General features: G+C 45.9%; 3 protein-coding genes across 20 annotated transcripts in view; 1 reads left to right on the top strand and 2 right to left on the bottom strand.

Moving 5' to 3' along the window:
- The window catches only part of LOC137527809 (methyl-CpG-binding domain protein 1-like), a 117,985-nt gene extending 110,378 nt beyond the window's left edge, over positions 1–7,607 (bottom strand). For 5 of the 14 annotated variants that reach the window (XM_068248737.1, XM_068248732.1, XM_068248735.1 and 2 more), the window contains exon 1: positions 7,500–7,603. In XM_068248737.1, the coding sequence (XP_068104838.1) occupies positions 7,500–7,535 (36 nt within the window). In that variant the 5' untranslated portion in view covers positions 7,536–7,603. Of the gene's footprint in view, positions 1–7,495 lie in introns of all 14 variants that reach the window. The other 9 variants (XM_068248725.1, XM_068248731.1, XM_068248728.1 and 6 more) reach the window with 4 other exon arrangements.
- Positions 7,608–32,159: 24,552 nt separating this feature from the next.
- On the bottom strand, positions 32,160–100,879 carry CXXC1 (CXXC finger protein 1). 2 transcript variants are annotated; one of them, XM_068248719.1, is made up of 15 exons: positions 100,771–100,879; positions 75,815–75,959; positions 74,272–74,381; positions 71,153–71,253; positions 66,555–66,688; positions 62,188–62,343; positions 56,601–56,780; positions 56,420–56,527; positions 51,999–52,183; positions 47,678–47,885; positions 45,268–45,378; positions 41,235–41,284; positions 38,668–38,764; positions 37,904–38,056; positions 32,160–32,438 (listed from the first exon to the last, which is right to left on the bottom strand). In XM_068248719.1, the coding sequence occupies exons 2-15, from the start codon at positions 75,815–75,817 to the stop codon at positions 32,292–32,294; spliced, it is 1,743 nt and encodes a 580-aa protein (XP_068104820.1). In that variant the 5' UTR covers positions 75,818–75,959; positions 100,771–100,879; the 3' UTR covers positions 32,160–32,291. The 2 variants fall into 2 exon arrangements, with proteins under 2 accessions (XP_068104820.1, XP_068104821.1); XM_068248720.1 differs by having other exon boundaries at positions 56,601–56,756.
- LOC137527807 (myoD family inhibitor-like) lies at positions 77,113–133,189 on the top strand. 4 transcript variants are annotated; one of them, XM_068248724.1, is made up of 5 exons: positions 77,113–77,232; positions 113,660–113,893; positions 119,634–119,743; positions 123,855–124,016; positions 132,531–133,189. In XM_068248724.1, the coding sequence occupies exons 3-5, from the start codon at positions 119,647–119,649 to the stop codon at positions 132,779–132,781; spliced, it is 510 nt and encodes a 169-aa protein (XP_068104825.1). In that variant the 5' UTR covers positions 77,113–77,232; positions 113,660–113,893; positions 119,634–119,646; the 3' UTR covers positions 132,782–133,189. The 4 variants fall into 4 exon arrangements, with proteins under 4 accessions (XP_068104825.1, XP_068104824.1, XP_068104822.1 ...); XM_068248723.1 differs by lacking the exon at positions 132,531–133,189 and adding an exon at positions 129,027–129,371 and having other exon boundaries at positions 119,637–119,743; XM_068248721.1 differs by lacking the exon at positions 132,531–133,189 and adding an exon at positions 129,027–129,371.
- The last annotated feature ends 10,990 nt before the right edge of the window (positions 133,190–144,179 follow it).

Genomic DNA, 144,179 nt, shown 5'->3' with positions numbered 1-144,179 from the left:
ACGGGAGGCCTCAAGCTACACGCTCACCAGAAGATGGATCAGGAAACCCAATGAACAACTGTTTCCCAATTCATCTTCCTACCACGGGAAAACGCGATGGTACACGACAGGTGTGAATGAGAGTTCAAACGATCGCCACACTTTACACGGGAGTCTGGGGATCTTAAAGATCTGACCCGCCGTGACAGTCAAAATCACCATGCGTTAAAGATAATTTGTGTATTCGCACACCTACCTACACTGTGGAGACTCGCATATCGAGTACAATTATTGCCAGCTGCATGAAAAGTTGTGTCGTGAGTAGGTGCCTTAAAGAGGAACTGTCCCGAAAATCTTAACATTTAAAACACATACAAATAAGAAGTTAATTTCTCCCAGAGTAAAATGAGCCATAAATTACTTTACTCCTATGTTGCTGTCACTTACAGTAGGTAGTAGAAATCTGACATTAACGACAGATTTTGGACTAGCCCATTTTCTCATGGGGAGGGGGGGGGGGGTTATTCAAATACTTCTTATTTGTATGGGTTTTCAATTTTAAGATTTCAGGACAGTTCCTCTTGAAGGCTGCATCATCCACATACCTTTCTTAAAGACATTTCCTCATTACAAATGAGGTGTAGAAAGGAATACACAGTCATTCATATGTAGAGATTGGAAGGGTTCATACTTTACTTTCTTTCCCACTGCCTACATTCATACCCACTTGAACAGGCACCGCTAAACAAAACAGACAATGACCCCTATTCAATTAGCCATTTCTCTCGAGTTTTCTCTCCTAGGTGATAATTTCACACGTGGTCAATGAAAGGTATATCTAAGGATGGATCTTTTAACATATCCATCACAATCACACACCAAGGTGCCAAACAAGCCACTGACCACTAGAGATGGCCTATAAGATGTAAATTCCAGATCACATGCACATTTAATGCAATGGCATAAAGAAGCACATGCAAACATTTGTGCAAAAAAGGCAAAAACTGCTCCCAAAATTGCACAGTGCAAAAGCGCATTCACTCAATGGTGTTTGGTGAATAACAAGGGTAAACAGATTGTGTAGGAGTCAATGGTCAATTCCTGTCAAACCAGTTTTGCATATTAAATTAACCAGGGCTGTGGGGTCGGTACAAAAATCATCAGTTTCCGACTCCTCAGTTTATGAAACCACCGACTCAGACTCCAGGTACCCAAAATTGCTCCAACTCCTTCTGCTGGGAATACACGGCTCGATGCTGAGCCATTTAGATGGCTTAATAATTTCCGACATGTCCGATCTCTGGCGCGATCGTTTCACCACTCGAATCTGCATTGAAGACAATGCAAAAAGATAAGAAAGACGAGCGAAAGATACGAGAATTAAGCGGCAAAATCAAGCGGGGAATCGATCGAGCGGGAGAATTGAGCGGCAAAATCGAGCCATATATGCCCAGCATTAGTCTAATACTTACCAGGGCTATGGATTTGGTTCAAAAACCAGACGACTCAGTTTATGAAACCTCCGATTCCAGGTACCCAATATTGTTCCGACTCCACAGCCCTGAAATTAACCCTTAATTTTTTTCAATAACCATCACTAGACCTGAATAGGGAGGATCAATGAGATCCAAATCATTTCTCTTTGCATTCAAACTTCATGTAAATGTTATGCAGCTTCAACTTGGACCAATGAAGAGTGACAGTAAAGATGCCCATTAGGGCGTGCCGACCGACAATGAATTAATGTTCTATTAATCATTTCATCAATTTAACTTTCAGAATAATGCTTTTAATTTGGTAAGCCTGTTTATCATTTACCGCATTGCTGGTGAGTCCAAGTGATTATTTACTATTGATTGCAACAATCAGGTCGCATGGTGGTTTGTTAGGGACACCATCGTTAATGTGCACCTTTACTTATTCTGAATGCCCGGAGAAATTATTAGGATCTCTTTAATAACAACAAACAACATTTTTAAAGCGTTTTTCTCCTGTAGGACTCAAAGCTCATAAGAATGGCTCAGACCAGTTATCTTACCCAGAGGTACACTCCTAACCGCTCACTCCACTCCTCCAATGAACTTCACATGACTTCCCCCCCGCATCACCCAATCCGATGCACGCCTCCGGGACTTCTCAAGAGCGGCTCCAACACTATGGAACTCCCTACCCCCCCCCCCCCCCCCATTAGGGATTCCCCCTCCAACATCTTCAAGAAGGCACTCAAAACCCACCTTTTCACTGTGGCCTACCACCCCTCACTACTGCTCTAACGTCGCAGCTGAACTCTGGTCCCCTACCTTTTGTGACCCCACCTCTCCCTCTAGATTGTAAAGGTGGCCACTAACGGTCCAATTTCTAGCAAAAAATCGTTTGAGCGATCAGAAATTCTGATCGGATTGGTTGTAAATAATCTCCATTGGTGGACACAATACATTATGAACGAGTGAAAAAAATGTCGCCCGAATGAATTTGTCGAACCAAAATTTGGATTTTCTTGTTGGCTGTGATAGATAGGAAGTAAAGATTGGTTTGTTGATTGTGTAGTGAACGATGTATTACAATATTTCACTTCCGATCAGAATATCTGATCGCTCGAACGATTTTTTTGCTAGAAATTGGACAGTTAGTGGCTACCTTAAGCCTTCGGCAGGGCCCTCGTCTGTATGTCTCTGACCTGTTCACGCACCTCCATCACCGACCGTACACCCATCCTATGGATCTGAGTGAACTCGACTTGCCTAATCTCCATGCTTCCATTAAGGGACTGACCAAGCAATACCTTGTACTCATACTGTGCTGCGTGATTTGGTTTGCATATATTCCTGTATTGTCTTATTGCTGAATGTCACCCCTAAACATTGTTTGTAACCTCAACTAATGTCCAGCGCTGCGTAATAAGTTGGCACTTTATAAATACAATAAATAAATGATGAATTGTGGTACAGAGGAAAAATTCTACAAGTCTGCAAATGCCAGGCTAAAAAGGTGGCTTTTCAGTCTGGATTTGACTAACTCCAGAAATGGGGTTACCTTTACTGGGTGTGGTAGGGAATTACAATGGTTAGGGGCAAAATGACAGAAAGTTCAAGCTCCAAAGGTTTTGAGGTGCACACTGGGAGTGACCAAGTTTATGGATCCTGCTGATCAGAGGTTGTGGGTGAATCTTCAGCAAGTCCTTCAGGTATCCAGGGCCCAAATTTTGTAGGGATTTAAAATGTCAGCAGTTCAATCTTGAAGAGTATTCAGTGTTCTCCCCAGATTTTTTTTCCAGCCAGGTGGCATGAAAAAGTAGCCGGGTGGGGCTACCCAATGCGTAAAAAAAAAAAAAAAAAAAAAAAAAAATTGGGCATAGCCATGACATCACATTGGTGGAGCTAACAAATGTAATGATGTAATCCTGAGCTCCCAAAATGCTAAATGCTGCAACAATAGCACCAAATCACCAACTGCAGCCAATATGACCATCAGATAAATATACACATAAAATGCGAGTGACAGTGACCAGCAGTAGTGACACATAGCACCCCAGATAGACACCCCCAGCAGCACCACTAACCCCTACAGCAGCAGCACCACCACACCACTGACCCCTCCAGCAGCAGCACCACCCTCCAGCAGTCACTCAAGAGATAGTTCAGTCTCCACGGTCCGGCATCCAGGTAATCCAGCTGTTAGTAATCCCGTCCCCGCTAGTGATCAGCAGCAGCACTTGAGTCTCAGTGTGTGGCAGCGGCAGGGGGCATCTCCCGGCTCAGGCTGTCACCAGTGTCCAGGCACTCGCACTATAATATTCGGCTGCTTTGTCTAGAAATCTCCTCCCTGCTGTCTGTGCTTCAGCCTCTGGCTCTCTCCCTGGTCTGTGGCGGTAGACGGCAGAGTGAATCGCGGAGTAGTCACCGGCAGCGTAGAGCAACTTGAAGCTGCCGCCTAGGGAGGAAACTGCGCGTTCACAGTGCAGAGTATGCTGGGAGATGAAGTTTCATATTCAGCGCTGCATTTGAAATTCACAGAGGAGATCCTACAACTCCCGGCATCCCCCACCAGCGGTGCATCCTAAAGACAGGGTGGCTGGATTGGCAGCTTAAGCACAACACACCCGCTCAGTGGGCAAAACGCAAACCTTATCAGAGGCAGACAGGACGTCCGGCTGCTGACCCAGGACATATTTGAGCCTGGAACAGGGGACCCAGCAGGCGGGCGGGATTTTTAAAACAGTCGGGCGGCCCGCCCACCTAACTGGCCCTGGGGAGAACACTGAGCATTCTCCAACTGGTATGAGATTTATGATATTTAATGTCATAATTATTTTTCAGCCATTCCAATCTGCATCCATTCTGCTTGTAGCCAACTCGAACTCTGAATTTACGATGCCTCATGTGCCAGGGTGAGTCTCAGTTATTTGAGGATTGAGTAAACAAAGGGACTTATCTATTTGTCATAAATCAGCTAACATCCTCTGAAGACCCTATATTTGGATGTCTTGCTTACATTGAGGCATTTAATGACATGTATTTATTTTTCCAACAAAATCAATGTATCACTTTTTATGTTACATCTATATAGCTGTGTACTAACAACTTATCAGCATACAAGATTCAAGTCTGATGTAGGCGGAATAGCCAAAACTTACTCTTATGCTTTTAGAAGGTAGACAAAAGGTATAATCCAGAATCAAAACATCTAGCTTTATTCATAGGAGTACATACATCTCATTTATGATCCCTGATCCTGAGCATGACCAGATCAGTCCATGCTTATCCAAGCTTTCCTCCCGAGGTGAAGTTCTGGAGCAAAGCTTTATATACAGGAATACATACATCTCATTTATCATCCCTGATTCTGAGCAGCATGGATCACATCACCCTCACAACCCCCACCCAGGAGAAGTTGTAAAGCACGTCTTTATTCATAGGAATACATGCGCTAGTCTAGTTTAGAGGACCCAGCAGAAAACCTCATAGGGTATTTTCCCTAAAGTGATTGGATGGACAGCACCCTCTCACAACCAGTGAGCGAAGAATCAGTGTAATGTGACAGTGGCAAGGTTGGTTTGTTGGCAACCTGGCAGCAACATGAGCAGCCATTCACTGACATGGCAGCATGCATTAGATCAGTCATCATCGATCATCCCTGATCCTGAGCAGTATGGATGAGATCAGTCACATGATTGCCCAGGCTTTCTCCCTGAGGAGAGGTTCCGCAGCACAGCTTTATTCATAGGAATACTGTTGTTGGCACTCTCGCCTTGCAGCGCTGGGTCCCCGATTTGAATCTCAGCCACAGCACTATCTGCATGGAGTTTTTATGTTCTCCCCATGTCTGCATGGGTTTCCTCTGGGCACTCAAGTTTCCCCCCACATCCCAAAAACAAACAGGTAAATTAATTTGGCTTCCCCCTAAATTGGCCCTAGACTACGATACATACACTAAATGTTATAGTCATATGACATGTGTTGTATGTACCATAGTCCTGACCCCTGATAGGGATTAGATTGTTAGCTGCTCTGAGGGACAGTTAAGGTGGCCATACACTGGTCGATGTGCCATTAGATCGACCAGCTGACAGATCCCTATCTGATCGAATCTGATCAGAGAGGGATCGTATAGCTGCCTTTACTGCAAACAGATTGTGAATCGATTTCAGCCTGAAACCGATTCACCATCTGCTGAGCTGCTCCTGCCGCCTGTCCCCCCCCCCCCCGTATACATTACCTGATGCTGGCTCCGGGTCCTCTTCTCCGCATTGCACGGCTCTGTTCCGGCTCCATCCCGGCGCTTCCTGTGTTACTCCGTGACCAGGAAGTTCAAATAGAGCACCCTCTATTTGAACTTCCTGGTCACTGCAGTGACACAGGAAGCGCCGGGATGGATGGAGCCGGAACAGAGCCGTGCAGCGCGGAGAAGACGCCCGGAAGCCAGCATCAGGTAATGTATACTTGATCGGATCGGCCGCCGCTAGCGACGCGCACTTTACCCGCAGGCGATCGAGGGTAATTTCACGCACGGCGCGATCGACGGACCGATCCGATTTCGGGCGGAAATCGGATCGGCGGCTGCGTTTACCGCGAACGATTGGCAGCAGATTCGATCCCAGGATCGAATCTGCTGTCGAAATGGCCGCGAATCGAGCCAGTGTATGGCCTGCGTAAGTGACAAGACAATATACTCTGTACAGTGCTGCGGAAGATGTTGGAGCTATATAAATACTAAATAATAATAGAATACATACATCTTATTGATCATCCTGAGCTGCATAAATCAGAACAGTCACGATTGCCCAGGCTTTCTCCCTGAGCACAGCTTTATTTACAGAAATACATACACCTCACTGATGATCCCTGATCCTGAGCAGTATGGATGAGATCAGTCACATGATTGCCCAGGCTTCCGCCCTGAGGAGAGGTTCTGCAGCACAGGTTTATTCATAGGAATACTGTTGTTAGCACTCTCGCCTTGCAGCACTGGGTCCCCAATTCGAATCTCAGTCACAGAACTATCTGCACGGAGTTTGTATGTTCTCCCCGTGTCTGCATGGGTATCATCTGGGCACTCAAGTTTCCACCCACATCCCAAAAACCAACAGGTAAATTAATTGGTTTCCACCTAGACTACGATACATACACTACATGTTATAGACATAAGACTATGGTAGGGATTAGCTTGTGAGCCACTCTGAGGGACAGTTAGTGACAAGACAAATTCTGTACAGCACTACGGAACATGTTGGAGCTATATAAATACTAAATACAGTGGCGTAGCTAAGGAGATCTGGTCCCCGATGCAAGTTTGACAATGGGGGCCCCCCCACATACTCGATAAATAATTGATATGGCCTGCCAATGGCAACTACAGTGTCAGAGGTGCAAGAAGGGGATGGGAAACAGCTTATCAATGGTTACTACTATTTAAAGTATCCAGGACCAATAGAGAGCTAATACTGCAGTTGAGGAAGGGCCCTTTGGGGCCCCTCTGCCGTCACAACCTCTGCAACCCCTATTGCTACGCCCCTGATTAAATAATAATACATACATCTTATTGACCATCCTGAGCAACATAGATCAGAACAGTCACATGCTTGTGAAGGCTTCCTCCCTGAGGAGAAGTTCTAAAGCACAGCTTTATTTACAGAAATCTTACTATCCCTAAACCTGAGCAGCATGTATGAGATCAGTCATAAGCTTTCTCCCTGAGCACAGCTTTATTTACAGAAACACATACATCTCACTGATAATCCCTGATCCTGAGCAGCATGTATGAGATTAGTCACATGATTGCCCAGGCTTTCTCCCTGAGGAGAATTCATAGTAACACATACACAGGCAGATAGGAGTAGTGCTGTCTATACACAAGCTGCACATCCCCCTCCCACATGCAGATCAGCTGATGCTTGGCACAGTGACGCACATAGCGCAGCTTGGCATTGTAATGACATTGCGGCCACCTATCTCCCCACAGACCAGTCCCCGAGCACCTCCAGCCCCCTCAGCGCCCTCCTCCCCGCCCGTCCTCTCACCTACCTCTCCTATTCGGTGCGCAGGATCAGCAGGCAACATCAGCGGGCGGGAGACCAGCAGGAAGCGGAAACTGACACCCTCCGATTTCCGCCCCGGCGCCACAGCGAGGCTCGGAACGCAAGCGCCTGGCCACGCCCCCTTTCTTGCAGAGGATGCGACTGATGCATAGCAGAGAGGGTGGGGCGTAGTGCTGGGAACGCCCCACCGCAGCTGATTGGCGGGATATGTAAGAGGCGCGCAGTGAGATGGCGGCTCCTCACGGCTCAGCTGGGGGAAGGGGCGGGGCTGTTTTGCTGAAGGAACGGATGGGATTGGTCGGACTGATGGAATGGAAAAACAAATGTGCATGAAGTTGTGTGACTGGCTGCTGATGCTGGGGGAATACTAGTTGTGTATATTGTTACTGGTCCTAAGGGTTTGGCAGCTCCTTGTTTAAGTTATGTTTGCTCCACTACCAAGATTTAACCCTTTATGAAAAGCTGAAAGTCCTGGCTTTCCATTACACCAGGTCCCATGTCAGTGTAATGCTCCATTGGCAAGTTAAAGAGACTGAAGCGAGATTTTTCAGAGCTCATAGTTAGCAGGGGCATGTGTGCCCCTGCTAAACCGCCGCTAAACGGGGGTCCCTTCACCCCCAAACCCCCCACTGCAACACTTGGTCGCTCCTGGAGGCAGGGCTAACGGCTGCAGCCCTGCCTCCAGTCGCGTCTATCAGCGGCGCATCGCCGCCTCTCCCCCGCCCCTCTCAGTGAAGGAAGACTGAGAGGGGCGGGGAGAGTCGGAGATACGCGCTGACAGACGCGCGTGGGGCAGGGCTGCGGCAGTTAGCCCCGCCCCAACCAGGAAGCGCTCCCCCGCTGCACCGAGGGGATTTGGGGGTGAAGGGACCCCTGTTTAGCGGCGGTTTAGCAGGGGCACACATGCCCCTGCTATCTATGAGGTCTGAAGCGAGATTTATTCTCATTTCAGACTCTCTTTAAAGGATTTTGAAGGAGGGATGTCCCCTGCATCTTGGCTGCACAAAGCATGATTGCAGAAGTATGGGTGTAGTGAAAAATTTTGCTACCCATCATATTTTGTATCTTGCCATAGAGGACAGTGTATGACTGTGTAGGCGTGGCTCCTCTCTGTTAACACACCTGTAATTTTTTGCAACCACAGATCCCATTGAGCTAGAAGGGGGATTGTTTCCTCCAGGGGGGGTTATTAGTTGAGCAAGAGGGGGGATTGTTCCCTCCAGGGGGGGGGTTATTAGTTGAGCAAGAGGGGGGATTGTTCCCTCCAGGGGGGGGGGGGGGTTATTAGTTGAGCAAGAGGGGGGATTGTTCCCTAGGGGGGGGAGGGTTATTAGTTGAGCAAGAGGGGGGATTGTTCCCTAAGGGGGGAGGGTTATTAGTTGAGCAAGAGGGGGGATTGTTCCCTCCAGGGAGGGTTATTAGTTGAGCAAGAGGGGGATTGTTCCCTTCGGGGGGGTTATTGGTTGAGCAAGAGGGGGGATTGTTCCCTAGGGGGGGAGGGTTATTAGTTGAGCAAGAGGGGGGATTGTTCCCTCCAGGGAGGGTTATTAGTTGAGCAAGAGGGGGGATTGTTCCCTCCAGGGAGGGTTATTAGTTGAGCAAGAGGGGGGATTGTTCCCTCCGGGGGGGTTATTAGTTGAGCAAGAGGGGGGATTGTTCCCTCCGGGGGGGTTATTAGTTGAGCAAGAGGGGGGATTGTTCCCTCCAGGGGGGGGGTTATTAGTTGAGCAAGAGGGGGGATTGTTCCCTCCAGGGGGGGGGGGGTTATTAGTTGAGCAAGAGGGGGGATTGTTCCCTAGGGGGGGGGAGGGTTATTAGTTGAGCAAGAGGGGGGATTGTTCCCTAAGGGGGGAGGGTTATTAGTTGAGCAAGAGGGGGGATTGTTCCCTCCAGGGAGGGTTATTAGTTGAGCAAGAGGGGGATTGTTCCCTCCGGGGGGGTTATTGGTTGAGCAAAAGGGGGGATTGTTCCCTAGGGGGGGAGGGTTATTAGTTGAGCAAGAGGGGGGATTGTTCCCTCCAGGGAGGGTTATTAGTTGAGCAAGAGGGGGGATTGTTCCCTCCAGGGAGGGTTATTAGTTGAGCAAGAGGGGGGGATTGTTCCCTCCGGGGGGGTTATTAGTTGAGCAAGAGGGGGGATTGTTCCCTCCGGGGGGGTTATTAGTTGAGCAAGAGGGGGGGTTGTTCCCTCCAGGGGGGGTTATTAGTTGAGCAAGAGGGGGGATTGTTCCCTCCAGGGAGGGTTATTAGTTGAGCAAGAGGGGGGATTGTTCCCTCCAGGGAGGGTTATTAGTTGAGCAAGAGGGGGGATTGTTCCCTCCGGGGGGGTTGTTAGTTGAGCAAGAGGGGGGATTGTTCCCTCCAGGGAGGGTTATTAGTTGAGCAAGAGGGGGGATTTTTCCCTCCGGGGGGGTTATTAGTTGAGCAAGAGGGGGGATTGTTCCCTCCAGGGGGGGTTATTAGTTGAGCACGAGGGGGGGATTGTTCCCTCCAGGGGGGGTTATTAGTTGAGCAAGAGGGGGGATTGTTCCCTTCAGGGAGGGTTATTAGTTGAGCAAGAGGGGGGATTGTTCCCTCCGGGGGGGTTATTAGTTGAGCAAGAGGGGGGATTGTTCCCTCCAGGGGGGGTTATTAGTTGAGCACGAGGGGGGGATTGTTCCCTCCAGGGGGGGTTATTAGTTGAGCAAGAGGGGGGATTGTTCCCTCCAGGGGGGTTATTAGTTGAGCAAAAGGGGGGATTGTTCCCTCCAGGGGAGGGGGGGGGGTTATTAGTTGAGCACGAGGGGGGATTGTTCCCTCCAGGGGGGTTATTAGTTGAGCAAGTGGGGGGATTGTTCCCTCCAGGGGAGGGGGGGGGGGGTTATTAGTTGAGCAAGAGGGGGGATTGTTCCCTCCAGGGGGGGTTATTAGTTGAGCAAGAGAGGAGGGTTCTGTGTGAGAATAGGGTTTGGTTGGGTTGCATTTTCTGATACAGATAGGTTAAAGTCAATGGTTAGGTTGCACTTTCTGATAGCTATACCTATAAATAAGTGCAACCGGTTGCAAAATCTGATAAAGTTGCAAAAAATTTCACCACACCGGACAAACCCGACATTGATGATCAGCAGCCCCCCCCCCCCCCCCCCCCCCCCCTTCCTGACCTCTCTCTATGTGTTACTGGCTGGGGCTGGAGACTCTGAAGACGAAGGAGCAGCTCAGCTATATACCCTCTTCACTTCTCAAGAACCCGAAGTTGATGATCAGCAGCACCCCCCGGAAAGTAGTCTTCTGTCGCAGTGGTCTCATTACAGAAGACGAAGGAGCAGACAAGCTATACACCCTCTCCACCTCTCAAGATGCAGGGGACACCCCTCCTTCAAAACCTTTAAAGGGATACTGTAGAGGGGTCGGGGAAAATGAGTTGAACTTACCCGGGGCTTCTAACGGTCCCCCGCAGACATCCTGTGCCCGCGCAGCCACTCACCGATGCTCTGACCCCGCCTCCGGTTCACTTCTAGAATTTCAGACTTTAAAGTGAAAAACACTGCGCCTGCATTGCTGTGTCCTTGTTCCCGCTGATGTCACCAGGAGCGTACTGCGCAGACACAGACCATACTAGGCCTGCGTAGTACGCTCCTGGTGACATCAACGGGATCGAGGACACAGCAACGCAGGCGCAGTGGTTTTCAGACTTTAAAGTCTGAAATTGCAGAAGTGAACGGGAGGCGGGGCCGGAGCATTGGGGAGTGGCTACGTGGGCACAGGATGTCTGTGGGGGACCATTAGAAGCCCTGGGTAAGTTCAACTCATTTTCCCCCGACCCCTACAGTATCCCTTTAACTTGGTAATGGAGCATTACAGTGACACGGGACCTGGTGTAAAGGAAAGCCAGGACTTCCAGCTTTTCAAAAAGAGTTAAATCTTGGTAGTGGAGCAAACAAAACTTAAACAAGGAACTGCCAAACTCTTCAGACTGTATAATACGTAAGTACCCTGGTCCCTCTGTAACTTTTAAAGGAGAACTGAAGATTCAGTTCAGTTTCACTTGCCTGAGGCTTCCCCAAGCCCCCTGCAGCTGTCCTGTGCCACGCCGGTCCTCCATGTTCCTCCGTTCTCCCATCACGGTGCAATTTCGTTACCGCCGACTTGTAAGTCGACAGCAACGCCCTGGCCACGCGTATCCTTTGCATTACCATCCTGCAGCAATCGGTAACACGAAGAAGGATTTGCGTGGTCAGGGCTGCGCCGAAGTCATAGACTTACAAGTCGGCGGTAACAAAACTGCTCCGCGGCGAGAGAACAGAGGATCGTGGAGGGCCAGCGCAGGACAGGACAGCTGCAGGGGGCTTGGGGAAGACCCAGGTAAGTGAAACACTTTGATCTTACTGAATCTTCAGTTCCGCTTTAAGGTAGCCATATATCAGGTGACCAATCGACCATCCGATTCGATTATTGTCATTTAATCGGATGAAAATCGGTGCCACCAAGTGCATGCCCAACCGAAAATGCAACCAATTTCGGTCCCGAGGGGTCGTTTGCAATCCTCGTCGCTCCGGTGCACAATCTGGAGTTGTGGAGAAGGTCCAATGAGGGGAGTGATCTCCCTATGATCCTTTCTGTGGATCTGATGACCCTCTGTAGTTTGCATCTTTCTCTGGTGATTGAGCATACCAGACCAGAATAGATGGACGGACGACAGACTCAATGGTGGCGGTATAGAAGCTCCTCAGCAGCTCCTGAGCCATGCTAAACTTCTTCAGCTGGCAGGGGAATAATAGTCTCTGCTGTGCTTTCCTCTGGGTGGTGGCGGTATTTGCCGTCCAGCTTAGGTCATAAGATGGTCATACCCAAGGTGCACGCTGGCTACTCTTTCAACCTCGGTGCCGTCTATGTAGATTGGAGGGGAGTGGGCATTGTTCCTGAAGTCAATTATCATTTCAAGTTTTTGCTGTGTTGAGGACCGGTCTGTTCCTCTACTGATGGTAGGACTGCTCACCATTGGTTGGTTACAAGGCCAACGATGGTGGTTTCCTCTGCAAATTTAATGACCTTGACAGAATTCAGCTGTGGATCTGCAGTTTGTATAGAGGTGAACCAGGATTGGTGATAGTATGCAGCCCTGTAGGGCACCCGTGTTGGTGACCTTCGGTCAATAGGAGACTTTGCCCAACTTGACCATTTGAGATCTATTGGTCAGGAAGTCTGTGATCCATAGACAAAGGATAGAATGGACCTCAAGTGCTCCATGATTCCTCTGTGGTGTGCGTGGATAGATGGTATTAAAAGCAGAGCTAAAGTCCAGTAGGAGGGTCCTGGCATACGAGTTCGGGTTATCTAGATGGTCATTTGAAACCCCCAGGCAGATATTGATGGCGTCATCGGTGGATCTGTTTGTTCTATAGGGACACTGGAATGGGTCCAGTAGTGGCAATGTGGAGAGCTTAAAGGAAACCAGAGCTGGATTAAAAATTAAAAGTTTTATACATACCTTGGGGCTTCCTCCAGCCCGATACCGGGTCGTCACTTCAGCCAGTTGCGGCCAGTCTGCGTAAGAGAAGTGCATCCTCTACGTAACTCTCCAGCGGCTGCTATAGAGATACGCAAAGAGTGCACTTCTCTTATGTCAGACTGGCCGCGACTGGCTGAAGTGACAGGACCCGGTACCGAAGAGTGAGAAGACTAAGGACGGCAGCGTGGGGCTGGAGGAAGTCCCAGGTATGTATAAAAATTTTAATTTAATCCAGCTCTGGTACACTTCAAGATGGTACAGGACCACTCTTTTAAAGGTCTTCATGGTGACAGATGTTAGGGCCACGAGCCTGTAGTTGTTGTTGAGGTCAGACATTCTCTGCTTTTTGGGGGGGCACAGGGATGATAGTAGACCTTTTGATGCACACTAGAACTCTGCCTTCCTAAAGAGACTTGGTGTAGATAGAGGTGAGGATGGGAGCGAGCAGGTTTTCAGGCAGGCAGGTCACACCCCTTCAGGGCCAGAGGCTTTCCTGGTGTTCAAAGTTGACAGGAGCCACAGGATGTCAGCCTCACTCACAACTGGAGTGGGTGAGCTCAGGCCTGGGACATTAACATCTATGGTTTAGGGGTGTGCAGCTGATGTCACTAGAACCCCTGCAGTATATCGCCTGGGTTCTCAAACCTGCTGTAGAAGTTACTGAGATCTTCGTCCAGCTCAATGCTTGGTGTTGCATGTGGGAAGGGGGGGGGGGGGGGTTGGAGGCATGGGGGTACTTATAGTTGGTAGCAGCGTTGAGTCCTTTCCAGACAGCTCGTGGATCATTTGAGTGGAGGTTGTGTTCCATCCTCTCAGCACACTTTTTCTTGGAGACTCTTAGTTCCAAGATGAGTTTTTTTTCTTGTTTTCCTGTAATCCTCCTGGTTCCCGGACTTGTGTGCAGCATCTTTGCTTCTTCTCAGTAGACGTAGTTTGTAGGAGAACCATGGTATACTGTTCGAACACACTTCAAAGAACTTAGCTGGAAAACAGGAGTCCTAACAAAAGCTGATGCATGAGGAGACCTTGGGCCTGATTCACAAAGCGGTGCTAACAGTTAGCACGCTGGTGAAAAGCCCTTTATCATGCCTAAACTCAGTTTAGGCATAAGTTTAGGTGTGATAAGTTTAGGCGTGATAAGTTTAGGTGTGATAAGTTTAGGCGTGATAAGTTTAAGCGCCAACTGGGTTAGCACCGCAGTGCACAGCTGATCAAAAGTTTTGCGCTGGCAAAGTCTGGTGCACTTCGCATAAAGTTTAATGGCGCTGCTTTGCGTGCGGGACTTTGCAAGCGATGTAAACTTATCTAAACTTATCATGCCTAAACGTATCACGCCTAAACTGGCTTTTCACCAGCGTGGTGCAATGGTTATCATGCCTAAAATCTCTAATTGGGTTAGCACCGCTTTGTGAATCGAGCCCATTGTCTTCCCCATTCATCCAGGTTTGGCGCTTCCAGGGCCTTCCAGTCAGTGCAGTTGAAACAGACCTGAAGCTAGAGCTTAGTCTTGCAAGACCATATTTTGGTGGACTTGATAACCGGATTTGCTGTTGCCAGGTGCCACCTGTAGGTTGGGAAGCAGAGGATTGGGGTATTGCTCCTGAACTCCCTTCTTGTTGTTGAGCTGGAGTTCATCCAGCTAGTTAGGGGGACCGAGGGGATGGTTGATCTCAGTCCTTTCCTCTTTGGCTTCACCAGGGCTCCTACGTGAGTGCACCTCGTGAAAAAAAAAGTAAGCCAAATACTTACATAAGGAGAGGGAAGGCTCTGGGTCCTATAGAGCCTTCCTGCTCCTCTCACAGTCCCCGTTCCAGCGATGGCTCCCCTGTAGCAGTATTTGACCAATTGGTCAAATACTGCTCTAATCCCCCACACACTTGCGCAGTATGGCTCCACCTGTCTTCGGTAGAACTCGGCTCCCAAAGTCCCCCACGGCGTGGGATTTAAATTGTGGAGCCAGCGATTAACAGAGTGGACCGGAAGAGGAACGGGAAGGCTTTATAGGACCCAGAACTACGATTCCCATTGACTTGAAGCAGTGCTGCTTCTCCCAGCACAGTTCTAATAGTTTGAAGCCGTTTAAGTGTCTGTGTTTCATCTTGTTTGCACTGGCTGTGGCTCCAATTGTTCATAAAATACAGGCAAGCATTTTCTTGGCACCTCCTAAATGTTCTGTAGCTTTTATTGCTGTTACTTGTCAAACACTGTGGAAGACGATGTGGATGGAATGTGTCGAGCACTTTGAGAGTCTGCCAAGCCATTAAACATCTCGAGAGCTTCACCTCAGTACACAAGCTCAATAGTAGTTACGCAAAGAGAACTGTCATTTCAGGTGACAAACTATAAATAACCACTGTACAGGCAAGCTGTTTGGATATGGCAAGTGACACCATGTGGTGTAAGAAAGCCAAGAAAGCGAATTTGTGTCGATTATGGATTACCAAACAAAAATGTGGAACTTTATTTGCTTGAGAAAACCTCAAAAAAAGGAAGAAGGAAAATGGCCAAAGTTAGTGTAGTAAGTGAAGGCTCTCAGACAATTATGGAGAGAGACGCTTATGGAGATTGGTTACCAATAGGCAACCGCTATATAAGAGAGGGAGGAGCTTCATCTGATTCCCACATGGGAGTGTTTCAGTGGTACAAAGATTAAAAGGGATTTTGAAGTTAGAGGGATATGAAGGCTGCCATATTTATTTCCTTTTAAACAACACCAGTTGCCTGGCAGTGCTGCGGATCTATTTGGCTGCAGCAGTGTTTGAATAATACCAGAAACAAGCATGCAGCTAATCTATCCAGACTTCAGTCAGGGTCTATTGCTAAAAGGACTAAAGGCAGAGGATCAGCAGGCCAGCCAGGCAAATTGTATTGCTTAAAGGGAACCTTAACCGAGAGGGATATGAATGTTTCCTTTTAAACAATACCAGTTGCCTGGCAGTCCTCCTGATCTGCTGCTTGTACTATCTGTGCCATAGTCTGTGCTGTGCTCCTGCTCCATACCAACTATCTGTGTCAACAGTCTGTGCGGCGCCGCCTGCCCCATACCATCTATCTGTCGGGCTGCCTGCTCCATATCATCTAGGTTGTGTCACGAACTGTGCTGGGCTGCCTGCTCCGTACCGCAGGTCTGGGCCTTCAAAGGTGTTGTGTTATGTTGTGCCGCGCTGTACGCTCCTACCGTGCCACACTCTGGGCCGTGTCACCTGCTCCAGCCCATCCAACTGGCCCCCTTGCTGAGACAGGCTGCCCGCCCCACACCATCTACCTGCGATAGTCTGCGTGGAGTCGCCACCTCCACCCCACCTCCACTTCACCCGCACCTTATCCGTGCCACAGTCTGCGCAGTGCGGCCCGCCCCATACCTTCAAATCGCGCCACTCTCTGTGCCTGGCCGCCACCCCATACCATCTACCGGTGCCTTACTCCCTGTGCCGACCGCCCCACTCCATCTACCTGGGGCGCACACTGCACACTGTGCCACCTACCGCAATTAGCTGTGCCATGGGCGCAGAACGGCCTGTCACTCTCTCTAGAGAGGCCCTTCTCAAATGGGAACCCCCTTACACCCCCAACCCTACACCGGACTCCCCCCTGTGGATTGCTGTCACCGCAACACATCAACTATCTCACCACCAAGCGAGCACCGATCAAACGCCGCCACAGAGGAAGGCGGGCGGGGGCCCAGGTCCGACTCAAAAGGAAAGGCCTTCGCTCCCCTGTCCCTGCCATCCTACTCGCAAACGTCTGCTCACTCCCCAACAAACTGGACGAGCTGCTTCTCCTACTTGACAGCAAACCTCTGATCAGCAACAACACCCCTGTTCTCTGTTTCACCGAGACCTGGCTGTGTGACAGCATCCCCGACAACTCTCTACTTGTTCCAGGCTACAGCCTCCTAAGAGCAGACCGCGACGCTGCCCTCTCCGGGAAAACGAGGGGGGGCGGCGTCTGCTTTTACATAAACACCTCCTGGTGCTCCGACATCACCACTCTCCACAAGGCCTGCACCCCTGATGTTGAGTTCCTTGCCATAAATTGCAGGCCTCGGTACTCCCCGCGGGAGTTCTCTTCCCTTGTCCTCGTTGGGGTCTACATTCCTCCCGACTCATGCACCAAGACTGCCCTGCAGGCAGGTGACTGTATCTCGCGGTGGGAAACTGCCCTCCCGGAGGCCCTGTTTATCATTCTGGGCGATTTCAATAAGGCGAACCTTCGGCAAGAGCTGCCCCGCTACAAGCAGCACATCACCTGCCCTACCAGAAACAGCAACATCCTGGACCACTGCTACACGGTCCATAAGAATGCCTACAAGGCCACCAATGGCGCCCCCCTGGGGAACTCCGACCACAACTCAATACACCTGATTCCCACCTACAGGAGGCTCCTGGAGACCTCAAAGTCCACCGTCATAACCACTAAAAAATGGACTGCAGAGGCCAAACTGGAGCTCCAAGCGTGCTTTGAAACCACCGACTGGACGACTCTGGAGGCACCCACCCTTGATGAATGGGCCGAGAATGTCACCTCCTACATTAGCTTCTGCGAAGAAGCATGTATCCCATCCAAGTCCTTCAGAGTCTACCCCAACAACAAGCCTTGGTTCAACGGCAGGCTTCGCCGTCTCCGGAAATGCAAAGAGGAAGCGCACAGGTCTGGCTCCCCAGAGGAATTCAGAGAGGCCAGGCTCGCCTTGAAAAGAGAACTGCGATCTGCAAAGAAGGCCTACGCCGAAAAACTTGGGCTTTGCCTCCGGTCCTCCAATACACGGGAGGTATGGAAGGGCCTGAGAGCAGCCACGAACTTCAAACCTGCACCCCAAACGGCGACCCCGATCCCTCGACTGGCGGAGGAGCTCAACGAGTTTTACTGCAGATTCGAGCAGCATCCCAACCAGCCCGTAGGCCAAACAGCATCGACTCTGGCGACCCTCCCCTCTGGGGAACTCGCCCCCCTGGCTCCTGTCGCTGTTCTGGAATCAGAGGTACTCCAGCACCTCCGCAAGGTAAATCCAAGGAAATCCTCTGGCCCGGACGGTGTGTCGTCTATCTGCCTGCGTTCCTGTGCCGACCAGCTAGCCCCTGTGCTCACCACCTTATTTAAGCAGTCTTTATCGGAAGGTACAGTCCCCTCCTGCTTTAAGAGATCTAAAATTATACCAGTCCCAAAAAAACCAGGCAGTACCGAGCACAATAACTTCCGGCCAGTGGCCCTAACCTCTAACATCATGAAGCTCCTCGAGCGGTTAGTCCTGGCCCACCTGAAGAAATCCACAGACGCCCTTTTAGACCCGCTGCAATTTGCATATAGGGCAAACAGATCCGTGGAGGACGCCATCAATGCCGGCATGGCATACATAACCGATCATCTAGACAGCCCTGCCTCCTATGCTAGGATCCTGTTTCTTTGACTTTAGCTCAGCGTTTAACACGATCTGCCTGGACATCCTGATCACCAATCTGACGCAGCTCGGAGTTGACCCTACTCTTCGGGCATGGATCAAAGACTTCCTGACAAACAGAACGCAGCAGGTGAAGCTCGGTAACCACCTCTCCAGCGTTCGAACCACAAATACAGGGGCCCCACAAGGCTGTGTTCTGTCACCTCTACTGTTCTCCCTCTATACTAATAACTGCATCTCATCCGCGGACTCTGTGAAAGTCATCAAATTTGCAGATGACACCACTATCATCGGCCTTATTGGTAGAAACGGGGAGTTGGAGTATCGCAACGAAGTAGAGAGAATATGTAACTGGTGCAAGGCCAACAACCTAGTCCTCAACGCAGCAAAGACTGTCGAGCTAGTCACCGATTTCAGGAGAAACCCTCCCCCCCTCTCACCTGTCCTCATTGGGGGATCCGATGTTTCCAGGGTGACATCTGTGCGGTTCCTCGGCACGACTCTAACTAACAATCTGAAGTGGGAGCAGAACACCACCAAAATCCAGAAAAAATCTCAGCTGTTCTTCCTGCGCCAACTGAAGAGTTTTGGCATGCCCAGGGAGCTGCTGACCAGTTTCTATACTTCCACCACAGAATCCATCCTTTGCTCCTCAGTCATTGTCTGGTATGCTGGTGCAACGGCCAGCGACAAACACAAACTGCGGAGAGTTATAACGGTCGTGGAGAAGATCATCGGATCTCCTCTTCCATCTCTCGATCTCCTCCACTCCACCAGGATGAGAAAGAGGGCCACCATGATCTCCCGCAACCACTACTTCAGGCTCCTCCCGTTGGGCTGTCGTTATAGGGCTATACCATCCAAAACCACCAGGCGGATGAACACCTTCTTCCCCCATGCTGTTCGGTTTCTGAACTCCAATCTCCCCCTATCGGGCCCACATACCAGCGTACTCTAGCTGGGTTGTCAACCGGTCCCCGCCGCTGCCGGCCTGGGCTCATCAAATCGAATCGAGGCCACTACCTGCATCCTTATTATTATCATTAGCTTTAGTATTATTTCACCTGTGTTTTTGCACAGCAAGGTAAATGGCCGCTACGAACTGTCTACTGCATTTCAAGTGTACGTGTGTTGTGTCTGTCTTGTATTATACCAATTATGCCTATGCCATGTGTACCACAATTAATTCCGATTACAGCTCTTGCTGTACTTGGCGAAATAAAGTGATTCTGATTCTGATCTCTGTGGCTGAATCTCACACCTGAAACAAGCATGCAGCTAATCCAGTCTGATTTCAGTCAGAGCACCTGATCTGCATGCTTGTTCAGGGCTGTGGCTAAAAGTATTAGAGACACAGTATCAGCAGGAGAGTCAGGCAACTGGTATTATTTTAAAAGGAAAAATCCATATCCTTCCGTTTAGGCTCCCTTTAAAGCGGGATTGTCACCATAAAAAATCAAATTTCAACAGCAACTGGTCTGAGTGTATTAAGTGATAAAGATGCTAATCCTGCATTCAAAACTTTTTCTGCTGTTATGGTTTGGAGTTATCACATACCTTAGGAGCACTGGCCCTTTAATAGCCATTGCCATTCAGTTGCATGCTGGGGGTTCTTTTTATCTATAATATATTCCTCCTCTTTCATTTATTTCCCTGCCTACCTGTTTATCTGAAACATGATCCCCTGCTCACTTGTGTTTACAAGCAAGGCTGAGATGACTCAGCAATTGGAGGAGAAAAGAAAAAAAAGTTGAGGGAAGAAATGACATCAGTATTTAGCCTCAAACTGTGGGGAAAACACATGGTTCCCACCAGGAACAGAATTCTCTTCATTCACTATATAAAATTCACTGAAATCAAACTGTGGACAGTACAACACGTCATGTAAGTAGATCAAGTATGTATCTACATATGTGTTTCTTTCCCTGTCATAGTATGGCTAATCCTCCTGCTTTAAAGGGAAAAAATATGTCAGCCTCCATATAACTTCTCACTTCAGATTCCCTTTAAAACTGGTCGCCTTTTGAAAAAAATAAAATTAAAAAGGAGGAAACACAAAAGTATTCCTCATCCATTAAAGTGTACTTACCTCAGTAGAGGGGAGCCTTTGGATAGTCCAGAGGCATCCCTGTCCCCTCCCACCTTGCAAATACAGTGCTGGGAGCCCCTGAACATCATGTTGATGAAGCTCGGCCACAGGGCAGATGCCTCATACCTGCCCAATAGCACTGAGTTGCTTGCGCAGTGCTGCCACGCTCATTCACGTACAGAGGAATGGCCACAAGCTTTCAGAGAGTCCCAGTAGGAAGCAGTGGTCTGCAGGCAGACATGGGAAGCCTTAGCCGTAGGTCTCACCACTAAATGCAGCTTGCAGTCTTTAGGCCATACACCCTCCGGGCCTAAAGTAGCATGCAGGTAGCAAGCAGGCTACAGTGACTGCCAGGCAGCCCACAGCTCATGGGTCTCTGACTGACATATGAATCATGCACCTGCCCCACTTTCCACTATAGCCAGATGCAGGATACCTTAGGGGTCAAAATACAGGTAAACTATAAGCAAAGTTCATTCTATCCAGGTGTACTATACCAGATGTTACTCCTATATATTTAGAACGGCTTTTGTAATTCTATAAGCCACAATACTTATCTGCATCTTGAGCAAATAAAACATATCCCCCCCCCCCTCCTCCCCTCTGCCTCTGAAATCTCTGGCTAGTAATACCTCCCCCTCCTCCTGCCCAGACTGAGCTCCCATGAGCCCTTGCTACTGTCTGAAAGTGCCTGGGCTCTCTGAAAACCTGTGGGCGTGGCTTGTTTAGTTTATAGGGAATTAGAGTATTAAAACAAAAAAAGTATTTGGCTTGAGGAATGCCCTATAAACAATAGGAAAGGAACACAATTATGCAATGAGTAAAAGTTCATCTCGGATCCACTTTAAGAAAGAAATCTATTTTCCAGCTAGAGGAATCCTTCAGGATTTGTGTCTATGCCTCTCTCCTCTCACTCATTGGCCAGAACGCAGAAACTTCATGATTTCCCAGAGTGCTCTGGGGGAGAAGGCTGCATAACATCGTAACCTAGGATCTTTGATTTGATGCAAACTAGGGAGAGTCAATGAGATGCAAATAAATACAAGTTGATGCAGCATTATTCACATTTTGTATGCTAAATGTATGCAGCTTGAAAATGAATGAATCAAATCCTGCTGAGGTAAAATTTGATTGGTCCATTGGTAAGCTGCATAAATTTGCATACAAAATTTGTATAATCCTGAATCAACTCAAAATTATTTTCTTCTCATTGACCACCCCTAATGCAAACTGTATGCAGGTTGGAAACGGGCCAATCAAATTCAGTTCCTGCTGAACGTGACTGGCCCAATTTCAAGCTGCATACAATTCCTACTTAATTTTCATGCAATCCGGAATGGATAGCACCTCATTGACCATCTCTAAACGTGGGCATTAATGGTACAATCTCCCAAATGATCGATCATGTGATCGAATCAGGTACCGCTAATGGTGCAGAAAAATAACAAATGATCGTTCAATCGATACTCCAAATTTTGAAACGATTCTATTTAATCTGAGGCCCGAACGATCATTTCGATCCATTGCAGCAATCAGTCAATGATTTGGGAGATTGTACCATTAATGGGCATTTTAATCAGTGGCGTAGCTAAGGAGCTTTGGGCCCTAGTGCAGGTTTTACATTAGGGACCCGCCCCCCCCCAAAGCATTCTTTACATATCAATTAATATGGTGCACAAAAACCTGCCAAGGACATCCACAGTGTGTGCAAGAAGGGTATAGGAAACAGTTTGTTAATGATTACTACTATATAACCCCACTGGCGGTATGATTATTTCCGGATTTTAGGGTTTAAAAGCGGTGCATTTTTTTTGCCCACTTTAAGACCCTAAAACCGCGAAATAATCATGCTGCTAGGAAGATCTGCAGCGGCCCAGCACTTGCCTTCCTAGGATCCAGCGCTGCAGTTCTCCCTCCATCCTCCGGGTGGCGCTGTAACCCTACAGTGAGATTGCTGGCTGTCGTCATGATGACAGATGGCAATCTCACCAGGGGGGGTGCAGTGCCCTCGGAGGAAAGGAAGAAGAATGTCTGCCAGCGTCTGGATCCCTGGGGAGGTGAGTGAAAACGCCTGCTGCGCGCCATTGCTCTGCATAGACCAGTGATGCTCAAATCCAAACTTTGGGTGAATCCGGATAGTTGTTATCCGAATTTCACCCAAATACCTGTGGGCGGGTGGCGTCAAGCTTACCTGTCTGACGTCCTCTAAGTCCGTCCCTCGGCTTCTCCCACGATGCGGTACAAGCGGCGGTCATGTGATTACAAACACTTCCTCCTTCTGGGTTGAAGAAGGAAGTGTTTGTAATCACATGACCTCCACGTGGAACGCATCGTAGAAGGCGCAGAGGGACGGATGAAGAAGACGTCAGAGAGGTAAGATTAACCCCCCGCGCCCAGGTTTATTGGGTGATATCCGGATAGCAACTATCCGGATTCACCCAAAGTTCGGATTTGAGCATTACTGGCATAGACTTCGTGGTGTTCACCACAAGTCTGGCTCGGGGTTACCGCTCTGAGCTGCAGATTTCCAACCTGGAGCCTGGATCGGGGTTACTGCCAGGGAGGTTAAAGCATCTATAGAAGTGATCATTACCAGCACAGGACCAAGTAAGAGTTAATACTGTCATTGAGGGAGGGCCCCTCTGGTCCATTGTGGTTGCAATTTTAATATGGACTCCTACTCAATAAAAAAAAATAGAAGGAAAAGAAAACCAAGGATGCCTTCAAATTTTAAGAAATGGGTTTTATTGAGAAAAGATGGTAACTCAAGAAGTGTTGGTCCTGGAATAAAACAAATGCTCTTTCTAAAACAGTCACAAAAGTGGGGTTTGTGGAAATACTGAAATTACCCAATGAAACGGAGAAAACATCCAACACAAGTCAATTACGATCCTCGTCTGTGAAAGGAAAACTTCTCTGATGCCCATAGCGACCACATTACAGACTGGCGTCCATGGGCAACCAAAGCAATTCTCCCTCAAGGTAGTTCTACAAAACAAAAATGGCTGCCTCTATAGTGTGTATTTACAACAGGTGCACTTTAAAACGGAGACCGCTAGAGCCTCAGTCATGCCTGGACATCTTTAGGTACACTTCTATCACACCAACCTCTCTAACACCAACTAGGGGACTACATCTTCTAATGCCAACAATACTGCAACAGCTCGTTAATACAATACCTTCTCTCATGGTATTTCAGGAAGCTTCTATAAAGCTGCAATTTCATGTAAAATATGGAATCTGCCATTGCTGATCTCCTCCTGAAGAAGAAATTCTCGTTTCCTCGCTTTACTACTTTGTGGGATTGATATACAGAGGTGGTCTAAGGTTACAGAACAGCAGGGAAAGGTACTGATTCAGTAAACCAGGCCTGTGCTTCTCAAAACACAAAACGGAGCACGGCAAGTTCTGAAAACAATCATTTTTATTACTGTAAATTATAAGTACTACCTTTGTAACTGTACACCTATCTGTAATCTTTAAAGAGACTCCGAGCACCTCTCATGGGCATGCCTTTAAGACTCCGACCAGCACTGCAAAGTACTTAAAGATGCATACCTTTCTGTAGCTTGTGCTCTCCTCTTTCATTTGATGCCTGATCGTCGTTCTACACCAAATAGTTTTTTTTCGAATTTAATTTAAATATCGCGGCTGCCATCTTGGCTATGTTATAACTTCCGGGTCACCCCTGTCTTCTCTATTAGAGAAGTGCATGGCTGAATGAAGCAGGAAGAGGAAGTGACACGCATGGCCTTTGCAAGAGGCTCCTCCCTAGGGGTCATAGCACGACTTTGTTGGAAGTCGTCTGGCATAAAGCCATGCCCATGAGAGGTGCGCGGAGTCCCTTTAACCTCCTTGGCGGTAACCCCATGTGTGACACAGGGTAAGCCGCCGGAGGGTGCCGCTCAGGCCCTGCTGGGCCGATTTACATAATTTTTTTTCTCAAACACGCAGCTAGCACTTTGCTGGCTGCGTGTTTGGTCTGATCGCCGCCAATGCGCCGCTACCCGCCACGGTTACAGGCCCCCCCCCCCCCCCCCTGCATACCCCATGGCGACGAGGGAAGCCCTCAAGGAAATCCCGTTCAGAACGGGATTTCCTTATGGGCAAGCGGCGCCGGCGGCGATCGGAGGGGACGGGCGGACGCCGCGGGGAGGGGGGGAAACATGTAGCTAGCGCTAGGCTAGCTACATGCTAAAAAAAAAAAAAGGTGAAAAAAACCCTGTTGCGTCTGCGCAGCCGTGGGAATTATACCGCCAGGGGGGTTAATGGAGGGTTGTAACATCCTAAAATTAAAAAAAAGATTTTTTTTTTACACTTTTTATTCTAAAGCAGATCTATATATGTCCCAGTTTTATGTTTACCTGGTCTGGGTGCCTTTGCCTAATTGCAGGAACTGTGCACTGCCACTGGAAGATTTATCACAGAATGCAAATAACAGAAGGTCTCCTATTTTGGATAAGATAAGGACAGCATGACCAGAAGGTAATTGAATCCCCCTCCCTCTGAAGGGTTTAAACAGTGATGTAAGCCTGTTATCTAGGTGATGTTTGCTGTGGGAGGGACATGTGCATGACTGGCTCCGGCTACTGCAAGCGCAGCCATCCTCGCGCAGGCACAGTACAGCCACACTTGTTCCTGAAGAGGAACGAAGCACTGATCTTCAATCTGAACAGCCCCAGTCAAAACTCTTTAGGGGGTCTGTGCTTGGCAACGGGGGACCATAGGGCGGCCAGGGGAGCCTCATTAGGATTATTCTTAACCTGAGGTTCGCATTATTTTAACAAATCACGGGTACATCATTCTTCACTATCAACAACAGTGAACCTCGTCCCTTCCTTTCACTCCCTGATCTCTACAACCCTTGATGACTTCCATAAGACACATGGTATCCGCAGTGACCCAACCCACACCAATGGGGGCCTTGGCCAGATATAATTCACACTGTACACACGCCTCCCTAGTGACAGAGTCTAGCCATTGGATGTCGGTCACTGGAGAGGTGTGGCTGCAGAGTGGTAACAGCTAGCCACCAGCCCCACTCATGATGTGGACAGCATCACTGCAGCATCACCAGCCGACCGGCGGGCAGGAAATGGGAGAGTAAAGAGGTTTCAGTATGTTGCTGGCAATTAGAAGCAGGCCAACAGTGACAAACTGCAAGCGTCATTTTTGGATTTTTGTTTTGGAGGATTTTAAAGCAAACCTGTACGTTTTTTGGGGATTAAAAAAAAAATTCGATTATTACCTTGGTAGAGGGAAGTCTCAGGATCCTCCCACCCCACCAGGCTGTTCTAGTGCTGAGACCCCAAAGCTCGCAGCCATAACCCCTAATGAGAACAAGAGCGAGGCCACGCTGAACAGGCCGGCTTGTGCCTGCGCAGTAGCAGGGAGCCGCCACTTGGGCTTGGCTGAAAAAAGCAGAGGCCATTCGGCTCTGTGCTACAGTGCGGGCACGAGCTGCGTGCGCCTGCGCAATGCGACCGTACTTCATCAACAAATCCTTGTCGACAGGCTTCGGGGAATCCCAGCGCTGCAACGGTGAGGTGGAGGGAGACTGAAGAAGCCTCTGGGTTATCCAGAGGCTTCTCTTTACTGAGGCAGGTACCATTTTTTCCCCCAATAAAAGGTAAGTACAGCTAAGTCCCTGTTATCCAGAACGCTCAGCTAACTGGCATGCCTGAGTAGGATAACAGAGCTCAGCATTTGTTTTGTTTTTTTGAGCAGCAGGAATTACTCACGGACATCCATGCGCCATCTTCTATGCATTCTGCAGCTCTCAAAAGCTTTCCGATGTCTATGCACGGTTCCTGGTGTGTCACGTGACCTGATGCAGGTCAGGTGACACGCCAGGAGTCGTACACTGAGGACACTGGAAAGACCCTAGGAGCTGGAGAATGTGTAGAAAACGGCACCTGGATGTTGGTGAGTAATTCCTGTTTGGGGGGGGGGGGGGGTGAGTGGGGAGAAGGGGAAGATTTAATGCCGGTCCAAGCAACCAGCGAAAACCTGTAACTGGCATCAGGCAATTCCTGCTGTACCCAATTTTAATACATATACACTTTGAATGCACCTTTGTTTTACTTTTTTAAATACCAAGGGCTTTAAGGACACAAGCTATGTCAAAAAAAAAAAAAAAAAAAACCTTAGTAATGACAGCAAAATAGCAATTAGGTCATTGTGGCACTTGGACTTGGGAAAATTCCAAACTACTACAGTCGCACAGCTGATAACTCAGTGACCTTTTAGCAATCTTCTCCATGGTCAAATGTGGCCTGGGTAAGGCTCGGTCCAAACTACATATGGTTGCAGAACGCAATCTGTGGTCCGGGCTCCCGTTTTTTAAACCGTGCCCCCAGCTCGGTCCGTGGGTGGGGGGCTGCCATGCTGGAGGGGGTAGCAGCCAAAAAGGGGGGCAGTGGGCACAGCGGCTGGGGGGGGGGGGGGGGGGCGGACCCCCCTCCCTCACCCTCCCCTAGTTTCTTTTAAAATCAACCCAGTAGCGACCGGGGAACTCACTTCCTTGTTCTACTGCTCGCCGCATCACTTTCTGCAATAACACCCACTGATACCCACTGAAGTACAGAAGGCGGCATTGCAAGGAGAGACACGGCGAGTGGTGGAATGCAAGGGAGCGAGTTCCCTGCTCACCGCTAGATTGATGTTAAAAGAAACTAGCTGGAGGGGGAGTGGTGAAAGGTGGATCCAGGTGAGGGAGGGGGGTCCGACCCCCCCTCCCAGCCGCTGTGCCCGCTGCCCCCCTTCCAGGCTGCTACCCCCTCCAGCATGGCAGCTCCCCACCCACCCACAGACTGGGCTGGGACACTGGAAACATCCATTTCTGTGTCCAAAGCTGTCTGTGTAGAGGAAGATCCGTTTTTGCATTAGGTTTCACTACCCCTGCGTGTATCCAGGGTCCGTGAAAAACCTGCAAATCTGGACCCTCCGTTCAGTTTTTCAAGCCGGATCCCCCGGATCGCTCACGGATCCGTTTTTAAATTGTGTGAAGACAGCCGCTATTTTTAACATTGGTATCCGTGGCTCCGGTTTTGGTCCGGGCTAAAAAACGGAGCCACCGGTACATTTTTAAAACAATTGTGAACCGAGCCTAAGCAATGCAGATTGTTGCCATCTATTAACAGTCACTTTTTTCAAATAAATCTGTGACAGGTTTATTGTATCACTTAAAGAGGAAATGTAAGCAGTGCATGCATATTATAAGTTTCTTCTTTGGGCATGTCACACAACTGGATCATAAACGTACCATAAGGTTCTGATCCAGTTCTATATCATGCCTGGAGAAGAAACTTAAAAGTTTTGAAGGAAAACTCGTACTACAGATTTACATTACTATGTCATGCTCCCAACCATTTGCAGGAAGTGGGCTACAGATGTTTGCTCCTCCCACAGGATGTGACATACGTGCACAGGAGTGTCCAGACTCCGAACAGGACAGCCAACGTACATTCGCTAGTGGATGGTGTCTCCCACCATCCACTAGCGAATGTACGTTGGCTGTTGGAATTGTGTTGCAGAAAAATCACTTGGTTCTGCCTCACCCAAATGTATTTATCATAATAGTATCCATTGCCTCTCCGGCAATGGATACTATTATGATAAATACATTTGGGTGAGGCTGAACCAAGTGATTTTTCCGCAACACAATTCCTGCAATTAAGTGTGCTGCATTTATTTAAAGGGAAAATGCCTCGTGCTGCATGCAACTGCAATCACGCAGCCATTAGTTTACACACCTCTCAGCAGCACTCACTGTGATCTTATAAGTCAGGATGGCAATCCTAACCACCTAACAGACAATTTAAGAAAAGAAAAAGTCCAGGCCAGGCTTTCTGAATCACTTAAGCTGCTCTCTCTGGGGGAGACCTCAGTAGAACGAGCGCAAAGTAATGCAGCCAGGAAAATCACATCTTCTCTAAGGATGTCAGCAATGGCCGCATTCATGTTTCTATCATGACAGGTGTACTTGATAAAGATGAACTGAAAGTATAAGCAGATGCTGAAAATAATGTAAGAAACATCACATTGAATCTTTCTAATGGCTGCTATTAGTTCTACAGAACTGCCGGGGCACTGTTTGTAAGCCTTAAAAGGACATATGGAGGCTGCCATATTTATTTCCCCATATGCTCTACCTTGGGCTCCCTGTAAGTAGATGTGAATGTTATTGAAGTGGACCAAGTGTACTCAAAAAGTAAAATGGTGGCAGGTTTGTAGGCCATGTGGCATTACCTCAATCAATGCACCAACAATGCAGCAAACGTGGACTTTACAGAACCCCAACTGTGATCTGTTGGTCTTCCCTTACAATCTCCAGCCTCTGCGCTGGTTCAGAGATGATGACTGATGTGCAGGGGCGAGGAGGAGGGGCATGGCTGTCAGTCCAGCCCTTTTGAACACCTCCTTCCTCTGCACTGGTTGACATACAATGAAGAGGGCGGGGCACAAGGGGAAGCAGCATGGCTGGACTTCCACAATAGGAAATCCAGAGCATATTGGGACATTTCTAGGCTAGTAGAACTCCACTTTGTTACACTATTAAAGTTAAAGGGGAAAGACAAGGTAGGCAACCTTATCTTTACGTTTCTTTTTGTGGAAGCACTTCAGGTCTACCGGCCACAGAATTATATAAATTCACAGCCGGATGTTATTGTTAATAATAAACCACAACTCAAAATGCTCATTAGTAACAGAGACACAAGAAGATGAAATCTGGAGAAAATCTAAGCCAAATGTAAAGGACACCAGAGGTGAAAATAAACTAAGGAAATAAACAATTGTATCTATCCACCTTCTCCTAAAAATTACTTTTTAAGATATTCCACGGTTTTATTTGATATTTAAATCTACTTTTAACGTTTTTACAGTTTTATTGTTTTTGCTCAATGACACATTCATTGAAGTATGCCAGAGCTAAAATCTATGAACTATTGACCTTTTTATCTCTTTCCTGCTCTCAGAGGCCATTTTCTTTTAGGAAAGGGTTTTATAGGTGTCATTTCTTATCAGCAAGGGTCATGCTGTAGTCTGACCCAGTCCTGTGACAGGAACTGCCACTTACATACCTGATGTTTAACTCTTTCACGAAAAAAAAGGAACAGAGCATAGTTATTTGTGTGCTTGGCGCTGTGTCTATCTTATCATGTCACATGTCACCTCGGGTATCCTTTAAACGGATTGCTAGAGCTTCCCTTTTCGTGGCGAGGACCAACAGAAAGATCTGGGAATGTGGAAGTGGTGGAGGCCGTGCCAACTCTTACAAGGAAAGTTGTAATTCCATCCTTGATGAACTGATACCAACTTTTTTTTTTTTTGGGGGGGGGGGGGGGGGAATGCGAGCATGGCTCTTTATATTTTCTAACAATTATTTGTGAGGTCCCATTAAAAACTAAAGCTATGTACACACATGGGATGACCGTCATCCGAAACGACCAACAATGACCGTTTCAGAGGACCGTTCTGTGTGTATGGCAGACGCCGCTCGATCCTGCTCGGGGGTCAGACTTCTGATACCTGAGCAGGACCAATAACAATGTCCTTTCTGCTCCCCCTACCTACTGAAATTTGCACCGTTATGCGTCGATCGCCGTCACTCCGCCCCCCCCCTCCCCAACAACAGAACACATTGATTTCCCAAAGGCTAGCAATGCGTCTGTACAGCATCGCCACACTGCCAATGTCTGCTGCATCATGGGAGCAGAACGGTTGTTACCTTTCTAGTGCTACCTTTCTACCTTTCTAGGGCTGGGGAATGATGTATTACACAAGAGAAGATTCATGGCCTGTATGTTCTTTCCAATAACAGTCACCTGAAAGGATCATTTCTTCTCTATGGAGAGGAGGTGGGAGGGCTAGCAGAAGGGAGCTACCGGTGCTTATTGTGGTGTAGAACAATAGCACTTGGATATAACATTTTCCAGCAAGCGAGATCAGTAACTAAATGTCGGATTAGTTTGGGAGACATCCGAACACACTCAGAAACGATACCTGATCCTTTCAGGTGAATAAGGAAATAGAGTATGGGCCCTTACTCCCTTTCTTCAGCTTGGGTGGGCTGTTGTTTAACCCTTTAGCAGCCAATTTATTTTAGCACTTTTTTAAAAATGTCTTATTTGTTACATTTCTTTTCTTCTAATTCGTACTGCTGTAATGTGTATTTATGGCCACTTGTCACTAGGGGGCAGTTTGAGACAATAATATTGAACTTCTGCTTTCAGTTTCTCGATTTTTCTGCTAGTAGAGAGAGATCAAAGCATTCTAAGAATTTACAGCACAACAAGTTCAGCAGACTGAGGTCAAATGCAGCGCTCTCATCTTAAACGAGATAACTCTGTTGAAGCTGCTAATAGGGTTAACATAAGTCCAGCTTTAGTATTGTGACTTACAAAAAATTCCACCTCATAAACTCCAACTATCCAATCACTGATCACCGATAGTCAGATCAATAAAGATAATTTCTGATTGACAGCTATAGGTTACCATTGTTAGCTTGATGAGCCTAGCCCTAATGTTTACATCATATCCTAAATGGTTACTGCAATGTCAAGACAGGGGTGTAATGAAACTCTCTGCTGCCCATCACGTTTTCCAACATTTTCCTGCCGCGCGTGTGCACTTCTGCCATGACCCAAACGCGCAGACGCCCGTTCAGTCTTTTGTCTTCCCTCATCTACCCCCTACTCATCTGAAGTGCACATGCCTCATTGTCTGCTTCCTCTGTATCACTGCCCACACTTTTTGAACCGCACGCCGCTGTCCTCATCGCCTCTGTCTCTGCACCACGTCTGCACACATCAAAACTGTACATCAGCCATATTACAACGCCACAAAGTGAACAGCCAAAATAGTGCAATGCTAACATACTGCAATGGCACATTCACGTAGGTGCAGTAACTGTGCAGTGCAAAAAATATTTTCTGGCTGAATTAACGATTGACGTGTGCGTGCAGAGTACAGACTTGTAGTAGGATTTGTAGTAGTGTTGCACAAAGTGACAGGAAGAAGCAGCACATGCTCACACGGATTACAGATGCCATTTTCACATTTATCACGTGGTGCTACTCAATTATGTACGACAGGAGAGATTTTCATTGCAATATCAAAATACAAAAACTACAGTAATCTTTGGGGAGAACGGGTGGTACTCACCCCTCCGATCGGTTGAATACTGCTAAGGGGGGGATGGTGACAGTGCTGGAACGAGGAGACCACGAGAGGACGGGGAAGGCTCTATAGGGCCCAGAGCCTTCCGTCATAGGGAAGTATCTTATGTCTAAAGCTGTCTTAATGCTGCAGGACTGGGGAGTTATCGGTTAATAACCCTGCAGGTTAAACTTTACCCGAAATGCTACTTTAAATTTTATCTGTTTTTTTCCCTAAAAAGTAGCCAGGCTTACAACTGGCTATCTTGGTATTTGTAGTGCGCTTCATTGCAGATCCTTTAGTATAGTAGCCTGCCTGATACAGTAGTTCTAAATAAGACTAAAAAAATGTCCACTGTCTACTCTGATGCAGTAATGAGCTTAAAAGAATTTGTCTTTTAAAAATGGATGGTGAGAAACCAAAGCCCCACCCTTTCTGTAAATGGTATAAAATTTACAAACTGGGGGAAAGAATAAAAAATAAAATAAAAATAAAAAACACTTAAGAATGAATCAGTCTTTTTTTTTTTTATATAGGGGAGGTTTAGAGGAAACGCTATAAAAAGAATCGAGAATGATCTCCTTTATAATATACAAATCTCTCTCACTCTCCCTCCGCAGGGGTAAAAATCAAGCTCCTCCCACTCAGCGTTCGGTATGGGTGCGCAGGTCTGTGGTCACCGGGTCGTGCTGGATTGTTTGGTGTAACATGAGAGCCAGGAGTCCGGCACGGTTGGTCATGGCCATTCGCACGTTCCGCTCCTGTTCAAAAAGCTCGTCCAGCTTGTACCACTGAAAGAGAAAAGAAAGACGTGAGTACACCAAGTAAGGTTTGCTCAAAATTATTCAGTAGTGGTGCATTGTGGGTAACCACAAATGTTCACTTATAGCTGAATTATTGCAAATTTCCTTCTGTTTTAGGAAGACAAATTTCACCCAGCATTGCTTATCAGTCAAAGGGCTTTTCGGTCTCTTTTATCCCCCTATACATTCCTAGTGGTTTGGGTCACCGCGAGCTGCTTGGTTACTCTGTTGTACTGGTCCAAGCCCTATCCCATCAGTGTTGCCAACTTAGCGACTTTGTCGCTATATTTAGCGACTTTTCAAATCCCTCTAGCGTCAATTTTTTTAAAAAGCGACTAGCGACAAATCTGGCGACTTTTTCTTGTGTTACGGACTCTGATGTGTCTGTACTGACTGCCGCTGCCGGACCCTCCTCCGTCCCAAAGCACTCACGGACAGGCCCGTCCTCTAGCAGGAGTCCGTCCCTCCCCAGCTGCAGTTACAACAGGAGAAGAATAAACTCAATGTTATGAGATAAAAGTCGAAATCTTACAAATGGGTTTGTCAGATACAAATACACAACTGTACCTCTCGGCCCCAGACCTTAACTCCCTCCTCACACGGGTTCCCGACTGCCTGTCCGCTATTTCCTCTTTCATGTCCTCTCGCTTCTTAAAACTTAATATGAATAAATCTGAACTAATAGTCTTTCCACCATCCCTGTCCACCTCTTTTCCTGATATTACAATAAATGTTAACAACACGTCTATAACATCAGTTCCCAAAGCACGGTGCTTGGGGGTAATATTTGATTCTTCTCTCTCATTTACTCCTCACATTAACTCCCTAACCAGCTCCTGCCATTTCCAACTGAAAAATATAGCACGTATCCGACCTTTTCTCTCCCATGACCAAAATGTTAGTACATGCTCTTATTATATCTCGATTGGACTATTGCAATATATTGCTTGGTGGACTTCCAACTAACCGGCTAGCACCACTCAATTCTGTACTGAACTCTGCTGCTCGACTCATTCATCTCTCCTCTCGCTCTTCCTCTGCTGACCCTCTCTGTCAAGCCCTTCACTGGCTACCAATTAATGAGAGGATTCAGTTCAAACTCTTAACCCTAACCTACAAAGCTCTCCACAATCTCTCTCCCCTGTACATCTCCTCACTAGTCTCCAGATACCAACCCAACCGCAATCTCAGATCTGCACACGAGCTTCTTCTATCCTCTTCTACAATTACCTCCTCACATTCACGTGTACAAGACTTCTCACGTGCCTCACCCTTCCTCTGGAATGCCCTTCCACAACACATCCGCCACTCTCCCACCTTTTGAAATCTTTAAATGCTCCCTCAAAACCCACCTTTTCCGACAAGCATATTCTCTAGCTTAGGCCATGCACCCACTAAATAACCTAATTACGCACTGCCTGTACATATACTGTATACATCCCCACCTCTTGTTTCCACCCCATTCCTTTAGATTGTAAGCTCGCAAGGGCAGGGCTCTCACCCTTTTGTGTCATGGAATGTTATTAATTTAATTGCTTGCACTCTGTTAGACATTTATACATTTTAGTCATCATGTTAAATCAAATTGTAATCAGCAGTGCTGTATTTTGTATCAGTGTTCATATTTGATGTATATCATTGTCTATATCATTATGTATCCCTTGTTTGTTTTCTTACATTGTACAGCGCCACAGAATATGTTGGCGCTTTATAAATAAATAATAATAATAATATTTCAAGCTTCAAATAAGTGTCACGTAACTTTATGAAAGCCATATGACAGAATTGTCTCTTACTTTCGGTTTCTGAATTTGCATAATGCACGCTGCACATGCAAGTTATTTGCAAATTACATGATGACGTCTAGCGTTCTAGCGACTTCTACGACAGCCAATAGCTACTTTCCTTACTGTCAAGTTGGCAACACTGTATCCCATACAGCCATATCAATCCCTGCCATGTAGTGATGAGGGCCATAAGCCCGAAACAGGCTGTCTGCATGTAGGGTTGGTGTGGCTGTGTAATATTTAAAACTATAGGCTTGCTATACACCAGCGTTTCTGGATGCTTGCCTGGCTTACAGTAACTGACAGCTGGGACCAGGGAGCTGGACGGGCGAGCGAGCGAGGTGGGCGGGTGCAGGTGGAGCGAGGTGGGCGGGTGCGGGCGAGCGAGCGGTTGCGTGCGCAGCATGCGCACTGGCGGCGGCGGACGTAGACCTAGAGCCCGTTTTTAAACGGGCTGGGTCTACTAGTAGTACATAACCAAAAAGTGTGAAACAACTGAAAATAGGTCATATTCTAGGTTCTTCAAAGTAGCCACCTTTTGCTTTGATTACTGCTTTGCACACTCTTGGCATTCTCTTGATGAGCTTCAAGAGGTAGTCACCTGAAATGGTTTTCACTTCACAGGTGTGCCCTGTCAGGTTTAAGAAGTGGGATTTCTTGCCTTATAAATGGGGTTGAGCCCATAAGTTGTGTTATGGAGAAGTCAGGTGGATACACAGCTGATAGTCCTACTGAATAGACTGTTAGAATTCGTATTATGGCAAGGAAATGAACAGCACTACCTAAAAACAGATAAGTGCCTACCTGCAAGAGAGTGCAAGCCCCACTTGTGGGATAAAATACACACCTAGCATACACATGATGGGAGGCCATTCGGAGGCAACCTGGTGATGCGCTGATCCACCTTTTGCGTAGAATTTGTATTATGACAAGAAAAAAGCAGCTAAGTAAAGAAAAACAAGTGGCTATGATGGTTTTTGAGACTGCACTCGGGGACACTTTCAAACACTACAAAGAAACTGGCTCACATGCGGACCACCCCAGGAAAGGAAGACCAAGAGTCACCTCTGCTGTGGAGGATAAATTCATCCGAGTCACCAGCCTCAGAAATCGCAGGTTAACAGCAGCTCAGATTAGAGACCAGGTCAATGCCACACAGAGTTCTAGCAGCAGACACATCTCTAGAACAACTGTTAATCTTTGCATCTCTGGGAACCCCTTCAAGACTGTTGGAAGACCATTTCAGGTGACTAACTCTTGAAGCTCATCAAGAGAATGCCAAGAGTGTGCAAAGCAGTAATCAAAGCAAAATGTGGCTACTTTGAAGAACCTGGAATATGACATATTTTCAGTTGTTTCACACTTTTTATATGAAAGTGCAGTAAACATCTCAGGATGTAACAGAAAATGTACCTTTTTCATAAAGAGTGTAAGCGTACAGTATTTTCAAAATCCTGATTAAGGTAAGAAAAGTTAAGCCGTAACTGTACCTATAAAACAACATGAGGCTTCTATATAAAAGAACGAATATGCTGAGAAGTCGAATGTAAAACCTTAAATCATCTGGAAAAGTGATCCACCAGTAAAGTGAAGAAAAGAGAAAGAAGGAAAAAAAATAATAATAAGAAGAAAATAAATAAGAAAAATAGAAAGAAAAAAGAAGAATGCAGAAGAGGAAAAAAGGAGCTAACAAAGAGAAGAGTTTCCTGGCCCAGCTACCCGGTACCAGAGAGACAATGATAATCGGAGGTAAGACTACTTCACTGATGTCTCCCAACCGACCCTGCTATAGAGGTAAGACTACTTCACTGATGTCTCTCAACCGACCCTGCTATAGAGGTAAGACTACTTCACTGATGTCTCTCAACCGACCCTGCTATAGAGGCAAGACTACTTCACTGATGGCTCTCAACTGACCCTGCTATAAAGGCAAGACTACTTCACTGATGTCTCTCAACTGACCCTGCTATAAAGGCAAGACTACTTCACTGATGTCTCTCAACTGACCCTGCTATAGAGGTAAGACTTCTTCACTGATGTCTCTCAACCGACCCTGCTATAGAGGCAAGACTACTTCACTGATGTCTCTCAACCGACCCTGCTATAGAGGCAAGACTACTTCACTGATGGCTCTCAACCGACCCTGCTATAGAGGCAAGACTACTTCACTGATGTCTCTCAACCGACCCTGCTATAGAGGTAAGACTACTTCACTGATGTCTCCCAACCGACCCTGCTATAGAGGCAAGACTACTTCACTGATGTCTCTCAACCGACCCTGCTATAGAGGCAAGACTACTTCACTGATGTCTCTCAACCGACCCTGCTATAGAGGTAAGACTACTTCACTGATGTCTCTCAACCGACCCTGCTATAGAGGTAAGACTACTTCACTGATGTCTCTCAACCGACCCTGCTATAGAGGTAAGACTACTTCACTGATGTCTCCCAGCCGACCCTGATATAGACGTAAGACTACTTCACTGATGTCTCTCAACCGACCCTGCTATAGAGGTAAGACTACTTCACTGATGTCTCCCAACCGACCCTGCTATAGAGGTAAGACTTCTTCACTGATGTCTCTCAACCGACCCTGCTATAGAGGTAAGACTTCTTCACTGATGTCTCTCAACCGACCCTGCTATAGAGGTAAGACTACTTCACTGATGTCTCTCAACCGACCCTGCTATAGAGGTAAGACTTCTTCACTGATGTCTCTCAACCGACCCTGCTATAGAGGCAAGACTACTTCACTGATGTCTCCCAACCGACCCTGCTATAGAGGTAAGACTTCTTCACTGATGTCTCTCAACCGACCCCGCTATAGAGGCAAGACTACTTCACTGATGTCTCCCAACTGACCCTGCTATAGAGGTAAGACTACTTCACTGATGTCTCCCAACCGACCCTGCTATAGAGATAAGACTACTTCACTGATGTCTCCCAACCGACACTGCTATAGAGGTAAGACTTCTTCACTGATGTCTCTCAACCGACCCTGCTATAGAGGCAAGACTACTTCACTGATGTCTCCCAACTGACCCTGCTATAGAGGTAAGACTACTTCACTGATGTCTCTCAAACAACCCTGCTATAGAGGTAAGACTACTTCACTGATGTCTCCCAACTGACCCTGCTATAGAGGTAAGACTTCTTCACTGATGTCTCTCAACCGACCCTGCTATAAAGGTAAGACTACTTCACTGATGTCTCCCAACCGTCCCTGCTATAGACGTAAGACTACTTCAATGATGTCTCTCAACCGACCCTGCTATAGAGGTAAGACTACTTCACTAATGTCTCCCAACCGACCCTGATATAGAGGACGGCCTCTATATTCCCACCTTTATTTTGGGTTGTGAATCTTAAAATTAGGAACCTAGTCGTATTGAAGTGTGATCTTATAACTGCATAGAATATGTAAGCTGTGAGACAAGTACTCTAGTATGACTGAGGAGGTATCTGTGAGGTCTTATTCAGTTGCAAATTAGGTTGATGCCTAGCCTGTGTTTCATTGTGGTAGGTGCCAGGGTCCTCTCCTCTTATGTTACTGCCATTAACCGGTAATTCTAACAGGGATTACTTTTTTCAGACCCTGATGTCACCCAGCCCCCAACAGCACATGGACATGTTAGCTGTATTTCCAATCTGTGGTGCTGAACTTACCACACGGACGCGCTCCAAATCCACCTCAGCGCGGCGCAGCTTCTCCCAACAGTAGTGCCGGTTACATTTCCTCTTCGGGACTCTGCAGAAATCACCCGTCAGCTCAAAGACGTCCTTTGTCATTGGACAGCCACAGACCTCATCTGCAGGAACCTGAGGCGGGACAAGCAACCATTACAGCGCAAAATCTTTTTGTTGTGCTTCTGACAGAACAATGGCAAATATTTCACAGAAATACAGGATGGCGATTAACCAAACCTGAAGTGTAAAATTCATTACACACTAGTCTGAGGTAGTCAGAAAATGAGTGATCCCCGACGGTTAGCGTCGAGTGAGCAACATTGGCGTATGTGAAAATTAACGATGGCACAAAAACAGGCTGCCAATCGGATAGTTATCAGAATGCTGCTGACTTTGAATGAGGGAGCCAAATTATCACCTGCCTAATTTGGCTTGCGGGCCAGAGTTTGACATGTATGCTCTATAAGATCTAGAGCAGGCACGGGCAAACTTGGGCCTCCAGCTGTTAAGGCACTGCAAGTCCCACAATGCATTGCAGTAGTCTGACAGTCACAGTCACGACTCATAAGGGCAAATGCATTGTGTGACTTGTAGTTCCGTAACAGCTGGAGGGCCGAGTTTGCCCATGCCTGATCTAGAGGCTCTCCTCTCCTGAGGCAAGTACCGAAAATGTTTGTTTGCAAACCTCACCGGTTTGCATTAAGCCGGGGCAGTAAAGTTTAACAGGTCAGATAAAACCTTACCTTGGGGTCCCGGGAATGCTCAGGGCACAGGACTTGCAGCCGCTTGCAGTAAGTTTTACTTTGGGGATTGTACACGTCACAAAACAGACGCGTAGCCCTGTGAGAAGATAGAAGATTTGTGAGGTCCGACAATCACAGAGATGACATTAAGAGCAAAATGGCTTAAAGTCAATTAGAATCGGTAAATCAGCCAGATACTTACCTAAGGAGAGGGAAGGCTCTGAGTCCTATAGAGCCTTCCCGCTCCTCTCCTGGTCCCCTCCGTTAAGTGCTGGTTCCTCCGTTTAAATGCCCCACTGCGGGGGACTTCGGAAGTCTTTGGGAGTGGTGTCCTCCTGAAGACGGGCGGCTCTGTATTGCGCATGCGAGAAAGCTTGCTCTTGCAGGGGCAATACAATTCGGCCCAAAAATGGGGGACTGCTGCGCTAACCAACGTGGTGCGCGCCGCGCCGAAAATGGGCGTGGTCATGACATTCTATGGGCGGAGCTAACCTAATGATGTAACAGCGAGGCATAAGAAAGCAGTGTTTACGCCGTGATGTGGTCAAACGAGGGTTCGCATCATGGGTGTGCAGAAACTGTGTGATGCTATTTAATAGTATACCGTAACCCCAAAGCAGCAAACATAGCCAACTATGACCATTAAATAATAAATGCAGTAACAGTTACCCCGGACACCACAAAATAAACGCAATGGGCAACATGTCAGCACAAAATAAACGTATTGCAGGCAACATGTCAGCACAAAATAAACGCATTGCAGGCAATATATCAGCACAAAATGAACGCAATGGGGGCAAACATGTCAGCACAAAATAAACGCATTGCGGGCAACATTTCAGCACAAAATGAACGCAATGGGGGCAAACATGTCAGCACAAAATAAACGCATTGCGGGCAAACATGTCAGTACAAAATAAACGCATTGCGGGCAAACATGTCAGTACAAAATAAACGCATTGCGGGCAAACATGTCAGTACAAAATAAACGCACTGCGGGCAAACATGTCAGTACAAAATAAACGCATTGAAGGGCAACATGTCAGCACAAAAACGCAATGGGGGCAAACATGTCAGTACAAAAACGCAATGGGGGCAAACATGTCAGCACAAATTAAACGCAATGGGGGCAAACATGTCAGCACAAATTAAACGCAATGGGGGCAAACATGTCAGCACAAATTAAACGCAATGGGGGAACATGTCAGCACAAATACGCAATGGGGGCAAACATGTCAGCACAAATACGCAATGGGGGCAAACATGTCAGTACAAAAACGCAATGGGGGCAAACATGTCAGCACAAATTAAACGCAATGGGGGCAAACATGTCAGCACAAATTAAACGCAATGGGGGCAAACATGTCAGCACAAATTAAACGCAATGGGGGCAAACATGTCAGCACAAATACGCAATGGGGGCAAACATGTCAGCACAAATACGCAATGGGGGCAAACATGTCAGCACAAATACGCAATGGGGGCAAACATGTCAGCACAAATACGCAATGGGGGCAAACATGTCAGCACAAATACGCAATGGGGGCAAACATGTCAGCACAAATACGCAATGGGGGCACATTTCACCTGGAAAAAAAAAAGCATGTACTCACCTGACATAAGACAGGTCCCCTCACGCAGCCGGCCTCTGGTGTGTGCAGCTCCTCCGGACGATCCTCCTTCAATCTCCCGCTCTCCTCTCACAGGCAGAGCGGGGCTACGGTAAGATGGCGTCCGGAGGCGGAGCCCTGTACTGGAGACACAGTCTCCAGTATAGGGCTCCGCCTCCGGACGCCATCTTCCCGTAGCCCCGCTCTGCCTGTGCCTGCCGGAGGACAATGCAGGCTGCTGGAGCGGGGCATGAACTAGCACAGCGTCTATGAGACGCTGCGGCTAGTTCATGTACGGTGACCAGAGTCCCGAGGCCGGGACGTCCCGCTGCTGAAAGCGGGACGTTTCCCGGGACCTCATGCATCCTGGGACAGCGCCCCCCGAAGGCGGGACGCGGCCCGGGTAAAGCGGGACGTATGGTCACCGTATTAGTGGGCATGGTCCTAGGTAGGAGAGTATGCTTGCCTGAGGAGGTGAGTATTCAGATTGCGCCTAAAATTAGTAAGCGTGGGTGAGTGGCGGATGTGTTGAGGGAGAGTGTTCCAGAGGAGGGGAGAGGATCGAGAGAAGTCTTGCAAGCGGGAGTGGGAAAAGGTAATCAGGGAAGAAGACAGAAGGATATCGTTAGCAGAGCAGAGATTGCGTGTAGGATGGTATCTGGAAATAAGTTGATTAAGATAGGTAGGAGCTATGTTGTGGAGAGCTTTGTAGGCGAGAGTTCTTCCATTTCACCAGTGCAAAGACTCAAGAATATGTGTCACACCTTCAATAAGTACTAAAGTATGTTATAATAAAATGGTGTGGCACTGAGTCAGTGCTCTGCTGATCAATTCACACTAAATAGATAAAGCTACCCTTACAAAATAAATCCATCTGGCATAGAAAGAGTAGAAATAGCAGAGTAGAAATAGGAGGAGACAGCGAGATGAAGTAGAATAACGTCAAAACAAACATACCCTTCAATCCTGGTTGGGTACATGGATCCAAAGGACGTCTGGCTTTCATACTATGGAAATAATAATAATAATAGTAACAATATTTCACAATAGGATACAGTAAGTAACCATAGTTATAGGGAACAACCCTAAAGACTATAAATCAATGTGTGACATAACCAGAAAACAATGCAGCTGGGGTTAGTGTTTTACTGAAATGATGTCTTAACCATAAAGGCTCGTACACACGTCGGATTTTTCTTAACGACCAGTCGTTTGGACGTCAAATCAGGCGTGTGTGCGGTCAATCGTTCAGCTGATAAGACTGGATTTCAACAATCTGCTAAGCGGATCGTTGAAATCCAGTCTTATCAGCTGAACAACAGACCGTACACACGCCCGATTTGACGTCCAAACAACCGGACGATCAAGCGTCCCAACGACCGGTCATTTGGAAATATCCGACGTGTGTATGTACCTTTAAACTGCCAGCTATATTTAACAAATGCTACCCGCCAGTGCCAGCTATGTTTGTATTGTGTTGCCCAAATGTAGATGTACCAAAGTCCAAATTAATCAGTAGATAAAAATGAAGAAACCGAGAGCCCAATATAGTGTAGTATGTTAAAAGCAAGTGGAAAATATGAATAGTGAGATATGAATACTCACAAACATAGGTTACCACATAGGCAACCACTGTATAGGCAGGTGAGGAGATTAGGCCTGTCCTCACTCAGGATTAAGATGTCGCTCTCTGTAGATCGTAAAGAAGAGGGTAGGTCGCCCCTCCACCAAGGGTGGACACTGTATCGTAGTAAGAGAACAGAGGCGCCAGCAGGATAAAAATTTTAAAAAGTTGCTAGGAGGCAGCGGTGGACTTACCTCCGGAAAGCAGACACGAAAAGACTGTCTGAATTTGTATAAACACATTTATTTAAAGGTACCCCACTGACGCGTTTCGCAGGCACAGCCCGCTTCATCAGGCAATAAAGTGAGGACAAATAGCGCTGAACGTGCTATTGGCAAAAATAACTTTTTTATCAACTTTTATCCTGATGGCACCTCTGTTCTCTTACTACAAATTAATCCGTAAGATTGTTACTGAGGTGCAAGTAAATGTAAGATGATTGAGAATTATACTAATTATTATTATACAGAATTAGACTAATTGTGATAAAAATCTATTGTAAAATGAACGAATTAAAAATTGCAGTAAAAGCATATCAAACTGCTTAAAGGGATACTGTAGGGGGGTCGGGGTAAAATGAGCTGAACTGACCCGGGGCTTCTAATGGTCCCCTGCAGACATCCTGTATTGGCGCAGCCACTCACCGATGCTCCGGCCCCGCCTCCAGTTCACTTCTGGAATTTCTGACTTTAAAGTCAGAAAACCACTACGCCTGCACGCCCGTGTCCTCGCTCCCGCTGATGTCACCAAGAGTGTACTGCGCAGACATAGACCATACTGGGCCTGCGCTGTGCGCTCTTGATGACCTCAGCGGGATCGAGGACACGGCAACGCAGGCGTAGTGGTTTTCAGACTTTAAAGGGCTGAAATTCCAGAAGTGAACTGGAGGCGGGGCCGGAGCATCGGTGAGTGGCTGCGCCAACACAGGATGTCTGCGGGGGACCGTTAGAAGCCCCGGGTAAGTTCAACTCATTTTCCCCTGACCCCCCTACAGTATCCCTTTAAGTTTTCAGTAACATTTGCATGTTTTGCACAGTTTGTATGTTCTCCCTGTGACTGCATGGGTTTCCTCCGGATACTCCGGTTTCCTCCCTCATCCCAAAAACACAAGTTCATAAGAAAAAAAATCGCAATCTTGCAACGGTTTTACTGCGATTTTAATTAAAGTCAGTGGAAGCGTTTTTTTTTTATGAAAATGACGTGCAAAACGCTCTCTGGTGTGCCAGGGCCCTAAAACATTACTCAAATTTATTTGTTTAGTTTGGAAAAATAGAAAATGTTGAGGTGATTTAATTAATGTGTAAAAAAAAAAAAAAGAGAGACATGAACTGTGCATGGAGGAAAGGAGATTTGATCACCTGTAAACCAATTTAGCAATCACCCACATCTCCTCAAATCGTGTGTTGTAGCTCCAACCCCACTGCACGTGCACCAGCACAATTCCACGGTGCAGCACAGTGCAGAAGGGGATCGAAGTGTCCTTGAAGGGTAAGGCCGTGCCGACCAGATTCAACAATTGCACCCCTAGTGACGGGCTCTTATGCGTCCATGTAATATCTAATTTACCTGGCACAGTACAAGAAGATGGGGCGGCGGCAAGTCAAAGTGTCGGACTTAGTCTGACACTGATCTACAGTGGCTAACACTGTGCCGAATTTTTATTAGGCAACAGCGCCCCTAGCGGCAGCCTTATTTTCCTATGTCCGATTATGTCCACCATTAGACCTTAGCACTTCACAATTCACTTCCAGCCTGCACTGCTGCAATATCTGCAGAACTGCTGTTAAGCACTTCCTAATCTGCAGCAGTTAAGGAATGGATTTGCACTTTTCTTAACTTTTAACTGTAGTGCAGTTCTAGAAATTCACACTAAACTGTCACTATTAAGTAGGATTTAAGAATCTTATTATTACCATGCAGAACAGTTCCCCTGCTGGTTAGAACGGCTTGAGAAGAAAAAACTGTCAGTAATGCTTTGATAAATCTGGCCCAGTGACTCTGGTACACACCACTACTGGTATCTGTAGGGCTGTCTGTATTTTGCCACTAAATAAACCACTTGTTGCCTTGGATGGTGCCTGCATTCTGCTTCTATGTACTACATATGTCATGCCTTCTTTCTACTCAAGAAATAACATATATATCCCTGCACATCACCTCTAGTTAGGACATTAAAATAAGTTATTAAGGAAAGGGAGGTGCTGAAGGGGGTGTGGCCAGAAAACAGCAAAAATCTATTAACCCTTCGGACTCTCGCATGCAAATGTTCAAACAAATGCATTCACAGATTCACTCATCCAGGCACCACTGTTATCCCTACAGCTAAGTTAAAAGCCGGGGTCTTAGTTCACAGAAGAATGCATTCTTATGCTTAGTCACCTATACTGCGCAGAAGTACCCAGGTAAACATAGGTGTCCTAACTCTGGCCCTGTAACATGCATAGTGCAGACATGCAAACATTCATTGCATCAAACCTTTCTAGGGATTAGGAGCACACATCCTGACGTCCTCTCCTGGGACAGATAGCGCATTTTACCAATCGCACAAGGGAGCGAACGTAATGTATTCATGCGCACCATGCGCAAACACCAGCTAAGTACACCAGCATAAGCTGTGTGCATGCTGACCAAAAAACACATACAGGGGAAGGAGGGAGTGCACTGAATTAAAACCCGTACTCAAAGCGGATCCGAGATGAAAAACTAACTATAACAAGTAACTTGTCTATATATCTTATCTAAAGTTTAGATAGCTTACACAGCAAATCTAGCTGCAAACAGCTTTAATAGAAAATTATTATTTCTTCCTGTGATACAATGAGGGCAGCCATGTTGTTTGTAAACATTACACAGAGGCAGGCTTATCTGCATCTTGAGTAAAAAAACCTAATCCCCCCTCCTCCTCTGAAATCTCTGGCTAGTAATACCTCCCCCCCCTCCTCCTGCCCAGACTGAGCTGCCATGAGCCCTTGCTACTGTCTTAAAGTGCCTTGGCTCTCTGAAAACCTGTGGGCGTGGCTTGTTTAGTTTATAGGGAATTAGAGTATTAAAACAAAAACAAAAAAAGTATTTGGCTTGAGGAATGCCCTATAAACAATAGGAAAGGAACACAATTATGCAATGAGTAAAAGTTCATCTCGGATCCACTTTAACACTCCTTCCCTTATGTATTGATACTTTTGGTTGAACCAAGGAGATACGTTTTACCCCTGTGGCTTTTTCCTCTAGATCAGGTTATAGAGAGAATCAAGGGATTGAATCGGATGGACTCATGAATGGGTGGCTGATCACTGAGAAATCCCCGTTTAGAATTAAAACAATTTCACCATTTTCATAGAACAGCTTTTGGGGTTCATCTTCTCTCACCTTTGCATAGCAGCGCTCCATATGCCTCAGGGCAACTTTGGGGTTGATTGGATGCCCACAAGACACACAAAAAATTTGCAGGTCGGTGTCATCACTGTCCCCGTCATAGGTCTGTGGAAGAAAAACAAACAAGGCTAATTATATTAGTCATCAATCCCATCTGTGCGGATTCTCCTGCTCGCAATGCTGCGTCACTAGCAAAGAAATCTGAAACCGCTGCTAATTTCCACCCGCAAGTGGCTCCGTGAAGATGTCCCCCCAATTGGCACAATTTAGTTAATGCAGCCTTGGACAAACTACAGCCCACTGGGCTAGAGGGCCGACTTCTGCTCCTCTGCTTCCTATCACAGTCCTTTGAAAAAGGACATACAAGAAAAGTTATTCACCCAATCGTGATTTCCATGGAGTGAGTAAACGCTGAACAACACAAAAGACAATGGACTCACATACTATAAGGTCTCTTTAATGTAACAAAGGTAAATAACAACAACTGACCCTCCAAATCCTCCCACCTATTAAAACCCTATACCCACGCTGGAATCTATAAGAAGCGCTCCTGGATACTACCATACACATTCATACCACATTCATCAACCATGGATTTGGCCAATCCGTATTGAATAGATGAATAGATGAAATGAGGCAATAATTTTGACTTCCAATCAAAAACAACAAGTCCACTTGTCTAAGAATTCACTCCGGAGTATATGCAATTCATGAACTATCATGCAGCATTACTACACAGTCCAAGGTTTAATCTTCAACAACTGCGTTAGCCTTCTGCATAGGCATAACCTTGAACAACTCCTTGTACGAAATTATAAGCAAAGTCCTTTCTCGAAACACCATGCCACCATTGTACACGCTGGCTCTCCACACAGCTGAATGGCTTCCAACATGTCTCCCTCTAGCATAAAGGTTTTATCTTCTCGCCGCCGGACTGATGGTGGACAAGGCTTCCTACTGCGGCGTCACGCAGTGTACAGGTACCTGTATAAGTGGTTACTTGCCGACTGACATTATGTCACGCATCCCCTGGTATGGACGTCGGAGCTGCTCCTCGTGTCCAGCGTATAGGCCACACCCACACACGACGTCCATACAAGGGGATGCGTGACATAATGTCAGTCGGCAAGTAACCACTTATAATAATTAAAATTATATACGCGCGCTCTCTGTCTCAAAAACATTGGCGTATACAGTCTCACACCAAGTGACCAATAAAGTCCTCAGACTGGTTCCTCAGATTCCACCGTACTCCAGAATATCTGGCTCCTTAGTCCAGGACAATCATCTCAGCATGTAAAAAAATAAAACAAAATTACATAGCATAATACGGCTTTCATCTAGTCACTTCTCCACCAGGAGAACTCTCCTCCGTGCGCCTTAAAGGATCACCTTCCAACCACCTGTGCCGGGACACAACCCCCCAATGTGCCCGCACTCACCCCAAATATCCTCAAATAACTCAGACTGAGTTTGCAGAGAGACAGTCAGGAGAGCCAAGAAGAGACAGAGTAGCAGGAGAGAGACCTGCAGATTATTATTGGAAACCTGGCCATTGACTGGAGTAGAGGGTTTTCCTGGTGCGTCAGGAGCATCCAATCCAGCCCTTTGCGCTGCCCGGGAGTGATTGGTCCGGGCTGCGCAGGGCTCTGGCGGGGGGGGGGGCTCTTCCGCCGCTGCGTGCGGCTGATCGCCGGGCGGCAGCGCCGATCAAGCTGTACGCGCGGCTAGCAAAGTGCTAGCTGCGCGTACAGCAGTTAACACATTGCAAATTGCCCCACCAGGGGCTGAGATATCCTCCGCGGCGGCTTACCCCGTGTCCAGCATGGGGTTACCGCTAAGGAGGTTAAGCAAAGTAGATGCAGCGGAAGCCATATCAGGGACATCTCACCTGTTCCATGGTGGTGTAAGGTCCCATCGTGCTGCCCGGAAGCTACGCAGCCCGTCCTCTCTCCATTCACTGTCCCTCTGGCGGCTTCTCATGCGTCACATATTGACGCAATCAGGTGAAGCCCACTAGTGGCAGTTCCTCCTGACTGCATCATTACGTGATGCATGAGAAGCTGCCGAGGGTGAATGGAGAGAGGACGGGCCGCGCAGCTCCCGGGCAGCACGCTGGGACCTTACACCACCGTGGAACAAGTGAGATGTCCCCTATCTGGCTTCCGCTGCGCCTACTCTGCTTAAGGAACGGCAACAGAAGGGGTAGTCCCCGGCTGCGTGACGTCATCGCGGAGGGCGTTCGTATCGGCGAGTCGTTCGTAAGTCGGGGACTACCTGTATATTGGAGTGCTTGCAATGCAAGGTCAAGATGCAGACTGCATAATAAACACAGAGCAGTGGGGTGAAGGGAATGTGATTGTATGGCTGACAATCTCGCTTTAAAGATCCACAATGGCCCCACCTCCTCGTCCTCTCGGATCTGCTGCTGCTTGGCCTTGCTGATTAAGGCCTCCAGTTCATGGAAGCGGCGCTCCATCTCTTGCAGTTTTGTGCGAGCTTGCTGCTGCTCCCTGCGGATCCGCTCCAGCAGCTTCTTCCCCTGCTCCTCCGCCACGCATGGACTCTGCTGCCACTGCTGGATGCGCTGCGGGAGGATCTCATAGATCCGGCTAGAGGGGAACATGAAGCAGAGAATGATTCAGCACACTTAGTGACAGCTGCTTTGAGAGCAATACCTTTATGGCGACGCTCTCCACCTGCTAAATACACATGACAATAAAGTGCCCCTGTAGAGAGAGGGATACAGAGGCTGCCAAATTTGTTCCATTTCAAACAAAGCCAGTTGCCTGGATGTCCTGCTGATCCACTGCCTTTAATACTTATAGCCACTGATCCAGAATGAGGATGTGGATCAGCTGCTCTGATCAAAGTCTGACCGCACTAACCGCATGCTTGTTTCCGGAGTGAGATTCAGACACTACTGCAGCCAAAGAGATCAGCAGGACTGTTGGAAAAATCTGGCAGCATCCATCTCTCTGTGATCATAAAGTTGCTTTAAAGGTGGTCACAGGTAGGGAACAACGCTTAAAGAGAAACTCCGACCAAGAATTGAACTTTATCCTAATCAGTAGCTGATACCCCCTTTTACATGAGAAATCTATTCCTTTTCACAAACAGACCATCAGGGGGAGCTGTATGACTGATATTGTGGTGAAACCCCTCCCACAAGAAACTCTGAGGACCGTGGTACTCCTGGCAGTATCCTGTCTGTGAACCTTGTTGCATTGTGGGAAATAGCTGTTTACAGCTGTTTCCAACTGCCAATATAGCATGCAGCTTCCAGCTACATCACCTGCCAACAGTAAAAATGTCACCATGTAATAAATGTCAGAATGTAAATAAGGGATTTAAAAGATTTTACAATGGGAAAACACTGACTAAATCATTTATACATAATTATTGTAAAAATGAAGCACTTTTTTTATTACATTATTTTCACTGGAGTTCCTCTTTAGGTATGATCCTAGGGGTATCTCATCTATATGATATAATCTGTAGTGTGCTGCAATCTGATATACTGGTAAGAAAAACAGTTCAAGATCTATGAAGTTAAAGGGAACCTTAACTAAAAAAAAAAACAAAAAAAAAACATGAGTTTCACTTACCTGGGGCATCTACCAGCCCCCTGCAGCCATCCTGCGCCCTCGCAGTCACTCATGGCTCCTCCGGTCCCCCACCGCCAGCTAGTTTTGTTTTTGCCTACTCTGAGTCGGCAGGCCGCCATGCGTACCTTTTTACGCATTCCCACTGGTGCAGGAAGCTATCGCGGACATTAACAAGTACATTTTTACGCGTTACAGGTGCAACGCGTACATTTTTATGCATTGCACCTGTAACGCGTAAAAATGTACGTGTTAATGTCCGCGATAGCTTCCTGCACCAGCGGGAATGCGTTAAAAAGGTACGTATGGCGGCCCGCCGACTCAGAGTAGGCAAAACCAAAACTAGCTGGCGGCGGGGGACCGGAGGAGCCATGAGCGACTGCGAGGGCGCAGGATGGCTGCAGGGGGCTGGTACATGCCCCAGGTAAGTGAAACTCATGTTTTGTTTTGTTTTAGAATTAAGGTTGCTTTAAGCAAACATGTATAGCCATTACATAGGTTTCTTTTATAATAAAAGACAAACACTTATATTGCGCTTTTCTCCTGGCAGACTCAAAGTGCCAGAGCTGCAGCCACAAGGATGCTTTCTATTGACAGTAGCAGTGTTAGAGAGACTTGCCCAAGGTCTCCTACTGACTAGGTGCTGGCTTACTGAACAGGCAGAGCAGAGATTCGAACCCTGGTCTCCTGTGTCAGAGTATTAATGACTACCTCCAGTGTAATTTGACAAAGGAATCTTCCCCAAATAGGAATTAAATTAATTAAATTAAAGGTCAACTGTAGCGAGAGGTATGTGGAGGCTGCCATATGTATTTCCTTGTAACCATTTCAGCCCGCGGGGATGTTCCACCTTATGCATCAGAGCAATTTTCACCTCCCATTCATTCGCTAATAACTTTATCACTTCTTAACACAATTTATTGATCTATATCTTGTTTTTTCTGCCACTAATTAGGCTTTCTTTGGGTGGTACATTTTGCTAAGAACTATTTTTTTATAAATGCATTTTAACAGGATTAATAAGAAAAAAATCATTATTTCTCAGTTTTAGTCCATTATAGTTTTAAAATAATCCACGCTACCATAATTAAAACCTATGTATTTTATTTGCCCGTTTGTCTCGGTTATGACACCATTTCAATTTTGTCCCTATCACAATGTATGGCGCCAATATTTTATTGGAAATAAAGGTGCATTTTTTCTGTTTTGCGTTCATCACTATTTACAAGCTTATAATTTAAAAAATGTTTGTAGTATACCCCCTTCAAATGCATATTTAAAAAGTTCAGACCCTTAGGTAACTATTTGTTTGCTTGTTTTTAATTGTAATTTTTTTTTCCATAAAAAATGTTATTTGGGTAATATTTTGGTGTGGGAAATAAACTGTTAATTTTTAATGTTGTTATATGTGTAAATTGTAATGTAAAAAATATGTAGATTAGTTTTACTATTTGGCCACAAGATGGCCACCTTAAGTTTTTTTTGTTCTCCTTGTGCTTCTCGCTAACCGGAAGCACAAGGAGGACGCGGAAAATGTGATTTGCAGAAAGACTGAATCCTCTAGTAAGAGCGCTTCGGCTTTTCTACTGGGGACATGGATCGGTGATCGGGAACCATGTTCCCGTTCACTGATCCCAGGGCTACCGGGGGGAGAGCACAGGGGCGCGCCCGCGATCGCACGCGGGAGCGCGCCGAAGCGCGACACCGCTGCAGAGCAGCCGCCTGGACGTGAGCATCACGTCCGGGCATCTGAAATGGTTAAGCAATACCAGTTGCCTGGCAGTCCTGCTGATCCTCTGCCTCTAATGCTTTCAGCCATAGACCCTGAACAAGCATGCAGCAAATCTGGTGTTTCTGACTGGGGAAGGGGTGGGATAGAGGTGGGGAAGGGGCTGGATAGAGGTGGGGAAGGGGCGGGATAGAGGTTGGGAAAGGGGCGGCATAGAGGCTGGGAAAGGGGCGGCATAAAGGCAAGGAAATGGGTGGGATAGAGGCGGGATAGAGGTGGGGAAGGGGCGGGATAGAGGCGGGGAAGGGGCGGGATAGAGACTGGGGAAGGGGTGGGATAGAGGTGGGGAAGGGGCGGGATAGAGGCGGGGAAGGGGCGGGATAGAGGCGGGGAAGGGGTGGGATAGAGGTGGGGAAGGGGTGGGATAGAAGTGAGAAAGGGGCGGCATAGAGGCTGGGGAAGGGGTGGGATAGAGGCTGGGGAAGGGGTGGGATAGAGGCTGGGGAAAGGGCGGGAAGAGGCAATTTGCAGGAGTATTTCTCCTGTAAGGGATGCCCCTTTTCCAAATAGTCTAGCTGCACCTGACAGCCAGGCCCAGATTCACCTCACAGGAGCCTATAGGCAGAGATGTCCTGGCAATATAAAATCCGTCCTCCATGAATCTACAAACCCCCGCTGAACCACACCACAAGTGTGCTGGATGGCCCTGATGTCACTTCTCCCTTACTTCCACTGCCCGTCATAGCTACAGGTGCCTCTTAGCATTAAATAGCCAGAAGTGCCCCCAATATTAAGTAGCTAGAAGTGCCCCCAAGTATTAGGAAGCTAGAGGAACCTGAATATTAAGTAGCTAGAGGTGCCCCTGATTGAAAGAAGTGGTATGCCGAGAGTTGGGTGAGTAACCTCTCATTTACACTCTCATCAGGAATCTGCACAGGGAAGGAGGGAGGGAGGCACAAGGGAGGGGACTGAGATCTGGTCAGTGGAATGCTGAGAGCTGGGTGAGTAACCTCTCATTTACACTCTCATCAGGAATCTGCATAGGGCAGAAGGGAGGCACAGGGGAGGGCAGTGAGCCGCCTTTCCATGATCCATCATCAGGCGCCTGTAGACACGTGCCTACAGTGCCTTATGGTAAATATGGCCCTGCTGACAGCACTAAAGATGTCGCCACCTATGATTAATTTCAGAATGTAAATCAGGGTGAGGAAAGAATTTACAAGGGCACCACACTGACTAATTAATTTCTAAATGAATATTGTAGGGAAAAAATGTATTCATGATGTTAATTTCACTACAGTTCCTCTTTAAGTTGATGAATATTATATATAAACAAGAGAGCATATTTATCCATTTCCTAAAGAATGAGGCAAAGCATTTGAATGACTCACTTGGCTGCAAGCTTCATGCCGCAGTCGTCGGAGCAGTACTTGGAGCTGGCTCTGGCTGGCTGCACACAGTTGGGCCCCAGGCACTGCCGCAGCGATGAATAGTCTCTGTTCTCCAGACGCTCCGAGTGCTTGGCTTTATCTTTGTGCCTCTGCTTCTGCTTGTGTCTCTTGTACTTGTCATCCTTCTGAATGAGAGAACAGGAAACAGGAAGTTGTGTGTGCGCGCCTGCTTGCAACGTTCAATAAGTAATAAACGTGGAAAAGAGATGAGAACATCCCGAAGCGTTGTCACCACATCCCTGCTTAAAGGATACCCGAACTGACATGTGACATGATGTGATAGACGTGTATGTAGAGTGCCTAGCACACAAACTATGCTGTGTTCCTTTTGTTCTTTCTCTGCCTGAAAGAGTTAAATATCAGGTATGTAAGTGGCTGACTCAGTCCTGACTCAGACAGGAAATGACTACATTGTGATCCTCACTGATAAGAAATTCCCCTTTTTACCTCTTTCTTGCTCTCAAAAGCCTTTTTCTGCTAGGAAAGTGTTTTATAGTTGGAATTTCTTATCAGTAAGGGTCAGACTGTAGTCACTTCCTGTCTGAGTCATGACTGAGTCAGCCACTTACATACAGTGGCTTGCAAAAGTATTCGGCCCCCTTGAAGTTTTCCACATTTTGTCACATTACTGCCACAAACATGAATCAATTTTATTGGAATTCCACGTGAAAGACCAATACAAAGTGGTGTACACGTGAGAAGTGGAACGAAAATCCTACATGATTCCAAACATTTTTTACAAATCAATAACTGCAAAGTGGGGTGTGCGTAATTATTCGGCCCCCTGAGTCAATACTTTGTAGAACCACCTTTTGCTGCAATTACAGCTGCCAGTCTTTTAGGGTATGTCTCCACCAGCTTTGCACATCTAGAGACTGAAATCCTTGCCCATTCTTCTTTGCAAAACAGCTCCACCTCAGTCAGATTAGATTGACAGCAGTTTTCAGATCTTGCCACAAATTCTCGATTGGATTTAGATCTGGACTTTGACTGGTCCATTCTAACACATGGATCTGTTTTGTTTTAAACCATGCTATTGTTGCCCTGGCTTTATGTTTAGGGTCGTTGTCCTGCTGGAAGGTGAACCTTCAACCCTCTCTCAAGTCTTTTGCAGACTCCAAGAGGGTTTCTTCCAAGATTGCCCTGTATTTGGCTCCATCCATCTTCCCATCAACTCTGACCAGCTTCCCTGTCCCTGCTGAAGAAATGCACCCCCCGAGCATGATGCTGCCACCACCATATTTGACAGTGGGGATGGTGTGTTCAGAGTGATGTGCAGTGTTAGTTTTCCGCCACACATAGCGTTTTGCATTTTGGCCAAAAAGTTCCATTTTGGTCTCATCTGACCAGAGCACCTTCTTCCACATGGTTGCGGTGTCCCCCACATGGCTTGTGGCAAACTGCAAAAAGGACTTCTTATGCTTTTCTGTTAACAATGGCTTTCTTCTTGCCACTCTTCCATAAAGGCCAACTTTGTGCAGTGCATGACTAATAATTGTCCTATGGACAGATTCTCCCACCTGAGCTGTAGATCTCTGCAGCTCGTCCAGAGTCCGCTCTCCTTGTTTGGCCTGTGAGTTTAGGTGGATGGCCTTGTCTTGGTAGATTTACAGTTGTGCCATACTCCTTCTATTTCTGAATGATCGCTTGAACAGTGCTCTGTGGGATGTTCAAGGCTTTGGAAATCTTTTAGTAGCCTAAGCATGCTTTAAATTTCTCAATAACTTTATCCCTGACCTGTCTTGTGTGTTTTTTGGACTTCATGGTGTTGTTGCTCCCAATATTCTCTTAGACAACCTCTGAGGCCGTCACAGAGCAGCTGTATTTGTACTGACATTAGATTACACACTCTATTTAGTCATTAGCACTCATCAGGCAATGTCTATAGGCAACTGACTGCACTCAGATCAAAGGGGGCCGAATAATTGCGCACACCCCGCTTTGCAGTTATTTATTTGTAAAAAATGTTTGGAATCATGTATGATTTCCGTTCCACTTCTCACGTGTACACCACTTTTGTATTGGTCTTTCATGTGAAATTTCAATAAAATTGATTCATGTTTGTGGCAGTTTTTTTGCAAGCCACTTTACCTGATATTTAACTCTTTCAGGTAGAGAAAGAAAAAAAGGAACACAGCATAGTTATTTGTGTGCTAGGCACTGTACATACACATGTCTATCTCATCATGCCACATGTCAGTTCGGGTATCCTTTAACCACTTGCCGACCAGTGGATTTTACACTGATCGGTGCTGCGTGGGCTCTCCAGCCCGCAGCACCGATCAGGAGTCCAGCAGGGCGATCAGACTACCCCCCTTTTTTCCCCACTAGGGGGATGTCCTGCTGGGGGGGTCTGATCGCCGCCGGCCATCTGCGTTTTGCGGGGGGGGCTTCTCAAAGCCCCCCTCCGCAGCCATTTCTGCCCTCCCGCTCCTTACCTCCCTCCCTCCCTCTCTCCGTAATGCGCAGGACGGAGTTCCGTCCTGCGCATTGAAGGATAGGCTTCAGCCTATCATATGCCGGCGATCCCCGGCCAATAAGAGGCCGGGGATCGCCGATCTGCCTTACGGCGCTGCTGCGCAGCAGCGCCGTATGATGTAAACAGCGGGGATTTCTTCCCCGCCTGTTTACATTTTGCCGGAGAGCTGCGATCGGCAGCTCTCCGGCTGTTCACGGAGACACCCTCCGTGAACTGACATGGAAAAGCCGCTCGATCGAGCGGCCGTTTCCATGGTAACCCGCAGACGACCAGTTTACGCCAATCGGCGTTAGCTGGTCGTCAAGAGGTTAATCAAAAGTGTATAAAGGGAAAGGAGTGGGGGAGGGGGGAGCTGGTATTACTTTGTGAAAACAACAATACCGCCCTCAAAGGAAAGGGGAGATAAAATAAAGACAAGCAAACAAAAACTCTCCCAGATAGAAAAAAGGCCATCAAAGATACTAAATAAATACGAGAGGGGCAATTCCAGAGCAAAGGATCCTGACACCAGAACATAACAAATAGGTGCAGGGAGATTTGGGCACACCATGCAAAGCGGCCATCAAACTTGCCAGTGCCCGCACCCACTGTACGCTCTCCACGGCTTAAAGAGACACTGAAGCGAAAAAAAAATTATGATATTATGATTTGTATGTGTAGTACAGCTAAGAAATAAAACATTAAGATCAGATACATCAGTCTAATTGTTTCCAGTACAGGAAGAGTTAAGAAACTCCAGTTGTTATCTCTATGCAAACAAGCCATTAACTCTCCGACTAAGTTTAGTAGGGCTGTTATCTGACTTTTATTATCTCAGCTGTTTTCTTTTTCTCTGCTAGAGGAAAGGTCATTAGTGCACAGACTGCTCTGAAAGACTCATTTTGAATGCTGAGTGTTGTGTAATCTGCACATATTATAGAATGATGCAATGTTAGAAAAAACACTATATACCTGAAAATAAAAGTATGAGAATATTTTCTTTGCTGCTAATCTTCTAGTAATTATTCATAGTACACAACCAATTCACTATATCATATTTTTTTTCCGCTTCAGTGTCTCTTTAACGGTACACACGCTTTGTATTAGTTGCTTTTTGACTACTGCATTCATCTGTCACTACAAAACTTCTGGACCGATAAATCACAGCGATTCCTGCAGCAGCGCCAGGATTTGTCTGTTCCTCTAGTTTTTACATATGCGGCAATATCAAGGGAAGTGCATATGAATATACAGTACTTCTGAAGAAGAGCGAGTCTGTACTGAGCTTATGCACATCTTTGGAAGTACTCTGAGACGCGAGTGCTTCAGAAGCTTTCCGAAGACTCCCGAAGGTGGCAAAGGGCATCAAGAGAGGACTAGAAAGGCTGTAAGGTGACCACCAATGATACAATTTGCTGAACAATCGTTTACAAACCACTCTTTGGATGAGCGATCGGAGAGATCGTTTGTGACCACAATTGGAAAAAAAATCATCTAACCAATCTAATCAGATCAAATCAACGAAATTGAGCAAATGTTCGGATCGTTCATTCAAAGAAAATTCACGTTAATGATCATTTCCCTCTCCATAGGCGAGTATGTACCGTAACTTTTCTTTTTCGGGGGGGGGGGGGGGTGGCTTTACCTTTGCTTTGAGGCCAGTTCACAAGGGTGACTGCAAACTAGCAGAAGAGCGTTCGGCCTGCGTCATTCCGTTCCGTGGCTGGATGCCACATGGGACTTTTGCGCAATCGCCAGTAAACGCATTTAGATGAACACTGATTGAGATGAATCATCTCAATGAGGAGCAAGTTGGTCCCAGAGTTAAACGACGAGCATGGACACTGGCAGCCATCCGTCTGAACCAGATCTTAATGAGAAGGGATAGGGAATATGGATTTACCTTCTTATCAGACTTCTTCTCGCGCCTCTTGACGTGCTTCACCTTGACGGCTCTCTTCCTCAGAACAGAGTCCAGAAATGGCGTGTCGTCCGTGTCGCTCAGCCAGGGCTGGGGGAACACAAGTCAGGTTAGGGAGGTTCTCCAACTGGAAGGACCTCTGTCAGCTTTCTTCAAAACTCACCAAGTTCTGGTCGTCGAAGGCGCCTCCAGCACAGAGCTCCTGGTACAGTTCTGGGTCGAGCGGTAGGTCATCATCAGACAGAGACTCGGCCAGGCTGGGGGGTTCCGGGGTGTCCCGGAACATGGACAGCTCATCGTCCCTGACCCGTAGCATTTTCTGAGGGGGAATCACATTACATTTCTAAAAGGAGTGTTAAAGAAATGCTCCAGCCAAAACCTTTATTTTAGTTTTAGATAGAGTATGAAACAGTAAACCGCAGTATTTCAGTTTTACTTGCTGTCTGTGTCTCCTTTGGGGAAAAGTTTTCTTCACTTTCCTGTACTAGTGGCAGGTGTCAAAGATGAAAAAGTGGCTACATTTCGCCAGCAGAGACAAGGACAGCAATAAAGAAACTTTTTCTTTATCGATGGTGAACAGTTTAGAACTTCAGCCCAGCTTTTATAACTGTCGGTATCTCCTTTGGGGGAAATCTTTACTTCTGGGCTGGGTGGCAATCAGGGCTTACTGATCACCTTGGCTTGTAGCTGTCACGGAAAGAATGCAATAATTATGTATTTTTTCACAGTAAATTCAGTTTCGATTGTGCAGGTTCTCTTTGACACTCTCGTTCACGGACAGATTTTCTTTATGCATTTAGCAGATCAAGCCTAATTCCATGGAAAAGAAACTATTTTAGATTTGGAAAATGTGGAAAGGGGTTAGAAATTCTCTTGGATTTTTACTGCCTTTCTGTGTCCACATCTGGAAGAGTTTCCACTACTTCCTGTCCACACAGGAAGTGGGAAAATCTCTCCAAGAACAAGAGGCACTGAAACAAATTAAACTTTTTTTTTGTAAACAAGGGATTCTCCGACTAGCTTTCAGTGCTGTCCCTCATTTCATGACAGAAGCGAGGGACAATCTCTGCAAAAGGGGCAGAGACAGATATACTAAAAAAATCCCTTTAAGGCGCGTACACACGCCGGACTTTTTCAAACTACGGGAGTCAGACCAGCCTGTGGGGTGGTCGTTCTGATGACAGTTGCACGTGAGTACAAGCTGTCGTCAGACTGATTTTGATTGATCTGCCTTATTAGTCTGACGACAGCTTGTACTTACGTGCAACTGCCGTCAGAACGACCACCTTGCGGGCGGGTATGAAGACCTGTAGTTTGAAAAAGTGTGCCATGTGTACGTGTCTAACTGGTCGTCAGACCCGCCCGCGGGGCGGCCGTTCTGAAGACAGTTTGCCCCTGTGTACAGTCTGTCGGCAGGCTGATAAGGCTGGTTTTGACTGATCCACTCAGCCTTATCAGCCTGCCGACAGACTGTACACACGGGGATACTGTCATCAGAACTGCAGCTCCACGGGCGGGTCTGACGACCAGTCGTTGAAGGTATCAGGAGTGTGTATGCGCCTTTAACAGTACTACAAAAATGTTCTAGACCCTAGAAGTCTATCTGATCCAGCACTGAAGTTCCAATGTTCTCCAGGCTGTCGCTGCCCCCTCTGTAAGATTGCTGAGTCATGGACTTCTGTGCATGCAGGTCACACGCCTTTTTCACAAATTGTGCTCCTATACCCGGGAGCAGTCTGTGCTTACCCACTTTACAAGCACTTGAACTGCACAAGTGCAGAATGTTCCCGGCCACTTGAGTGCAATCACGAAAGGCCCACAATCTAAAGCCTCATCTACACGTGTAGATCGAGCTAATCGAGCCGCCGGATCGCCTCTTCCGCGTCCCCGCATGTGCCCGCTGCGTCTCCGCTCACCGCGCGTGCACCGGATTCGATTCCCCGCTCTTCCCCGCCGGCGCCGCTTATCTTCCGCTCGATTCCCTGCCATTGTCCCCTCGCGTGGAGCGAGCAGGGAATCGGTGGAAGCAAGATCCGTCCTGTCGGATCTTATCAATCGAGCCGCACCAGCGGCTCGATTGATAAGGAACATTGCGGCCGCATCTACGCGTGTAGATGCGGCTTTAGAGAGCGCACAGCGGCAGCCTGGGGGACAGGCAAACTTCAGTGCTGGATCAGATATATTTCTAGTGGCTGGCAGAAGCCCCAGGTAAGTAAAGTTTACTATTTTTTATTTTCCCACAGATATACTTTAAGGCTGCATTTCCACTTGTGCGGTGGGAATCGTCACGGGAAAAATTTGCATGCGGAAGCGAATTTCGCATGCGGGTCTATGCGAATTCGCATGGATGACGATGTATGCGAATTTAACCATGGCAGTGCTGGTGTGATTTTCCATTGTTTCTATGCAAATTCGCATGAAAATTCGCATACCCAAACCGCATGCAAATTTCCTATTAAAAACATTGTATGCGATTCGCATAGCGGTATGCGAATTCTGATGGCTCTGCCGTGCGAACTTTTTCTGCACAGAAAAACGCAAAGGAATCCTGACAAGTGGAAACAGTCCCATTCACTTGTATTGCTATGCGAATTTGCATGCGAATTCTCGATAGTGGAAATGGGCCCTAAAGAATTCCACATTTGGAACCTAATCCCTTAGGTGGCTGGATAGTGTACTGGTTAAGGGCTCTGACTGACACAGGAGACCTGGGTTTGAATCTCAGCACTTCCTGTTCAATAAGGAGACCTTGGGCAAGACTCCTTAACACTGCTACTGCCTATAGAGCGCGCCCTAGTGGCTGCAGCTCCTGCACTTTGAGCTCGCCAGGAGAAAAGTGCAGTATAAATACTATTTGTCTTTGTCTTGGTCATAATTTTTGGTCATCTATACCATATCCCTTTTAATAAATATCACTCTTTGGTTATATAAAGCAGAGACGGTAATAAACACCCATTACAGTTTCTAGCCTCTTTTCACAGCAATAAAATATGAAATTAAAAAAAGCTCTTAGAATTAGGCTTGAAAGTGTGTAAGTTAAATATTGGTAACATTTTCTGATCTTTCCAAAAATGTGCGAGCTGCTCAGTCATTGGTCAGCATCATTCAGCAGACTGTTCATTCATGCCTCCATAGGCAATCGGAAAACCCTCAATTCACTCACACAACTGTGTTTCAATGAATGGCTATTCTGAACAGCTTTTAAAGTATACCTGACCTGAGGGAAAGCTAGGCAAGATAAGCACAGAGATATGTTCACACTGGATCCACACACCTCTGCGCAGTGTCTGTTCCTCCCCCTCGTTCCCCCGGTCCCCATAATCACTCCTTGAAAAATCTGACTTTTGGCTAAAGACAAATTTTCAGATGGGAAGAGGAAGGCTTGCTGTGATGTTCCCGCCAATCACCCCTCCCATTTCCTCCTCTACACGGAAGTGAATGGGGCGGGGAAGAGGCAGGAATGAGAGGGTAATAGGAGGGAACATAGCCGCAAGCCTGCCCCTTCCTGTCTTTTATGCCCAACTACCAGTTCTGGTTCTTTAAGGAAACCAGAGATGGCATAACCTAAAAATTTGATACTTACCCGGGGCTTCCGACAGCCCCATAAGCACGCTGGACCTCTGCACACGCGCAGAAGACCCCGAATGACGCCGTTACCGGGGCTGACTGCAGCTGAACGGCAGACCGCAGGAGGACGGCGGGGGACTCAGATGTGCTTACAGGGCTGGAGGAAGCCCCGGGCAAGTATCAAATCTTTAGGTTAGGCCGTCTCTGGTATACTTTAGCTCAACAGATCAAGCAGTAGTTTGTGCATATGGTATAATAAGTGTGCAGGACCAATCACTATTCACCAGCAAGTCCAAATGCTCAATGAGCAATAAAAAAAAAACATTTATCATAATTTCCGATTGCTCCAATCAAAAGGCAAGCCATTCGGTTTTGATCAGATTTTTATACAGCAGGAAGTGAATAATTGATTGTGTGTACTGAGCCTTGTAGACCTGAGATTATAGCCGGGCACAATTCCTCTGTTACCTTTAGTTCTGCACCCGTTTATTCCTTATTTTTATTTTAATTGTAAAGCTGATGTAAAGAGTTTCTACCTTGACTGATCTCCTCTTTTTTTATTTTTCTATTTACTGCCTCAGTATATTTCAACTGAAAAGCTGTCCTCACACAGACTACTAATAAACTGACACCCATTCTCTTTTTTCTTTTTGTAGCATGTATGTCTTTGTTTCTACACTTTGAGTTAACCGGTTCTGGATGCACGCGATTGAAATCTTCGCCCTGTTTGGAGATTTTTATCTCTGCCAGGGCGTAGATTTCAATATCCCGGTGCCGTGCGCTTCCGCCACCGCTACAATCAGCTGCCTGATGACAGCTGAGTTTCATGCGCCGTTCAATAGACTCTGTAATCACTGTGGGCCAACTACAAAATTTCAGAAATAAAATCTATTTTCTAAATTATAATAATAAATAGCAGCCTTTTTTCAGCTGCATGATGACAAATATAAAATATTTTACATTTATTGGAGGAACCCCTCCCTTCCTTTCATATTGCCAGGACAGAATCCGGCAAACTGGTGGAGTAGATGGTGTCCGGCAATGGAGGAATTGCTAATGGCTGCCACCTGTATAACCCGTGTTATGAAAAGAGAAGGCTGAAAAGCATGCACTGGAATGCTGATAGGCTTGAAGGAGTGTTTATTTATCTTTGTATGTGTCAGAGTGGTGCAACTAAATATTTTGAAATAAAAAATGTTTGGTTTGGGTCCGCTTTAAAGAATACTTAAAGTAAAAAGACAGACACTGTCATGACTTAATGATACAGGACTGGGGGTCTCAGGGTGTAATCAGAGGTAGTTAAATCCAGGGTCTCAGGGTTACCCGTTCTGAGATAATTCATGCAGGCATGTGTTTGCTCCGCCCACTCAGAATTGCGGCCTGAGTTTTTTTTTTTTAACTTCTGCCGAGGCTCTGGCCACCCCCATCTGCATTGCCACGATCCACCCCCAGCTTAGCAGCTGCGGCTAAATTGGTGGCTGCCGGGCTGGGGATGGGCAACTGCAAAAGATACTGGAGAGCTGCGGCAGACTTCGGAAACATGGCTGTGACTGCATTCTCGAGGAGTGACGTGGAGCGTCATCAAGGTCCCGATCAGGCAAGTATTTAACCCCGATATCCCCAGATCCTATAGCATTAAAGGGACTCCGAGCACCTCTCATGGGCATGCCTTTAAGCCAGACTACTTCCAACAAAGTCGTGCTATGACCCCTCTGGAGGAGCCTCTTGCAATGGCCATGCGCGTCACTTCCTCTTCCTGCTTCATTCAGTGATGCACTTCTCTAACAGAGAAGACAGGGGTGACCCGGAAGTTATAACATAGCCAAGATGGCAGCTGCGATTTTTAAATTAAAATTGAACGAAAACTATTTGGTGTAGAAAGGCAATTCAGGCATCAAATGAAAGAGGAGAGCAAAAGCTACAGAAAGGTATGCAGTACTTTGCAGTACTGGTCGGAGTCTCTTTTAAAGGCATAACCATGAGAGGTGCTCAAAATCCCTTTAAGACAGAGCATAGCAGAAAAGCTTTTGTCTTTTTACAACAGAGGTATTCTTGATCTTTTTTTATAAGAGGCGGTTGAGAGACCACTTTCTGTGGGTGGCAAGTCAAACGTTACATGTAATACAGAAGAATGAAGCGGACAGGTAAGTTATAAGGCAAAGCGCACAGCTATAATCTCTTACCCGCGCTCTCACTTGACACTGGCGTAAGCGACACTTCTGACGGATCTTGTTGGGCCCCCCGAATTTCTTCATGTCTCTGCAGAAATCGCACTGACCGCAGTCCTCCGTTCGGCTACAAGACTCGCACTCCCCGCACATCCGTGCTGAACGCTTAATCTGCTGAGAGACACGCGTGTATAAGACATACATGGCTTGCTGTGGATATCGATGGCCCGCTTATATCAGCCCTGCAAATAGGAAGAATCTCCCTCCTCCTGGCAGTTATAACTACGGATGGCCAATGAGATGTTCCGAGGAGGACCCAATACAGCCAAGCTGGAATCTGATTGGTCCGTTTCCAAGCTGCATGCATTTGCATTGAAAATGTGCATAATCCTGCATCAATTCAGAATGATTTTCATCTCATTGACCATCCCTACTTATAACCTACTGACCAGCAGTACCACTTTACTTCTATCTCTATAGGAGGCAGACACATTAAAGGACACCTAAAGTGAGAGGGATGTGGAGGCTGCCATAGACCCTGAACAAGCATGCAGAGATATTTCTGACTGGATTAGCTGCATGCTTGTCTTAGGTGTGTGATTCAGACACTACTGATGCATGAAAGATTAGCAGGACTGCCAGGCAACTGGTGTTGATTAAAAGGAAATAAACATGGTTACCACCATTGCCCTTTCCTTTCAAGTGTCCTTAAATCCATGGTATATATTCCAGGATTCTTACTTAAAGGACCACTGTAGTGAGAGGGATATGGAGGCTGCCATATTTATTTCCTGTTAAACTATACCAGTTGACTAGCAGCCCAGCTGATCTATTTGGCTGCAGTAGCATCTGAATAGCACCAAAAACAAGCAAGCAGCTAATCTTGCCAGATCTGACAATAATGTCTGAAACATCTGATCTGCTGCATGCTTGTTCAGGGTCTATCATCAAGACTGCCAGGCAACTGGTATTGCTTAAGAGGAAATAAACATGCCAGCTTCCATAGCCCTCTCGCTACAGTTGTCCTTTGAAACAATCCCTCACCTCGAAATCTAGACCCCCCACTCCTTAAAACTGTCAATGGTTATCTCACACTTCTTTGGTGTATGCCATATAAATAACGGACTGTTCAAAGGCAAAGTTGGAGTAATTGACAACGCCCTATCATAAGTTCATAAATCAATGTAAATGAGGCTGGCACCTTCTTAGTCTGTGATCAACTTTTATTCAAGCAACATGAACCAACATTTCGAGACCATACAGTCTCTTCCTCAGGGAAAACAAATGCATTGATTGAATGTATCTACCGTAAGGGTCGGTTCACACTTGTTTCAAAACCGTATCCGTGGCTGTATCCATGGACAAAAACTGAGCAACGGATACCGATGTTAAAGAGAACCCGAGGTGGGGTTCTGACAATGCTATCTACACACAGAGGCTGGGTCTGCCTATACAGCCCAGCCTCTGTTGCTAACCAGATCCCCCCTAAGTTCTCCCTGTGCTCTGCTATCCCCCATAAATCACAGCCACACTGTTGTCACGCAGCCGGGCTGCGTTTACCTCTATAGTGTCAGTCTGCTGATCCCTCTGCCTCCTGCATAGCACCGGTCCCACCTGCGTCCCTTCCCTCCAATCAGCGGGGAGGGAAGGGACACGGGCAGGTACCGGAGATATGCAGGAGGCAGAGGGATCAGCAGACTGACACTATAGAGGTAAACACAGCCCGGCTGCGTGACAACAGTGTGGCTGTGATTTATGGGGGATAGCAGAGCACAGGGAGAACTTAGGGGGGATCTGGTTAGCAACAGAGGCTGGGCTGTATAGGCAGACCCAGCCTCTGTATGTAGATAGCATTGTCAGAACCCCACCTCGGGTTCTCTTCAAAAATAGCGGCAGTCTTCACTCACTGCAAAACACGGATCCAGTTTAGAAAACTGATCAGAGAGTCTGGATTTTGCAGATTTTCACGGAGTCCAGATCCCCGCTGAGGAAATTAAAGGCAACCCAAAAATGGACCTCCCTCTACACAGAGAACTTTGCACACAAAACGGATGCCAAAGCACATTTCCCACTGCCTGCTCCTCCCCTCAGCGTCATCTCTGCGGACCTCTTATCCAATAGAAACACACAGGAAGGAAGGACACGTTTTTGACATACGTTTAAACGGACTGGAAACAGATGCTGTAAAAGCACAACATTTTGAAAAATGGATCAGTTTTTAGAAAAACAGGATCCGATCTGCAACCTGACAATCATTTAGATACATTCGACAGACTTACTTGCCCTGAGGAAGAGACCGTATGGTACTGAAACATTGTCTGACTGAATAAAAGTTGAGCCTATGCTATGAAAGTGCCAGCCCTAATTTGCATTTATTTACACTCCCTAAAACTCTCTCCATTCTTGGGGGTCCTCAAAAGAGATGCTAACTTCCAGAGTTGATGTAAATTTTGTAGCAAACTGAATGCAGCATGGACTAAGCCCTTCAAATTGCACCCCCTCCCGATATTTAAATTGCCCAATTTCAGGATGCATGCAATTTGCCACCCGATTAGCGAAACCGTGTAAAGACGCTCCATATGGCACTTGGACTGATTCCAGATATTTTCAAGCAACTCCTGTGAACTCAAATCACTCGTTAAGGCCACTAAAACGCCACGCTGGCAGCATGAGCGGACCTCACTGAAAACAAGGAGGTGTATTTACATCCATCTGGCATTTTACTGGAGCTGTAAGCTGCCACTAAAGGTCAGGAAATAATCACAGTGTGAACCAGCAATAAAAGATTGTAATGATGGCAAACAAAGACTGGGCCGTCTCCCTGCTACTTCGGAATCAAAGATCCCAGCATGCATCTGTGAGGTAGAGAGCTTGTGGCATAATCACATGACCAGGAGTCATTCTTATGATTCATTCACACAAGCGTGGGATGCAGCCGAGAATCAAATTCATTGAGTCAGTACACACATATAAAAATGCCTAAAAGCTCAGCCATCAGTGTGCTGAAAAATGTTACCTTTTTACCTAACATAAAGTTAATGCAGCTAAAAACTCTGTCCTACAAGGGAATTAGTTTCAGGCTCTGTGGGTGGGGCTGCTGCATGGATTGCATCATCCTGATGTTCAGGCTGTGGAGGGGTAGACCAAAGACTGAATAATCTGTGTTAACAAAAGAAAATCCCAAGGCAGCAATTTTAGGCAATCACTATGATCGATTTCCTGAGTGATGACTGATTAGTCAGAAAAGCAAAAAAAAAACCAAACAAGAAAGTTTTTGATGCCTTGACTGAGCCTTTGTTCTCAACAAGTTCCTAGGGGTTCTTGAAAAGTGATGTTAGCTACGAGTACGAGTATGTGGCAAAGGGAGGGTTAACTTACCTATGATGCCACCTATAGCCGATGCATTCCACTCGCGGTGCACGTAACGCCACTACTTCCTCCTTCTGGGTTTGAAGGAGGAAGTAGTGAAGTTACGTGGACCTCAAGTGGAATGCATTGGCTATAGGCGGCTGCATAGGTATGTTAACCTCCCCCCCCCCCCCCCCCAGCCACTTTTAAAGTGACCTGAGCAGTGGGTTTAAATAAAACAAACAAAAAAAGAACCTTCCCACAAGGGAGGCACACCGTATCCTTTGACGAAGCCCCTCTCTTAGGGGCGAAACACTTAACGTTGATGGTGTAACTGAGTGCTGAACAGATGTAGGAAAAAAATCTGTGCTAGGAGTGTAGCTTTTAATTGATTGCTGCAACAATCTAGCCCTCAGGGTGGCCTTAGCTTATATACTCGCATATAAGCCTAATTTTTCAACACAAAAAATGTGCTGAAAAGTTACTACCTCGGCTTATTTGCAAGTCAGTGGAGCAGAATGGATGGTGGAACAAGTTTTGTTACTGGCAGAGGAGCGCAAGGATCGTGCACTAGTGATCCTGGTTTTGCCACCTGGTTCCCTGCTGTGTCTGTGCTACTCATCCCCTGCCACATGGTGTGCAGAGTGCGCTGCTCAGGACTACCTGTGCCCCCCTGGCTTGTGGAGCGGAGCGTGCAAGCAATGTGTCAGCAGTGTAATGATCGGGGATTCTTCCTGTGTTGCAATCGCTGTCTCTCATATCTATGACCCCATCTAGTGGCATCTAGAGACTAAGCTGTATCATCTTTGGGGAACATCTGGCTATGGGGAGTGGGTTGACTTGTACTGGGGGCACATCTGACTACAATGCAGGGGGATATATTGAGGCGAGGGCTTATACGCAAGTCAATCAAAAGTGGGTACCTTGGTTTATACGCGGGTCAGCTTATATGCGAGTATATATACAGTACCCATTCCAGAGTACAACATGTCCTAATTTCTCGTAACACTACTTCGTAGACAGGATAGCAGTACCTTGCTGTTACTGCCGGTGCTATTCCGTCTCTTGTCAGTCCTCATCACCTCTTCATTCTCATCTCTTTCCATCTCCTTTTCTCTGTCCTTGCTCTTCTTATGTCGGTATTTAATCTCCAGATTGGGGTTTTTCTCTAAGAAGGAAAAAGAGATCAAATAAAGCAAACCACTCCCAGTAATGGCAATGCCTGGAAAATCATTAGTTTACTGAAATTACAGCTCTGCCTACAGTAGACAGACATTCAGTACAGACATCCTTCTTTCATCTGCAGCCTAGTACTAGATTATGAAAGATGGCTCTAAAAACAGGCTTTGGACGGCCATCTTGTTTTCTCATTTTGTGATAGCTGTGCAATATTTTTGTTTTAATACTTTACAAGTAAGACTCTTGGCTCCACTGGGAAGCATCTGGAGGCTCCACAGGTTTTGCCGATCCTCCATATCTCCTCCCCCTGGCGGCCAGGACCCTCTTTATTTTCATGGCCCACGCCTACTCTGAGTACACAAAGGAGTGCGGGCCGCAAGCATTTTTCAGTACTAATGTCCCGGGGGGGGGGAAGGGGCGGCTTCAGCTGACCTGCACAATATTCTTCCGTTGTGCATTCATCTTCCATAGACTATATTCTAGTGAAAGCATCCGCTCCAGATTTAGTGTGAACACTTCCAGAGCAGCACCATCCACTGGATGCGCTCTGTATTTCGGCTGGCCGGTAGAGTAAAACGAGCCTCTTCCAAGTGCAAACGGGAAGCGGCGCTAAAACATCAGGAGCAGCTCACCATAGCCTTAAAACGAACAACTTTTAATGATATCCACTAAAATAATTCCATGCAGTTGAAAACATGAACAGCAGTGATACTTATCAGGCACATGTCATGATGGAGGTGCGAAGGTCACATTATGACATGTGCCTGATAAGTATCACTGCTGTTAATGTTTTCAACTGCATGGAATTATTTTAGTGGATATCATTAAAAGTTGTTCATTTTAAAGGGAACCAGAGATGAACGTTTCACACAAAATAAACATATCAGTCGATAGCTTGTAAAGAATAAATGCTCTACCTGATAATTTCGCCGCTCTGGTGTGCCTTTTTTAGTGTTTTTTATCCATTATTGCTCCAGGAAAAATCAAATATGGCCGGCGGCTCATATCCCTTCTGCTTCCAGGTTATGAGTTGTTCTGGATGTGCTGTCTAGGCTATATGAGACTAGGCTGCTGTCTAGGCTATATGAGAAAGGCTGCTGCAGCCTTTCATCTGTGTGCTTTCATTTTGGTATGATGTGCAGCTGCCTGTAGGAAGTGTCTCTCATAGGAATGAAACTGTAGTCATCATCATCATCTATGCAGAGTGCGCACAGAGCACACAGATCATATTGCAGCCAGTGCCACTCTTGTCAGTTTCAGAGATTCTCTCTCAGCAGCAGCAGCAGCCCCTCCCATATCATCAGAGCTCTCAGTATGCAAAGCAGGAAATCTGAGCCAGGAGGTGGCAGGCTTGGGCTTGAAAAGACTCCACAGAAGAGTGACTCAGCTATAATGTTTCCAGGTCAAACCTAGACTGAGCCAGTCGGGGATTCTTATCACAGCTGATAACAGACTAATTAAGCAGATAAGAATGAAACTAAAAGCAGGGTAGGTGTTTACTGTCATGTTCCCACTGATAAATGTAATAAAATACATGCGGGTGCTTCGTCTCTGGTTCTCTTTAAAGAGACTCCGTAACAAAAATTGCATCCTGTTTTTTATCATCCTACAAGTTCCAAAAGCTATTCTAATGTGTTCTGGCTTACTGCAGCACTTTGTACTATCACAGTCTCTGTAATAAATCAACTTATCTCTCACTTGTCAGACTTGTCAGCCTGTGTCTGGAAGGCTGACAAGTTCTTCAGTGTTGTGGTTCTGTGATGCATCTCCCCCCTCCTGGCCCCTCTCTGCACACTGCTGTGTGTTATTTAGATTAGAGCAGCTTCTCTCTTCTCTCTTATCTTTTACAAGCTGGATAAATCGTCCTCTGAGCTGGCTGGGCTTTCACATAGTGAGGAATTACAGACAAGGGGAAAGCTGTTTGCAGGAAGAAAAGAGCAGCCTGAAACTTCAGTGCATGAGAGATGCAGGGGGAAAGAAACACACAAATGATCTCTTGAGATTCAAAAGGAATGCTGTATACAGCCTGCTTGTGTATGGATGTATTTTCTATGTGTGGACATACTGTACATCAACCTACTTCCTGTTTTGGTGGCCATTTTGTTTGTTTATAAACAAACTTTTTAAAACTGTTTTTAACCACTTTAAATGCGGCGGGGAGCGGCGAAATTGTGACAGAGGGTAATAGGAGATGTCCCCTAACGCACTGGTATGTTTACTTTTGTGTGATTTTAACAATACAGATTCTCTTTAAGGCTATGGTGAGCTGCTCCTGGAGCTTTTTTTCTCTTACATTTGATTGATGGACTGATTCTCTGGATGTTGCACCACCATGTACTGTAACTACTAATGCAGTTGATGTAAGGTGTGCACTCGCCACAAGTATCTCTCTCTGAAAAGCATCATCGGGTGTGAAGGTCTGTAAAGAATCTTCACTTATTGTGCTCCTACAGATTTAGACTCTTATTTTAAACTTTTTTTTATATCTGGTGAAAAGTGTTAATCACAAAACAGTTTATCAGTGATGTTTTTACAACAACGAAACATTTGTAAAGAGCTTTACTCCCATTAGACCCAAAGCGCATAAGCTTGTCTCAGATCATTACATAGTGGTGTGTACAGGGGAAATGTTATGTGATCATAAATGCCAGACTACACAGGTGTTTTAAAGCTAATGGGAACCCATATTTAAATAAAAAAAAGTCAGATACTCACCTAAGGAGAGGGAAGGTTCTGGGTCCTAATGAGCCTTCCCTCTCCTCTCCTGGTGCCCTCGGTGCTGGCTCCCCGTTCACATCCCCCGCCGAGGGGACTTTGGAAGTCTTCGGGAGCCGAGTCCTCCCGAAGACAGGTGCGACATAGAGGGCGCTTGCCGTGCGCAGTGTAGAGCGGCCCGTCTTCGGGAGCACTCGGGCTCCTGAAGCATTTCCGAAGCCTCCCTTCGGCTGGCAAACAGCGGTATTTGACCGAAACGGTCAAATACCGCTACGGGGGTGCCAGGACTACTGCGGGGACCAGGAGAGGAGAGGGGACGCTCTATGGGACCCAGAGCCTCACACTCCTTAGGTGAGTATCTGACTTTTTTATTTAAATATGGGTTCCAATACACTTTAAACATGATTAAGTTTGGCAAGGCATTTCGCAGGGAAGGGGCATCATGATAGAAAGCTCTGGCTCCAAAGGTTTTTAGTTGTTTTGGGGGCGGTCAAGTGATTGGATCCTTTTAATCTGAGGTTGTGGACGGTGTGACGCAGTTGCAAGAAATCCTTCAGGTATCCTGGGCGTAGGTTGTGTAGGGATTTGAATGTTAGCATGCCAATTTTGAAAAGGATTCTCCATTTTATGGGTAGCCAGTGTAGTGAGCAAAGGGATTGGTGTTATGTGGCAATGGCGGGGTTGGTTTATTAACAGTCTAGTGGCAGCATTCTGTACTAGCTGCAGGCGGGGTAGATCTTTATTGGGAGGCCTGCATAGAGGGGCATTGCAGTAGTCCAGCCATGATGTGATGAAGGCGTGAACTACTGTACAGTTGGAAGATCTTCTAAAGCACAGGTGTTGAACTCCAGGCCTGGAGGGCCAGATCCATGCCAGTGTTTAGGATGGACTGAGAAAGAAGGAAATGTGTTCTACCTGATGGACCACACCTTTCCTGATTCAGACCCATCAATTCATTTGAGCTGTGCCAAAAATGTGTGAGGACCTCAGCCCTCGAAGGACCGGTTTGAAATCCCTGCTCTAAAGGTGCTTAATTTTTGCAACATTTCTTAGGTGATAGAAGGAATGTTTCCCCACAGCTGAGATTTGATTCCTGAAGCTTAAAGTGAACCTCCGGACTAAAAATCGACTCAGCAGCACTGAAAAGGCCTGGTGTTTCTTTAATAGTTTCACAGAATCAGAACTTTCTCTTATCCAAGCCTCATTTTTAGCTGCACAGAAGAAAACTGCCCGGGCTTTTTCCCCCTGATGCTGTGCAAAGCATGATGGGATTTCTGATGTTGTTGCTCTCGTGCTGCTGTTTTGGTGCAAATTTTTTTATTTTTACATTTTGAATTTGACATTTGAAGCCTAGCGTGCGCAGCTGGGAGGGGTTATCAGAACACAGGACAGTTGGAACAGTGTCTCCTGCTCCTTGTCACCTCCTTTCAACCAAAAAGATGGCTGCCCCCATGACAAAGATGGCAGCCCGAATGAATCACAAACATTTGCCTGTTCTTTTAAAACAGGGTGGGTAAAAAAATTATATTACCCATCTATTCTAATTAACATAACTAATGTAACTTAATGACACTATGTTTGTTTAGGCTGAAGTTCCCCTTTAATTTCCCATCAGTCAGTAAACCCAGGCTGCGTACCGTGTTGGAGCGCAGGGATTTAAAAGTGGAGTCACATTTTAGAGTCCATAAAACCAGCTCCTCCACAAGAATGTATAGTGAGAGGAAAGGATCTGCCTTACCCCGGCACTGCATGCAGTACCACTCCCGGATAGCCTTCGCCATCTTCTCGGTGATGTTGATGCAGTCTCCATGGAACCATTCATTGCAGTTATCACACCCTCTGTCAAGACATAAATTATGCATGTCACAAATGTGTCGCTGCACAGCCATAAGAAAATCTGCATAATGCCAGTGATCTGAGTGATCCTTTATCTCTGCTATAAAACTACATAATTCTTATCAGGAATATCCAAGTTAAAGTGAACCTTCGGACTAAAAATCTACTCAGCAGCACTGAAAAGGCCTGGTGTTTCTTTAACAGTTTCACAGCATCAGAACTTTGTTTTTCTTACCAAAGCATCATTTTTAGCTGCATTTTTAGCTAAGCTCCACCCAACAAAGAAAAAAGGGACAAGCATTTTCCCCTGATGCTGTGCAGAGCATGATGGGATTTCCTATGTTGTTATTCACGTTGCCTAGCAACTGGGAGAGGTGCTCAGGACACAGGACAGTTGGAACTGCGTCTCATGCTCCCTGTCACCTCCTTTCAACCAAAAAGATGGCTGCCATCATGAAATCAAACATTTGCCTGTTCTTTTAAAACAGGGTGGGTCAGAGATTATATTACCTATCTATTTTAATTAACATAACTAATGTAACTTAATGACAGTATGTTTGTTTAGGCTGGAGTTCCTCTTTAAGTCCAAGACTAGTTGCCAACCAACATTTGCGCATGCACAGTTGGCACTTGGGCACCGCTTTGGATGCACTGCTGGCTCCACATGCACTGTTGATAGTGCTGTGAGCAAGCGCTGCGATCACAAAAGTGCCGGGTGCGTGGCCACAGCAGCATCCAAGTATGGACTTGCACAAGTGAAGTGCTAGCAGCAGTAAAAGCCACTGATTAGCAGCCTCCACTGTGCCAGCAGCAGTAACAGTCACAGATTATCAGCTGCCACTATGCCAGCAGCAGTAAAAGCCACTGATTAGCAGCCATCACTGAGCCAGCAGCAGTAACAGCCACTGATTAGCAGCTGCAACTGTGCCAACAGCAGTAACAGCCACTAATTAGCAGCCACCACTGTGCCAGCAGCAGTAACAGCCACTGATTAGCAGCCGCCACTGTGCCAGCAGCAGTAACAGTCAGATTATCAGCTGCCACTATGCCAGCAGCAAGTAGCAGCCACTGATTAGCAGCCGTCATGGTGCCAGCAGCAGTAACAGTCACAGATTATCAGCTGCCACTATGCCAGCAGCAAGTAGCAGCCACTGATTAGCAGCCGCCACGGTGCCAACAGCAGTAACAGTCAGATTATCAGCTGACACTATGCCAGCAGCAAGTAGCAGCCACTGATTAGCAGCCTCCACTGTGCCAGCAGCAGTAACAGTCACAGATTTTTAGCCGCCACTATGCCAGCAGCAAGTAGCAGCCACTGATTAGCAGCCTCCACTGTGCCAGCAGCAGTAACAGTCACAGATTATCAGCCGCCACTATGCCAGCAGCAGTAACAGTCACAGATTATCAGCCGCCACTATGCCAGCAGCAAGTAGCAGCCACTGATTAGCAGCCTCCACTGTGCCAGCAGCAGTAACATTCACAGATTATCAGCCGCCACTGTGTCAGTAACAGCCACTGATTAGCAGCTGCCACTATGCCCGCAGCAGTAGCAGCCACTGATTAGCAGCCTCCACTGTGCCAGCAGCAGTAACATTCACAGATTATCAGCTGCCACTGTGTCAGCAAAAGTAGCAGCCACTGATTAGCAGCCGCCACTGTGCCAGCAGCAGTAACAGTCACAGATTATCAGCTGCCACTATGCCAGCAGCAAGTAGCAGGAACGGATTAGCAGCTGATACTATGCCAGCAGCAGTAACAGTCACAGATTATCAGCTGCCACTATGCCAGCAGCAAGTAGCAGCCACTGATTAGCAGCCTCCACTGTGCCAGCAGCAGTAACAGTCACAGATTATCAGCTGCCACTATGCCAGCAGCAGTAAAAGCCACTGATAAGCAGCCATCACTGTGCCAGCAGCAGTAACAGCCACTGATTAGCAGCTGCAACTGTGCCAACAGCAGTAACAGCCACTAATTAGCAGCCACCACTGTGCCCGCAGCAGTAACAGCCACTGATTAGCAGCCGCCACTGTGCCAGCAGCAGTAACAATCACAGATTATCAGCTGCCACTATGCCAGCAGCAAGTAGCAGCCACTGATTAGCAGCCGCCACGGTGCCAACAGCAGTAACAGTCAGATTATCAGCTGCCACTATGCCAGCAGCAAGTAGCAGCCACTGATTAGCAGCCGCCATGGTGCCAGCAGCAGTAACAGTCAGATTATCAGCTGCCACTATGCCAGCAGCAAGTAGCAGCCACTGATTAGCAGCCGCCACGGTGCCAACAGCAGTAACAGTCAGATTATCAGCTGCCACTATGCCAGCAGCAAGTAGCAGCCACTGATTAGCAGCCGCCACGGTGCCAACAGCAGTAACAGTCAGATTATCAGCTGCCACTATGCCAGCAGCAAGTAGCAGCCACTGATTAGCAGCCGCCACGGTGCCAGCAGCAGTAACAGTCACAGATTATCAGCTGCCACTATGCCAGCAGCAAGTAGCAGCCACTGATTAGCAGCCTCCACGGTGCCAACAGCAGTAACAGTCAGATTATCAGCTGCCACTATACCATCAGCAAGTGGCAGCCACTGATTAGCAGCCGCCACGGTGCCAGCAGCAGTAACAGTCACAGATTATCAGCTGCCACTATGCCAGCAGCAAGTAGCAGCCACTGATTAGCAGCCTCCACTATGTCCTCTAATACAAAACTCTTCTGCTGCAGTGATCAAATTACTCTCAGCTTTCAAGGCATGGATTGGGCTGATAGGTTTTCAGAACCTATTGGAGTAAATTCAGTATCTATTAGTAACGAGAGTCAGAAGTTTGGATGTTTGTATCATGTAACAGTTGACACTCTGTGGAAACCTTAATGAGATTATAATTTAGGTTATAATTTAGACTTCGAGGAATCAAAACAAACACGTTGCTAACAGCAGATGGTATACTTAATATTTTACATTTTGTTTTAATCGGAATTTAAGTTTTAACACTGCAAATAGTGATCCAATAAAAACGTTAAATCATCTTACATCATAAAACAGTTGATGTCCGGCTTGCGGCAGATGCAGTACACTGGAGCGTTTTCTCCATTTTCCGTCTCGCCCAACCCTGCCAGATCGGGGTCAGAAAACTCGCTATCCTGTGGAGAAACAAACATGATTAATGAATGCATTCACATCTAGGGGCTGTCTCCACCTTATGCTGGGTACACACGATGCAATTTCAAATCCGATTGACGGATAATCTGACGTGAAGTTATATTGTGTGTACAGGTCCAAACTGCTTCCGATCGATAAAGGGATCGATTTTCTGATGATAACTTCACAAAATCAATCCCTTTATCATGCAGAAATAGATCAGACAGGTCGGAAAGAATTGTCCGATTCCCGTTGATCGGACTGGAAGTTGCATCATGTGTTTCCAGCATTACAGACCAGAGCAGTTGTGACATTGAATTGCATAAAATGTGAAAGATTTTAAGTTGCCCTTAACTTTCAAATTTTATGCAATTCAAACAGTGGAGAAAGAATGGAGGGGAGGTGATTATATAAAGAAGATGTCACGACGAGAGACGCACTGGATTTATACTATGAACAGCCTTGCTCCGCAAGGACTCAACTCTGATGTAGAGCTGTTTGCATTCGCATAAGGATTGCCATTCAAAGCTGAAAGAGCAGAGTGATGCGAGGAGGGGGCGGAGTAATGGCGTACAAAAGAGAGAGGTGGACCAATGGGGGTATTCCCTCAGGAAGGTAGGCGTGGCTACCGAAACTAGTCGGCAATTGGTTCCCTGGTGTGGTGACGTCACCCCGAACTTCCGGCTGCTATCATAGGGAAGTTCGTGAACGCTGGTCCACCGTTTCAAGGAGAGCGGCAGCTGTGTCAACATACGAGTTACCGGCCGGGGCTCGTGCTGCAAGGTTTGAGGACTCTGTACTCTGAGGCAATTACCACCTCCTCCCTCCCTCCCCTCCAGGAAACAAGAGTGTTTAGTGACTGGCTCCAACTAGCTGCGCTAAGCGGCAGAAGCGCACTAAGTGCTCAAATGTGTGTGGGATCGCACAACATATGACTATCCAGTGGATTTGATATATTCTGCAGATTGATGCAACAATCTATACTGAGATTGAATGGGAGCGCTCCTATCTAATGAATTATTTGAATACATTAAGTATTGACTGATGCAATATTTTTAGGGCAGTGGTTCTAGGACCTTTTTATATGCATGCATATGTGGTGGACATTAAAGCCGGCTCAACAGACTGATCTTAAGAGGCATTAATAGGTTCCAAGTAGATTCTACGTTAAGCACCTTTGGAGAGGTGGTTTTGAGAGTAGTGTCTATTGTGTGTATGCAGATTGGTGATTATTTTAATCATTATTATTCTTATCATCATTTTTATCTACTTTGTTCTTTTTACAAATAAATGTGAGCAACTCATTTGATTGCAGAGGCGCATGAGTTGATATTATATGTAATAGAATTATCAGCTGTGAACCTATTATTTGACTGTTTTGCATAGGAATAGGACAGGTAGCTGATACTCGTATTCTCCACATTTGTTCTCTTACCATCTCGGTGATTTCTGGTTTTGTCTCTTTACACTTCTGCAGACTATCTCAGCTCCAGGTTGGCTGGTAGTGACGTCCCACAGAATGCTTGAAGGGGCGGAGATCTGTAGTCGGGCCCAGCTTAATACAATGTTCCAGAGTAGCTCTGTACAAATAAAGAGAAGGTCATCATCAAATCATGGTGGACTCGGAGTACAGCTTTACAGCTCAGCAGTGTGGTGTATATGGCTGCTGTATATACAAAAAAAACTGCCACATCAAGCCGTTGTATTGCATAAACATATGTATTGAAACAGAATGTCACAAAGCGTGACCCATGTCAGTTTTTGTTTTTGACTTTTCTACAGCTAGTTAGTCTACCACCACATTTCCTGCCATGCCCTTTCATTGCTGGCGTGTGTTTGGGTGGCTGAGTGGCTGCCACCGGTCTCTGCCTGTTGGGGTCTGACTGTTCTGCATCTGATCCCTGTATCACCATTGTTGGCTATTCCCCAGCCATCTTTAATTAATATGTGGTGCCCCCCTTATGATGCTTTAATTTCTTAAACCTATTTTAATTTTACTTTGTTCTTTTTTGTTTTAGATTAGCTTTTCTTGCCTCCACCGCTGGGCACCGATCGATTTTTCAAGCTGGACACCGTTCTACTCTGCAGTTTCAAGATCCCAAGCTCAATGTGTTGCTCCAAGCTTTAGGGCTGGTTCAGACGGACGTTTGGAGGCGTCGCGTTCGTTGGCGTCGCGGTTGCAATGCGTTCGGGCTTTCAGCAGCGTTCGCGTTTTTTCTTCCCCTAGGGGGACATTACCCATCGCGGTTAACCGCCCCTGGAAGCAACATGTAGCTTCCAGGGGCTCCTTGAACGCCAGTGAAAATCGGGACCCGAACGCCGCGTTCGTGCAAACGCGCGTAAAAGCTTGGTACAAACGCTCCCATTCACTTGAATGGGAGCGTTTAACGCCAAGCCCCGAACGCTGGCAGTAAACGCTCTGCAAGCGTCCGTCTGAACTAGCCCTTACTTTCTGTAACTGCAGTACCTGATCTGGCCACCGGGATAAAGCGTGCCTGCCTCCCATGCTGTGGCTGGCTTTTCTATGATCAGCAGGCTGGAGCCAGCGAGTTATTATTTTATGAAAATGTTCAAGACATTAACAGAAGTTTAAATTGTGGAACGGGATTCATGACTCCTTATGTAACATGATTGACTTGGCTTCATGATCTTCAGAAACCTGCTGGATTTCATGTGTGCTTGCATGAGCTCACTGGCTCCAGCCTGCTGATCACCTGACACCTAACAGATAAACAGTAACCAGCACAACTGTCATCTTTGTGTTTACTATTTACCAGCATCAGTGAATTACTTCAGCTAACATCTGGAAATATGCCTGAAGAAGGGGACTAGATCCCAGAAAGCTTGCATAATGTAACTATCAGTTAGCCATTAAAAGCTATTATTTTTTACAAAACGTTTTTTCTACCAGAGAGTTGACAGCTGAGGGTTAAAAGCTGTTCAGTCTTTCAAGAACTGTGCGGGAGGCTTACAGCGATGCGCGCGATCGAGCCGGGTGAGCGGACGGGCAGCGCATGCGCACTTACTCATGACTTCAGCTGAAGTCGCCAGGATAATGGGGCTGCCAGCGGGACCACAGAGGAGACCCAAAGGACGCCGAGGGACATCGCAAGCTACAGGGGTGGCTAGAGGAATCCCCAGGGTAAGTCCAGATTTATTTTATCACTGTTCAGGGTCCCTTTAAAAAGTCATTTTTAGGAGCAGGATAAATGTAATTGTTCATCTCATCAGTTTCTTTTCACCTCGGGTTCACTTTAAAGCGGATCCGAGATGAAAAGCTAACTATAACAAGTAACTTGTCTATATATCTTATCTAAAGTTTAGATAGTTTACACAGCAAATCTAGCTACAAACAGTTTCGACAGTATATGATTATTTATTCCTGTGATACAATGAGGGCAGCCATGTTCTGTTTGTCACATTACACACAGGCAAGCTGATAGCATCTCCAGCCCTCAGCCTGTGACAAATTCACTCCCCTCTCCTCCTCCTCCTGCCCAGACTGAGCTCCCATAAGCCCTTGCTACTGTCTGAAAATGCCAAGGCACTCTGTGGCTGTGGCTTGCTTAGTTTAAAGGGAATTAGAGTATTAAAAAAAAAAAGTATTTGGCTTGAGGAATGCCCTATAAACTATATGAAAGGAACACAATTATGCAATGAGTAAAAGTTTATCTCAGATCCACTTTAAGTTGTCAAATCCAGGGCTGTGGAATCGGTACAAATATCATCCTACTCCTCAGTTTATGAAACCTCTGACTCTGAGGTACCAAAAATAGCTCCAACTCCTCGACTCCGACTCTTTAGTGTAATTTTTACAAAGGCTATGGATTTGGTTCAAAAATGATGCGACTTCCGACTCCTCCGTTTATTGAAATCACCAACACTGACTGCAGGTACCCAAAATTTCTTCAGAATCTAACTCCTCGACTCCGACTCCACAGCCCTGGTCAAATCTGCTAGGAAATGGATCCCATGCATCCAAAAAAAATAAATCCCATCAGATGCAGCCTTTGTGGAAATAAGTCCAAGATTCCAGCCCACTTACCCATTATGCATCTTTTGGAATGTGTAAAGGTCCCCATACATTAGAAAGAATATGGGCAGATTCGACCAAGAGACAAATTTATCTCTAATCGAATCTGCCCATACACTACAGGCCGATTCCGCATGAAATCATCAGGGAATTGGCTGAGCCGCCGTGTCCGCCCCGCCGCTATGCATAAATGTATGTAGTGTAGTGCATTTATACATTACCTGTCAGGTGTCAGCCTCCACGCGGTGACCGCCCATCTCGCCGGGTAAGTCGCATACACGCTAGCGACGCAAAGCATCTGACGTCAGCCGCTATGCGCCTTCGTGACGTCATAGTGCCGCCGGCGTGTATGCGGAACCCGGAGATGGACGGAAACCGCAAGGAGGCTGACACCGGACAGGTAATGTATAAATGAACACACATTACATACATTCATACATTGCGGCGGCGGCAGCAGCGGTGGTTTCGTCGTCTTGTCGCTCGTTCGCAATTCGGCCGATGAACCGCCGTGCACCCGACCAACCAACTTCGGCCCGACATTTTCCAACATGCGCAATCCACTGTGCGGCCAATTTCTGTCCCGAAATTGGTCGCTTTGTCGGTCGGGCATGCACTTGGCAGCACCAATTTTCATCCAATTCGATTATAATAATTGAATTGGATGGTCGATTGGTTGGTTGGTCGCCTAGTGTATGGCCCCCTTAAAGCTTACTTTGCATAATGCCTTCTGTAACCGTGTAATGTGGCCCTAGGGAAAGCCAACCAGCTGTGATTTCTAACACAGGAACCATTAAATATTCATTACTATAAAACTAAGAAACACTTCAGCAGTCTACAGTATGATTACGTCATTTGGTGAAGCAGTAAGCAATGTTATAAATTACATGACTACAGGAGGATTCCCCTTACAACACTAACCCTTTCTAACCCTGTGTCAAACATCTGCATTTTCCAGCTCAGGCCCAAAATCAGACAGACGGACAGGAAAATATGGCAGCCGCTATGGAAGCAGTTTATTTCTTTTTTGTATTTATAAAGCACCAACATCTTACGCAGCACTGGACGTTAGTTAAGGTTACAGACAATATTTAGGGGTGACATACAGCAATAAGACAATACAGAAATACACGAACATGAAAAAACATATCACGCAGCACAGTATGAGTACAAGGTAATGCTTAAGGTGGCCATACACTGGTCGATTTGCCATCAGATTCGACCAACAAATAGATCCCTCTCTGATCGAATCTGATCAGATAGGGATCGTATGGCCACCTTTACTGCAAACAGATTGTGAATCGATTTCAGCCTGAAACCGATCACAATCTGTGGAGCTGCGTCTCCCCCCCCCCCCCCCCCGCCGCCTGCATACATTACCTACCTGTTCCGGCCGGCGCGAGTCCCCTGGTCCCCGCTATCTTCTTCTCCGCTCTGGGCTCCAGACCGTCCCTGCAGCTACTGAACTTCCTGTCCAGGGGAAGTTTAAACAGTAGAGGGCGCTCTACTGTTTAAACTTCCTGCCGGGACAGGAAGTTCTGTGTAGCTGCAGCCGGTCTGGAACCCAGCGCGGAAAGAAGACAGCGGGGACCAGGGGACTCGCGCCGGCCAGAACAGGTAATGTACAGTGGAGGAAATAATTATTTGACTCCTCACTGATTTTGTAAGTTTGTCCAATGACAAAGAAATGAAAAGTCTCAGAACAATATCATTTCAATGGTAGGTTTATTTTAACAGTGGCAGATAACATATCAAAAGGAAAATCGAAAAAATCACCTTACATAAAAGATAGCAACTGATTTGCATTTCATTGAGTGAAATAAGTTTTTGAACCCCTACCAACCATTAAGAGTTCTGGCTCCCACAGAGTGGTTAGACACTTCTACTCAACTACCCTCATTAAGGACACCTGTTTTAACTAGTCACCTGTATAAAAGACACCTGTCCACAGAATCAATCAATCAAGCAGACTCCAAACTCTCCAACATGGGAAAGACCAAAGAGCTGTCCAAGGATGTCAGAGACAAAATTTTAGACCTGCACAAGGCTGGAATGGGCTACAAAACCATTAGCAAGAAGCTGGGAGAGAAGGTGACAACTGTTGGTGCGATTTTTCGAAAATGGAAGGAGCACAAAATGACCATCAATCGACCTCGCTCTGGGGCTCCACGCAAGATCTCACCTCGTGGGGTGTCAATGGTTCTGAGAAAGGTGAAAAAGCATCCTAGAACTACACGGGAGGAGTTAGTGAATGACCTCAAATTAGCAGGGACCACAGTCACCAAGAAAACCATTGGAAACGCATTACACCGCAATGGATTAAAATCCTGCAGGGCTCGCAAGGTCCCCCTGCTCAAGAAGGCACATGTGCAGGCCTGTCTGACGTTTGCCAATGAACACCTGAATGATTCTGTGAGTGACTGGGAGAAGGTGCTGTGGTCTGATGAGACCAAAATAGAGCTCTTTGGCATTAACTCAACTCGCTGTGTTTGGAGGAAGAAAAATGCTGCCTATGACCCCCAAAACACCGTCCCCACCATCAAGCATGGGGGTGGAAACATTTTCTTTGGGGGTGTTTTTCTGCTAAGGGCACAGGACAACTTAATCGCATTAACGGGAAAATGGACGGAGCCATGTATCGTGAAATCCTGAACAACAACCTCCTTCCCTCTGCCAGGAAACTGAAAATGGGTCGTGGATGGGTGTTCCAGCACGACAATGACCCAAAACATACAGCAAAGGCAACAAAGGAGTGGCTCAAGAAGAAGCACATTAACCTGCTGAGCGGTCTGGACGAGCTCAGCTCGTCCAACACCGCCAGAGGCTGCCGCTCAGGCCCTGCTGGGCCGATTTTCGTGAAATAAAAAGCAGCACACGCAGCCGGCACTTTGCCAGCCGCGCGTGCTGCCTGATCGCCGCCGCTCTGCGGCGATTCGCCGCGAGCAGCGGCGAAAGAGGGTCCCCCCAGCCGCCTGAGCCCAGCGTAGCCGGAACAAAAAGTTCCGGCCAGCGCTAAGGGCTGGATCGGAGGCGGCTGACGTCAGGACGTCGGCTGACGTCGATGACGTCACTCCGCTCGTCGCTATGGCGACGATGTAAGCAAAACAAGGAAGGCCGCTCATTGCGGCCTTCCTTGTTTATTCTGGGCGCCGGAGGCGATCGGAAGAACGCCTCCGGAGCGCCCTCTAGTGGGCTTTCATGCAGCCAACTTTCAGTTGGCTGCATGAAATAGTTTTTTTTTTATTAAAAAAAAAACCCTCCCGCAGCCACCCTGGCGATTTAATCAGAACGCCAGGGTGGTTAAAGAGAATCTGTATTGTTAAAATCGCACAAAAATAAACATACCAGTGTGTTAGGGGACATCTCCTATAACCCTTTGTCACAATTTTGCCGCTCCTCGCCGCATTAAAAGTGGTTAAAAACAGTTTTAAAAAGTTTGTTTGTAAACAAACAAAATGGCCACCAAAACAGGAAGTAGGTTGATGTACAGTATGTCCACACATAGAAAATACATCCATACACAAGCAGGCTGTATACACCCTTCCTTTTGAATCTCAAGAGATCATTTGTGTGTTTCTTTCCCCCTGTTCTCATGCATTGAAGTTTCAGGCTGCTAGTTTCTTCCTGCAAACAGCTTTGCCTTTGTCTGTAATTCCTCAGTATGTGAAAGCCCAGCCAGCTCAGAGGACGATTTATCCAGCTTGTAAAAGATAAGAGAGAAGAGAGAAGCTGCCCTAATCTAAATAATACACAGGCAGTGTGCATAGAGGGGCCTTGAAGGGGGAGTTCATAGCAGAACCACAACACTGAAGAACTTGGCAGCCTTCCAGACACAGGCTGACAAGTCTGACAAGGGAAAGATACATTGATTTATTACAGAGACTGTGATAGCAGAAAGTGCTGCAGTAAGCCAGAACACATTAGAATAGCTTTTGGAACTTGTAGGATGATAAAAAACAGGATGCAATTTTTGTTACGGAGTCTCTTTAAGGTCATGGAGTGGCCTAGTCAGTCTCCGGACCTTAATCCAATAGAAAACCTATGGAGGGAGCTCAAGCTCAGAGTTGCACAGAGACAGCCTCGAAACCTTAGGGATTTAGAGATGATCTGCAAAGAGGGGTGGACCAACATTCCTCCTAAAATGTGTGCAAACTTGGTCATCAATTACAAGAAACGTTTGACCTCTGTGTTTGCAAACAAGGGTTTTTCCACTACGTATTAATTCTTTAATTGTTAGAGGGTTCAAAAACTTATTTCACTCAATGAAATGCAAATCATTTGCTATCTTTTATTTAAGGTTATTTTTTCGATTTTCCTTTTGATGTGCTATCTGCCACTGTTAAAATAAAGCACCCATTGAAATGATACTGTTCTGAGACTTTTCATTTCTTTGTCATTGGACAAACTTACAAAATCAGTGAGGGGTCAAATAATTATTTCCTCCACTGTATACCCGCTGTTTTGCGTCGGCCATTCGAACACCGCCATCGACGCACTCCCGACCCGCCGACGTTCGAGAAAAATCTTCCGCATGGACGGAACGACAGGAACGATCGATTTCAGATGGAAATCGATCGTTCTGTCAGTGATGTGCGCGGCGATTTCACAGCCGATTCGATCACTGTGATTTAATCGGCCTTATATCGGCGGGAAAATCGTTAGGTGTATGGGCCCCTTAAGTCACTGGATGGAGCATGGAGATTAGGCAAATCCAGTTCATTCAGATCCATAGGATGAGTGTACGGTAATGGAGGTGCACTAACAGGTAAGAGACATAAGTAGTAAAGGTTCTATATGTCACATCAAACCGCCCACTTCCGGTAAAGTGACAGGTACCACGCCCCTTTCCCCGCCCTTTCCACGCCCCTATAGGTATGTGACGTCAAGCCGCCCACATCCGGCTTAGTGACAGGTACCACGCCCCTTTTCAACCACCCTTTTCTACGCCCCTATAGGTATGTGACGTCAAGCCGCCCACATCCGGTTTACTGACAGATGTTCCGCCCCCTTTTCAACGCCCTCTTCAGGTCTAAGGGTGTGCCCCATTGTGTTGCGAACCATTTTGCCTGATACGTACACCTTAATGAGCCCAGACCATGCCATATATACGGGGCCCATTGTTTGATACGCATCCCTTTATGTTTTATAGCACTTAATATTGTGTAAGCTTTTATTAATAAGGAAGCGGTGGCAGGTTTTATGTGCTTTTTATTAAATCATGATAAAGATACAAATTAACAGCGGGTGAATTTAAAACCGCTGTAAAAGATCATCTTCGTTGGTATATACATATGGTGTTTGCTACTCAATTATACCTCTGCACTGCTTTGTGGGGTCTAAAACGTCAGGAAGCATTAGACGCGTATGTCATACGTGTCTAATGCTTCCTGCTGTTTCATTAATAATTGTAAACACCACATGACAGCGTCATATGGTTTTTAAACTTAAAAAGCCTCCTTGTTATGTGTCAGACCATGTGCTTGTGATTACAAATACATGCTGTCCGTATGTCATGCGCGTCTAATGCTTCCTGTCGTTTTAGACCCCACAAAGCAGTGCAGAGGTATAATTGAGTAGCAAACACCATATGTATATACCAACGAAGATGATCTTTTACAGCGGTTTTAAATTCACCCGCTGTTAATTTGTATCTTTATCATGATTTAATAAAAAGCACATAAAACCTGCCACCGCTTCCTTATTAATAAAAGCTTACACAATATTAAGTGCTATAAAACATAAAGGGATGCGTATCAAACAATGGGCGGCTTGACGTCACATACCTATAGGGGCGTAGAAAAGGGCGTAGAAAGGGGCGTGGTACCTGTCACTTTACCGGAAGTGGGCGGTTTGATGTGACATATAGAACCTTTACTATCCGGACAGACGCTGTTGATCACAGCGTAAGAATACACAAAAAACAAGAAACTGTTCCGTTTGCTAGGGAAGTACTTTTTGGACAGATATGCTTTTGTTAATGACGTACACATAGCTTTTGAGTTTCAGGGCTGTTTTTATCACGGCTGCCCCGATGCTACACGAATGCCTTATGGCTATTTACTGGTAGATTTACGTTCGGATACTCCAGACGCGCTCCGCTTGTGACATGCCTGATGATGAAAAAATTAAGAGATACACTGCTGTGTTACAGAGATACTTAACGTTTGCCAGACAGGCTGGAAAAGAAACAACTTCTTTAACTTTGATAACGCCATCCTCATCTGATCAGACGCAATTGACAAATGTTAATGGTAACAAATACGATGATATTGCTGAAATACTTAATCATGTTAATGAACGTTTTAAGAAAAATGCCGCGCTGTTGTTAAATAGACTGGTTCAGGCTGATGATACAGTTACTTGGAATGCAAGAGGGGAGTTTGTTTACAGAGGCCATATTGTTCCTGGATCCAACATGGTTGATTTGGTTCGCAGCGCTACGCAAAACCACGCCATGACAGCGAGTAAAGCGCCTCCTGGTTGGAAAATATTTATGGATGCCATGGCTGAATTAAATGTACCGTCTAGTGTGGTTGGTAATACAAGGACAAGAGACATGCTCGACCATCTAAAAGCACAATTGCCCGAGGAATCAACAGCGACACCTAGCACTCCTGTCAGTCGACGAATGTTCTCTCCATCACCAGCACTAACCCAGGGGACTTTGCTTCCTAAAAAAAGAACTCTTCCTTTGCTGCAAACACACTGGTTAACTCTCTAATTATTTTCATACAAGGACTTAAAAGGTTTGCCGGGAGCCGTAATCGAACCCGTGTCAGATACGTAACCGTTTACAACGAAAACGCCGCCCGTGGATTAATAAAGTTTAATAAAACCTGTTGTTTTTTTTTTCTGTTCAGTATATCATGCTCTGTAATAAAGTTATTTTATGTACATACATGCCCGTGGATTAATAAAGTTAAATAAAACCTGTTTTTTTTTTTTTTTCTGTTCAGTATATCATGCTCTGTAATAAAGTTATTTTATGTACATACAATTAAAACAATATTTTACAATTGTTATTAATTCAGATACTGTTAATTTGTGTCTCTATGTATATACCAACGAAGATGATCTTTTACAGCGGAAATAAATTCACCCGCTGTTAATTTGTATCTTTATCATGATTTAATAAAAAGCACATAAAACCTGCCACCGCTTCCTTATTAATAAAAGCTTACACAATATTAAGTGCTATAAAACACAAAGGGATGCGTATCAAACAATGGGCCCCGTATATATGGCATGGTCTGGGCTCATTAAGGTGTACGTATCAGGCAAAATGGTTCGCAACACAATGGGGCACACCCTTAGACCTGAAGAGGGCGTTGAAAAGGGGGCGGAACATCTGTCAGTAAACCGGATGTGGGCGGCTTGACGTCACATACCTATAGGGGCGTAGAAAAGGGCGGGGAAAGGGGCGTGGTACCTGTCACTTTACCGGAAGTGGGCGGTTTGATGTGACATATAGAACCTTTACTACGTCGTGCACGAAAGCCATGTCGCCGCTTAAAAGATGTCGCCTGGTGAACGATCTGGTGATTTCTGTCTTCTGCGCTTCTTGCGCCCATTGGTTTTATTGAGAAAAGGTGGAAGAACTATGCTGTCAATATGTCTTTTTCGTTTACGTTGTTTTTTGCGTATATACACAACGCCTGACCCGTCCTGCTCTTGTTTTGAACGATTGATTCTATCCATGACAGCCGTTGACACTGACGCTACGGCATCTTTAGCGATGTTTTTGGCTGCTGTTTTTACATGCGGCTTTACAAGTTCAATGCTTTTTCTAAACAGAGGAACGACCCTACGGAATAATCCTCTGAATAGACCCGCTAGGCCCGACCCATGCATAAATTCATCTCCCTGGAAACCTTCCAATCCATAGCCCGCTTGCGCAAGGTAATATCGCGTGTAGATATTCGGGTCTCCATACAACTTCTGCGACAACATTTCAATTCGCTGTTACGCGCCGTTGTCTGAAATGAAGTCGCACAACGTTTTTTCCGTACTTAAACCTAACAGGTTTCCCTTGATCGGTTTGAATTGAAATGGTTACTGAATCGAAGTGGTGCTTGCAGAGTGGTATATAGTCGGGTCTGCTGTATCTTTGTGTGCTTATCCCACCACCTTTCCCGCTGACTTCAACGGTCCTTAGTAATTGAACGTAGGCATCCCCTACTAGCTGGTGTTCTATTATATCTGTGTACACAAAGAGCGTATAAAATCCTGCTCTGATATCAGGGTAGAATATTTTGGTGTTTTGGGGTGTTTGGCTCGGCTCTGGTGGGTAGTAAGGATGGTGCCCAGCTTTTAGAAGTTTCAGTTGATCAGGTGTTGGTACAGGTAAACCTAATATATGCCCCAATTTTTTACCCGGTATGAAAAAGTGTGTGGTTGAATTATACAGGCTAACAGTTCTTTCCGCTTCATCATAGGTCAATTTAATCTGGTCCAGGGGTAGCTTTGCTTTTTCGAGTCTATGATTAACTCCTTTGATAAGATCGTCTATAGTGTGATAATACCCGGCTCTAACATAATAATCTCTTAACGGTTCTCCACGTTTCCCGGCGTGAAAAATACCCTCGGTCACTTCAAAGGTATACCATGAATGCGGATACTGTATTTCGGTGATTGCTACTTCCCACGCGCCACGAAGGTCCACAGATTCAGCCAATTTAGTTGTATAGGTTGAGATGGTATTCTCTGGGTAAATTTTTGATGAGGCATTGCACGGTAGGGTAATAAAAAAGGAATCAGTCTGCATATTTTATATTTCGGTCAGCTGGTTTTCCGGAATCCACTCGTTGAATTTTTCAGGGTATCCGAGCCACTTAACTAGGTACAAAGTTTTACCCTTCACTCGTTTTTTTCTTATAATTTTTTCTATCCGATAAATTCTGTTTTTATGAAGCGACACTTTTTGTAGCTCATCATCATAGAACGATCCCTCAATGACTTCCCCAGCCAGATCTCTCAACTTATAAAGAGGCCTGAGACCTCTGGTGTTGATAGCTTGTATTGTAAAGATCTCTTCCGTGTAGCTTTGCTCATAACCTTTTGTAAATATACTTTTATAACAGGAAATTCTCACGTGGTCAACAACTGCAAGCGCCGGCTTAATCTTTTTAATAGATGTATAATCTTGGTACAGATTTTTCCAGATTAACAAAGAATTGTTTTTTGTAACGGAAGAAGGTTTGCAGCGTATAGAGGAGTGGTATGTGTTATTATAACTTCTTAAGATGTTTTGTAAATTATCGATGTATTGGTATGTATTTCGGTGTCTGAGATAGCGCCACAGCTTGGTTTTCAAAGTGCGATTAAAACGTTCTACGATGGCTGCCTTGACTGTGTTTGTTGTAAAAAAATGTTTTATTCCACGCTCTGCACAAAGATTTTTCATAGGTTTATTCATGAATTCTCGACCTCTGTCGGTTTCTAGTTTTCTGGGTATTCGATCGCTAGTGCGAAATATGTACTCAAAAGCCTTAGCCACAGTTCCCCCAGCTTTATTGCGCAGCCCAACACACCATGCATATTTAGACAGGACATCTATGACCGTTAATATGTATTTTACACCGCGGTTGTAGCTTGAAAAATCTATCATAGACACCAAGTCTGCCTGCCATTGCGCGTCTATATCGGAGACAATAATTTTATTTCTTTTAATCTTCTTCTTAGCGGGCTTGTATAAAGTGTATGTATCTTGTTTATTCAGCCAGTCTTGGACCGCTTTTCTGCTTAATCCATATTTCTGAACAGCTCTATACAAGCTGTCCACTCCGCCATAAGAACCGGCTGCTTTTAAATTGTAATAATGCTTTCTCAAAATTTCTTTGATAGAAGACATTGTATCCCAGTACCGCCTGTTGCTGTGTCAGCCACATTCAATATGTATTTACATTGAAATTGCATCCTTTATTAATTAAACAGCACATGACAACGTCATATGGTTTTAAACTTAAAGGCATCCTTGTTAAGTGTCAGGCCATGTGCTTGTGATTACAAATACAGGGTGTCCGTATGTCATACGTGTCTAATGCTTCCTGCTGTTTCATTAATAATTGTAAACACCACATGACAGCGTCATATGGTTTTTAAACTTAAAAAGCCTCCTTGTTATGTGTCAGACCATGTGCTTGTGATTACAAATACATGCTGTCCGTATGTCATGCGCGTCTAATGCTTCCTGTCGTTTTAGACCCCACAAAGCAGTGCAGAGGTATAATTGAGTAGCAAACACCATATGTATATACCAACGAAGATGATCTTTTACAGCGGTTTTAAATTCACCCGCTGTTAATTTGTATCTTTATCATGATTTAATAAAAAGCACATAAAACCTGCCACCGCTTCCTTATTGATAAAAGCTTACACAATATTAAGTGCTATAAAACATAAAGGGATGCGTATCAAACAATGGGCCCCGTATATATGGCATGGTCTGGGCTCATTAAGGTGTACGTATCAGGCAAAATGGTTCGCAACACAATGGGGCACACCCTTAGACCTGAAGAGGGCGTTGAAAAGGTGGCGGAACATCTGTCAGTAAACCGGATGTGGGCGGCTTGACGTCACATACCTATAGGGGCGTAGAAAAGGGTGGTTGAAAAGGGGCGTGGTACCTGTCACTAAGCCGGATGTGGGCGGCTTGACGTCACATACCTATAGGGGCGTGGAGAGGGCGGGGAAAGGGGCGTGGTACCTGTCACTTTACCGGAAGTGGGCGGTTTGATGTGACATATAGAACCTTTACTACTGACATAAGGAGGAAGACCCTGAAGGCTTACAATCCAGAGATTGCTGGCTATAGTTGCTGGATGTAGTCCTGTATGGCATCAGCCCCATTAGATTAAAGTTTGATCGCCACCAACTCTGTGCTCTGCTGCTGCAACACGTAATTTAAATATTATGTGTGCACGTTTGGGCTCACGACTAGGGGCACTGTTGACAGATGATCTTCTTAGAATAGGACCCTGCACAAAATTAACATGGCAGCCCCCCACTCAGAACATAGACAAACCTCCCACCCCCCAAAGGCACACACCAATACCGAACTTCCTTATGGGGAAGTTCATTTAACCACTTCATACATAAAACCCACAAGTTTTATTTGCCCATCTGTCCCGGTTATTACACCGTTTAAATTGTGTGCCTAGCACAATGTATGGTGATAACATTTTATCTAGAAATAGAGGTGTATTTTTTCCGTTTAGTGATATTTAATACTATATTCCTAATTGCAAGTTTATTTGCAAAATTAACAGTAATATACTCTCATGACATACATATTAAAAAGTCCCTAAGGTAACTATTTACATATTTTATTTTTTTCTTAAATGATGAAAAAAATGTTATTTCTTTTTTTTTTGTTTTATTTTGGCAAATATGGGGTAGGAATGGAAGAGGTTGAAAAATAATAAACATGTATTTAATTCTTCTATTAATAGTGTATAATAGTGTTTCTGGGTGTATTTATACTTTTTGGCCACAAGATGGCTTTACACTTAGTTCCCGACAAGACGGAATAAATGAATGTATCGGTTTTACTTTTATTTTTTGTGAATAAAAAAGCTGACATCTCACTGACATCAGCTTTAATTCATCACAGGCATGGTGATTGGGGTTAAAGAGGAACTCCAGTGAAAATAATGTAATAAAAAAAAGTGCTTCATTTTTACAATAATTATGTATACATGATTTAGTCAGTGTTTGCTCATTGTAAAATCTTTCCTCTCCCAGATTCACATTCTGACATGTTTTACATGGTGACATTGTTACTGTGGGCAGATTATGTAGCTGGTCTGGCTTTAACAGACAGCTGTAAGCAGCTATTTCCTGTCTGAACATTGTTACATTGTGGCAGTTTGCCCAGAGTACCGTACGGTACCAGAGCCTCTTGTGGGAGGGGTTTCAGCACAAAATCAGTCATACAGCGCCCCCTGATGGTCTGTTTGTGAAAATTATTATTTTTCTCATTTAAAAGTGGGTATCAGCTACTGATTGGGATAAAGTTCACTTCTTGGTCGGAGTTTCTCTTTAAGTACAGCTGTTTACCATTAACCGATCACAGGAGGAGGGGGATTGCAATGGCGAGGCGAGGTGAGCAGAAACGGCGTGGGGATTGCAAACGATCTACAACCCTGGTCCACAAGTGAAGTATACAGGGGTGTAGATATGTGTACCAAAGGTCCAGAAGTAGTTAAAGAAAAAACAAAATCTTGGTTCTCAGTTGCCTTTAAAGTGGACCTGAACTCTTGCACAGGACAGAAGGAAAACATAGAGAAATGCACCCTGTATGTATTTATCTCATCTGTGACTAATCACAAGTGTAATTTGAGCTTTCAGCTGAATCGGCTGGCTGCCTCGGCAGAGCAGCCAATTTGTAAACACGGCATGTTAACCCCTATGCTTCCATGAAAGCAGGAAGTAGACACACTGCAGATTTATTGCATGATTTGTAACAGCTGTAACAAAATGTATTTCTTTAAAGATAAATATGCTGCTGCTTATCTTTTGGGGCACAGAGGAAGTTCTGAGTTCAGGTCCGCTTTAAAGGTAATAGGATGGTGATAGAAGGGAACATCACAACAAGCAGTTCCTGTCTGGAAATTTGACTGTACCCAAAAGTAAGATTTCTCAGAGTGATTATGGGGACCGGTGAGGGTTGAGGGCCCTCGGGGGGGGGGGGGGGGGGGGACAGAGGTACGTGGATCCAGAACCAGCATGAAAATACCTCTTTGCTTACATTAGGCAATACTTTAAGTGGAACCTAAACTGAGAAAGGATGTGGATTTTTCCTTTTAAAATAATATCTGTTGCCTGACTCCCCTGCTGATCCTGTCTCTCTAATACTTTCAGCCACAGCCCCTGAACAAGCATGCAGATCAGGTGCTCTGACTGAAGTCTGACTGGATTTGCTGCATGCTTGTTTCAGGTGTGTGATTCAGCCTCTACTGCAGCTAAAGAGATCAGCAGGACTGCCAGGCAACTGGTATTGTTTAACCCTCCTGGCGGCTGATTTTTTTCAGCCAAATAGGCAGAAATCCTTTTTTTTTTTTTTTGTTGTGTTTCATGTAAAGCTACCAGAGTGGTAGCTACATGAAACACCACTAGAGGGCGCATGTGTCCCTCTAGTGCGATCGTCGCCGGCATCAATAGCAAACAGGGGAACGCGTATATAACGCGTTCACCTGTTTGGCTTCTCCTGTCGCCATGGCGACGATCGGAATGACGTCATGGACGTCAGCCGACGTCCTGACGTCAGACACCTCCGATCCAGCCCATAGCGCTGCCTGGAACTCATTGGTCCGGGCAGCGCAGGGCTCTGGCGGGGGGGGGGGGGGAGCCTGTTCCGCCGCTGCGTGCGGACGATCACCGCAGAGTGGCGGCGATCAAGCTGTGTGCGTGGCTAGCAAAGTGCTAGCTGCGCGCACAGCACTTTAAATGGGGCGAATCGCCCCACCAGAAGCTGAGATAGCCTCCTGCGCGGCATAGCCCGAGCTCAGCTCGGGCTTACCGCCAGGAAGGTTAAGAGGAAACATCCATATCCCTCTCAGTCTAGGTTCTCTTTTAACTGCTATTGCGGTGTCCAGTACGGCACTACTCATGTAAGTCACTTCATCAAGCAAGAACACTAATTGCTCCTTTATAAATTCCATTTCCTACAAACCCCCCTTTGGAATTGTAGTGTTAAGTGCTGCTACAATGATTCAGCCACAAGTTTTATTGCTCTGCACTTACTGCACTTTGGGAATGGGAAATATCAGTGGTAAAGTGCAGTTGTATATCATAGATCAAGACGTCTCACAGCTTTATAAACTGCTTCCCTTGTTGCTGGTGTACAACGCTGTAAGGAATCCAGTGATTAGCAGCAAAACTGACGCTGCTATGTGATGTTTTACTGTAAGGGCCTGTTTCCACTTGTGCTGAATGCAGCACCAATCTGCAGCATTTCCATTGAGAGGGGCGGGGAAACACGGCCTACCTGTTCAATTGCTTTGCTACCCAGATCATACTGCTGTGCGAATCTGGACGGTATGCTGCAGATTTCTGCAGGACCCAACTATTATTATTAAATATTATTTATATATGGCTGACATTTTCCGTAGCGCTGTACAGAGTATATATAGTCTAGTCACTAACTGTCCCTCAGAGGAGCTTACAATCTAGTCCCTACTATACTCCTATGTCTATGTATGTATAATGTAGTGTATATATTGTAGTCTAGGGACAATTTTAGGGGGAAGCCAATTAACTTATCTGTATGTTTTTGGGGTGTGTGAGGAAACTGAAGTGCCCAGAGGAAACCCACACAGACACGGGGAGAACATACAAACTCCTTGCAGATGTTGACCTGGCTGGGATTCAAACCAGGGACCCAGCGCTGCAAGGCGAGAGCGCTAATCGCTAACCACTACGCCACCCTGCTGGCATGGCTTAGCGATTCGGGCTGCGTCTTTGCAGCACAACGGCGGCCATGGCCAAATAGGAAACAGCCGCCGCTCCTAGTGCAAACCGGCCCGTAGAGGAAGTGTTGGGATGCTTGTGGTTTATTACCACATGAAAGTAACGTAACCAAGCTGAAAACATACTGCCATTTATCTCTACAATATCTAGGGCAGAACTGAGGGTTCACACTTGTCTGCTTTTCCACAGTCACTAATGATGGTCAGTGATTTGAAGCCATAGAGCCTGATGCAATTCAGCTAGCGAAAGACGGAAGCCCGACCAGCTGAAGGCTGCTTTCATCTACGCCACTTGGATTCCCCGGGAGCCGGGCAGCCTTGCCCGACACTGCACGCTACCTAGCAGTAGTCCAGTCTCTCTCACTCTGCCGCCGGCCGGGGCGGGTGAGATTGAGCGGCTCCTCTGAAGATAACATCAGCTTCCAGATTGAAAACCACGGAGGGTGAGATCACTGTATTATACCAAAGTGCATATAAACGGATGTTACACCTTTGGAGACCTCTACATAAAGTACTATCTAGACACGGAACTAGACATCATTAGTGTCAAATTTGAGAACAGAACCCTTGTGCCCAACAGAACCCCTGTGTCCTAAAAAAAAAAATCCTATAAGGACCCGAGATACTATTATTTTGCTACCTCAGGAATACCTTGCTACCTCAGGAAATATTACCACATTGTTTTTATAAAAGATTTTATAGGAAGATTGCTTCCTTTGCATGCATATTTATTTGGGGTTGTGCAATTGACAACCATATTAAAGCTTTTATATTATCCATTTTGACAAGCGCATTCTGTTCGTTTATCCAGTTTACAATATAAGGAAGTGGGATCCCCTCACAGTTATTGCTGCTGTCTAAATTGGGCGCAACACCTTATCTTGAATATTACCTCCTGATGCAATTCAGTTTTTCTCTTAAGTGAACGTTTACATCTTATTAATAAAATGCCTTTTAAAGGAAACCAAAGATGATTAACAATAAAAGTTTCATACATACCTGGGGCTTCCTCCAGTCCCATCCACACGGATCGCTCCCACGCCGCTGTCCTCAGCGTTCTCCAGCTCCGGGTCCCGCAATTTCAGCCAGTCGCGATCAGCCTGCACAAGAGAAGTGCACCCTCTACGTATCTCTCCGGCGCTGCTGGGGAGATGCGTAAAGAGCGCGCTTCCCTTGCGTCAGGCTGGAGAAGGCTGATGACGGTGGCGTGGGAGCGATCTGTGCTGATGGGGCTGGAGGAAGCCCCATGTATGTATGAAACTTTTATTGTGAATGGACACAGGTACACTTTAAGCCACCAGCAAGCAAGAAATAGAATAACGTTGGCAGTACATTTACATCTACTTCTTGGCACTTTTTCAATTGCAGAGCGCTGAAAAGTTAACAGAAGAAAAAATATCCCCTAGGAGGAACCTTAGGAGAAAACGTGAATTGCACATGGGCCATTGTGTGCATTTTCTCAGTAAAACACGTCTGGTAAAAATTTAATGTGCCATAATTTACCACATGCAGTATTTTAGACTATTTTTACTCCAAATAAAAACTTCACTAAAACATTCACACAAGCGGTAATAGTTTGGTAATTTACTGAAAAACTGCATGACAATTCACTAAGATTTTTACTTCATGAGGTATTTCATTCAGTATTTTATGGAACCATAAAAGGTAAAATATATGAAAGACTTGATACAGACAGCATATACTGAAAAGTAAAGAGCATAAAATTAACATTAACCACATGCTGTAGTGAAGGCCGTATATCTACGCCCCACAGGCCTGTTCCCATTCCAGGGGTGTAGATATATGCCTGCTGCCGCAATGCACCCTCCCCGCTGTCTCTCACGCACGCTCCCGTGCTCGTTGACATCGCCACTGGTTAGTAGGGAGATCAGTGAATTGGAACGCAGTTTCCATTCATTCATCTAAGTCCCCATGTCAATGATCGACGGCATCAATGAGATGCCTGCATCATTTTATCTAAGGAAGTAAAATGTCCAGGCATTACTTCCTGTTCGCGCACTTAATAGTACGCTAATAGGAAATAATGCGCGAGGACACCTTGTGACCAAATAGTAAAATTACACCTACATACATTTATTTTAATAAAAAGACCCATACTTTCATTTAAAATGAACTCCTTCCCTTCCACACTCTCCCATAGAAGCTCCCAAAAAATATTTGCACATACATATATATATATATATATATATATATATATATATATATATATATATTTATTTATTAGGGATTGAACTTTTTTTATTATTTATGTCAAGAAGGTATATTACTGTTAATTTTTATATTATGGGCTTGTAATAAGTGATGATGCAAAACTGAAAAAAATGCACCTTTATTTCCATATAAAATATTGGCACCATACATTGTACTAGCGAAATATTTCAAATGTTGCAATAACCGGGACAAATAAGTATGTGGCTTTAATTCACAGTAGAACTTTTACTATAAAACTAATATGTCCAAAAACTGAGAAATAATGATTTTTTACCATTTTTTTTTTTCTTATTATTCCGATTGAAATGCATTTAGAGTAAAAATAATTCTTAGCATAATGTACTACCCAAAGAAAGCCTAATTGGTGGCGAAAAAAACAAGATATAGATCATTTTGTTGTGATTAGCAGTGATTAAGTTATTAGTGAAAGAAAGGGAGGAGCGCTGAAAGGTGAAAACTGCTCTGCTCCTATAGGGGAAAAACCCTCAGTGGTCAAGTGCTTAAATGTGCACCAGCTCAAAACCATTAGTATCTTATTAACCATTTTTACCACATGCTCTAGTCCAGTGGTGGCAAACCTTTTCGAGACCGAGTGCCCAAACTTCAACTCAAATGTCTCTTGTCTCTCGTAAAGTGCCAACATGCCAATTTGAACAAAATGACCGCCCCCCCCCCCCCCCCCCCTCAGAAGAGATGACAAATACCAGGCCCTCAAACCTAGAGTGACCAGATTTTCCTGGGTTCAACGAGGGGTGGGGGGGTTGCAGCGTGAAAAAAATGGGCATGGCCATGACATTGTATGGGCGGAGCTAACGTAATGATGTAACAGCGAGGCATAAGAAAGCAGTGTTTTCGCCATGATGTGGTGAAACGAGGATTCGCATCATGGGTGTGCAGAAACTGTGTGATGCTATTTATTAGTATACCGTAACCCCAAAGCAGCAAACATAGCCAACTATGACCATTAAATAATAAATGCAGCAACAGTTACCCCAGACACCAGAAAATAAACGCAATGTGGGCAGCATTTCACCAGAAAATAAATGCAATGTGGGCAACATTTCAGCAGACAATAATGCAATGTGGCAGCATTTCACCAGAAAATAAACGCAATGTGGGCAGCTTTTCACCAGAAAATAAACGCAATGAGGGCAGCTTTTCACCAGAAAATAAACGCAATGAGGGCAGCATTTCACCAGAAAATAAATGCAATGAGGGCAGCTTTTCACCAGAAAATAAACGGAAGGAGGGCAGCATTTCACCAGAAAATAAACGCAAGGAGGGCAGCATTTCACCAGAAAATAAACGCAAGGAGGGCAGCATTTCACCAGAAAATAACCGCAAGGAGGGCAGCATTTCACCAGAAGATAAACGCAATGAGGGCAGCATTTCACCAGAAAATAAGCGCAATGAAGACAGCATTTCACCAGAAAATAAACGCAATGAGGGCAAGCTTTTCATCAGAAAATAAGCGCAATGAGGGCAGCTTTTCACCAGAAAATAAACGTAATGAGGGCAGCATTTCACCAGAAAATAAACGCAAGGAGGGCAGCATTTCACCAGAAAATAAGCGCAATGAGGGCAAGCTTTTCGCCAGAAAATAAACGCAATGAGGGCAGCTTTTCACCAGAAAATAAGCGCAATGAGGGCAGCTTTTCACCAGAAAAATAAACGCAATGAGGGCAGCATTTCACCAGAAAATGAACGCAATGAGGACAGCATTGCACCAGAAAATAAACGCAATGAGGGCAGCATTTCACCAGAAGATAAACACGAGGGCAGCATTTCACCAGAAAATAAGCGCAATGAGGGCAGCATTTCACAAGAAAATAAACGCAAGGAGGGCAGCATTTCACCAGAAAATAAGCGCAATGAGGGCAGCATTTCACAAGAAAATAAACGCAAGGAGGGCAGCATTTCACCAGAAAATAAACGCAAGGAGGGCAGCATTTCACCAGAAAATAAGCGCAATGAGGGCAGCATTTCACAAGAAAATAAACGCAATGAGGGCAGCATTTCACAAGAAAATAAACGCAATGAGGGCAGCTTTTCACCAGAAAATAAACGCAAGGAGGGCAGCATTTCACCAGAAAATAAGCGCAATGAGGGCAGCATTTCACAAGAAAATAAACGCAAGGAGGGCAGCATTTCACCAGAAAATAAGCGCAATGAAGGCAAGCTTTTCACCAGAAAATAAACGCAATGAGGGCAGCTTTTCACCAGAAAATAAACGCAATGAGAGCTGCATTTCACCAGAAAATAAACGCAATGAGAGCTGCATTTCACCAGAAAATAAACGCAATGAGGGCAGCATTTCACCAGAAAAACGCAATGAGGGCAGCATTTCACCAGAAAATAAAAACAATGAGGGCAGCATTTCACCAAAAAATAAATGCAATGAGAGCAGCATTTAACCAGAAAATAAACGCAATGAGGGCAGCATTTCACCAGAAAATAAACGCAATGAGAGCAGCATTTCACCAGAAAATAAACGCAATGAGGGCAGCTTTTCACCAGAAAATAAATGCAATGAGAGCTGCATTTCACCAGAAAATAAACGCAATGAGAGCTGCATTTCACCAGAAAATAAACGCAATGAGGGCAGCATTTCACCAGAAAAACGCAATGAGGGCAGCATTTCACCAGAAAATAAAAACAATGAGGGCAGCATTTCACCAAAAAATAAACGCAATGAGAGCAGCATTTAACCAGAAAATAAACGCAATGAGGGCAGCATTTCACCAGAAAATAAACGCAATGAGAGCAGCATTTCACCAGAAAATAAACGCAATGAGGGCAGCTTTTCACCAGAAAATAAATGCAATGAGGGCAGCTTTTCACCAGAAAATAAATGCAATGAGGGCAGCTTTTCACCAGAAAATAAACGCAATGAGGGCAGCTTTTCACCAGAAAATAAACGCAATGAGGGCAGCTTTTCACCTGCAAAAAAAATAATAATGTACTCACCTGGCAGAAGTCTCCTCACCCGGCCGGCTTCTGGTGTGCAGCTCCCCGGACGATCCTCCTGTATATCTCCCGCGCTGAATGGAATAGCAGGGCTACGGGAAGATTGCGCCCGAAGCCCTGTACTGGAGACACAAATAGTCTCCAGTACAGGGCTTCGGCAGCCATCTTCCCATAGCCCTGTTCTGCCTGCTGGAAGACTATGCAGGCTGGAGCGGGGCTGCGGGCTATGAACTGGCGCGGCATCTATTAGACGCCGCGGCCAGTTCAATGCAATCATACAGTGGCCAGATGAGCAGCGATGGCGTGAATGCAGATGAGGCTACGCGTGCCGGGTCTGGCACGCATGCCATAGGTTCGCCATCGCTGCTCTAGTCCTTGTAAATTTACATTTCTCGAGTTATTTACTGCACAACTCTGTCATTTACATCTTGTTGCTGCCTTGTACCACTGCTGTACTTTTAATGGATGACCAATAAAGGATTTAAGTTATTAATCTACCATAAAGGAGTGCTGACATTTTCTATGGCTAAAAGCATTAGAGGTAGAAGATCAGAAAAACAGCCAGACAACTAGTATTGTTTAGAAGGAAATAAATATAGCGGCCTCCATATTGTTTAAGTGTGCTTTAAGTTTTATGATCCCATCGACTTACATGGGTTAAAAGTTAAAATACAAATTTGAATAAGTTCAAATGCAGGTTGAATCACATATTTGAACACATCTTGCAGTAACAAAAGAAACAAATTATTTACATTACAGTCTCAATCAAAATTGTTGTATTTTTAAACACAAACGTATGCCCAAAGTACAACACTCAGTGTAAACACAACTCTAGGAGCGTAGAGTCCATTAAAACTCACTACGGTCGGATACACCGAGGTTTTGGAAGTGTTTCAAAAAATAGCAAAAGCAAAGAGGATAAAAAGTATTCAAAAAGACTTATCACAAGAACTAATGCACCTAGTGGGAATATTTTATTTAGTTTATTAAATAGTTGTACATACTGTATTTATTCTGCTAATGTGACAGGGTGGACAGCACCCTCTTGAACTGCCAGGTTTCCAATAGGTTGTAGCAAACTACGCCCACACTATTTGGCCAATCACAACGCTTTATCCTGTAAGAGGGTATAGCGATTCGAGAACTGTTCCCTATGAGATTTCCTGCTAGGTCCCCTAAAGTAGACTAGTGCCCACCTAGGCCCATATTCAATTAAATTAACTTTACTGCTGAGTTTTCTCCTAGGAGATAATTTTACACCTTCTCCAGTAAGGAAGAAAATACTCAAAATAATCTTAATAGTACTTTTTTTTGCGACTAGTATGATTGAGGTTTTCCTAGCGTGAAACCTCAGAGAACAGTTCTCCAATTACAGCACCATCTACAACTTGAAATATTCTAATTTGCCTATTAGTGTGGAAGTACATAATATTACTAAATATCCGAAACAGGTTTACTTTAAAGTGTACCTGAGATGGGGCCCCCACAATAACATATACATGTCCAGGAAAATCCTTCAATCGGGCCAGACACGCTCCCCTGTCTCGATCCCTTCGTCAGGAGCGTTCTGCGTCTGCGCAGTACTGCGCAAGTGCTGAACATCCCAGGCGACAAACGCGGTGGTAGCGTGCACCTATGCCACGCATGCGCAATTGGCCCCAGACCGGAAGACTTTCCAGGGCCGACTGCGGGCGAACGGAGAGGACGCAGAAGGAGCGATCAGGCTGGAGGAAGCCCAGGTATGTATATTTTATTGCTAATTCCCCATCTCAGGTTCCCTTTAAAGAAAAAGTTCCCCAGGGGGGTACTTACCTCGGGAGGGGGAAGCCTCAGGGTCCCAATGAGGCTTCCCACGCCATCCTCCGTCCCTCGGGGGTCTTGCTGCAGCCCTCCGAACAGCGGAGATGTAAACATTTACCTTCCCGGCTCCTGCACAGGTGCTGTGGCAGCTCTCGGCTCCGAAATAGGCGGAAATACCCGATCGCCGTCGGTTCTGCTGTACTGCGCAGGCGCAAGTCTCCGTCGCCTGCGCAGTAGAGCGGACCCGACTAAGATAGGGTATTTCCGTCTACTTCGGAGCCGAAAGCCGCAACAGCGCCCCCGCTGGAAGCTGGAAAGGTAAATATTGAACAAGCTGAAGGATTTGTCGGGCCGCTGTTCGGAGGGCTGCAGCGAGACCCCCGTAGGACAGAGGATGGTGTGGGAAGCCTCATTGGGACCCTGAGGCTTCCCCCTCCCGAGGTGAGTACCCCCCAGGGGAACTTCTTGATGTTACAGGGTCTCTTTAAAGAGAAGATGAAAAATCGTCTCCTAGGAGAAAACTTAGGGGTAAAGTTGAATTGAATAAGAGTCCTTTTATGCTCCTGTAGACGTTTCATCACTGTTATAAGTGGGTTATCCGGTTCATATGAGGTGCAGAAAGGACCCTCCAGACACTGATTGTTATGCAGATAATTCCCTTGTTACTGAAGGCAGTAAGGCCCTCATCTCTATATAACGTGATCGTTATTATTATCCAGGTGTTAATAATTGGAGATCAGAGGTTGGAGGTCTGTCTGTAAACAATGAGCAGCCCACATACAGCCCCCACATGTAGATCCTCTGCTGCTGGCCCAGTGACAGGCTGGCATCATGATGACCTGCAGGGACCGGCTATCCCCACACGCTGATCCCTCCCCTCCCCCGGTCTCTCACCTATATATCTTCTAATCGGGTTGTGGAACCAACAGTAAACAATATCGGACAAGACAGGAGCCGGAAGCGGAAACTGACGCTCTTCCTCTTCCGCTCCTGCCTTCAGTTGCGCATGCGCAGCCACCAAGCTCGGAATTCCGCAGTCTGCAAGGAGGCTTGAGACGCAAGCGCTAGGCCATGCCCTCTGGTCCCTGCAGTTAGATTAGAAAGCCCGCTGAGTGGCTGGAGTGCGGCTCCGGGTCACGCCCCTCTGCGGCCGATTGGCGAGTTGTTGAAGGCGTACTGCAATGCTGGCGATTCCGCGGGGAGGGGCGGGGCTTGTTGACTGAAGGAGGAAAAGGACAGTAGAAAGGATGGGAAGTTCGGATCTTTTCAATGATCCGGATGATTCGAATCGGATCATTGAAAAGATCCGGATCTTTGATCCGAATCTCGGATCATTTTACTACGGAAGCATTCGGGGTGAGATGACTAGCAGGACAGGTCTTTCCCTGCTGTGGACAGGAGAAGGGGAGGGGGGTGGACACACAGAGAGAAGGGGAGAAGATGGACAGAGGGCAGGGAGTGGACAGAGAAGGGAGGAGGGACGAGCAGAGAGCAGAAATGTTTGTGCACACAATACCCACATGCTGCAATCATATGCTTTACATGTATTTATTTCACCTATATGCTCATCTGTGTACTTTCCATGCAAACGTCACACAGTGAAGGAAAGCATTCCCAGAAGATAAGTGCAGCTGTTTAGTGCCGAGTGGAGGAGGATCATTTTGCCCTGCAATCACAGTGCCTGCAAAGTTACTGAGCTGTGCTGAGCCAAAAGCTTCAAATGTGATCACTGTGCAGCACTACGGAACAGACAGCCTATAATGGGCAGTACATTATAGCCAGTATGTGTGCTCTACACATATCTGGCAGTGGCACCCATGTCCCCTCTCTCATCTACCTGTCTCCCTGCAAGGCTGCCTCGCATCCAACAGAGCGATCTATCTCAGCTCTGCTTCCAGCCAGGAGCCCGCTGCCCGCTGAGAGGGGGCGTGTCGCTCCTGGCCCCGCCCCTTTTGCGATCCGAATCGTTCATTTTGATGATTCGGATGATCGACTCATTAAATAGATTCGGATCGTTCATGATCCGGACAACACTAATAGAGATAAATACAGCTTGTTTTACTGGTGGTCGTTGCAGTAATGCTGTGTGTGGCCAACCTAGGAAATTTGCCTTTATCCATACTCCCAACTTATTGAGATGAGAAAGAGGGACACTTAAGCCACGCCCCTGCCACACACCTGATCACGCCCCCATCACACCCTTAGTCACTATGCCATAAAAATTTCATAAGAAAAATATGTTGTTTTATAATACAAACCACACTGGTCCTTTCTATCCTGGTTCATTTTCCTTCATATTAACATTTTAAACTACTAATATATCAATTAAAGGGAACCAGAGAGGATGCAATATACATACCTGGGGCTTCCTCCAGCCCCATACGCACGGATCGCTCCCACGCCGCACTCCTCCGCTGCCTGGATCAGCCGCCACCGGGTCCCGTCATTGCCGCAAGTCGGCAAGTCGGCCGGCGGACGCGGCCAATTCTCCGCATCACAGGGTGCTCTCCCCATACAGATACGTCTGTGGCTGTTAACTGCGCAGGCGCATGCGTACATGTATGGAGGGAGCTCCTGTGATGCGGACAATTGGCCGCGTCCGCCGGAAGTGACGGGCCCGGTACCGGCGGATCCAGGAAGCTGAGGACGGCGGCGTGGGAGCGATTCAGGCTTATGGGGCTGGAAGAAGCCCCAGGTATGTATAAAATCTTTTTCTTTTTTCACCCCCCGTTCCTCTCTGGTTCCCTTTAAAGGATGGGAATAAAGGGTATGTGTTCCGTTAGCCGGGCGTATCCACTAGGTGGCAATAAAACACCAGAGTTACATCTTTCCCTACTATCCATGGCGACCTGGAGGTGGAACAGTAATTAACGCCACCTGGTGGTTGCGCCCGGCTAACGGAATAGTACCGAATAAAGTTTAGAGTCAATCAAACACATTTTTAGTAGAGAAGTATAAATATATTTACATGGAAAGAGGGACAAAGTCCTGAAAGAGGGACAAATGAGGAGGACAGAGGGGCGGGGCTCCCAAAGATAGACTGTTCCTCCAAAAGAGGGACAGTTGGGAGCTGTGCGTTATTATAATCAAATAGGATGACAATCGGTGCAGCCAAGAGCATGCCTGATCGACAAATTTAGGCAGAGATGGATTAACCTTCTGGGGACCTCCGAGCGTAAATCCTAGGCTGCATTTCTTGCTGTTTAACTGTGATGCGGTGTAGGATTTAGTTTTACGCCACCTGCTTTTAGCGCTCCCAGCATGATCGCACGCACCCGAGAAGGGAGATTAAGCGGTCATATGACATCTCCCCTCACTGGTCAGGAGCCATGGCATCCCTGTTCACTCTGACTCTAATGTTGGGTCCCGGCTTGATGACGTCATCAAGCCAGGACCCGGAACTTAGCGGCTATGCGAGCAGGGATGCAGAGCGGAGGGGGCTAGAGCTGCTCATCGCTGCAGCCTGGGAGGTGAGTAATGGCTGCTGGCTATAAGGGAAAGACCTATCTATACGGAGGACATCCATACCTAGCTATCTATACTACTCCCAGAATTTATTTTCATTGTGCTTGGACCTTCCCTTTAAGCGGTGCCGGGCCCCAGAAGGTTAAGCTGTAATAGAGCCCTAGGCAAGGTAGTAGATTTGGGGCCTCCTTGTGGTCCTTTTGGTAAGCTGAAGGGGAGAGGTCAGAAAAGGTGGCAGGTGGGCCCCTTGGCTCTCACTAGGCCCCAAGCACCTGCCTAGGTTGCCTGGTGGATGATCCTGCTCTGAATTTTGGACATAAATTGGTTGCATGTATTGGACATGCTGCAAGATATAAGGCCAACATGCTCGATCAGTTTCGCAGCGGTAACTGTGTGCGATATCGGTACGAGCGACAAACACAACAGAGACCCCCAGCGCTGTCCCCCTTAGTGTGAATAGCAGATATGGAATATTGTTCCTGGGACTCTACAACCTCAAAAGCATAATGGATCTCTTGGTGGGTCAATGAGATGTAGTCTGTGGGGAAACCAGTAGAAGTCTGATAGAGAATTCCATGTTAGCAGATTGCATACTTCCCTTAAGGGGCCCATACACCTAACGATTTTCCTGCCGATATACGGCCGATTCGATCACAGTGATCAAATCGGCTGTGAAATCGCTGCGCACACCGCTGACAGAATGATCGATTTCCGTCCGAAATCGATTGTTCCCGTCGATTCCCGTCGACCCATCCGTGCGGAAGATTTTTCTCGGTCGCCGGCGGGTCGGGAGTGCGTCGTTAGTGGTGTTCGAATGCCCAACGACCGACGCAATACAACGGGTATACAATACTTGTGCCGGCCGGAGCGAGTCCCCTGGTCTTCTTCTCCGCTTCGGGCTCCAGACCGTTCCTGCAGCTACACAGAACTTCCTGTCCCGGCAGGAAGTTTAAACAGTAGAGCGCCCTCTACTGTTTAAACTTCCCCCTGGACAGGAAGTTCAGTAGCCGGAGCGGAGAAGATGACAGCGGGGACTCGCGCCGGCCGGAACGGGGGGGGGGTCGTACGCAGCTGCAGCTCCACAGATTGTGATCGGTTTCAGGCTGAAATCGATTCACAGTCTGTTTGCAGTAAAGGTGGCCATACGATCCCTCTCTGATCAGATTCGATCAGAGAGGGGTCTATCTGTTGGTCGAGTCTGATGGCAAATCGACCAGTGTATGGCCACCTTTAGATAGGATCCAAAGACATAACAAAAGTTGTTTAGGTGATACCTTTAATGACTAACTGTAGAAGATTTCTTTGCAAGCTTTCTAATTAGCATGACTAATTCTGGACCACAGGCAACTAACTGGTCCTTGGGTCTCCAAGCACTGAGGCCACTGATTGCCCTTAAGGGCGGATCTTAGGTCTTGCTCCCATTACTTTTGATTTGAGTGAGTGTAATTGGAGTGTAAGAGTATTGAAAGCAGAGTATAGTAACAATAACACGCCCTTCTGCATAGGGTCTTGAGCGCAAATGCTCTCGGAATGGGTGGGCTAAGCGCACGTGCCAGGCTTAACTACAGTGAGGATGAAGCAGTTCAGTTGCCTGGCAGTAAACCAAGGCGAAAGGATGCGGCTGCAATAGTTCTATAAATTGGGACCATCCCCCTCATCAAATAAGATTGGAGGGTGGGCTTGCCCTGACTAGATGATGGATTTCATTTATGTGCGTTGAATTTTTTTCTCAATAAACTTAGCTGCTTTAAAAAAAAAATTCACAGGTTTACTTTAAAGGGGTTCTGTGGGGGTTGTAAAGATAAAAACAGACACTTACCTGGGGCCTCTATCAGTCCCCTGTAGCAGTAATGTCCCACGCCATCCTCCTCCGATCCGCCGTTCCACGCCGTCGGCACCGGGCACATTATTCGTCCAACAAGACGAATAATGTGCGCTCCCGCTCTCGTCATCGGAAGCTTACTGCGCAGGTGCAGTACGAAGTTTTCTTGTTCTGCCCCTGCGCAGTAAGCTTCCAATGACGTGCGAGGGAGCGGGCAGGCACGGGGACACGCCCACACAGCCGCATTTGGATGGCATGCCGAACTAGACCATGGCCGGCGGCGGAGAATGGCGGATTGGAGGAGGGCGGTGTGGGACATTACTGCTACAGGGGGCTGATAGAAGCCCCAGGTAAGTGTCTGTTTTTATCTTCTACACCCTCCCCCATAGAACCCCTTTAAGGGTAGGAGCACAGAAGGCAGAAACGCTAGCGTTGTGAAAAATGCACATAATGCAAGTCAATGGGATGCATGAAAAAACGCATGTTTGCTTTCTGCAATGTGCGTTTTTAAAAATGCTGGTCTTGCTGAATATTTTTCCAAAACGCATCTAAAACGCACATAATGAAAGTCAATGGTGATACAGAGGTATTGCGTTTTAGAGCGTTTTGTGTGCGTTTTAAAAAACAAAAGAAAACAAGTTTGACAATGTATTTCCGCTTCCTGTTGACTTACTAGTGATTTGCATTAAATACATAAAAAAAGAATGCAAAACGCATATGCAATTTATATATGTGAACTGCAAATACATTAAAACGCACGCAAAACGCAAGAAAAACGCATGTGCGGAACAAAAACGCAAACGCACAGAAAATACACTAAAAACGCACAAACACATACGCGGCAAAACGCGACCTTTCCTGTACTGCCGAATATGTTCCTACCCTAAGTGGGAAATCAATCTATGCTTCCACCTCAGCCAGGCTGCAATATTGGCCACTAACCACCATGCATCTCTTCTTCGTATTATTATTATTATTATTTGGAATGCGTGATGATTGCTTTGCATAATGTCTTTCATAACTCTTCCCTGTAATCTTACCCGCGGGATTGCCGACCAGCCGTGATTGCTCGCAGAAGTTCCATTAAATATTCATCATCGTATAACTAGGAAACACATCAGCATTCCGACGTATAATTACATCATCTTGGCAATTGCTGAGCAGTAAGCCATATTCTAAATGATATGTACACAGTAGCATAACCCTTACAATAGTACAGCAGAGTTATAGTCTTTTTTTTTCCCTAAGTGGTCTGAAACTCAGCATTTCCTCTTTGCTCTAAAAGATTATTTACAGCATAAAAGTGACTGCCACAAAAACATTTGTAGCAGAACAGCATTCAAACAGTTAAACGCAGCACTTTGTTCTTCAGTGGAAAGCTTCTGGCCCTATCTGAAGAGGTGATAACATCTTTTGTTTGCATTCCTCTGTCAGATACATTTAGTAAACATTAGCAAACTGCTGAAACTGAGCTGCACTGAGCTGAGAAGCAGAAAGAGCTGATAAGTGATCACTAGATAGATTTTAATATACTGTATAAATACAACAGCTGTGCAATAAAATGCAATGGCAGCTTTCAGAGCAGATAACCTGTACTTTGGGAACTTGTAACGAGAAGACAAGAGAGAACACAGAGAGCCCAGTATAGTTCAGTATGTACTGGATTGATGTGGATAATGAGAGGCAAGTATGTAAAGTTATACTCACAAACATGGGTTACCACTAAGGCAACCACTGTACAGTCCTGGCCAAAAGTTTTGCGACTGTCAAAAATATTGGCAATTAGAAAAGTTGGTGCTTAAGTTTTTATAATAGCAATTTGCATATACTCCATAAAGTTATGAAGAGTGTTCAGATGAATTGCATAGTCCTTCTTTGCCATGCAAATTAACTGAATCCCCCCAAAAAAACTTTCCACTGCATTTCATTACTGTCATTAGAGGACCTGAGAACATTTCAGTAATCGTCTTGTTAACTCAGGTGAGAATGTTGACGAGCACAAGGCTGGAGATCATTATGTCAGGCTGATTGGGTTAGAATGGCAGACTTGACATGTTAAAAGGAGGGTGATGCTTGAAATCATTGATCTTCCATTGTTAACCATGGTGACCAGCAAAGAAACACATGCAGCCATCAATGCGTTGCATAAAAATGGCTTCACAGGCAAGGATATTGTGGCTACCAAGATTGTACCTAAATCAACAATTTATAGGATCATCAAGAACTTCAAGGAAAGAGGTTCATTTCTTGTTAAGAAGGCTTCAGGGCATCCAAGAAAGTCCAGCAAGCGCCAGAATCATCTCCGAAAGAGAATCCAGCTGCGGGATCGGAGTGCAACCAGTGCAGAGGTTGCTCAGGAATGGCAGCAGGCAGGTCAGGTGTGAGCGAGATGGCCTGGTGTCAAGAAGGGCAGCAAAGAAGTCACTTCTCTCCCAAAAAAACATCAGGGACAGATTGATCTTCTGCAGAAAGTATGGTGGATGGACTGCTGAGGACTGGGGCAAAGTCATATTCTCCAATGAAGCCCTTTTCCAATTGTTTGGGGCATCTGGAAAAAGGCTTGTCAGGAGAAGAGAAGGTGAGCGCTACCATCAGTCCTGTGTCATGCCAACAGTAAAGCATCCTGACACCATTCATGTGTGGGGTTGCTTCTCATCCAAGGGAGTGGGCTCACTCACAAGTTTGCCAAAAAAACACAGCCATGAATAAAGAATGGTACCAAAACACCATCCAACAGCAACTTCTTCCAACAATCCAACAACAGTTTGGTGAAGAACAATGCATTTTCCAGCACGATGGAGAACCGTGTCATAAGGCAAAAGTGATAACTAAGTGGCTCGGGGACCAAAACGTTGACATTTTGGGTCCATGGCCTGGAAACTCCTAAGATCTTAATCCCATTGAGAACTTGTGGTCATTCCTCAAGAGGCGGGTGGACAAACCAAAACCAACTAATTCTGAGAAACTCAAAGAAGACATTATGAAAGAATGGGTTGCTATCAGGCTGGTTTCACAGTGGGATGTTGCGTTTTAGGGGATGTTATGGTCGATTAACGTGCCCCTAACGCAACGCCTGGTGGTGTTGGAGCAGAACGCTACCAAGAGCCGCGTTACAAGCAGCTCTTGGTGCGCCTGCTCTGTCAGAGGCACTGCAGAGACCACGTGAGCGGAGCTCTCCGCATCACGTGGTCCGCCAGCCAATCCGCGGCCGCTCCAGGATGTAAACACTGCAAGTGCAGTGAATAATAAGTAGCCATGTGCCTGGCTACGTAGTGGCCTCTCCCCGCCTCCTCTCCGCCCATAAAATTAAAAAAAAAAAACTACTGAGCATGTGCAAACCATCTAATGCGGCTTAGCCACGTGTAAAGTTATGTAGACGTGCTGCGTTACACTGTAACGCAACGTGGGCACTGTGAACAGCCCATTGATTTTTCATTGCTGTGCGTTGGGGTGCGTTACAGGCTGCTCTAACGTGCGCCTGTAACGTCCCACTGTGAAACCAGCCTCAGTCAGGATTTGGCCCAGAAGTTGATTCAGAGCATACCCATTCGAATTGCAGAGGTCCTTAAAAAGAAGGGCCAACACTGCAAATACTGACTCTTTGCATACATCTCATGTAATTGATAATAAAAGTCTTTGAAACGTATGAAATACTTATAATTATATTTCAGTACATCACATAAAAAACTGAAACAAAGATCTAAAAGCAGTTCAGCAACAAACTTTGTGAAAACGAATATTTTTGACAGTCTCAAAACTTTTGGCCAGGACTGTAGATGCAGGTGGGGAGATTAGACCCGTCCCCACTCAGGATTAAGAAGTCACTCTCTGTAGATCTAGAAACAAGGGGTAAGCACCCTTCTACCATGGGTGGACTCTGGTTTCCTCCCACATCCCACGTTTAGTGGCAAGACAATATACTCTATACAGTACTGCAGAAGATGTCGGCACCGTATAAATACTAAATAAGAATAATAATAATAAAGCGAGAATTGCAGGATGTACACAATACTGAGCTTTCATACATCCGTCCCACAGACACGGGCAGGAATTTCTGTGCCCAGGCACAACTCATTATGGTAGCAGTAAGGACTTGTTCACACTATGAGCGTTTGTGTATTTTTTTAAGCGCTGGCGATTTTAGAAATCGCCCTAAAAGCGCTTGTGCAATGATTCCCTATGGGAGTGTTCACATACAGTATGAGCGCTTGGAAGGTATAGAGAAATTGCTAAGCACTTGAAAAAGCGCATTGTATAGCGATTTTCCAAGCGCTTTTAAGAATAAATACATTGTATTTATTATTTTCTGGGTCAAAGAGCTCACTCTAAATCGCTAATCAAAAGCGCTTAGAAATGCGCTTACACAAAATTGTCCAATGCTCAGAAAACGCCGGAAATCGCTTGAAAAGGTACGCACAAAAATTCTCAGTGCCTGCGATCGCGCTTGCGATTTATAATGTGACGTCTAGTAGAAAATGGATAGTTGGCACCGGATGCTGGCTGTGGAGTGAATCTGTGTTGCTCAACTATCAGGGCTCGTTTCCACTGTTGCGGTGCGGAATCGCCTGGATTCCACCGCAGAAGAAATCGCATGCGACTGCATTTCCGCCTGCGGATTTAGCCGCGATTTCGCATGGCAAGGAGCCAGGCGAATTTAACCATGTCACTGCCTGAGTAAAGCTTCATAGCAAACCATGCGAAATCGCACGCGAAATCGCGGGAAAATCCGCATGACAAAGCCGCATGCGATTTCCCTATTAAATGCATTAGCGGCGATTCGCCCGCGTTCCTCCCGCACACGAAATCTGACGGCTCTGCCGTGCAGATTTCTGCCGCACCGAAAAGCGACCCCGCCGCCGCACAAGTGGAAACAGCCCCATCCACTAACATTGACTATGCCAATCCGCATGCAGTGCCCGCATGCGGATTCGCTATAGTGGAAACGAGTCCTCAAGGTTGTGCTCACATAGAACAATCCAAGTGTATGTAGAAGGCAAAAGACGGAGCACCAACACTGCTTTTTGGATTTATTGTAGTTACACAGGCATACAGGGAGCAAGCAAGGTACCGGTACCTTTTGCCTATACTTTTCTTGTTGCCTGTATGCCTGAGCAGAGCAGATTTATAATGTGAACATAGCCTAAAGGAAAATAAATTATTGTGATACTCAAACATCTTAAAGGATACCCGAACTGACATGCGACATGATGAGATAGACATGTGTATGTACAGTGCCTAGCACACAAATAACTATGCTGTGTTCCTTTTTTTCTTTCTCTGCCTGAAAGAGTTAAATATCAGGTATGCAAGTGGCTGACTTAGTGTGACAGTGTGACCCTCACTGAAAAGAATTTCCAACTATAAAACACTTTCCTAGCAGAAAATGGCTTCTGAAAGCAATAAAGAGGAAAAAAAGGGGAATTTCTTATCAGTGAGGGTAACACTGTAGTCACTTCCTGTCTGAGTCAGGACTGAGTCAGCCACTTACATACCTGATATTTAACTCTTTCAGGGAAAGAAAAAAAAAAAAAGGAACACAGCAGTTATTTGTGTGCTAGGAACTGTACATACAGATGTCTATCTCATCATGTCACATGTCACTTCGGGTATCCTTTAAGTTGTGGGGGGGGGGTTAAAATTAGCCAATGAGAACCTCTGGCTGCCTGTCAATCATTTGACAGCCAATCTACTGTTCTTTCTCTTCCTGTTCTTCAGTTGAAAGTTGCACATTGCAATGAGATTAATTGATAACAGGTTGGGTGGTAATCCTAAAACCAGGTAGAAATTATTATAAGTGTTGAGAAGAGCTGGGTAATTGCATGTTATTATGGTACTAAGGGACATTTTACTGACTAGAAGGGCTAGATTTACAGTATAAGTCGCTCTGGCTGTTTGCAGACCTCACCCTTTCCATTTCCAGCATCTCCCCTGGTTCATGTAAAGCAGCCTTTATTTTTCACAGACAGTAACACCCCCCCCCCCCCCCCCCCCCCTTTCGAAACACAGCAACTGCACCATGGGCTGGTTCACACAGAGGCAATTGCAATGCAATTTGGAATGCGCAAAATCGCACATTCATTCAAAAATCACTTTGAAAATTGCATTGCTAAATCGCAGTCACTAAGCACTAGTGATTGCACTTTGTGGTGTGAACTAAGCCTAAGGGGCTGTTCACACTTATTGGAATTTGTGTGTGTCGCAATGTATTTCGACTCAAGGCAAGTAGTACAGCGCTCGTTACCCTCCCAATGCTCACACTTATTGTACAAGGCGTGCTACCTTATCAGCAGTGCTGCTCAGCAAGATTTCGGATATCCGAGTTACCCAGATAATCCAAACTGTTTCCACTATCTGAACTTTGAATAGCAATTCGGATATTTTTAAAAAAAATCCGAATAGACTGTACGAGCAAACTTGGATTTCCCATCTAAATTCCGAAATCTGGGCGGATAGTTAGTTCAGATAACCGAGCAGAAGCCAAATTCACCTTCAATGGCAAAAATCCCTTTTGATGTCAGTCAGGGATAGAGAGAGATATGTTTGCATTTTAAAGGCCACTTCCGGTTTTCAATCCGGATATCCGAATCCGACCGGATATTGGGTTCGGATATCCGATTCTACTCAGATACCCAAAATTTCGGATCCGGATACATGGGTAATATATCGGATTTTAACCACTTAAAGAGAACCCGAGGTGTGTTTCAAGAATGTTATCTGCATACAGAGGCTGGATCTGCCTTTACCGCCCAGCCTCTGTTGCTATCCCAAACCCCACTAAGGTCCCCCTGCACTCTGCAATCCCTTATAAATCACAGCCGTGCTGTGAGGCTGTGTTTACATCTGTAGTGTCAGTCTCAGCTGCTCCCCCGCCTCCTGCATAGCTCCGGTCCATGCCCCCGTCCCTTCCCTCCAATCAGCAGGGAGGGAAGGTATGTAGGTGGGGACTGGAGTTCTGCAGGAGGCGGGGAGAGCAGCAGACTGACACTATAGAGATAAACACAGCCAGCTCTGACAAGCTGTTTGTCAGCAGCGTGGCTGTGATTTATGAGGAATTGCAGAGTGCAGGGGGACCTTAGGGGGGTTTGGGATAGCAACAGAGGCTGGGCTGTATAGGCAGATCCAGCCTCTGTATGCAGATAATATTCTTCAAACGCACCTCGGGTTCTCTTTAAGGACCAGTGGGTTTTCTAATGATCGGTGCTGCGTGGGCTCTACAGCCCGCAGCACCGATCAGGATTGTGGCCGGGCGATCAGACTTCCCCCCTTTTTTCCCCACTAGGGGGATGTCCTGCTGGGGGGGTCTGATCGCCGCCGGCTATTACGGAGTAGTGGGGGGGCTCCTCAAAGCCCCCCTCCGCAGCCATTTCCGCCCTCTCTCCGCTTACCTCCCTCTCCCTCTTCTTCTGTAATGCGCAGGACGGAAGTCCGTCCTGCGTATCCTAGGATAGGCTTTGGCCTATCAAATGCCGGCGATCCCCGGCCAATCAGAGGCCGGGGATCGCCGATCTGCGCAGCAGCGCCGTATGATGTAAACAGCGGGGATTTCTTCCCCCCATGTTTACATTTCGCCGGCGAGCCATGATCGGCGGCACTCAGGCTGTTCACGGAGACACCCTCCAATAACTGGCATGGAAAGGCCGCTCGATTGAGCGGCCGTTTCCGTGCTATACCACTAACGACCCGCCGACGCCTATCGGCGTTAGGCGGTTGTTAAGTGGTTAAAAAGGGGTATCCGAGCACCACTGCTTATCAGGCCTGGAACCCACTGCAAAACGCAATCGCTAATCGCAAGCGCTAGCATTTTGCATGAGCAGTTTGTAAGTGGTTTAATGAGCGTTTTAGGGAGCTATTTTAAAAAGTGTATCAATTTGCCAGCGGTTGTGTAGTGATTAGCGATTAGCTTGTTAAAGTCTGATTGGTCCTTTCAATTAATTTTAATTTTGTTGCAGTGTGCACTAATGTAAAAACGCTAGCAAAATCGCTCCGTGCAGGTTTTGATGAGCGATTCCACCCGTGTTTATATACTTTACATTGAAGCGCAAACGCTAACAAAATGCTACATGTCCTGCGCTTGCGATTTTCTGAATCGCAATCGCTCCAGTGGAAGTTGCCCCATCCATTAACAAAAATGCTCTGAAAATCGCTCTTGTGGGTTCCAGCCCTCAGTGTAAGTAATGGTAAATTTGTCCCTATAGGGATAATTCCTAGGATGTGCTTAGTGAAGCAGTCTCATTATTTTCAAACTGTATTTAGCCGCTTATTCGAAGTTCATCTACATTGGGGGGGAGGGAGGGGGGGGGGAATCAATGCCATTTATTTTCTGTTCCAACTGTAGTAAATAACTTCAATCAGCCTGGCACTGTTTATAAACCATCCCCAGTTTCCTGCCCTGTGTGTGTGCGTCCCAATGTTCCTGTTATTGTGTGTATTATCTCTCCTCAGCTTCCCTATCCCTCTCATCTCTCCAGTCCATCTCTCCCCCCTCGCTCCTGTCAGGATTCAGTGACGCCAGCGAAAAGCCTTTTAACACCATCTACAATTTAATGATGTGAGAGCAAAGCCAGAGAGAGGGTGTGAATGCCGACACCAGCTCAGACGGGTGTACAGAGGATTCTGCCGCAGGGTCTCCTCATCACTGGATTCTGCTGCGCACCCTGCATCCGAGGCGAGTATACCCCACTCACTGACTGCACCACTGAGGGGTCAGCCTGCAAGAGAGATAAAAGGAAGGTTAGTGGAAATATTGCTTGTGAAAACAGTGCATAGGCTGCTTTGGCTTGCTTGTGAAAACAGCGCATAGGCTGCTTTGGCATGCTTGTGAAAACAGCGCATAGGCTGCTTTGGCTTGCTTGTGAAAACAGTGCATAGGCTGCTTTGGCTTGCTTGTGAAAACAGCGCATAGGCTGCTTTGGCATGCTTGTGAAAACAGCGCATAGACTGCTTTGGCATGCTTGTGAAAACAGCGCATAGGCTGCTTTGGCATGCTTGTGAAAACAGCGCATAGACTGCTTTGGCATGCTTGTGAAAACAGCGCATAGGCTGCTTTGGCTTGCTTGTGAAAACAGCGCATAGGCTGCTTTGGCATGCTTGTGAAAACAGTGCATAGACTGCTTTGGCATGCTTGTGAAAACAGTGCATAGGCTGCTTTGGCTTGCTTGTGAAAACAGTGCATAGGCTGCTTTGGCATGCTTGTGAAAACAGTGCATAGACTGCTTTGGCTTGCTTGTGAAAACAGTGCATAGGCTGCTTTGGCTTGCTTGTGCAAACAGTGCATAGGCTGCTTTGGCTTGCTTGTGCAAACAGTGCATAGGCTGCTTTGGCATGCTTGTGCAAACAGTGCATAGGCTGCTTTGGCTTGCTTGTGAAAACAGTGCATAGGCAGCTTTGGGGTGCCTGTGAAAACAGTGCATAGGCTGCTTTGGATTGCCTGTGAAAACAGTGCATAGACTGCTTTGGCATGCTTGTGAAAACAGTGCATAGGCTGCTTTGGCATGCTTGTGAAAACAGTGCATAGGGTGCTTTGGGATGCTTGTGAAAACAGTGCATAGACTGCTTTGAAATGGCGCTTTGAGTCCGCAAGGAGAAAAGCGCAATATAAATGTTATTTGTCTTGTCTTGTCTTGCTTTGGCATGCTTGTGAAAACAGTGCATAGGGTGCTTTGGCATGCTTGTGAAAACAGTGCATAGGCTGCTTTGGCATGCTTGTGAAAACAGTGCATAGGGTGCATTGGCACACATGTAAAAACAGTGCATAGGCTGCTTTGGCTTGCCTCTGAAAACAGTGCATAGGCTGCTTTGGCATGCTTGTGAAGACAGTGCATAGGCCACTTTGGCTTGCATGTGCAAACAGTGCATAGGCTGCTTTGGCTTGCTTGTGAAAACAGTGCATAGGCTGCTTTGGCACACATGTAAAAACAGTGCATAGGCTGCTTTGGCACACATGTAAAAACAGTGCATAGGCTGGTTTGGCATACATCTAAAAACATTGCATAGGCTGCTTTGGCACACGTGTAAAAACAGTGCATAGGCTGCTTTGGCTTGCTTGATGTAGTAGTTTTTTCGCAGCTCTTTGAGCTCCATACGCCTGCTTAGTTACGGTCACACATAACAATGGTTGATCAGTCGTTAGGGTGACAGTTCAGTGGACAAGCACTGTACAAACATGCTGCTTGGTTCTATTTGAGAAACATGGCCTGTTCTATGGAGAGGGGGAATGATTAACATGTGCTTCCTTGTCACTTATAGATCCGCTAAATTATGTTGTGGGGCAGCTGCTAATTTCTCAGCCAAGATGGCGCAGAGCGATCATACCGGTTGAAGATTGTCTAGTGTGTGTACAAATCTGCTATATGTTCCAGCAGGCCAAGATAGCCTTGCATTAAAAGTAAATATGACACAAAAAATGCATCTTTGCTTACCTGGGGTTTCTTTCAGCCTCTAGAAGTCTCTGTGTCCCTCGCCGCAGTTCTGCTCTCACCACATATTCCATTGTCCCCTCCGTAGAGGCCGGGGATCCAGCCGGGTCGGCAGCTTCTGCACATGCTCAATACTGCTGCACAGAAAGCTTCCGGCCATGAAAGTGCAACTACAGGCGGCGCATGCACAGAAACCACCAGCCTGGCCGGGTCTCCGGCCGCTACTGAGGGGACAGCGGAAGACCAGGTGAGAGTGGAACTGCAGTGACAGACACAGAGACTTCTAGGGGTTGGAAGAAACCTAGGTAAGTAAAGATACATTATTTTTTTACACCTCATGTATCCTTTAAGTGGGTACATATTATGACGGCACCGCTCAGTTTGGCGCAGGAAGAGCCTAATGACTGCTTTCCCTGCTGCCGCTAATCTCTGAGGCGGCATTCAATACTATTCCCCCTTCGAGTTGTTGCGATTTGGAGGGAGATGTAATTCGGGGTCTGGCAGCCACCGGAGTCCCGAATTACCGCTACACGGGGCGCGCATCATAGCATTGCTGCTATGGGGCGCCCAGCTTCGGTGGTCGGCTCTCAGAGCCGCGCGCCAAAATGAACTGATCCGCCTTTAAGCAGTTTTAATCCTAAACATAATTAGAAATCAAGTCACCCAAACAAGAGAAAAAGGCAGCAAGCCCACTACACATGATTAAGCAGCGTTTCATCCCACATTAGGCAGCATGTGCCCCCCAAACAACATCATTAGGCATTGTGCCATCGTGCTGTGTAACTGTCAGACTTAAAATAAAAAATAAATTCTTTATTTTTATCTGGTAAACAAGTAATAAAGATGCTAACCAAGCAATCCAAAAGTTAAAAATCACTCTTATTTTTCTTCTCAATAAAACATAATTCCCCAGTTTCCCTGGCTCTTATTTGGTAAATCTGCTGCACAAAGGAAGTTGCAGGGCATGCTGGGTTTTCTTTGTTTTTTTCTTCTTTACTTTCCCCTCAGACATAACTAATGCAGCCTGATTTGCTGAAGCCTCTTTCCCTCCCATTTTCCCCTCCCACACCTCTGTTCCACTCTGATTGGCCAATATTTTTTATGCTAAGACAATGCTCTTTCTACTGCAGTAGAGGAGCCACCCGACATCACCTAAAGATCCAGTATGCTACGTCAGATGCCTGATTGACTCCTAAGAGCATTGTTCTCCTCCTCACCATGCCCCCTGGAAGGCGGTCTGCCACGTGCCACGAGTCGTCCCTCCTCTCCCCTCCATAGCAACAGTACAGCATTTGCCCCAAACTGTCGCCCAAGGGATTGGGTCCCAATCCCTACTTGTACTCGTGTAGCAGGCTTTACAAATAGTGTCTCCCTCCTCCAAGGAGATAAAGTAGCGTGACCCTGATAATGTGTCATGGAAATTATTCAATTATTGGTGCTCAGTGGTATAATCTGGGAGGGAACTTTAAAGAGTAACAGTAGTGGAAATGATGGTATTAAATAAAATTGCTTATTTTTTTTACAATTTTTTTTTTAATTATTTAGTCTGTGTTTGCCTATTGTAAAATTTATTCTCACCCCCTTCATATTATGAAATTTATCACAGACCTCTTTAGTCCTGTCAGGTGCAACTCTGCGGAATATTTGTTTCTGAGAATTCCAAAGCCAGTAAAAATAATACCTGGTCTCCCAGAATGCTGCTAGCAGCCTAGGCTAAGCAGCACCGGGAGGGCTACATAACAATATACAGCAATATATAGATATAGGAAGTGTTTCTGATGCTGAAACCTAGATAATTACCACAAAAGTTGGTAGCCTGAATAATTAACTGTTATTCTACTATTTGTCACCACAGGGCTTCTTTAATTAGAAATGAGAAAATCCTAGAGTTGTCCTTCGAGATTGAATACTGCATTGTGGCGAATTGATCTCTGCTCATGGATCATTAATTAGTTGTATCACCAGGCCTCTCTCAACCATTACTTCAATGGAAATTCAATATTTATTATACATTTTTTGATTAAGAAATATCAGTACTGTACAGTGTACACAGCAGTTTTGTAGATGAATGTTATAGTTCTTTGTACATACATTCGAGCAAAACCCAAAAAATTCAAAGTTTAAAAAAATAAATCAAGAGGCTTCCTTCTTCCAAGGTAAATATTTTTAAAAGACATAGGTTTGCTTAAGATTTATAAAATGCTTATGTAGAACTCTATATATGTTAAAGTGTAGGTCATTTTACCAAGTTTAACTTGTTAACCCAAACAGCACATACCGGTACGTCCAGTTTGAGCCTCGCTAACACAAACAGTTCGTACCAGTATGTCCTGTCAATCAATGGTGGGTGTGCACTGTTTCATAGCAGAATTTACACTTTGGGGGCTGGTAAAGGGGAACATGTATTTCCTGAGCCAATCGAAGTGCCTGGGAATGAATGAACATGACTCCATTCAGTAGTCATGTTCAATAATGAAAATGAAAGTAGTGTTAAAAACAATCATACTCTTCCTAGTAACCCAGGATAGCGTGTAGCGCCATCTCGTGGCAAAAAAATTTAAAAAATTTTTTTAACTATAGTTATTAACCACTTCTAACCCCTTCCCCCTCCCCCCAGTTACTAAATAGTAACACTTATAAAGTTAGGGAAGTAACAGTTTTTTTCTAGACATACAGTACATAAAGGTTACCTTACCTCATTGACATACGTACAAAACTTTTATGTTTATGTCATGACGGTCTATTACGGTTATTTTTGCAAATAAGGGCTTGTAATTATTGATAGGATACAAAAAAACAAAAAACACTTATTTCCAAATAATATATTGTTGCCGTACATTGTACTAGGAACATTATTTAAATGTAGTGATAGCCTGGAGAAAAGGGCAAATTAAATGTGTGGGTTTTATCTACAGTAGCACATTTTATTAAATTGGAGAAATAGTGTATTTTTTATTTTGTTTTCCTCATTTTCCCATATAAAAAACTTAGAAAATAAAGCAATTACTGAAAGCAAGTATTGCCCACAAAAAAAGCCTAATTTGTGGAGAAAAAAACAGGCTATAGATCATTTAGGTGTGATAAGGAGTGATCAAGTTATGACAAATGAATTGGAAGAGTGCTAAAATGTAAAAAATGTCTCTTGGCGTGAAGGATAAAATAGCCTGTGGGGTGAAGTGGTTAATTTCCAAAAGTCATACTTAAAGAGAATCTGTATTGTTAAAATCGCACAAAAGTAAACATACCAGTGCGTTAGGGGACATCTCCTATTACCCTCTGTCACAATTTCGCCGCTCCTCGCCGCATTAAAAGTGGTTAAAAACAGTTTTAAAGAGTTTGTTTATAAACAAACAAAATGGCCACCAAAACAGGAAGTAGATTGATGTACAGTATGTCCACACATAGAAAATACATCCATACACAAGCAGGCTGTATACAGCCATCCTTTTGAATCTCAAGAGATCATTTGTGTGTTTCTTTCCCCCTGCAGCTATCTTCCACTGAAGTGTCAGGCTATTTCTTCCTGCAGAGTGCAGACAGCTGTGCCTGTATGTAATTCCTCAGTACGTGAAAGCCCAGCCAGCTCAGAGGAGGATTTATCCAGCTTGTAAAAGATAATAGAACAGAGAGAAGCTGCACTAATCTAAATATCACACAGGCAGTGTGCAGAGAGGGGCCTGGATGGGGGAGTTCATAGCAGAACCACAACACTGAAGAACTTGGCAGCCTTCCAGACACAGGCCTGACAAGTCTGACAAGAGAGAGATAAGTTGATTTATTACAGAGATGGTGATAGTAGAACGTGCTGCAGTAAGCCAGGACACATTAGAATAGCTTTTGGAACTTGTAGGATGATAAAAAACAGGATGCAATTTTTGTTACGGAGTCTCTTTAATATTAACAAGATTGCTTTGAGAATTTGCCTTACTTAATACTTTGCTTAGTTCAGCTGTAAAGCAACCCAGGCCAAGTCTGCTGGATGATTTGTGTTCTCTAGGCCTTGAGAAGTGGAGTAAATCAAGCCCGCATGACGTGTATGTACATTATTTTCCCAGCAGCTGTGAGAAGATGACTGAGAATGCAGCCAGCAGCCCTGAACATCTCCCAGCTACAAAGAAAACTGCCAGAATTCACTTTGCAGATGACATCATCGTCATAGAGGAAGGTACTGCACTCTGCATGTTCTCTGTGGGATTTCAAAAAGAAAAAAAGTCACATGCTCACCTCACTCAGTAGACTCAGGATGCACTTCACTGTTCCAGTGCTGGGAACAGGGATGGTTCTCCCATGAAGCAAGGCGAAACATATGCATCAGGTGCAGAGATTACAGGGGCAGCATATTTGCACTGTGTTTACACTTACAGCATGCAGTCAGAGTAGAAGAAGAAGCGAGAGGAAAGCAAGGTGAAGAGGTGATCATTGTGGAAAGCAGCTTGTTGTGCTGTGTGAGAAGGCTTACAGTGAGTGTGAGAAGGGGGGGGGGGGGGAGGCAGGATAGCAGCAGTGTTTCATTTGACTTGCACAGCAGAAGGGAGGAGTTGGCACTGCTGTCCTGACTGAGGAGGAATGGAGTGGCTGAGGGGGAGTAGTTTGTTTGTCACAGACTCAGAGCCAGCCAATGTGCTATTGTGTTGAGCTGCAGCATGTCATGTGAGAACATTAAATGAACAATGATCATTTCTAATGCCAAATAAAATTCCACAGGGGCGTTGCTTGCCCCAAAGATTGGTGGCATGTGCCACAAATCTATTCTGGGGTGCCCCGGATGTCCCCTAGGCAGAGTCAGGCGGCGGGCGGCAGTACTCACCTTCGGCCACTTGGTCTCCAGATTCTGCAGATATCTTCTATTTTGGGCTTCTCACCCTAGTGTCTGAGAGCCGCTAGAGCTCCTAGCATGTTATTTTCACTGCCTATATATGCGATATGCTGCATTTCTGTTTTTCTTTTTTTTTATTAATGGAAAGGGGGCTTCATCCAGGTGGCTGGATAGTGTAATGGTTAAGACACAGGAGACCCGGGTTTGAATCTCTGCCTGTTCAGTAAGCCAGCACCTATTCAGTAGGAGACCTTGAGCAAGACTCCCTAACACTGCTACTGCCTATAGAGCGCGCCCTAGTGGCTGCAGCTCTGGTGCTTTGAATCCACCAGGAGAAAAGCGCGATATATATGTGCTTTGTTTGTTTGATCCAACATTTTGCTGTCCATTTATATCGCGCTTTTCCAGGGGTTGCTGTAAATGGATGTTACACATGGCAGACGGGGGTGCACAAGGAAGAGAGGGCTGCACATGGAATGGGAGGGGCTGCTGTACATGGATGGTGCACATAGAAGAGGGGGCTGCACATGGAATTGGAGAGGCTGCAGTATGGGGATGATACACATGGAAGAGGGGGCGGCACATGGAATGGGAGGGGCTGCTGTACATGGATGTTACACATGGAAGAGGGGCTGCACATGGAATGGAAGGGGTGCTAGTATATATTGATGTTACACATGGAAGAGGGAGCTGCACATGGAATGGGAGGGGCTGCTGTACATGGATGTTACACATGGAAGAGGGGCTGCACATGGAATGGAAGGGGTGCTAGTATATATTGATGTTACACATGGAAGAGGGGCTGCACATGGAATGGAAGGGGTGCTGCTATATATTGATGTTACACAAGGAAGAGGGGCTGCACATGGAATGGGAGGAGGCTACAGTACATGGATGTTACACATGGAAGAGAGGGTGGCACATGGAATGGGAGGGGCTGCTGTACATGGACAATACACATGGAAGAGGGGGCTGCACATGGAATGGGAGGGGCTGCTGTACATGCATGATACACATGGAATGGGAGGGGTCTGCAGTACATGGATGATACACATGGAAGAGGGGGCTGTACATGGGATGGGAGGGGGCTACAGTAGAGGGATGATACACATGGAAAAGGGGGCTGCACATGGAATGGGAGGAGGCTGCAGTACATGGATGATACACATGGAAGAGGGTGCTGTACATGGAATGGGAGGGGGCTACAGTAGAGGGATGATACACATGGAAGAGGGGGCTGTACATGGAATGGGAGAGGGCTACAGTAGAGGGATGATACACATGGAAGAGGGTTCTGAACATGGAATGGGAGGGGCTGCTGCACAAGACAGGGGAGTCACAACAGACTTGGCCAAGGGGCACAAAAATCCGGCCTTGGAGGTGGGTTGCTCCAGCCAGAGCTGGAGGGAAAATAACCTCCATCTGGTACTCCAGGTCTGTTAAACAGGAACCGGTTGGTCGCACTTACCTTTAGGGGTAAACAAAAAAATACTCCCAATAGAGGTGCAAAACTGACTAACAAAGGGTAGAATATTGATAAAATACCCAGTATTTATAAAATTCTTAAAAACAGTTTAAAAAGGAGAGGCAATGTTGGTCTCTTGGAGTTGGTGTTACCCCTCATTCAAGTGGGATGAAACTCCATAATAACTGAAAAAAAATACCGGTAAATCATCCAATAAGAAATTATTTAACTTACCCATCCTGTTGTGTTCAATGTTCTCTGTCAGATTTGAGAGAAATGTGATGTGAAAAAAAAGAAAAGACTATTTCTACTGGTTTCCATCTCTGTGATGCCAAAAGGGACATAACTTCTGCCCTTTTTGTTAGGAACAGCCTTATCAGTCCGCCGACAGTGCGTACACACGCACTACAGTCTGCTGAAAGTCCGCCCAGCGGGAGGTGCCGACGGACCCGTCATTGGCTGCAGTAGTGCGTGTGTACGCACCTTTAAGGCCCATACACACGTCGGACTTTTGCCAGGCGGATCGCTCAAACTCAGTCTTATCACCCGAACGACAGTCTGTACACACGCCCGATTTGGCGTGCGGACGACTGAACGACGGGACGCTCAAACGACTCGTCGTTCGCAAAAGTCCGACGTGTGTATGGGCCTTTAGTGTTCATTTACTTCTTATTTTACAGATTACTGTCCCTCCCACAGCAAACATCACATAAATAATAAGCTTACATCATTGCGTAAACTCTTCAAGGGAGGAAGTGGGGAGTGTCAATTCATAGTGTCCTTCTCTTATCTGAAATGGGAAGCTTGTTATGTGCATTCTGACATACTCTTGTTACCGTAACAAGAAAAAAATAGACTTACCATAATCCTGTTGGCATTGCACAGTTCAGCAACAGCACAATAACCAGGTAAAAAAAAAATAAGATAAAAATTAGGGGACATATAGGAACTATTTGTTGTTAAAAAAAGGGGGTTATATATTTGGGGCAATAACTATTTTTAGGCAATTTTTTTTAATGTTACAACCCCCTAAGGTCTGTATACACCTGCGACTGATGTCACACGTTGGAGATCAGGACCCGATCCCTTGGACAACATCGCTGGGTGAACACTGTACAGATGTGGGTTTTGTTCGCTATGTGGGGGGGGGGGCTGCAGAGGACTGACAGATCGTCACGTGCATGACATCACACGGCAGGTGGGGCAAGTGGAGGTACAACGGAATTGGCGATCGCTTGGCCAGGTTGATCTTCCTGGTGGATCACTTTCAGGCCAGCAGTCGGAGGCTACTGTTCAAACGCCGGATTATCGACGGTCATTATCTGCTGCCTCAGCTGACTTAAAGAGGAACTCTAGTGAAAATAATGTAATAAAAAAGTGCTTCATTTTTACAATAATTATGTATAAATGATTTAGTCAGTGTTTGCCCATTGTAAAATCTTTCAAATCCGATTTATATTCTGACATTTAATGCATGGTGACATTTTTACTGTTGGCAGGTGATGTAGCTGCTGCATGCTGTTTTGGCAGCTGGAAACAGCTATAAACAGCTATTTCCCACAATGCAACAGGGTTCACAGACAGGAAACTGCCAAGAGTACGTACTCAGAATTTCTTTGTGGGAGGGGTTTCACCCCAATATCAGCCATACAGCGCCCCCTGATGGTCTGTTTGTGAAAAGGAATAGATTTCTCATGTAAAAGGAGGTATCAGCTACTAATTGGGATAAAGTTCAATTCTTGGTCGGAGTTTCTCTTTAAATCAAGTGAGTGTGCGGAGCTATAGTTCTTCAGGAGAGGCAAGACCAACACTACCTCTCTTATTAATGTTATCAATAGCGGGGCCTCCACCCTTTGTTATTGTAATTTTGATAAACAGATTGATTTATGTAGAATACAATCGTTATCGCCAGCTGTGTGGGCACCCTGAGAGGGATGTATGTGGGCAGTAGATCTTTCCACTACCGTTAGTGCCAATGTTTGCTTTATTTCCCAGGGAAGGGCGAGACCGTGACACAACCTCCCCTCCAGCAGATATTACGGGGGCCGCAACCGTCTCACAAGAAGCCAAAGACGTCCCACAGGCTGTCCAAGAACAAGAACAAGCAGCAAAGCCCCAGACTATCTGCCAGCCACATAGAAGCAGCCGCTGGGGATGGTGAGTGGTGGAGCTGCATGCAGCTGGGTGGCATGGAGACTAGCATTAAGGTCCGTACACACGCCGGACTTTAGGCAACGACGGGTCCGTCGTTGCCTCCCGCTGGGTGGGCGTGCCAGCGACAGTCCGGCGTGTGTACGCTCTGTCGTCAGACTGATACGGCTGTTTCTGAGCGATCCGCCCGGCGGATCGCTCAGAAACAGCCGTATCAGTCTGACGACAGAGCGTACACACGCCGGACTGTCGCTGGCACGCCCACCCAGCGGGAGGCAACGACGGACCCGTCGTTGCCTTAAGTCCGGCGTGTGTACGGACCTTTAGGGTTAGTATACTTGAAATTTTCACTAAGGCTGGGAACTCACTAGGCAGAAACGATAGCATTGCGGAAAATGCAGGGTTAATGGGTACAATGTTAGTCTATGGGACACATAAAAAAACGTGTATGCATTTTGTATGTGTTTTATAATAGGCGTTTTTAAAAACTCTGGTTTTGTTGCATAGTTTTCAAAAACGCACATAATGAAAGTCAATGGTGACACAATGTTATGCGTTTTGTATGATTTCCTAGTGATTTGCATAAAACACAATATAAAAACGCATAAGCGTTTTGTATATGTAAACCACAAACACATTAACCTCCTTAGCGGTAACCCCGTGCTGGACACGGGGTAAGCCGCGCAGGAGGATTTCTCAGGCCCCGCTGGGCCGATTTGCATAATTATTTTTTTATACACGCAGCTAGCAATTTGCTAACTGCGTGTTACTTTCAATCGCCGCCGCTCCGCGACGATTCGCCGCTGCCCGCCGCATCAGAGGGTGCCCCCCCGAGACCCGTGCGCTGCCTGGCCAATCAGTGCCAGGCAGCGCTGAGGGGTGGATCGGGACTCCCTCTGACGTCACGATGAACGGGATTTCCGGGTGGGCATACGCGGCGATCGGTGAGTACGGGGGGACGCCGCAGGGAGCGGGGAAGCATGTAGCTAGCGCTAGGCTAGCTACATGCTATAAAAAAAAGGTTTAAAAAAACCCTCATCATACCGCCAGGGAGGTTAAAACACACGCAAAACGCAAGAAAAACGCAAGTGCAGCAAAAACGCAAAATGCAAACACACAAAAAATGCACTAAAAACGCAAAAACGCACATGACAGAAAATGCGAACTTTCACGCACTGACAAGTGTGCACCCAGCCTAAAAGCAAACCTGTGATCAGCTATCAGTTAGCTGGGAGGGATGACTGCAGCCACCAGAGTAACCAAATATGTAACCCCCCCCCCCCTCCATTCAACTCCCCACATTTGCTGATGAGCTAGAGATAAGCAAGCCTGTAATTCTCTGTGCAGTGAAAGTGCACACAGGGAATACTTACATAAAAAAAAATAATAATAAATAAAATGAAACTACAGTCCGGTTTACACGGATGTGTACACGGCAGTAAATGATTGCTGTAGTGCTCAACGTTTAACCCATTAGTAGCTTCAATAGAGTTATCTCGGTTGAGATAAGTGCACTGCTTTTGCCCTCAATCGGCGGAACTCGTTGTGCTGTAAATTCTTAAAATGCTTTGATCTCTCTCTACTAGCAGAAAATATAGAAACTGAATGCAGAAGTCCTCTGTTATTGTCTCACACTGCTCCCCTAGTGACAAGTGGTCATACATGCATGTTACAGCAGTACTAATTTGAAGCAAGAAACTGTAACAAAGAAATAAAAAAAAAGTGCTAAAATAAATTGGCCTGGAGCACTTGCAAGCCTCTAAATAAATTGGGCGCTAAAGGGTTAAGTGCTGTCCATTCAAATGAATTAACAGCTGTTAGTACAATCGTTTACCATCATTACCACAAACGCCATGCTTCATCTTGTCATTTCCTGTCACCTTGTTTCATGTAGGATTGACTAACCATGTCACTTCTGTGTCCCTCTGCGGGGGTGAAATAGCAATGCATTTGAGACACCAGGCTGCTGCGGGCTGCTGCTGGTTCAGACGCCCGTATAAACCAGCCCTAAGAGTAGTCACTAAAATGTTAGTTTTGGGAGTATAACGGACAACTATTGTGAACATTTTTAAAAACATAAATATATATATTTCGCCCTTAGGAAAAAAAGTAATTTATAATGGATTTTACTATGCAGTAAATATCTGACAGATCTGTCATGTTTTAGACTAGTCCATCTCCTCATGGGGGGTTCTCAGTTATTTCTTTATTTTCAAAAGCACTTACTGAGCTGCAGTTACTCACTCCAACTGCTGGCTGACATCTTTGTATAAAACCTTTCCGGGGAGTGCTTTTGTCAAGAGCAAAGATAAAAACGAGAATTATGGTACGTATGAGGAGATGGTCCTTTTACTACCTATTGTAAGTGACAGCAACATAGGAAAAAGGTAATTTATAATCTATATTATTTTGGGTGAAATGTGCATTTTATATGTATGTATTTTCAATTTTACAATTTTTTGCAATAGCGGTCCTTTAAATGAAGCGAAAAAAAAATGTATGATATAATGAATTGTATGTGTAGTACAGATAAAAAGTTTTATTTTCAGTTATATAGCTTTTTTATATAACTGCATCATTCTGTCAAAATTGCAGTTTTAAAACCACACTCTGCCTTTTCAGCTATAAAACGAAGCAGAAATAACAACCCTTTGAACTCTCCTGCAGTAAAACCTTATCTGTAGCTGTCTTTCACTGTTTCTTGGCTGTTTAAAGCGGAATATAACCCAGCATTTCATCTTTGCTCTAAAACATTATTTACAGCATATTATATGCAAGCAGCATTTTTTTTTTTACTAGACCAGCATTCGAAAGGTTACACACAGAGCTTGAAAGTTCAGTCTAGTGAAATGCAGACGCATCCGAACTTTAGATAATGTTATCTTGTGTTTACTTGTATCAAGTGAGGAAAGTGACACATGCTCTGACTGTGGAGAAGGAGCTCCACACAGACAGAGAGTCAAAGCATGTCTGCCTGAATGAATGAATAAAACCAGTTATTAATAAAATGCAAAGTCAGCTCACAAAGCAAAAAACTGTACTTTTGGATGAATAATAATACTTATGCAGAAATGCAAATATGATAACCGTATGGCATATAACAAGTAGGTAAACATGTTTTTATTGAATATTATGTTAGGGTTTTAAACAGCTTTAAAGAGACTCTGAAGCGAGAATAAATCTCGCTTCAGAGCTCATAGTTAGCAGGGGCATGTGTGCCCCTGCTAAAACGCCGCTATCGCGCGGCTATACGGGGGTCCCTTCACCCCCAAACCCACCCCCGCAAACCTTGGTCGTCTTCTTGGTCGCAAATTTTCTCTTCCTGGAGGCAGGGCTAATGGCTGCAGCCCTGCCTCCGGTCGCGTCTATCAGACGCGCATCGCCGCCTCTCCCCCGCCCCTCTCAGTGAAGGAAGACTGAGAGGGGCGGGGGAGAGGCGGAGATACGCGCTGACAGACGCGCGTGGGGCAGGGCTGCGGCGGTTAGCCCTGCCCCAATGCGGAAGCGCTCCCCGGCTGTATGGAGGGGATTTGGGGGTGAAGAGACCCCCGTTAAGCCGCGGGATAGCGGCGGTTTAGCAGGGGCACACATGCCCCTGCTATCTATGAGGTCTGAAGCGAGATTTATTCTCGCTTCAGACTCTCTTTAAGTGCTTCAGAAAACAGGACTGTTTTAACTCTGTACTGGAAATAAAATAAGATTTTTTTTCTTTGCTACTAATGGCTGTCCCCATGGGGGACAAGAGAGCGATCGGCTCTCATAGGCTGAAGCCTATGACAGCCGATCGCATGATTGGCTGGCTGCAGAGAGGGAGGGAGGGAAGGGAATAAGTAAAAAAGAAAAAAAAAAAAAAGCACATTTTGTTTAAAAAACTAAGACATGCACAGAACAACTGTCGGGCACTCTGGGCCACCTGGAACTACCCACTTGAATAGTCTCTCCTTGATACCAGCAGTCATACGCAACCTCCTTTGAATACTCCAATAGCAGAACCCCAAGAGCAGAGCAAGGGAAGCGGGTGGGGGTGGGGGGGGGGGGGAGGGATGGGAATAGACGGTGTTATTGTTTTGTGCTATAAATGTGCCGTTCCTTGAAGACCAAACAGGCCTGCTTAACGAGCAGCCGCCCAGGTACATGGTTGATCATATGGTCCCCTTTTTCATGTTCCATTCCTTCAAATGTGTCTATAATAACCCTGACTATGTACCTGGATCACGTTGATAACCTGTTTGTTTTGTTTAAAAAATTTATTGAATAAAACATTGTTAAAAAAAAAAACTAAGACATAAATATAAAAAAAAAAAAAAAAAAAGACACCTGGGGGACGATCAGACCCCACCAGCAGAGAGCTCTGTTGGGGGGGGGGGGGGGAATCACTCGTGTGCTGTGTTGTGCGCACCCCCCCATGCTTCCGTGGCTAGTAGTGTTCTGCACCTGCGCAGTAGTACTGTGCAGGCGCAGAATGTTCCTAGCCACAAGAGCGTGACGGGTGGCCCGCATGCACAGTAAGCCCCAACTGGCCAAACTTACAGGATCCCTCACGGAGAATCCAGAAGGCAGAGAACAGCAGCGACGGATCAGGCTGATGAGGGCTGGAGGAAGCCCCAGGTATGTAAACATTTCTTCTATCCCCCTGTCTCAGGGTCCCTTTAAGTTAAGCCTCATACACATGGTACAATTTTTTATCAGATCAACAAGTGATCTGATAAGAAATTGCATCGTGTGTAGACGTGCAAATTGTTCTCGATCAATAATGCGATAGATTCTGCATAGATAACTACTCAAAAATTGTTCTGTGTGTACCCAGCTTTACAGCGTACGCTTGTCAGAAAAGGTGAATTTTGAGGGAACAATTAAATATTTCAAAGGTTGGAGAGTGACAGATTTGCTTTGGAAGGGGATTCCAGAGGAGGGGTGAGGCACGTGAGAAATCTTGTATGTGTAAACAGAGGCTTAATCTTGAGCTCAGTGTATCCAGTTCTACGGTAATAACAGTCTCCTCTCTTTCTCTGGCAGTTTCGGATCTCACGGCTTCTCTGCTTCTGGCCTGTCTCTTCTGCCACTTCTCAGACTGCCTGGTTCTCATGCCGGGCACTTGTTTCTCCAGCCTGCGCTGCCTGTGTGCCTTCAGCTGCCTGCCTGACCTCTGTGACCTCTGCTGCTGCTCACCCTCCTGCTGTAACGCCGCCATAGACTGCCAGTTCCTGGACGTGTGTCACCACACAGCAGAGTGCCTGGAACTGGCCATGGAGATCTCCGAGCTCTGTTTCCGCTGACTAATCCCCATCTTCTGTCTCATGTCCGTAACATCTGTCTGTGTGCTCTGCTATAGAGATGCCAATAAACAAAACATACACCGTAGGCCTTTGTGTGACTAATTCTCCAAGAGAACTTTTTGACTCGTTGAGGGTCCTTCGGTTGATGTTAGATTAACTGTCAGGGCCGGTTCTAGTTACAATGTGGCCCCCAAAATTAACCTGGGAGCCTCCCCAAGCAGCATTAGGGGCCAGTGATGAGCACACATTTAGCATGATCTTAATTTTGCATTGTAACTTGTAATTACGGTGAGAGATTTCAGGTAAAATCGTAATTTCGTTATTTTTCTAAACGTAATCAGGAACCATGATTTCTCAATTTTGCATAATTATATGCCAACTTTAGTGGTTAATAGCAAATCCCCCATACATGCTATCACCACCAAAATTGCTATGGGTGTTGAGGCGGGGAATAGTGGGATTTTTTTATTAAAGACCTTGTAGTTTTTTAGAAAATCAATTTAAAAAATGCAAAGGCACAATGTTTCTTAAACTCAGAAAACGTCATTTTTCTGAGTGCATTTTAAAATGGATTTTCTCAAAAACTATAAGGTCTTTTTGAAAAAATGTTTTTGCCTTATTTCCAACCCTTCGGCTTAACATACGTAGCAATTTTGGTGACGACAGCATATTTGGGGGGATTTGCTAACGGCACAAGATTATGCAACATTATGAATTATTATTATTTAGTATTTATATAGCGCCAACATCTTACGCAGCGCTGTACAAAGAATATAGTCTTGACACTAACTGTCCCTCAGAGGAGCTCACAATCTAATCCCTACCATAGTCGTATGTCTATGTATGTATTGTGTAGTGTATGTATCATAGCCTAGGGCCAATTTAGGTGAAGCCAATTAACTTATCTGTATATTTTTGGGATGTGGGAGGAAACCGGAGTACCTGGAGGAAACCCACTCAGACACGGGGAGAACATACAAACTCCTTGCAGATGTTGGCCTGGCTGGGATACGAACCAGGGACCCAGCGCTGCAAGGCGAGAGTGCTGACCACTACGCCACCGTGCTGCCCAGTCTGGTCTTTGCCTGCGCAATACACTCCTGGTGACGTCAGCGGGAGCGAGGACACGGCAACGCAGGCGCAGTGGTTTTCAGACTTTACAGTCTGAAATTCCAGAAGTGATCCGGAGGCGGGGCCGGAGCATTGCGGAGTGGCTGCGCAGGCACAGGATGTCTGCGGGGGACCATTAGAAGCCCCAGGTAAGTTCAACTCATTTTCCCCCGACCCCCCCTACAGTATTCCTTTAATCCATTTCTGCCCCTGACACAACCATACAGGCTTGAGCAGGTATGTGCAGAGTTATGTAGGTGGCTGTAACAACTAGAGAGAAAGGTAGAGTAACACCACTAATTGGTCACCTTTTGGTAACCTTCTTTAATGGGCACCCACCACTTATTATTCTTTGATAAATATACTAAACCTGGTGGTCTCCCCGGCCTGCCTTGGTAATGTCTACAAGATCCGACCCTGCAAGACTTCTATAAGTTCTGAAGCTTCTGGCCAAGGTTTCCAACTCATCCCTTTAAATACTGACACATCTAAGTTATACAGGTTCTGGGGCTTCTCACGTATAATCAGTGCCTAAACTGCATCTAAATAGCCACAAGACATGTATAATTCATAAGCATCCATATTTAAAGGGATGAGTTGGCATCATGGCTTCTGGTTTGCGTTATGAGGCCATTTGCTTTAGCTGCGATTAAGTACAGATGCTGGGTAATGTATGTCTCATGGATGGGATGAGTATGCAGCCCTGTCTGGAAATGGGAAGATAGAAGGGTTTAAGCACACCTGAACTGACAGGGATAGTGAGGCCGACATATTTATTTCCTTAGAGGCCCCTTTTACAGTTGCCTTGCAAGTGTGAGTTGCATTGCCCTGTTTTTCCCCAGGGTGACACAACACCAATGCAAGGCAATAGGGCCTAGCACAGTTACCCCATTGCGCCGGAAGTTCCCAATCGGCCGCTGACCCGCCGCAAAGTCGACAGCACATTAGCATGGTGTCAGAATCCATGCAAGTCAAAGGGCGATGCAGGGATTTTAACTGTGTTGGCGACGGATGTGCAGCCAGAAAAAACAGGGAATCTCAGTGACATACTTCCTATCCAGCAGGCAGTTTGTCACGCAGTGAAGGGGGCGACGGGGAGGGCACTATATGGATATGAACCTGTAGGCCCACTCTGCCACAGAATCATATGAATAACGTTTTTTGCATTGCGATGGGGGCAGAGGATCTGCCACAACGCACTGGCCAGGTGTAAAACCAGCCTTAAAGTGGATCCGAGATGAACTTTTACTCATTGCATAATTGGGTTCCTTTTTTATTGTTTATAGGGCATTCCTCAAGCCAAATACTTTTTTGTTTTTATTTTAATACTGTAATTCCCTATAAACTAAACAAGCCACGCCCACAGGTTTTCAGAGAGCCAAGGCACTTTCAGACAGTAGCAAGCGCTCATGGGAGCTCAGTCTGGGCAGGAGGAGGGGGAGGTAGTACTAGCCAGAGATTTCAGAGGCAGAGGGGAGGAGGGAGGAGGATGCAGATCAGCTTGCCTCTGTGTAATGTTTACAAACAACATGGCTGCTGTCATTGAATCACAGGAAGAAAGAATCATATTCTATTGAAGCTGTTAGCAGCTAGATTTGCTGTGTAAACTATCTAAATTTTAGATAAGATATATAGACAAGTTACTTGTTATAGTTAATTTTTCATCTCAGATCCACATGCCAATGCCCAATGCACATTGCCTGGCTCTCCTGCTGATCCTCTGCCTCTAATACTCCTAGAAATAGACACTGAACAGGCAAACAGATCAGGTGCTCTGACTGTCACTGAAGACTGCCTGGATTAGATGTATGCTTGTTTCAGGTGTGTGATTCAGACACTACTGCAGCCAAACAGATCAGCAGGAGAGCCAGGCAACTGGTATTGTTTAAATTTTAAACAATACCAGTTGCCTGGTATTGTTTAAAATTTATGGAATTATGGAATTAAAGTAAATCTCAACTGAGAGGGATATGGAGGCTGCCATACCGATTTCCTTTTAAACTTTAAAAGGAAATCGGTATGGCAGCCTCCATATCCCTCTCAGTTGAGATTTACTTTAATTCCATAAGAAGCACAGTCCATGTAAAACAAGGACAGTTGTGAGCTAGGCAACCCTGTGCATTTCTCTCCACAGATAGCTGTGCTCGCTGCCTCTTGGCCGGCCTGTTCTGTGAGCTCTCCATACTGTGCTCCGCCCTGCTGGGATGTGTCAGCTGCGGCCTGTGCAGTGAAGGAGCCCTCTGCGGATCCCTGTGCCCGGACGCCTTGTGCTGTGCCAAGCTATCGCCTTGTGACCCCGGCTGTGCCATCCTGGATGAGGGATGCCAGTCCTCTGACTGTCTGGAGATATGCTTGGAGTGCTGTGCCCTGTGTTTCCCCATTTGACCAGTTCAACTCCCAGAATCCTTCAGCCTGAGAACAGCCAGATGATGGGGATTAAGCTGACAGCCAATCAAATTGCACTTTGCTACAGCCAGACTACTGCAAGAGGAATTATGATTGGTTGACATGACCTGCATTTTAAACATCATCCTTACATTTTATATAAGCCATTTTGTATCAATTAAACCTGTACTTAGTGTATTCTGTGACTGTTTACTTTATTTTCTAAATCTAATTTGGATGGAGCAGAGTGTTCTGTACATGGAGATAGGCACCCAGTATAACAAGCTAGTACTATTTACTGAAGAAAAACATGCAGCGCTATATCATACACCACCATCAGGAAATGCAGCTTACTTAGAACAGACAGAATACAGGAAATAACAATCCCATAAAGATCACCATCACATTTTACACACAAGGACATCTTGTGGTTGTTTTACTATACTGCAGATTAAGGTAATAGTGCTGTTAAAGAAACACTGAAGCCAATGTAAAAACTTGTTTTTTCCTTCTATTTATGTTAAGTATCAGTAGACCTAAAACGCCGCATCCCGGGGCAAACATCCATGACTTGGTCGTGGATTTTGCTGCCCGGGGAGGCAGAGCTTAGCCCTGTAGCTCTGCCTCACTGAAGGCAATCTGCCCACAGATCTCCGCCTCTCCCCGCCCCTCTCAGTGAAGGAAGACTGAGAGGGGCGGGGAGAGGTGACGATCGGCGCAGATTGACTACAGTAGAGGCAGAGCTACAGGGCTAAGCTCTGCCTCCCCGGGCAGCAAAATCCACGACCAAGAAAGTCATGGATGTTTGCCCCGGGATTTGGGGGGGTCTAAACCCCTCGTTCTGCTGCGGGGATGCGGTGTTTTAGGTCTACTGATACTTCTTAACATAAATAGAAGGTGAAAATTAGATTTTACATTGGCTTCAGAGTCTTTCAATCTCTAACAAATTCATCATCTGCCGTCACTCTGGAGCCTAGATACTGTTGCTGGAATAAGATGCCTGCAAATTGGGGAAGGGGAGGGGGGGGGGGGAGGCGACAACAACATTGTTAAAAGCGCAACTGAAATGGCGCAAGTGGGGAAGAGGCATTACCTATGAGCGCCATTTCAGCCGCATTTTCAATGACGCGATCTGCAGGGACGCCAGAAGTGCATAGTTGCACTGCCATGTCTCCATCCAGGGCCGAGGCATAGGCTGGAGAGGCTCCAGCCTCAGGGCGCAGTGTAAGAGGGGGCGCAGAATTCATTCAGCTGTCATTCCTAATTGTGTTTGAAGCAGAAAGAAATAAGAAAAGGGGATACATGGCAGTGACTGCAAGCCAGATAACTACATATTAAGGTGTTGAGTAGGGTTGTGGGAACTGTGGCACCTCTTAGTCTAATAGCAATCAGTGTGTGATGGCTGGGGTGGCAGGGATGGAGGGGCGCACTTTGGTGTTGTTATAATTTAAGTAGGCCTCAGTTACTTGGCCTGAGTTTTATGTAAAAGGCTTGTCCGCAGTGTATGCCTTTAAAATAAATAGAGGTTTTGTGATGCAGGCAGAGGCATCTCAGGGTCTGCGTGTAGCAGAGGATACACGCAGATACTGAGAACATGTTCCTAAAAGAAGGCCATCGGACTACTCTGACCTTAACACTACACCACAGGAACAGAAAACATTGGCCATGTTTACTAAACATCCACGTTCCTGCATATGGGTCAAATGCCTCATTGATTATTAATCAAGTAGGTGTGTATGATGACACCACGAGTGGGTCCACCAATAATCTGGTCTAGGGGGGGCGAAGATGATGTCATATTTAACTCTTTCCTAGTCGGTATAAAAGGCTGAGGGAGCTACGAGAGCTCACTTCTGCTTCTGCTTCTTCCTTCTGCACTAGCTAGCAAGGCTGACTGGGACGACTTCTAAGCATGTTCTTCCTTTCTGTAATCTGATATAATGTATGCTGTACATAGGTAGTTTAGTGTAACGTAGTTAGGAAGAAGGTACCTGATAGACTCCAGCAGGGAGTCTAATCACGAGCTTGTAATGCAACATGAAGATTGGCATGGCTAGGATATGATGTATGTATCTATCTGTATTCCTGTTTCCTGAATAAATAACGTAAACATTGAAGAAGCCTGAGAAAGTCTATATCCTGTTTGCGGTGTGGAGAGTCAAGTGATCTCACAGTCTGTGAGACGATGGTGTCGAAGCAAGGTGATTAGAACAGTTTATAACAGGTGTCTCAGCCTTGGGTGCTGGAGGACCTTGTCCCGGCTCTGTCCCAATCCATACAATGTGGAATCACAACACATGGTTGCTGACAAATTCCTATGAACGTATTACAAATCCACTTATTGTAATGAACTGAAATCACAACTGCATCAGGAAGAATTGCATAGGAACACAAGTGCCATGTGCTGCGATGGTAGTTGCGTTTCCTGATGACCATAAGTGATGAAGTGACTTTACTAAACAAAAAGCACACTTACTTGAATCGCTAGCGTTCTGCAGAAGGGCAGAAAACAATGTTTTCTGTTTTGTTTTTTTAAACAACACTTCAGACTCCCCTTAATACTGGATGAATTCCACCAAAATGCTTCTTTTTTTTTGGGGGGGGGGGGGGGGGTGAATTCTAATTTCCTACTTTTAAGTTCCCAGGTGCCCCCCCACCACAATCCTCTATTATGGGACTCACACCATGCATAGCTCCCAACTGTCCCCCAATCCCTCCGTAGCTCTTTCTTCCTTATTTGTCAGGACTGATGTACAGAAATATGTAAATATATGTACAGTGGCATAGCTAAAAAGTGCAAGTTTTACATTGGGCTCTCCAAGCACTCTATACATAACAATAGATACGGCACACCAAAACCAATCAAGGACACCCACAGTGTCAGAGGTGCAAGCAGGGGATGGGAAACAGTGTGCTAATGATCACTACTAATTTAAGCACTTATAGAACTGAAAATTATCAGCACAGGACCAATAAAGAGCAAATTCTTCCGTTGGGGGTGGGCCCCTCTGGCCCAAGGGCCCCAATGCGGTCGCTACCTCTGTACCCCCTATTGCTAAGCCCCTGTATATGTATTTTTCTACTGAAAAACGATATTTATTATACTCTCTTAATGTTATTTATATCTTTTAAATTGATATATTTCTTATTTTCATATGTTAATATTAAGGAAAATGAACCAGCCTAGAAAGAACCAGTGTGATTTTAATTGTAAAACAACATTTTTCTTTAAATCTTTATGGTTTGCGTGACAAGGGGTGTGTCAGTGGCATGATTAGGGGTGTGGCAGAGGTGTGGCCTAAGCGTTCCTCTTTCTTATCTCAAAGTGTTGGGAGGTATGCACCATGTTGGAGGTAGTTTCTACTTTAATTTGCATTACAAGACACAGCAGTAGAAGGAAAACTCCATGTCAGGTGCCACATCAAAAAGCTTAAATCTGGGTACACATGATACAACTTCCCATCCGATCGGCAAGATCGAACTGATTATTTACGACATGTCTGGTTGGCTTCGACAACGGTATTGCTTATAGGAAGTTATCAGCAGAAAATTGACCCCATTATCGATCAGGAGCAGTTTGGACATATACACAGGATGCAAATTCCTGTCAGATTACCCATCGATCGGACAGGAAATTGCATTGTGTGTACCCAGCATGACAAGTCCCCCCCCCCACACACACAGTTACACCCTAGATACAGGTGAAAGGTGCGGCTTCAGATAAAGTCCCTCCATTACTAATTTGAATAATTCCACTGTTAACAATAATAGTCTTATCTAAGATGACATCACTTCCTGTCCCCAACCCCGGGGGATAGATTGAAATTTGTACTTAGCGATAGCCGCATATTTACACAGGCCTGATAATCAGTTGTATGGTTGGTGCCTTCCTGTCAGAATGAATGTTCACTTTTTTTCCCACAACATTTCCAGGTTCCTGTTCACTTAAAATGCCCATAGACTCACTCATTTTATAGCATCCCTACAGTCCTGGTTTATCAACAATAAACTATTGCTGTGAGTGTGACATGTAACTATAAAAGCACAAACACTCAAACTTTATAGAAAATCTGTAACATAAAACCCCCCTCTGGGGATACTTACCTTGGGAGGGAGAAGCCTCTGGATCCTAATAAGGCTCCCCCCCCCCTTCCTCCCCTGTCCCGGCAATCCAGCGCTGCAACTCCCCGAACAGCGGTAAGGTAAATATTTTCCTACTGCAATCCAGCGCAGGCGCAGTAGCGGCTTTTCATTCGGGCTAAGGCAGAAATAGCAGAGCTTGATTGTATCCGCTCTACTATGCAGGCGCAAGTCCTTTGCGCCTGCGCAGTAGAACAGATTGATCAGGTTCGGCTATTTCCACCTTAGTCCGAACGAAAGAGCCAGTACTGCGCCTGCGCTGGATTGCAGTAGGAAAATATTGGCCGCACCTACGCACCACTTGTCTGGATTTGTCGAGGGACTTTCGGGGGAGCCAGCGCTGGATTCCCCCAAGCTACAGGGGAGGGGGAAGCCTCATTGGGACCCTGAGGCTTCCCTCTCCCGAATGAAGTATCCCCCAGACTGTTTTTTTTGTTTTTTGTTACAGAGTCTCTTTCAAGTCAACCGGAGGTGATATGTTATTTATAGCTGGGGCTTCTTTAGTGAACAGATAAACTTCCTAGCCCCTCATATTCAGTGGCCTTTCGCCATGCTCTCCAAGCTCGCTCCTCCAGGGCCGAGTGCAGGACATGGTGTAGGATTGTCCTGGGCACATGGGGTTCAGCGTGTTTCCGAAGTGCGCATGCCAAAGATTCATGTGGCTCCAACAAGCGCATGATCTGACATGCTATATGGAATATTATTATTAGCTATTTATATAGCGCTGACATCTTCTGCAGCGCTGTACAGGGTACATAGTCATGTCACTTAACTGTCAGAGGTGCTCACAATCTGAACCCTACCAGAGTCATATGTCTATGTATAGTGTAGTGTATTTATTGTAGTCTAGGGCCAATATAGGGGGAAGCTAATTAAATCAGAACTGAAGACTCCGTAAAAAAACAGTTTCACTTACCTGGGGCTTCAGCCAGCCCCCTGCAGCCAACCTGTGCCCGCAAAGCTTCCAAACACTCCTCCGTTGCTCCGCCGCAACTCACTTTTCTTCACGCAGGGGAAGCTGACTTCTAAGGTTTTACGGTCAGATTGGTAGCGGACAGTTTTCCCAATACCTGTTCTAGGTGATCCAGGTGGTCCTCACAGGTTGGGCTGAATACTGCAACATCATCCAATTATGCAACTGCAAAACCTTCTATTCCTTCCAACAGGTTGTTCATAGCCCGTTAAAAGGTGGCCGGAGCATTCTTCATACCAAAAGGCATTACAGTAAATTCGTAGAGACCAAAGTGTCAGTCGCCTGACTGAGACATATCAGGTGTAACATCCTTATCTCCATCCTCGGCTGTGGTGCTAGTGGTGGTGGGGCAAGTGCCCGAATCAGAGCGGGAGGAGGAGTATGGTGTGACAAGGTTCCCGAGAGGAAGCAGTAGAAGATGGGGTGTGCTGTGTAAGCCAGTCAAGTACTTCCTCAGCATTTTGGGAGCTCAGGGTATGTGCCACCTGAAGACTGGGCATTATTGTAGGGCCACAGGAAATCACAGCAGCACAACCCCTATGATACCTGGGGTGTGGTCTGCCTCTGCCTGTTCTTTTTTTTCCCCACAATATTAAAATATCTCCCCCAAAAAATACCCTGCCAGTGAGGAGGAACTGGTTCACTTCACACAGGTCGGGTGACCGAGAGGGTTTATATAATGCTATCTGCAACAATCACTCACAATACAGCCCCAATACAGGGGACAGAAGTGGCCGGATACTAGATGATGCCAGTAGTGGTGGTGAAGGATTATTGGGTTATGTATTCCGTGCACTACTATGACCACCAGCAGACTGGACTCCAATTACTAACGTGAGCACTGGACACAGAATTGCAAAATAACGATAGAGAAAAAAAGCACTTATGATGAAGTGTATTGTGCAAGGTACTGTACCACCACTAGCAGTGTGCACGCCTGTGTCCACCAGCTAAAGTCACTGCACTGGACAGTCACTGGACTGCAGAGAACTGAAAACAGAGTATTATGCAAGTTACTGCACACCTGTCCAAAAGGCAGTGGTGCACTGTGCACAGTCATACACACACAACTGCAATATCACAATAGCAAGAAAACCTATGTACAAGTACCAGTCCTTAGAAGGGCTCTTTGGGTGCTCAGGATGCTGCACTAATAGCAATAAACTCAGTGGGGACACAGAACAGATGCCTAACGCTTTCCCTATCTGCAGTAAAGCTCTCTCCCTGCTCTCACTCACACGCACACAGGAAGACTGTAAAATGGCTGCCTTGCTGGCATTTACATGGAGGGGGGGGGGGCGTCCAGGAGGGAGTGCTAGCTGATTGGCTTCCATGTGCCTGGTGACTCAGGAATGAAGGGTCAACGTTTAGCTCCATGATTATGTCATATGTTCGCCTACCGACACGAACATGCGTTCTTCCCCAGAACTGTCTGCCAGGGAACAGTTCGGGCCATCTCTAATTATGGTCCCCACCTAATTCTAGCATGCCTTTACAAAACAGCGCAAGTTGATCAATCATCTCATGAAACAAGGCTGCATGTTTAGTGTCACGGAACAGCCGTGAGAAACGCAGGCGCATCGGAAGATTCGCAGTCGAGTTTCTGATTTCCTGGTTCGGTTTGTGCAGTCATGGCAAGCGATCAGAGACTGGCATTCCTGTTTTTTTTAAAAAGACAGGTTTTTTTTCCCTCCTTTACCAGGGCAGGAAACCTGGCCCTGTGACTTGCTAATTAAGCCTGAGGTGTAAAACTCAGAGTTTGTTCAAGCTGATCTCACACTCAGAGACCAGGAGTCTTTTCAGAGCCAAGGAAGCTAATCCCAGCAGGAGGCAGACTTGGCGGAACCATTCAGCCAGTATAGGAAAGCATGGGGTTTATGATTTTGAGCATGTTTTAGGAGTACCATTCAGGTGAGAAATGTAAAAGTTATCTCATTCTGCTGGTCCGGATCTTGTGAGTATTTTGATATTAAATTGGGGCCACTGGCATAACCAGAACTTAAGGTATTCCACTGTTTTTTAACCGGGCATGCAAACGTGCCCATTTGGTATCATATGAACTGGCATACTCTAAGGAATATGAATCTGTGATGGTCATGTGTGTGCGGAAAGCGTAAGCCGAGATATGACAAATGTCATATTTGGTGGGCATGGGAAACCCAACCAGGAGCTTAACCGCCCCTGTCCAGCCCTTGGGCTGGACCTGAGACTCCACCCAAAGATGTACAGTACATTGTTCAAAAGTGTCTGCGAATGACTCCTCCCTCATTCCTCCACATTCCACCTTCATGGGAGCATGCTGCCACTTTGAGGAACAGTGGCGGCCATCTTGTCTGAACTTTGCTCCTAACTGAACTGAACTGAAACCAAGAACCTTATGATTTTCCCACAAAGGACATCTTTCCACGAACTAAGTATTTTCTCCCTTTTTATTTTCATACTGGCTATTAATGTTTCTATAATTGTTGATTTTAACAATTTTCTGTATATATTAATTATTTATATTGCATTTCAATAAACCGACGCTATCGTCAGTTGCTTGTCCAGCTACCCTATTATTCAGCCACACACAGAAACTGAACCCGGGTCTCTGAAGAGACGCTACTATTGTCACTAGCTAGACAGAATAGAGTGCGTTTAACTGTTTTTATTTGCAGGTCTAGGCTTAGCCAGTCAGTGGGCTCCTCTGTCCCATGGTAACAGAGGTGGTGGCAGTTATACCCTGAAATAGTGTGTAATTTGTAATTACCGTAACTCACAGGTACCCTTCTAGTTGGTCTGCTGCCAAAATTCCAGCGGTTTCTGCGCACCGCCTGCGACCACAGCTTGCATGGTCTGTGTTGAGCTGAAACCGATTGGAAGGCAATTTGCGTTCCGGCCACTAGAGGTCCTGTGACATTTAGTATTTGGAAAACGTGACATCAAAACGTGTATGGACCAAGTGACATCATGACCCTGCACTTTACCATGAACAAACAAAAATTGCCTTCAGGATCAGCAAGCTGACTCACAGTCTGCCAGCCTACGGACCGGTGTATTAAAATCAAAACGCCTTTTGTTTTATCTAGATGGGAGGTTGCATGAAAATAAGTAGGGTATTTTTTATTATAAAACTTTGGAAAGTTAATGCCAGGAAAATGGGACTCTTAGAAGAAAGTGAAGGCTGCACCCTCCCGTCTGATAAAATCAAAAAATGTTATCGCTTCTCTGGAATATTTAAACCTTTGACGTTAAGGGAAATACATTTCCAGGAAGTGGCTTGTGCGGCATGGTGAGTCACCATGGCAAACTATGACGCCAAATCCAGCAAACCCAAAAAGAGAAGGGTAGACAGTAACATACCAAGAGCATCGATCTATAAAGCCAAGAAAGCGGAAGCACAGAACAAGGTGCCCTGGGCTGACTGGATAGGGGTGAAGTGAGCAGGGGGATGAAAGAAGAGGCATAGGCCCAGAAAGGGATGCAAAAGAGCAGACAGAGAGATGAAAAGAAAGAAACGGAGCAAGACAAGAAAATATATAGGGTAGGTGTAAAGGCTTAAAAAAACTAATCACAGACTTCACTTGTAATGTATTAGATACCTCTGCTGCGGGAAGCGGCACAACCCCGCACAACCCCGCTTCCGTGTCTGCTGTCACCGTGGCCGTTGCCGCGTCCCCGCAAGCTCCTTTCGTTTCTTCCGGTAGGCCGGGCCTCTCTCCTTTACACCAGCGCAGGTTAGCACGTGCGCGCACCAGGCGGCGTGATCTTTATGCGCTAAGGAGACGAGTCAGCTGACTTGCTGGTCAGCTGACTATTGCTTGCCGTTTCTCTTCCCAGATTGGTTGACTCACCTGGGGCGGGTCATTTGGAATTGCTTGTCTCTATTTAAGCTTAGAGCTGTCAGAGGCTCGTTGTCTGTTGTTGGTGAAACTTCGCAGTGAAAGCTCTCAGACCTTAGTCAGATCCGTGTGTGTTTGAACTGGCAGGACCCCGGGGATTTCACACTTCACTTAGGAAAACATATTATACTGTATTATTTTTACTGTGCATCATCTTTGCCTGTGTTTCCGACTATTCTCTGCCTCCTGATTCTGTACCTTTGCCAATCTGATCTGTTACCGACTTTAGCCTGAACTCTTACTTCGATTTAGCCTCCTGATTCTGTACTTTTGCCCTTCTGATCTGTTGCCGACCTCGGCTTGTATAATCACTACAATTTTGCCTGAGGATTCTATACCGCTGCCTGCCTGCCTGACTGACCTGTTACCGACCTTGCTTCCTTGACGACTCTCTACTTTAGTGATAGCCTCTGCCACTAAAGGCAATCACTTTGCAGTACTCCTGTATATTACTGTGCACTTAATCACGTGTGATCACACTCTGAATAAATTACTGACTATTGTGCTGATAGAGCTTGCTCTGATCATCAGAAGCACCACTGATCATTACATCACTGTTCCTTTCAACTGCAACAGCCAATGAGTTTACACAGGGGAATAGCAATAGAGCCTGCAAGGGATGCGGCCACAGGGGAAGCTGCATGGGGCCCCATGGGGGGAGGAGTTTCTTTTCCCTGTCCTGAGAGACTGATAACTAAGGGTATGGAGAGAAAAAAAACTTTCTATTCTCTGCACAATTATTCTAATGACTGCAGCTGCTCAGCCAGTATGATAAGGAATTATACAACATTTTATAGACAAAGATTTGTAGACAGTCTCTGTTCAGTGTGCAGCAGGGTCTTGTGTACAATGCCCATTTGATATAGAAAATGCATGCAGTGCTTCACTGCTGTCTGTTTTTATCTACGTGGAGAAAACACATTCAAGTGTGCACTAGCCAACTGAATAACAAGCAGTTACCAGGCAGCAGTGAGCAGTTATCAGGCAGCAGTGAGCCGTTACCAGTTAAATCACAAAACTATGTGACAAAAAAGGCTCATAGAACGAATTTGCTCAGTTGTGGGATGGACCCAGCGCCCCGGGGAAGCGTTAGCAAGATCAAAAATAGTGTAATCACCATTTAACACAACCTGAAAATATACAATAACCAAAACTTGGAAAAGAAAGACCCAGGTAAGATTAAGAAGCTAGATTGTAAATGCCACCTTATAGGATGCGGGGACAGGAGTGTCAAAGGCGAAAGGGGGGCTCGACATCCCTCCACCATGCATGCCTACACATGCACAAAGATTTCCCATACATGAGAGTAGAACTGAACATTAACTCAACCTTTTATAAGGGAACCAGCATATCAGCAGTGGTATGAATTAGAGATACAAGATACATAACCTCCCATAGAGAACTAAAGTTATGTTAAGCATAGAAAACAGGCATCCCAACCCCCCCCCCACACACACACACACACACACACACACACACACACACACACACACACACACACACACACACACACACACACACACACTACTTCCGATATCTACAATTGAAACATGCTGTGCAACAGCAATTTAGTGATGCACCAATTCAAATTGGGCCTCATCCCATTCTAGATGCAATAGCTAATGGACCCGTTAAGCATTTGATGAGAATTGTATATAAGGAGATAAGTGATAAGACTCTGGAGCGTACAGAGGTTGCCAGGGATCGATGGATAAAGGAAGAATTGGTAATAGATGTTGAGGACTGGGAAGAGGCATTGGAGGCAGTTAGAAATGTGTTGGTCAATGTTAAAGACAGAGCAGAACATTTGCAGGCTTATTTGACCCTTGCAAAGGTTGCTAAATACAAGCCAGGTGCAAGTAAGAATAGTCCTAAATGTGGAGTAAATGTCCCCTCCTTTTTCCACTTGATATGGCAAAGTCCTCCAGTGGTTGCTTTTTGGACTGAAGTGGAAAATTTCTTATATGATAAAATGGGGAGCCCAATAACTCTTGACTCCCTTCTCTGTGTTTTGGGCAATATTGCAGATGAAGGACTACGCTCTAGTAGTAACAAATTCTTACATGAAACAATGTTTGCAGCCCAACAGCTGATAGCATTGAGATGGCTCTCCACTAACCCACTGATGCTGCCTAGGTGGATAAAACGACTAGACACTAGTCTCCCTTATAAGAAGTTATTATACATACATAGAAAACAAATCCTGCAGTTTCACTTAATCTGGGATAGGTGGACAGAACATAGCTAAAGTGAAAAACTTCTCCAACTAAGATCACGTACTCTTAGGCCCGGTTCACATTCGCGTTCGCGGGGCCGGATCCGGACCGTATACTGTACAAACGGAACGGACGTTCGGCATAGCAATGCAAAGTCGCATAGACGCATAGTCCGTCACACGCGTCCG

This window comes from Hyperolius riggenbachi, chromosome 8, assembly GCF_040937935.1.
Source record: "Hyperolius riggenbachi isolate aHypRig1 chromosome 8, aHypRig1.pri, whole genome shotgun sequence".
Lineage (NCBI taxonomy): Eukaryota > Metazoa > Chordata > Amphibia > Anura > Hyperoliidae > Hyperolius > Hyperolius riggenbachi.
This window is presented reverse-complemented; position numbering and strand designations above follow the sequence as displayed.

Bases quoted from the DNA above. Each gene is read 5' to 3' on its own strand.
- CXXC1 (XM_068248719.1), bottom strand. The intron at 41,285-45,267 runs GTGAGAGAAGAT...TTATTTCCATAG, and splicing joins TGGAGCGCTGCTATGCAAAG to TATGAAAGCCAGACGTCCTT. The intron at 32,439-37,903 runs GTAAGTTCAGCA...TTTCTCTTTCAG, and splicing joins ATTTGGAGCGCGTCCGTGTG to TGGTACAAGCTGGACGAGCT.
- LOC137527807 (XM_068248723.1), top strand. From the start codon at position 119,647: ATGACTGAGAATGCAGCCAGCAGCCCTGAACATCTCCCAGCTACAAAG. The intron at 119,744-123,854 runs GTACTGCACTCT...TTTATTTCCCAG, and splicing joins CATCATCGTCATAGAGGAAG to GGAAGGGCGAGACCGTGACA. The intron at 124,017-129,026 runs GTGAGTGGTGGA...TTTCTCTGGCAG, and splicing joins AGAAGCAGCCGCTGGGGATG to TTTCGGATCTCACGGCTTCT.